The 144,179-nt window shown below is 40.6% G+C and overlaps 3 protein-coding genes, 1 non-coding gene and 4 pseudogenes across 9 annotated transcripts; 4 read left to right on the top strand and 4 right to left on the bottom strand.

Annotated features, from left to right (window-relative positions):
- Positions 1-5,439: 5,439 nt before the first annotated feature.
- On the bottom strand, positions 5,440-18,919 carry RGCC (regulator of cell cycle). Its single transcript, XM_003806897.5, has 5 exons — positions 18,522-18,919; positions 17,808-17,993; positions 9,354-9,461; positions 7,449-7,511; positions 5,440-5,833 (listed from the first exon to the last, which is right to left on the bottom strand). The coding sequence occupies exons 1-5, from the start codon at positions 18,568-18,570 to the stop codon at positions 5,826-5,828; spliced, it is 414 nt and encodes a 137-aa protein (XP_003806945.1). The 5' UTR covers positions 18,571-18,919; the 3' UTR covers positions 5,440-5,825.
- Positions 18,920-32,442: 13,523 nt separating this feature from the next.
- On the bottom strand, positions 32,443-36,849 carry LOC100992573 (olfactory receptor 7E24-like; annotated as a pseudogene).
- A 3,799-nt stretch (positions 36,850-40,648) lies between these two features.
- Positions 40,649-42,792, bottom strand: LOC100992922 (olfactory receptor 7E24-like; annotated as a pseudogene).
- A 4,524-nt stretch (positions 42,793-47,316) lies between these two features.
- On the top strand, positions 47,317-50,830 carry LOC100993282 (olfactory receptor 7E24-like; annotated as a pseudogene).
- A 5,858-nt stretch (positions 50,831-56,688) lies between these two features.
- LOC117975692 (olfactory receptor 7E24-like) lies at positions 56,689-58,849 on the top strand. The gene is made up of 2 exons (XM_055097003.2): positions 56,689-56,753; positions 58,006-58,849. The coding sequence occupies exons 1-2, from the start codon at positions 56,689-56,691 to the stop codon at positions 58,442-58,444; spliced, it is 504 nt and encodes a 167-aa protein (XP_054952978.1). The 3' UTR covers positions 58,445-58,849.
- A 5,889-nt stretch (positions 58,850-64,738) lies between these two features.
- Positions 64,739-65,703, top strand: LOC100993978 (tubulin beta chain-like; annotated as a pseudogene).
- A 7,395-nt stretch (positions 65,704-73,098) lies between these two features.
- Positions 73,099-138,016, bottom strand: NAA16 (N-alpha-acetyltransferase 16, NatA auxiliary subunit). 6 transcript variants are annotated; one of them, XM_003806898.5, is made up of 20 exons: positions 136,941-138,016; positions 131,583-131,667; positions 129,598-129,702; positions 127,687-127,844; positions 125,322-125,456; positions 122,678-122,831; positions 119,689-119,808; positions 117,159-117,254; positions 111,773-111,879; positions 94,791-94,863; positions 91,622-91,791; positions 91,129-91,281; positions 87,935-88,063; positions 82,451-82,664; positions 80,818-81,011; positions 77,796-77,904; positions 77,281-77,379; positions 76,339-76,482; positions 75,288-75,385; positions 73,099-74,718 (listed from the first exon to the last, which is right to left on the bottom strand). In XM_003806898.5, the coding sequence occupies exons 1-20, from the start codon at positions 136,992-136,994 to the stop codon at positions 74,521-74,523; spliced, it is 2,595 nt and encodes an 864-aa protein (XP_003806946.1). In that variant the 5' UTR covers positions 136,995-138,016; the 3' UTR covers positions 73,099-74,520. The 6 variants fall into 6 exon arrangements, 5 of the variants coding, with proteins under 5 accessions (XP_003806946.1, XP_034792519.1, XP_063451996.1 ...); XM_063595926.1 differs by lacking the exon at positions 73,099-74,718 and having other exon boundaries at positions 76,239-76,482; positions 136,941-137,617; XM_034936628.3 differs by lacking the exons at positions 94,791-94,863; positions 111,773-111,879 and having other exon boundaries at positions 136,941-137,453.
- On the top strand, positions 95,357-95,459 carry LOC112436970 (U6 spliceosomal RNA). Its single transcript, XR_003025633.1, has one exon. It is a non-coding gene; the product is annotated as a U6 spliceosomal RNA (small nuclear RNA).
- Positions 138,017-144,179: the final 6,163 nt, after the last annotated feature.

The raw sequence follows: 144,179 nt of genomic DNA, 5'->3' as shown, positions 1-144,179 counted from the left end.
GAAGAGAGGAAGTCAAATTGTCTCTGTTTGCAGATGACATGATTGTATATTTAGAAAACCCCATCATCTCAGCCCAAAATCTCCTTAAGCTGATAAGCAACTTCAGCAAAGTCTCAGGATACAAAATCAATGTGCAAAAATCACAAGCCATTCTATCCACCAATAATAGACAAACAGAGAGCCAAATCATGAGTGAACTCCCATTCACAATTGCTACAAAGAGAATAAAATACTTAGGAATACAACTTACAAGGGATGTAAAGGACCTCTTCAAGGAGAACTACAAACCACTGCTCAAGGAAATAAGAGAGGACACAAACAAATGGAAAAACGTTCCATGCTCATGGATAGGAATAATCAATATCATGAAAATGGCCATACTGCCCAAAGTAATTTATAGATTTAATGCTATCCCCATCAAGCTACCACTGACTTTCTTCACAGAATTGGAAAAAAACTACTTTAAACTTCATATGGAACCAAAAAAGAGCCTTCATAGACAAGACAATCCTTGGCAAGAAGAACAAAGCTGGAGGCATCATGCTACCTGGCTTCAAACTATACTACAAGGCTACAGTAACCAAAGCAACATGGTACTGGTACCAAAACAGATATATAGACCAATGGAACAGAACAGAGGCCTCAGAAATAACACCACACATCTACAACCATCTGATCTTTGACAAACTTGACACAAAAAAGCAATTTGGAAAATGTTCCTATTTAATAAATGTTGTTGGGAAAACTGGCTAGCCATATTCTGAAAACTGGAACTGGACTCCTTCCTTACCCCTTATACAAAAATCAAGATGGATCAAAGACTTAAACATAAGACCTAGGACCATAAAAATCCTAGAAGAAAACCTAGACAATACCATTCAGGACACAAGCATGGGCAAAGACTTCATGTCTAAAACACCAAAAGCAATGGCAACAAAAGCCAAAATAGACAAATGGGATCTAATTAAACTAAAGGGCTTCTGCACAGCAAAAGAAACTATCATCAGAGTGAACAGGCAACCTATAGAATGGGAAAAAAGTTTTGCAGTCTATCCATCTGACAAAGGGCTAATATCCAGAATCTACAAAGAACTTAAACAAATTTACAAGAAAAAAACAACCCCATCAAAAATTGGGCAAAGGATATAAACAGACACTTCTCAAAAGAAGACATTTATGTAGCCAACAGACATGAAAAAATGCTCATCATCACTGGTCATCATAGAAATGCAATCAAAACCACAATGAGATACCATCTCTCACCAGTTAGAATGGCAATCATTAAAAAGTCAGTAAACAACAGGTGCTGGAGAGCATGTGGAGAAATAGGAACGCTTTTACACTGTTGGTGGGTGTGTAAATTAGTTCAACCATTGTGGAAGACAGTGTGGCAATTCCTCAAGGATCTAGAACTAGAAATATCATTTGACCCAGCAATCCCATTACTGGGTATATACCCAAAGGATTATAAATCATTCTACTATAAAGACACAAGCACACGTATGTTTATTGCAGCATTATTCACAATAGCAAAGACTTGGAACCAACCCAAATGTCCATCAATAATAGACTGGATAAAGAAAATGTGGCACATATACACCATGGAATACTATGCAGCCATAAAAAAGGATGAGTTCATGTCCTTTGCAGGGACATGGATGAAGCTCGAAACCATAATTCTCAGCAAACTATCACAAGAACAGAAAACCGAGCACCGCGTGTTCTCACTCATAAATGGGAGTTGAACAATGAGAACACATGGACATAGGGAGGGGAACATCACACACCGGGGCCTATTGGGGGTTGGGGGAGGGTAGGGGAAGGATAACATTAGGAGAAATACATAATGTAGGTGACGAGTTGATGGGTGCAGCAAACCACCGTGGCACATGTATACCTATGTAACGAAACTTCATGTTCTGCACATGTACTCCAGAATTTAAAGTATAATAAAAAAAATGTTTTTAAAGGACAAAACTGGAGGAATCACATTACCTGACTTCAAATTATACTACAGAGCTATAATAACCAAAACAGCATGGTCCTGGCATAACAACAGACACATAGACCAATGGAACAGAACAGAGAACCTAGAAACAAATCCACACGCCTACAGTAAACTCATTTTTAACAAAGGTGGCAAGAACATACACTGGGGAAAGGACAGTCTCTTCAATAAATGATGCTGGGAAAACTGGATATCCATATGCAAAGAAAGAAACTAGACCTCCTTCTCTCACTATATACAAAAATCAAATCAAAATGGATTCAACACTTAAATCTAAGACCTCAAACTATGAAACTACAAAAAGAAAACATTGGAGAAACTCTCCAAGACATCAGTCTGGGCAAAGATTTCTTGAGTAATACCCCACAAGCACAGGAAACTAAAGCAAAAGTGGACTAGATGGGGTCACATCAAGTTAAAAAGCTTCTGCACAGCAAATGAAACAATCAATAAAGTGAAGAGACAACCCACAGAATGGGAGAAAATATTTGCAAATTACCCATCTGACAATGGATTAATAGTCAGAATATATAAAGAGCTAAAACAACTCTATAGGAAAAAAAATCTAATAATCTGATTTAAAAATGGGCAAAAGATTGGAATAGACATTTCTCAAAAGAACACAAACAGATGGCAGACATATGAAAAGGTGCTCTACGTTATTGATTAGAGAAATGCAAATCAAAACTACAATGAGATATCATCCCACCCCAGTTAAAATGGCTTTTATCCAAAAGACAGGCAATGACAGATGTTGGCAAGGATGTAGAGAAAAGGGAATCCTTGTACACTGTTGGTGGGAATGTAAATTACTACAGCCACTATGAAGAGCAGTTTGGAGATTCCACAGAAAACTAAAAATAGAGCCTACCATATGATCCAGCAATCCCACTGCTGGGTATATGTCCCCCAAAAAAGGAAATCAGTATATCAAAGAGATATCTGCACTCCCATATTTGTTGCAGCTCTATTCACAATAGCCAAGATTTGGAAGCAACCTAAGTGTCCATCAACAGATGCATGGATGAAGAAAACGTGGTACTTACGCAAACTGGAGTACTATTTAGTCGTAAGAATGAGATTTAGTCATTTGCAACAACATGGATTGAACTGGAGGTCATTATGTTAAGTGAAGTAAGCCTGGCACAGAAAGACAAACATCGCATGTTCTCACTTATTTGTGGGATCCAAAAGTCAACAGTTAAACCCATGGAATTATAGAGTAGAAGGTTGGTTACCAGAGGCTGGGAAGGGTAGGCATGGTTAATGGGCACAAAATATAGTTGGAATGAATGAATAAGGCCTAGTATTTGATAGCATGACAGGGTGACTATAGTCAATAATAATTTAACTGTACATTCAAAAATAACTCAAATGGTATAATTGGATTGTGACACAGGATAAATGCTTGAGGGAGTGGACACCCCATTTTCCATGATGTGATTATTACACATTACATGCCCATATCAAAACAACTTATGTGCCCCATAAATACATACACCTACTATGTACCCACAAAAACTAAAAATAAAAAAAGTTAAAAAGACAACCTAATTTTAAAATGGGCCAAGGATTTGAATAGACATTTCTCCAAAGAAGATATACAAATGGCCAGTAAGCACATGAAAAGACATCATTAGTCACAGAGAAATGCAAAATAGGCCGGGCATGGTGCCTCACGCCTGTAATCTCAGCATTTTGGGAGGCCGAGGAGGGCAGCTCACGAGGCCAGGAGATTGAGACCATCCTGCCTAACATGGTGAAACTCTGTCTCTACTAAAATTACAAAAAATTAGCCAGGCGTGGTGGCGGGCGCCTGTAGTCCAGCTACTCGGGAGGCGGAAGCAGGAGAATGGCGTGAACCCGGGAGGCGGAGCTTGCAGTGAGCCGAGATCGCGCCACTAGCACCCATCCTGGGCGACAGAGCAAGATTCCATCTCAAAAAAAAAAAGAAATGTAAAATAAAACCACAACGCGATACCACTTCCCACCTGCTAGAATGACAAGGCAGACAATAACAAGTTGGCAAGGATTTAGAGAAACTGGAATCCTCATACATTGCTAGTGGGAATGTAAAACGGTTTTTCCAAACTGCTTTGGAAAAGTCTGACAGTTTCTCAAAAAGTTAAACAGAATTAACATACGACCCAGGAATTCCACTCCTAGTTATACACCCAAGAGAAATGAAAACATATGTCCACACAAAAACTAATACATGGGTATTCATAACAATATTATTTGTTAGCTAAAAAGTGGAAACAACCCAAATCTTCACCAACCAATGAACAGATAAACAACTGTGGCATATCCACACAGTGGATTATGATTTGGCCGTGAAAAGAAATGAAGTACTGATTCATGCTACTCATGGATGAACTTTGAAAATACTATGCTAAGTGAAAGAAGCCAGACACAAAAGATTACATACTCGTTATATGAAAGATCCAGAATAGACACGTTCGTGGAGACAGAGAAGTAGATAGATAGTGGTGATGGCTGCAGTACCTGTGGATATACTAAAAACCGCTGAACTGGGTGCTATAGTATGTGAATTAGATCTCAATTTTTAAAAAAGAAATAAAGAAAATATTTGAGTTCAACCCAAAAGTTTTCCTGGAAGCTTGAGGAAAAGAAAAAAGTTAAAGAAAAGCAATTTAGTTTCCCGATTCCCTGAAAAACAGATCAAATATAGTAGTTAGCTTTTGAAGATACAAGTAAAATTATAAGTAGTTATGTTTTGGATTTATGTCCTTTAGGAATATAGGGATTCAAGTTTTAAAATAACTTTATTCTGATTATGAAAGTAATGCCTGGTTATTTTAGAGGAGGTTTTAAAGACAGAAAAGCATAGATAAGAAAATTATGAGCTTTCTTATTTTTATGCCTCTCTCCAGCCCCCACAAAGGCAAGTGGGAGAAGCGGTCAGTGGCTTGTATGTGCAAAGCCCACCCGTCAAACTCTTCACACCAGAGGTTGACTGGACATTCCATGAACACCAGCACCATCAATCTTCCTCCACACAGATCTTAGAAAAGCACCATCATTTTCAAGTCTTCCAGCTATCTCAACTTTCCCTCGTATTTAAGTCCTGGATTGTAAGAACTGGTACTTCCCTTAATTCAAAGAAAGAGTCCATGCCACCTGCAATGGTGCCAAGATATGAGAAGGAGGGCAGAGACAGAATAGAAACCTAACTTCCAATGAAATCACAATCCTGAAATTAAAATTTCCCAGCAGCCGTCTGCCAGCATTTCCTTCCAGAGCACTGAATGAGCTAAAGGAACACGTTAAGTTTACTGTCCTCTTGTCTAGTGCAATCAGACAGCACCCAGGGGCCTTGCTAAGGAAACAAGAGGCATGTTACTCCCACTAGAATATTATTTGAATGGAAATATATTTTAAAAAATAAAGAAAAAGAAAAGGAAGCAGACTTCAGTTCAAATTTTATTTGTATACAAAAATATATTATAATGGGAAAGCTTACTGCTATTTCCAACTATATATAATTAATTACAAATATTTTCATAAAAGCACTTTAAATTACAGGAAAGCTATGTTTTAAGAGAAAATACAATATTAGCATGGATCGTCTGTTCTAATATGCTGCAAGCAGGTAAACAAAGTCAGTTTCACTGTCTAAATTGCCCAGAAATGGGATCAAGGGCTGATTTTAAGGTGAGCCTGAGAGTGGCCTGGTAGAAGGTTGAGTGCACGTCTTTGTCCCCTCTGGCAGCAGATTCTAGTAGCTGATTTTAGCAGGTCCTCGGAACTTTCTGAAGCTTCTCCCTTATGATGAAAGGACCCAGAACTTCTTGTTTCACATACCTGTAAATGAGAGATAGGTAAGGTTATCCACTCAGAGACTCACAATTCCTATGCTTAACCACATCACACTGTCTCAGACGTGCATCAAAGCACCAAACTCAATGCCGGGCTTCCCACACGATGAGTGTCTGATTAACTGGAATGACTGGGCAACCCACTGCAATTTCCATGAAGTAGACAGGCTTGTTACATGGGTCTAATACAAATTATGCTGCAATTATAATAATCCCTGTCAAAACAAGCCCTGGTCTTCTGATGTAAGATGGTGCAGTACATAAGAAAAGAGGCAATAAAATCTTCAATTTTCAAATAGAAATGATACAAGGACTTTCTATCTGATATTTAGGTTTGTCTGCAAGAGTTTTAAGAACATAGTTATTTTTAAATAACCAGCTTTGGATTTAATTTTTCAGAGTTTACCTGGCTCTTTAGCAAAGAATAGCATTAAATACTTCTCACAGAAAATCAACCCTTACCCTGGAAAATTAAGGGCCTGGGACAAAATTTTCCTAGCCCACTCTGTGACTAAACAGGACCCCCCGTAGTAGAGTTGCTGAACCTTCCATCCCAGAAGCTGGAGTTGGTCCTCCTGGCTCTTGCAATCTTATCCTTTGGAAATAGAGTGTGTAGATAGATTGTGAGGGTCCCTTCTTCTGGGCCCCTATACTGCAGTTATAATTTGATGTCTTCAGTTCTCAACATTTTTGGTCACACAAAACAGGTAACCATTAGTGTAATTCCCAAATAAGAGGCTTGCAAGTATGCATACCTAATCCAGGTCATTCAGTCACTGGCATGGGTCTCTGGTGAAAGGCCCCACAAGCCAATTCTCTCTTTTGGCAACCACATCTTAAAGTTAAATTTCACCCAAACCCTGGATCTAACCTGGGAAAATTACCCTGGCCCATGGGATGGAAGACTTTTGGCTTGTTGGAATAATGCACTTGTGGTTAATCAGTTCATTTCTTCTCTGAAAAGCCTGACAGGCCATCATGATGGTAATGCTCCAGTCTTGCTCGCTCTCCATTTCTCAAACAAAATGCCATTGTTTGCTAGTGACCTGTTCTCACTGTTTGGAAACGCACATGGTCTACTTTAACACAAGCTTATCCCAGAATTTCATTCCTAGCCACTAGAGTCCTGTTTCTTCTTCTTCTTCTTCTTCTTCTTCTTATTATTATTATTATTACTATTTTGACGGAGTCTTGCTCTGTCACCAGGCTGGAGTACAGTGGCGCAATCTCGGCTCACTGCAACCTCTGCCTCCCGGGTTCAAGTGATTCTCCTACCTCAGCCTCCCAAGAAGCTGGGACTACAGGTGTGCACCACCATGCCCAGCTAATTTTTGTATTTTTTAGTAGAGATTGGGTTTCACCATGTTGGCCAGGCTGGATTTGAATTCCTGACCTCAGGTAATCCACCCACCTCAGCCTTCCAAAGTGCTGGGATTACAGGCGTGAGCCACTGCCCCGGCCTAGGGTCCTGTTTCTAAACCTATAGAAGCCTTAGGATGAAACTTTCTGCCCCAGGGCAAGCTGGTTAACATTACAACACTTTATCAGAAGTGTCTGTTAGTTTTTTGTTTTTTTGTTTTTAATATCAGACATGTACTTACTTGCTAAAGTTTTGTCAAGATCAGCAATGAAGGCTTCTAGCTCTTTTGTGTCTCCTAATTTAGCTGTGAAACAGGAGAGGGAGAGAGAGAGAGAGAGAGAGAGTTCAGTTTCCATAACAAAGACAGCTGATGACTCCATATTGAGTTTTCCAGGAAGTTGGAACTTCCAGAGTTATAGAATGGATTATTTCTATTTTACATCTACCTCCTTATCTTCAGAGACTTTTATTGAAGAGTGTCCTGGGCCAACCCTAAGTGTGTGCTCCAGTGTTTTGATACAGTAAACTCAGAAACTGATTCTGAAGACTAGCCTAAGTGTTTCTTTATTTTTTAGTTCATCACCACTCTCTCCAAACATCCCACCCAACTTCTCCCTCACCTAGAAGAGGAATCTTCCTTCACTGTCTTAAATGTTTGCAGGAGAGTGAGGAGCAGGAAGGGAAGATAAAAGGAGTCTGGTTTTTGTATTGTGTAGAATATGAGTTATTAGTCAAAAAATTCAGTAAGCATAGCACTGTGCAGAGCAGACACCTAGACTGTGTCATTCCTGCGGCACTAGCCTTCTGATGCATTCTTGCTTGTGCTGTCCCCCCAAGGCAACGCTGCAGCCCTCAGAGTTCCTCCAATATGAAATGAATGAAGAGTTCACTGTTTCTTATCAAAATGGTACAGGGAAGGTGCCATGAGTCTTCTGGGTCCAGGACAGCCTCATCCCCTCCAGGTGCCCACACAAGGTAACGAGTCCTCATTCTGATTTGGTTCTCTCTAGAGCCTGAGATGTAGAGATTTTTTTCATATAGCTGACTTTATTTCTGTAGAGTTCATCACATCATTCATGCCTTCCCTGAAATGCAGTACTGGACAGTTTTATTAATTAACACCTGCTGGCTACAAATGGCTAATTGTTCTTAGCTTTTTAAGTCAATTTGCCACTAGGGGCTTTTTTTCCCTCTTTAATTCCTACCTCTTGAGGATCAGGTAACAAATCTGAGCACGTTTTAAGCCACTTTTTAGACTGCTCTGTCTCTGAATTCAACCGATTCATTACAGACTGAGGGCTGGATAGTGGCAGAATTCCCAGTGGGTGCTAACGTTGCTATGTTGAGAAGGGAACTTTCAAATGCCTCTTCTGAAAAAAGAGTGAAGTCCTGTCTTATTGCCAAAGTGAAAAGAGTGATGGAATTGTCATTTCTTTTTAACTATGTTCCATTTTTATTGCATTCTGCAACTATTTTCAGCAAGTATAACTTTTCTTAAGAAAAAAAACTCCTTTTGTTTTCAAAAAGGCACTTGTCCAATGTAACAGAACATTCAACTCTCTAGCTGGAGACATTTTACCAGTTCCAAAAAATAAGAAACTGCTCATGCATCTTTAAAGACATTTTAGGTCTATTAATACCACAGTAGAGACAGGCTGGAGCTGCTATTTTAAATCATGTTAGATCATAGCTTATCTAATAATGACAACCCCATTTAATTGCTAAATTGGTCATCTGAAAGCATTGGTTAAATAATTAATGCAATAAAAAGAATCCCACTGTCTGCAAAGGCAAACTGCTGAGTTTTAAATTCTAGAACCAACAAGCCTGGGAGGAGACTCCTAAGAAACACTGTCATTTGCACAGTCTTGATTACATCACATGAGAGAGAACAGTCTAGTCTCCAAATTTTCTTTCTCCCTGTGACTTCAGGTTTTCTGCCCCCAATTATCTGATTTCATGTTCACACTGATTAAAATCCTGAGAAATAAAAAATTCCACTGTATACAGTATTAAGACATTAGTCTTACCTATTTGTTTTGTACATTTGAGAAAGATTGTTTAGGGATAAAAGGGACAGAGAAGGGATTGAGAAGGGGAGAGGAATAAAAAAGCAAAAAACTCAAATTCCAACTAATGACCTTACCTTTCTGAGGAGTGACAGTGGCAGAGAGAAGAGCTGGGGTAGAGTCTGTTGGAGAATTCAGTTTTTCATCACTGAAGCTGAAGCTGTTCCTATAAAGTGAATCTGCACCTTTCAGGAAGGAAAATATACTCATTAGAAATAGTACTCATGAGATTATAGACTTAGTACTTTATAGTCTATTGATAACCAACAATTTGTCTTCAAAATAAGCCAAAACTGCAAATCTATAGTAAAGAAAACAGCCAGGCATGGGGTGGCTCACGGCTGTAATCTCAGCACTTTGGGAAGCTGAAGCAGGTGGATCACCAAAGATCAGGAGTTCAAGACCAGCCTGGCCAACATGGTGAAACCCCATCTCTACTAAAAATACAAAAATTAGCCAGGCATAGTGGTGTGTGTCTGTAGCCCCAGCTGCTCGGGAGGCTGAGGCAGGAGACTCGCTTGAATCTGGGAGGCGGAGTTTGCAGTGAGCCAAGATCACACCACTGCACTCCAGCCTGGGTGACAGAGTGAGACTCTGTCTCAAAAAAAAAGATTAGAAAACAGGTTGATTTCCAGGTTTTATGTTTATGCCCCCAAAATGATTCGAGACAGGGGAGAGAGGGAGTGTGTGTGTGTGAGAGAGAAAGTGTGTGTGTGAGAGTTTGCGTGAAAGTGTGTGTGTGTGCATGAGTGTGTGTGTGGGTGTGTGTGAGAATATGTGTGTGTGTGAGAAAGTGTGTGAGTGTATGAGTGCGTGTGAGTGTGTGTGAAAGTGTGTGAGAGTGTGTGCATGTGTGAGTGTGGAGTGTGTGAGAAAATGAGAGTGTGTGTGAGAGTATGTGAGTGTGAGAGTGTGAGTGAGAAGTGAGAGTGTGTGTGTGAGTATGTGTGTGTCAAATCAAGTATACCAAAGGCCCTTGCTTCCCCAATACAGGAAGGGGGTGATAGGATCATCATGACCAGTGCTTGGTTGATGGTGGGAGTGTGGGGGTAAGGATTTTAGGCAAAAGGAATCATCTCAAGTGAAATATGTCCCTTCTGCCCTCTGAGCCTCCTAAAATACAAACATCCAGTATCCCATGACTTAAGCCTCTTTCCCTGCTCAAGAGAGATCTTTGCTGTCTTGCTGTCCTATAATTTAATAATCCTCTCTTTTACTTAAGAGAGGTTTTCCTAAGAGTCTGTACTCTTCAGATAAGCCAGAAGGTCAAAGATAAAGACATCTTCTCCTGGAAGTTCATCTATTAGACACTTGGAGTGACATCATGGCTCCCTCTATTCTCATACCTCCAAAGACTTGAACCACAGCAAGATGAGGCCCCAGAAGTTCAAGGCTGAACTGGGAGTCAAGGGGACCATCCAGTCAACTACCAAGTACTAGGGTGCCTTTGAGCTAGACGGTATCTCTGGGCCTAGCTTACTTATCAATAGAATGGGAAGGCGGACTAAATAATCCTTAAAGGCACTTCTAGCTCTAAAGTTCTGAGATTCTCTAAGTCCTGCTAAGGGGAAGGAAACCAACGCACGGTTGGCCCAGCTGTGTGGCTGTGACTCAGAAAGGGGCTGCTGGCTGAGCAGCACTGACTCAAAGGGTGCAAAGGCAAGGCAGGCAGCAGAAGCAGGATGTGGCCCCTGAGGTCACGGGGAACAGCCTTCCTGGTTAAAACAAAACACAAAGCCAGCCACAGTTGGAGCAGAGAAGTGGCTCTTCAGGTGTGAGAGGGCAGCTGAATGATGGGGGCCTTACCAGGTCCCCGCCTCCTCGGGATTCTTCCACTTTAAGCCAATTACCTCCAGCTTAGGAGGAGGCAAAAACATCTCTCTTTGGTCCCATTAACTGAAAAGGAATTTGCCTAAGTGACAAGAGATAGGCCCAGTACAAAAAGTATCAGAGTTTTCGGAAGAAGAGGTTTCTAGTCTCAGGGAAATTCAGCTTTGTCCCTAAGAGGCTGCCACAACTTCTCGGGTGCCTCACCTGGCTCCCTTTCCCCCCACCCTCTCCTGCCCAGGGGCCCACCTGCCCCCTGCCCTTTTTCGCTGACACCGCCATCTTGTCCACTTTTCCAAACATGCCCAGAAGACCCTTGAGAGCAACCCTCACAATCTTTGCTTCCTTCAGAGGTCCAGCCCAGCTCACCTGAAACGACCACCATCACTGGGCTTTGAGGATGAACATGGACTGAGATCCAAAACCCTGGACCTGATACCTACACTTCCCCAAAAATACATTCCTCAGAGTGCTGGTCCTCCGAGGGCTGCGTGATCAGGTACACCTGAGAAACACCAAACAGCCTTGGTCATTCCCGTGGGTATGCCCACTTCCAACATCCTGAAAAGACTTGCGGTTAAACAAAACCAGCCCCATTTCCCCAGTGTACCTGACCACGGAACACTTTTTTGTGGTGCTCCTGCTACTACTTCTCAGGACCCTTGGACTCCGTGGAACCTTACTCGGGAAGCCCTCCTGCTGGCTCCCTCAACCGAGCCCACCTCCAAAGGTGGGCTCTCCAATTCTCCCAAGGGAAGCCCTTTCCCCTACACACAGGAAGCTGGCCACACCCACTGCAGACCTGCAAGGAAGCCTTACTGTTGTCACCATGCAGTCACCAGGAGAATCGCCACAAATACAGCCTGAGAAACTCATGGGGAGAAGATAAGGCAAAATTTAGGGGCAAGAAAACCACAGAGGGTCCTGAGGAGGCAGGCCTCATGCCTAGACTCTGAGCCAGAAAATACCAGGCCCTTGGCACATTATCCGTGGCTATGAAGGATACCTGAGAGCTTCGCCCCCATCCCTGGGCCCAGAGGCTGGCTGGCCCAGATCGCAGGGACCACACCTCCGCTCTCTATCTCCCACAAGCAGCTGGCCTGGGAGAGCAACTTTCCACACCACTGCTCACTCCACCCACCCGGCATGCACCACAGGCCCTACCCTGACTTTGAACTTCAGCTCTCTTCTGCCCCTACTCTCCAGCAAGTTTCCATCCACGTACACTCCTCTGCAGGGGAGAAAGACACCACAATTTGTTCACCTCACAGGCAAGGAGGCCAAACGCTATTGAATGTTGGAAGAAGGAACAATCTAGATATGGAAAGGCCATTACAAAAGAGGATGTTAGCAGGGGAAAAAAAGAATCCAGCAAAGATTCAGGAAAAACTCAGCGTAACTCATGGGGCCTGGAGAGAATCTGTAGAGAATGAGCCGTAGATCCAGAATATTGCCAGGACTGTCCTCTGATCCTTTAGGTTCACAGGCTAAATGCCTTCTTGACGTGAGAATTTTTCCCAAACTGAGAAAATATACAGACAAACTGACAGCCACTCCCATAGTGAGGGAGGAAGAGGAGGAAAAATACTAGTTACAATATCTATTTATATAGAAACACACGCAAACAGAGGCATGGCAGCACAGCTACACTCACTTCCTCCTGCCCGCCCCCGCCCTGCCCACCACACACACACACACACACAGATACACATTAGCTCACGCCCCAGCTCGTTGCCACACCATGACTTCACTCCCTTTCCGTGAGGTGTACAATCTGGGACAGACCCAACTCCAAGTTTTGAACTGTTCAACCTTCGACCATCAAGAAGAAGCCGACCGCCAGCATCCTTGAGCCAAACCTGCTGCAGCTGAGGCGCACCCTGTGATGATATCTACACATCGTGTATGGCACAGATGAAAAGAGAGCCCTCAAGGCCCCAAAGCTACACCACTGGCGAGTGGGCATCTAGCATCTATGCCACTGTCGAGTGGGTGTCTAGAGGCCACGTGAAAACTGCATGACCCTGTAGAGTCACTCTGTTTCTTCCTTGTTAGAAGAAGAACAATAACCTAGGTGCTCTGTGTATAATGCCTGTGGTTTTAATGATTTAACTCTAAAGTTCCTAGCAAAGTGCAGAATAGCACTCCTGAGAGAGAAAAGGTAATCACAGAGAATAAACAGAATCAAGATCCTCCCTCTTCTTGAGAGAGAGCAGCAACATTCTTAAGAGAACTTTCTCTTCAGTGGCATCCTAGAACAAACCTCCCAAGAACAAACTCTCAACATAGAGGTACCCCAAGCTCTAGACCTCTCTTTACCCTTAACCAATAAAATTTCTTTCCACAGAGTTTTATTAAGAACATACAATGGGCAAAATCTCACGCAAGACAGATTTCAAGGTAGGCAAAGCCGGACATCCTGTTCTTTTCCCTCCCCTGGAACTCTATTCCTTGCAAAAGTAATAGCCAGTTAGTCTGATTAAATGACAGCAATGTGTTGCTGGCTGATCACATATTCATGTATTATTGCCCCGCGTGGGTATCAGGTGCTGCTATTAATAGGGGCTCGAAGGACCTAGAACAGTGATAATTTGGGGAACCCTGGCAGGTGGTAAGGCTGGATATTTGAGGGCCTTACAATATCGGCTTCAATCAGCTCTAAAGCACCATCTCACATGTATCTCAAATTCCCATTAGAAACATCCCTGGCAAGTCTAGTTAGTGTACTGAAGTCAGGAACCTCAAATTCTGGGACCGTGTTTTCTAAGGCACCATCAAAAGAAAGAAAAGCATATGAAATATACAACTAACAGAGTCTGAGAAACACTGCTGCAAAATAGAGGCTTGTTTAAAAGGTAGGTGTGTTTTTTTTAGCTTGGGGGGTTGGGAGAAAGGTAATTTAGGGTTAGCGCATGTCAACGTGCTGCTCCAGGGGGAAGTAAAACCACAGACAGTAAACCTTACCCAAGGCTCCTGTAAATATAGAACGATCCCACACGTTTAAAGCAAGCAAACTATAGTAATTAACCGAGAAAAAGAAAGCTTTGGACCTACCTCCCTTTTGCCACAGGGAATGGCTGGGGGTGTGGGTTGACTTCTCCTCCTGAAAATCTAAATTCTGATAGCCTCGCCAAAGGGGGGCAAAATAAGAAAGAGCATCTTTCCTCAACTTCTCCACTGTTGTCCCAGCTCCCTTTCTGGGATCACACTGTCCCTCTATATGCCTTGCCAAGCATCACAAGACCCGTTACCCATGCAGAATTGCTAACACAGTACCAGGGAACCCTGAAGGCTCCTCATTGGCCTTATTCTCTCATGGCTTGAACAAGTTCAGGTTCTACCTCAGTGGCTTCTAAGCCACATAAGCCATCTGTCATGCTGGTTCTCCAGGGCCCACAAGGTCCCCTCTCCCAGGGCCAGGCCAGAATAGCCTAAGCAAAGATATGCAGGTGTTCTAAGTCTTGCTGATGCTAAAGAAGCCAGTTCCTCATTTCCTAAATGGTCCTACAATATCATAATAACCCTAGCATACACAGTAGACTTCAGACCTTTTCTATTGAGCAGCAAAACACTCCCCCCTCAAAGGAAAAATTATGTGAAACCCCAATACCTTAAAGGTATAAGTGCATACCACCTTTTAAAGTTTAAGTTAATATTATAAACTTCTTATAAAGTCAACACACTGGTTAAAACTTGAAACATAATGAGTTAAAATTTCATTTAACACATTTGAGAAAACATGGTGTACCTTTTACAGTTTTAAAAATACTGAAAAGAAGATATATTTCTAAAAATAAATTCAAACCAAAGGTAGTCAATTTCTAAAGCACCTCTGAGGATGAAGTTTGAGAAACACTACCCTAACTCTTAATTGCATTGCCCTTTCACTACTGAAGTTAAAATCACTCCCACTAAAGTGCCTGATTTTTTTACATGTTGGAATCAAGTCTAAAGGAAAGTAACAACACTATTTTGATCAACTACATTTGAACTCCACACCCCCCACCCCACCATGTGAAGTTATACTGCAATTGTTATTTTGGTCCTCTTCATGTCTTAAGAGGCCTCCCTGAAAGTGGGAACAGGAAGGAATATTTCCTTATTAAATATCTGTTCTTCTTTCCTATCTGAGTAACTTGTTTCTTTCAGTACGAGGAATGGCTATTTTTTGCCTTTGGGTGCAAGCAACCTAAATTTTTTTTTAATGATAATGAAGAAGTATTCTTCAAAGAACAGGCTTGCTGTTTGATCTTCCTTGTAAGGTTGGTGCACCTTCAGACAGAGCTGTAAAAACTAGAGCAAAAAACAAAGGTAACATTGGTTTACATATTCATCCAAAATATTTTCATGCGAGACACTGGCTCCAATGTATCTATATGGTAGAGCACAGCATGTACATTGTAATGATATTTTGAAAGTATTCAACAGAGCAAATATTTTCTCCCTAATAGCACTATTAAATAGCATCCTTTCAATTTCACAGCTAGAGAAACTAAATCCCACTCATCACCCAGGGCCTTGACAAGGCTCAATCTAAGCTCTACTGACCCTGCCAGATGACCACCACCTCAAAGAGACACCTTCATAAACAGCCATCATTGACAAACAGGCATGTGATCTGGGCTCAAAAGGACTTCAGTCTATTCGTGAAGACATGGTTCCCATTCCAGCTAATAAATCATCGTCATCATCATAACAAGCGTTTGCTAAAAGTGAGCTGCTGTTATTATCCTTATCCTGGTGTGTCTCCCTCTTGATGAGCTAAATTTCAGTAGTATCTACCTCTCTTAAGCATTCTCTCCCATAGAAAAGCATTAAACAGACAAACGAGGATAACAAATGTCTGTACTCAATTCTTGGCAGCAATTAAGATATACATATTATGCTTCCTTAAGAAATTACTATTTAGATACACACAGCTTCTGCCAACAATATTTCTGACTAGCCTTGTGAGAGAAAAACTACACATTTAAAGCAAAGACAAATGTCATCTGAGCTTTCTTTATGTTCTTCCCATCACTTCTCTAACCACCAAACTAAGGGTTAGTCCGTTAACAACAAAAGCAGAAAACAGACACATATAACCTAAGCAAAACTACAAACTATCCCAACTATCTCCCCTGGAACTGTTAAGAATGTGTTTCTATGTCTTCTCTTTAAGGCATCTGAAAACAGATCCTAGATCTGAAATCCCACCCAGTGGAAGCTGCAATCAGCCATGAATGGGCGCGCTCAGACCTATTCTACTAGAGTGAAGCTGTTGCTTAGAAAGGAGCTGTTCTTTGCCACAGAGCAGCAGCGACACACTGTCCTAGCTTTCTTTTCCATGGGAGAATCTGTATTTGATGAATAACTTGCTCCATGCCCCAGTAGGAGGAGACATATTTAAGTTTGGCCTTAAGAATTGAGACAAATTTCAAAAATGTTAACACTTTGCTGTGAAATTGAAAATGAACCTATTCATTAAGAACAAACTCCAAAAATTCTAAGTGGAAAAGTAACAGTACTTTCTTCCATCCCCTTTCACCTCAAAAGCTGCAGCTTGGTCTAACTCTTTGGCAGTGCTGCCAAGGAAACAAGCTGGAACTCAGCTTTCTGAGTCAAACCCTGACCAGGGTGGTGAGCGCATTTATCCCTTTGCAGAAGGGCAGCTCATGTTCAAGTCTAGCCCCGAATCTTAGCCCAGGAACAAGGAAGAGCTCCAGGTTTCAAAATAAGAGAATCACACGGAAAGGCCATTACTTTCACGTCCTGAGTGAAGGGCAGCAAAAGGAGTGACATTCATGCCTGTAACCCATCTAAGGATTAAAGGCTGAAGAATAACACAGAAGAGTTTAAAATTGACTTTGCCCTTTGAAAAACAATAAGCAATTCTGGATTTGAAACCAACAATCATGTAATATTAAAAAGGCACCTAATTTGCTGTTTGAGGTACCTGTAATCCTCCCAGGACATGTGAGTTCCTGGAAAAAGCTGTCTCTTTTGTTGTTTTTGTTGTTGTTGCTGTTGTTGACAAAGTTGTTCAGGACAAAGAGACCCTGGGGTAGTCTCCATTGTGAGAAAGATCACCAGGAACCACCTTCATGCCCATGTGCTCTCTGGCTCCCCCTCCAGCCTGGTGGAGGACCTGGCTGAAAAATACTTGAACTCAGCAGTGCCAAAGATTTTCATAACTGCATGCAATGGAGCAACAAGTCTGAGAGCTAAGGGCCAGAAGACAATGCAAGCAGTTATTTCATAAATCCCAAGAACAGCAGTTTGGGCTTATGAAACCTTTCCTGGTTTCATGAATATTTCCGTTCTGCGCCCTCCCATGTCCCCACTGTGCCCCCTCATTCCACTGGCACTTATTCCACATCTGCAAAGTTACAGCTGAGAGGGGAGAGGCACGGAAAGGAGAAGAGGAGGGAAACTGCGGAAAGGCCTGGTGCAGGTCCAGGGAGTCCTGTCTGGCTGAGTCGGGACAAGCTGCTTAAACTCGCCTGCCTGGTGACACACCCGTGGGCGGCAGGTGAACCAACCTGCCCTCCAGCGACCTTTCCCGTGATTATCGTCAGGGGCCCCGCCACCACTCGGCCTACTGCGTTGAGCTTCAGGAAACCATTCCTCAGTTTACTGATAAGAAAACTGAGGCCGCAGCCTTCGCGGGGCAGGTCCTGGGAGCTGGGAGATCCCGGCGCCATCCTAGCGGGAGCCGCACTTACTCTCCGAGTCGCTGAAGCCGCTGCTGTCGCTGACGCTGGCGCTGCTGCGCCGCTTCATGCGCTCCAGGTGCTCCTCGTAGTGGAAGTGGCGCTCGTGGAAGGGCGACGCAAAGTCGGCCAGCACCGCGTCAAACTCGCACAGCGCGTCCGACAGGTCCTCCGCGGCCGCCGAGTCCAGGGCCGGGGCTGCGGGCAGGGCCAGGGGCTCAGTGCACGGAAGTCAGGGGGGCGGCGGGACCACCTCCCAGGGCCAGGAGGGGCCGCCACGGTTCCCGAAGATAACTGACACTTGGCGCCTCTGCCAAGTGACAGCCACGCAGTCACTGTTACCTTGTAATCTTCTCCACCACCCCCGAAGTGCGTTCTATTACCAAGTCCGTTTTACAGACAAGAAAACTGAGCCTTCGCCAGGCCCAGGGTCACCCAGCGACTTGGCGCGGCCAGACTCCTCCCCAGGCGCTGCCGGTTACCTGTCCCCGCCGCTCCCCCCAACCCCGGGCGCGCGCGGAGCTGGTGGTGGCGGGAAGGTGGGACATGGGGGCCAGCCCGGGCCGGGAAGGAGGCTGCAGCCGCCCGCGCGGGAAGACCGGGGACAGGTTCCCGCTGGGGAGGATGGAAGGGTGGGGGGTGTGAAGGGACGACACGGGGCCCCTCCTTTCTCACCCGCCATCTGCAGAGCCGAGACTTTAAGGGGACCCCGGACCCCGCACTCACCTGCGGCCGCGGCGGCCGCGGGGCTGCCCTGCGCCGCGGGCGGCTTCATGAGGCGGCTCAGCTGGGCCCGGCGCGCGTGGCCTTGGGTCCTGCGAGGTGGCAGCCGGGGCTATTCGGGGGCTTGCTGTCCCGCACACTTCCGCCCTGCCAGTCCCTTCGGCGCTGCGCTCCAGCCGCGCCGCTCCCAGCACGGTCCACGCCCGCCCTACCACCGGCTCGGGCTCCTAGATCTTATAGCCTTCGGCGGCCGGAGCGGAGGCGGGGCCGGGGCGGGGCTGCGGAGCCGGGGCGGGGCTGCGGAGCCGGGGCGAAGGGTCTGTCCCCGCCGCCCTCCGAGGAGGCCCCTGCCCCCAGGCACCGCCCTCGCCACGCGCCCGCCCTGGAACCGCGGTGACGAGGAGTCGCCGAAGCCCCGGTTACAGCCCCAAATATTTACCCGCCTCTCGCCCCCGCGCCCTGACAACCCGGCCCACGCGGTGTCCTCGGCGTCACCAGAGCTGACTGCTGGGCGCGAGCTCCGCTGCTTCCCGCCGCGTGCCAGGCACCTCCGCGAGCCGCAGCTTCCTCGGCTGTGAAGTGGACGTGGGCATGCAGAGCCTCCCTGGCTGGCGGCGAGGGACGAAGGAGCCCGCGGCCGTGTCCCAGTCGGGTGTCGGGGACGCGGAGGTCCCCTCCGCATTGTCCCAAGGGGACGTCCGAGATGGTGGGCGGGCGGAGTGGAGAGGGTCGGGGGCGAGAGGGGCAGGAGTTGGGGGAGTCCTGAACTGTTCCCACCGCGGAGCGCGGGGGCCTGAACTACGGTCCAGGGCGCTCCCGCCAGCCTGACTTTATCTAGAAGGGGTTTATTATGGGAGGAAACTACTGCGTCGACGCAGCGCGAACAGGGCGCCTTGCAGTGTCCACGGAGTAACGAGCCACCCTGCCCCGCGGCCTGCGGGGGCGAACGCCCTGGACTGTGCGCTGAGCTAGGCGCTAGCCTCTCGCCTCTCACTACAGACGGCTAATTAAATGTAGAGCAATTAACATGCAACGGAGTGAAACATTCAGCCTCCACTCCCAGCTAGTTTTTGTATTTTTAGCAGAGACGGGGTTTGTCCATGTTGGCCAGGCTGGTCTCGAACTCCCGACCTCAGGTGATCTGCCCACCTCAGCCTCCCAAAGTGCTGGGATTACAGGCGTGAGCCACCGCACCCAGCCAGGATTTGTTTTCAGAATATAGAAAGACCCATCTACAAAGTAATCACAAATAGACAACCTGGTAAAAATTAAAAATGAGCAAAACATTGAAACATACACCTCACAAAAGAGTATATGTTAATGACCACTAATCATATGAATAGTCCTCCTCTCTTGTCTACTCTGGGTGACCTAGGGATATGCTTGTCTTGCGGAGGCGCAAGCACTGTGGGCTCAAGAGTGGGGAGCCTCTTTCCCTGGTAAGGGGAGGACACCACTGGGATCTCTGGTGCCATCTCCTGCAATGGATCCTCTGATGTGGGGTTGAACAGAACTTCAGGAGTTGATTTCCCTGGGTGAGTGGAGCGGGATCCTTCCTTAGCTATCTGTCCCTTTGCTACTAGTATTGCTGCTGCGTGCCCTCAGCCACTGTGGGGGTTCTAGCACCAGCTGTCACCAAGTGTCTATGTATGGGAACTGGTCTAGGTATCTTTACCAGTTACCTTGTGCCACGCCTTAGAAACAAGGGACCTGTCCAGGCTTCCTTCTGATGGCCAACCCACTTCTAATGGTGTGCAATCTATTTCCCACAAGGTTCTAAGTTCCCCTGGTGGTCTAGTGCTTAGGATTCGGCGCTCTCACCGCTGCTGCCCGCGTTCAATTCCCGGTCAGGGAACAAAGAAATGGAGCATGGATGAGTGGCGGACATAAACCCCTCAGACAGCGGATTAAAGAAGGAAGAGTTTTCTTTTATTCCGCTGGGAGCTTCGGCAGACTCGCGTCTTAACAGCCGAGCTCCCCGAAGGAAGACAGAGTTCCTGGCCCGTTTAAGGGCTTACAGCTTTAAGGGGTTCCACGTGAAAGGGTCTTGATGGATTGAGAGCACATGTACTTAGAGTCACGGGGGTTGATCGTTTCACCTCAGGCCGGCTCCTCAGTGCCGCCGACTGGTCTTGACACTGACTTCATTCCCGTTGTTTTCCAACTTTTACTTCCTCCTCCTCTTCAGAGACAGGAGACAGTAGCGAAATGGCTTCTCTCCTCAGGGCGACAGGATGATATTACTCCCAATATCACAGGGGGTGTACACACCCCTCTGAAACTCTTCCTACTATCCAGAGGGAGAGAGGATGATATTACTCCCAATAGCGCAGGGGGTGTACACAGCCCTGTAATACTCTTCCTAATATCCACAGGGAGAGAGAATGATATTACTCCCAATATCGCAGGGGGAGTACACAACCCTGTGATATTGTTCCTAATATCCAGAGCGAAAGAGGATGATATGACTCTCAGTATTGCAGGGGGTGTACACCCTCCTGTAATATTTTTCTTAATACCCTGGGAGGGAGAGGATAAGATTACATTGAATATCACAGGGAATGTACACTCTCCCCCTCTGATACCCTTCCTAATATCCAGGGGAAGAGAGGATAATTTTCCTCCCAATATCGCAGAGGCAGTACACCCCTCCCCATGATATTGTTCCTAATATCCAAGGGAGGAGAGGATGATGCTTCTCCCAATAAAGCAGTGGGTGTACATTACCCCTGTGTTATTGTCTGTAATATCCGGGGCGCGGGGGGTGCAGGGGAGAGGATAAGATTCCCTCAAATTTGGCAGGTGGTTTGACGCCCCATGCGGTATTGTTTTTAATATCCAGCGGGGAAGACAATACTAGTACTCTCAATATCACAAGAAATGTACATCCCCCTGTGATATTGCTACTAATATCCAGGGATAGAGAGAATGATGTTACTCCCAATATCGTCAAAGTGTCCACCCTCCCTTTGATATTGTTCTTAATATATGAAAGGCAAGTACGATATGACTCCCAATAAGAAAGGGGGAATACACGCCCCTGTGATATTGTTCCCAGTATGCTGTGGAGGAGAGAATGATATTACCCCCAATATCGCAGGATGTGTACACCCCCCTGTGATCTTGTTCATAAGGTTCAATAGAAAAGATAATCTTACTGGAAATATCGTAAATACACTGTGTGTCCACAGTGGCTGCTAACATGCAGGGAGGGACGGGGGTTGATATTACTCTGAGCATCAGCGGGGGGTGTCCACGCGCCTTCGATGTGGCTCCTAATATCCATGGGGAAGGGGGGGTAGATATTACTCCCCGCATCACTGGGGGTGTCCATCCCCTGCCATGTGGCTTGTAATATCAGGAGGGGCTGATATTTCTCCCCGCGTCGCGAGCGTCGCTCGCCCCCCTGCGATGTGTATCGTAATATCCAGGGAAGGAGAGGGGCGTGCTATTACTCCCCGCATCGTGGCGGAGTCTATCACCGGTCGGGATACTATACACCCCCTGGGATATTGGGAGTACACCCCCTATGATATTGGGAGTAATATCATACTCTTCCCCCCGAGTATTAGGAACAATATCATGGAGGGAGTGTTCACCTCCTGCCATACTGTGAGTTATGTCATTTTCTCTACCCGTGGACATTAGAAACAATATCACACGGGTGGTGACCAACCCCTGCGAAATTGGGTGATATATCTTCCTCTCCACCTTTGGATATTAGGGACAATATCACAGGGGAGGTCTACACCTTCTGGATTATTGGGATTAATACCATCCTCTCCCAGCCTGGATATTAGCAACAAGATCACAGAAGGAATGTACACCCAGTGCGATATTTGGAGTAATGCCATCGTCTACCCCTGACTATTCGGAACAACATCACAGAGGGGTGTACATTTTCTGCGATATTGTGAGGAATGTCGCAATATTACTTATCACAATTAATAACATCAATTATTAATTGATATTAATAACATCAATTATTGATTGATATTAATAACATCAATTATTGATTGATATTAATAACATCAATATTAATAACTGATATTTTAAAATCAATACCGATAATCATAATTACTATTACATAGTTCTACCAATGATAAAAACAAATTATTAATATTAATTATTAATAACACCTGATATTAATAACTGATACTGATCTTATTCATTAGAAAACAGTAATATTCGCTCCTAATAATATTAATATTAATAATCTGAAAACTTTTTATTAGAAATTATTTCTTAATATTAATATTGGTAATTCATATTCATGTTAATAATCAAGGTGTAATAATTCATACTAATATTACTCCTAATACCGCAGTGGGTGTACACCCACCTGTGATACTGTTCCTAATGTCCACGGAAAGGAGAGAGCATGATATTACTTTCAATATCGCAGTAGGTGTACACCCACCCGGTTATATTGATCCGAATATAACATCCAGGGGGTGGAGTATGACGTTACTCCCAATATAGCAGTGGGTGTACATCCACCCAGTGATATTGCTCCTAATATTCAAGGAAGAAGAGAATGCTATTACTCGCAGTATCGCAGGAAATGTACACCCCTTCTGTGATATTGTTCCTAATATCCGGAGGGGGAGAGGGTGATATGAGTCCCAATATCCCAGGCTGTGGACACCCACCCTGTGATATTGTTCCTAATTGCCAGGATGGGGGAGGACGATATGACTCCCCATACAGCAGGAGGTGTACACCCACCCTGGGATATTATTCCCAATATCCATGGAGATGAGAGGCTGATATGACTCCCAATATCTGAGTGGGTGTACATCCATTCTGTGATATTGTTCTTCATAGTCAAAGGCAGAGATGTTGATATTACTCCCAATATCACAGAAAGTGTACAAACCCATGTGATACTGTTCCTACTATCCAGAAGAAGAAAAGATGATATTACCTCCCATATCGCAGGAGTTGTACACCTACTCTGTGACATTTTTCCTAATATGCAGGGTGGGACAGGATAATATTCTTCTTAATAGCACAGGGTGTGTACAGCCACCCTGTGATATTGCTCTTAAGATTGCAAGTCAGAGAGGATGATATTACTCACAAAACCGCAGAAAGTGTACACCACCCCAGTGATATTTTTTCCATGATCCAGGACAGAAGAGGATGACATTACTTTCAATATCACATGGGGTGGACAAGCCCCCAGTGATGTTGTTCCTAATTTCAAAGTGGGAGAGGATGATACCACACCCAATGGCGCTGGGGGTAGAAACACTCCTGTGATATTGTTCTTCATATCCAGGGGGAAGAGGATGTTATTACTACCAATAGTGCAGAAGATGTACACCCTTCTGAGATATGGTTGGTAATTTCCAGAGGTGGAGGAGATATTACTCACAATAAAGTAAAGAGGCTGTGTGACCACCGTAGCTCGTAATATCCAGGGGGGGAGAGGGGGGTGATATTACTCCCCGCATCGCGGGGGGCGCCCGCCCCCCTGCGATGTGGCTCCTAATATCCAGGGGTGGAGAGGGTGGTGATATTACTGCCTGCATGTGCACACCCCCTGTGTCATTAAAAGTAGAATTGCCCTAAGATATTACGAAATATAACACAGGGAGTACACCCCGTGTGACATTATAAGATATTACTCAGTTACTCCTAGGATATTTTCTCTCCTGGCACACTTGGTTATCACCGTGGGACATTATTTTTGATATTCTAGGATCATGCCACTACTAAAGTCACATGGGGGGTGTGCACCCAGCGATATAATTCGTAATATTGTAGGGGAATGTTAATGCTGATGTCACAGGACTCTACACACTGTGATATTATTCACTATAATATAGCGGGACATCAATAATAATGTCACAATATTTGTATACCTTCTTAATCTCCTAAGGGGAGGTTACTTTTGTGGTCACACGGGGTGTATTCCCTTTGATATTATTCGTAACATCCTAGAGGGATGTCACTCCTTATGTCACAGGGTTTGTACGCCTTATCAAATTACTCGTATTATCCTCATAAGATGTCAGTCCTCATATCAAGAGGGTGTATGCTCTGTCATATTATCGTCATATTCTAGGGAAATGTTACTTTTGATGTCACAGAGGGTGTACACCTTGTGAAATTATTCGTTATAGGTTTGTGGGATGTTACTCCTAATGTCACCCGGGGTGTACACACCGTGATATTACGTGTAATATTCTATAGAAACGTTACTCGTGAATCACAGGTCCTGTACACCCTTTAATATTCTTCGTAATATTCTAGGAAAACGTTACTACTAATGTCACCGGTCCTGTAGACTCTGTCATAAAATTCGTAATATCCTAGCGGGAGTTCACTACTCATTTCACAATACGTGTACACCCTTTGATATTATTCGTATTATCCTGAAGAGATGTTACTGCTGATGTCCCAATGCGGGTACATTCTCTGATATTCTTCGTTATATCCTTGGGGGATGTTACTTCTAATGTCACACGGGGTGTGCTCCCTGTGTTCTATTTCGTAGTGTCCTAGGGCAATTTTACTTTTAATGACACGGGGTGTACACATTGTGATATTATTCGCGATATTTTAGAAAGACGTTACTCCTAATGTCACAAGGGTGTACACCCTGTGATAGTATTCATAATTTCCCAGGGGTCTATACTCCTGATGTCACAGAAGATAACACCCAGTGACATTATTCATAATATTCTAGCAAGATGATACTCCTAATGTCACAGGAGGTGTACACCCTGTGATATTATTCTTCCTATTCTAGGGGGATGTGACTCTTAAAGTCACAGGTGTGTTCCTTCTGTGATATTATTGAAAATATGCTAGCAGGATATTACTGCTAATGTCACAATGCGTGTACACCTTGTGATATTATTAGTAATATTCTGGGGGGATGTTACTCCTAACGTTACAGGGGTCTACACCGTGTGATATTGTTCTCAATATTGTAGGGGGATGTTACTCCTAATGTCACAGGAGGTGTACACCCTTCGATATTATTTGTAATCTTATAGAGAGATATTACTTTAAATACCACAGTGGGTGTACACACATGGGGTACACCCACTGGGATATTATTGGTAATATCTTAGAGAGATATAACTCCTAATATCATAGTGGGTGTACCCCATGTGTGTACACCCTGTGATATTATTTGTAATATCCATGGTAAACATTACTTCTAGTATCCCACAGTGGGTACACCCTGTGGTATTTTTCATAATATTATAGGGAGATATTGCTTCTAATAACACAGTGGGTGTACACCATGTGTGTACACTCTGTGATATGATAGCTTATATCCTAGGGAGATATTCCTTCTAATATCACAGTGAGTGTACACCCTGTGATATCATTCGTAATATCCTAGAAAGATGTTGCTGCTAATATCACAGAGGGTGTGCCCCCAGTGACATTATTCGTAATATCCTAGGGAGACGTTACTCCTAATGTTACAGGGGGTGTACACCCTGTTATATTATTCGTAATATTCTAGGGGGGTGTTACTTTTAAAGTCACAGGGGTGTACACTCTGTGATGTTATTTGTAATATCCCAGGAAGAGGTTACTCCTAATATCACACTCCTAATATCACACCTTGTGATAGCATTCGGAATATCCAAAAGGGACATTACTTTTAATGTCACATGGGGTGTACACCCTTTGATATTATTCATAAGATCCTAGGGACATATGACTTCAGATATCACATTGGGTGTACACACACGGTGTACACATTATGTGTGAACACCTACTGTGATATTATTCATAATATCCTAGGAAAATGGGACTCCTAATATCACAGTGAGTGCACACACTGTGATATTATTTGTAATATCCTAGGGCAATATGACTCCTAAACCAAAGGCGTGAGTACCCCTATGATATTATTCGTAATACTCTAGGGAGATGTTACTCCTAATGTAATATCACAGGCGTGTACACCCTGTGATATTATTCACAGTATATGCGAGGGATATTAGCACTGAAGTCACAATGTGTGTACACCTTGTGATATTATTCATAATATCCTACGGGGATGTTACTCCTATTGTCACAAGGGGTGTGTTCACTGTGATAGTATTCGTAGTCTCCTAGACGAAGGTTACACCTAATATCACAGTGTGTGTACATCTTGTTATATTATTCGTGATATCCTAAAAAGACATTACTCCTCATGTCACAGGGTCTGTATACCCTGTGATATTATTCGTAATATCCTAGCGAGATGTTACTTTTAATGTCACAGAGGGTGTACACCTTTTGAAATTATTCGTCACAGTTTCGTGGGATGTTACTCCTAATGTCACACGGGGTGCACACCGAATATTACTTGTAATATTCTATAGAAATGTTACTCATAAATCACAGGTGTTCTATACCATGTCATGTTATTGGTCATATTCTAGGGGAATGTTACAGAAATTAATGTCACCCGGGGTGTACCCCTTCTGGTATTGTTCATAATATCCTATGGAGATGTTACTACTTATGTCACAATACGTGTACACCCTCTGATATTATTCATTATATCCTCACGGGTTATTACTCCTATGTCACACGGGGTGTACTCCCTGTGATATTATTCGGAATATCTTAGGGGGATTTTACTTTTAATGTCACAGGGGGTGTACACATTGTGATATTACTTGTGATGTTCTAGAAAGATGTTACTCCTAATGTCACAGGGGCTGTACACCCTGTGATATTACACAGGCTAACCCCCTGTGACATTATTCGTAATATTTTAGCGGGATGATACTCCTAAAGTCACAGGAGGTGTACACTCTGTGATATTATGTGGAATATTCCAGGGGGATGTTACTCCTAATGTCACAGGTGTGTATACCCTGTGATATTATTCACAATATACTAGTGGGATATTACTACTAATGTCAACATGTGTGTACACCTTCTGATATTATTCGTAATATCCTGGAAGGATGTTACTCCTAATGTCGCAGGGGTGTACACCCTGTGTTATTATTAGTAATATTCTAGAGGGATTTTACTTTTAAAATCACAGAGGGTGTCACCCCTGGGATCTTATTCGTAATATCCTCGGAAGATGTTACTTGTAATGTCACATGGGGTGTACACCCTGGGATATTATTTCGAATATCATAAAGGGGTGTTATCTTAATGTCATAGGGTGTGTACACCCCTTGATATTATTTGTAATATCCTAAGGAGATATTACTTTAAAAATCACAGTAGGTGTGCACACGTGGTGTACACCCTGTGATATTATTCACAATATCTGAGGGAGGTATAACTTTTCATATCACAGTGGGTGTACACACTGTGATATTATTCATCATATCCTAGAAGTATATTATTCCTATTGTCACAGGGGTTTAACATCCTGTGAAATTATTTGTAGTTATCCAGGGGGATGATTATCCTAAAGTCGCTGAATGTGTACACCCTGTGATATTATTCATAATATTCTAGGGAGATGTTACTCCTAATATCGCAAATGTGTACACGCTGTGATATTATTCACAATATACTAGCTGGATATTGTTACTAATGTCACAATGCTTGTACAGCTTGTGATATTATTCATAATATCCTAAGGGGATGTGACTCCTATTGTGACGGGGGTGTGCTTTCTGTGCTATGATTCATAGTATCCCAGGGGGATGTTACTCCCACCATACACATTGTGTACACTTTGTTATATTATTCATAATATCCTAGAGTGATGTTACTCCTCATGTCACGGGGGTGTACATCCTGTGATGTTATTCTTCACATTCTAGGAAGATGTTGACTCCTAATATCGCAGAGGGTGTACAATCTGTGAAGTTATTCATAATAGTTTGGGGGGATGTTACTCCTAATGTCACACGTGGTGTACAAACAGTGATATTATTTGTACAGTTTTTTGGATATGTTACTCCTAATATCACAGGGGCTGTACACCCTGTCATATTATTCGTAATATCCTAAAGAAATGTTACCACTAATGTCACAGGTGGTGTACATCGTGTGGTATTATTCCCAATATTATAGGGTGATGTTACTCCTAATATCACAGAAGGTGTTCACACTCTGAAAATATTCGTAAAAATCAGTAGTAAGGGATGTTACTACTGATGTCACAATGCAGGTACACAGTCTGATAATATTTCTTATAGCCTAGGGTGATGTTACTTCTAATGTCACAGGGGGTGTACATTTTGCGATTTGATTTGTAATATTTTAGAAAGATGTTACTCCTAATGTCACAGAGGGTGTACACCCTGTGAAGTTATTCATAATAGTTTTGGGGGCTGTTACTCCTAATGTCACCCGTGGTGTGCAAACAGTGATATTATTCTTAATATTTTATGGAAATGTTACTCCTATTATCCCAGGGGCTGTACACCTTGTAATATTATTCATAATATCCTAACAAAATGTTACATCTAATGTCACAGGGGGTGTACACCGTATGATATGGTTCCCAATAGTGTAGGGGAATGTTACTCCTAATATCACAGGGGGTGTTCACACTGTGATAATATTCATAATATCCTAAATGGATGCCACTGCTAATGTCACGACACGTGTACATCCTCTGTATTTGTTCGTTATATCCTCGGGGGAGGTTACTCCTACTGTCACACGGGGTGTACTCCCTGTGATATTATTCCTAATATCCTAGGTGGATGTTACTCCTCGTGTCACAGGGGCTGTGCGTTTTGTGATATTATTCACAATATCCTAGAAAGATGTTACTCCTCAGGTCACAGGGGATGTACACCCTGTGATATTATTCATACTATCCTAGGAGACTTTACTCCAAATGTCACAGAAGGTGCACACTCTCTGATATTACTCGTAATGTGTCAGGGAAATGTACTCCTAATGTCACAGGGCTTGTGCACCATGTGTGCACAGCCCCTGTGATGTTATTTGTAATATTCTCGAGGGATGTTAATCCTAATATTCCATATGCTGTTAACCATGTGTGAACACCTTCGTGATATTATTCCTAACATACTAGAAAGATGTAACTCCTAATATCACATGGGGTATCCGCCATGTCTGTACACATTCTGTGATATTATTCATAACATCGTAGGGAGATGCTACTCCTAATTTTACAAGGTGCGTACATTATGTGTGTACACCCCCTCTGAGGTTATTCGTAATATTCTAGGGGAATGTTGCTGCTAATGTCACAGGGAGAGTACACCATGTGTATGCAACCCTGGTAATATTATTTCTAATATCTTGGGGGGATGTTGCTCCTAATGTCACCTGGAGTGTACATCATGTGTGTACACCTTCTGTGATACTATTCATAAATCACAGAAAAAGATTATGCCTAATGTAACAGGATGTGTATACCATGTGCGTCAACTGCCTTTGATATTATTCATAATATACTAGGGGGATGTGACTTTTAATGTCACAAAGTGTGTACAAAATGTCACAAGGTGTGTATGCCTTATGGTATCATTCCTGATATCCAGAAGGGTGTTACTCCTAAGGTTACAGGGGGTGTACACCCTTTGATAATATTTGTAGTCTTATAGGGAGATATTGCTGTAAATCTCACAGTGGGTGTACACACATAGTGTACACCCACTGTGATATTATTTGTAATATCTTAGAGATATTACAGAGTCATAGCTCTCTGTGTAATATTAGAGAGTTATATCTCTCTAAGACAGTACAAATAATACCACAGTGGGCGTACCTCATGTGTGTACACCCTGTGATATTATTTGTAATATCCATGGTAAACATTACATCTAATATCACAGAGAGTGTACTCCGTTTGATATTTCTCATACTATCATAGGGAGATATTGCTTCTAATATCACAGTGGGTGTACACCATGTGTGTATATTCTGTGATATGATACCTTATATCCCATTGAGTTATCTCTCCGAATATCACAGTGTGTGTACACCTTGTGATATTATTCATAATACCCTAGAAAGATGTTACTCCTAATATGACAGGGGGTCGTACACCCTGTGATGTTGTTCATAATATCCTAAGAAGATGTTACTCTTAATGTCACATGGGGTGTACACCCTGTGATATTACTCAGAATATCTTATGGGGATGCTACTCCTAATGTCACAGGCTGTGTACACCCTGTGATATTATTCGGAATATCCACAGAGATGTTACTTTTGATGTCACAGACGGGGTCCACCCTTTGATATTTTTTCTCATATCTTAGGGAGATATTACTTCAAATATCACAGTGGGTGTACCCTCACTGTGATGTTATTCACAATACCCTAGGGAGATATAACTTTTAATATCACAGAAGGTGTACAAACTATTTGTGTACACCTACTGTGATATTACTCCTAATATCCTAAAAATAAATAGGACTCCTAATATCACAGTTGGTGTACACACTGTGATATTATTCATAATATTCCAGCGGGATGTTACTCCTCAGGTCCCAGGGTGTTAATAACCTGGGACAGTATTCCTCATATTCCAGGGCGGTGATACTCCTGAAGTCACAGGGTGTGTACCCCCTGTGATATTATTCGTTATATTCTAGGGGGATGTTACTCCTAGTGTCACAGGGATGTACACCCTGTGATATTATTCATAGTATATGAGAGGGATATTAGTATTAATGTCACAATGCATGTACACTTTGTGATATTATTCATAATATCCTAATGACACAGGGGGTGTGTTCCGTGTGATATCATTCCTAATATCCTGGACGGATTTTGCTCCTAACATCACAGGGTGTGTACACCTTGTCATACCATTCATAATATCCTAAAACTACGTTATTCCTCATGTCGCAGGGGGAGTTCACCCTGTGATATTATTTGTAATAGTTTTGTGGGATGTTACTCCTAATGTCCCATGGGATGTACACAGAGTCACACAGTGATATGAGTTGTAATATTCTATAGACATGTTACTCGTAAATCACAGGGGCTGTACCTCATGTGATATGATTCCTAATATTCTAGGGGAATGTTGCTACTATTGTCACGGGGGTGTACACCCTGTGATGTGACTCGTCATATCCCAGCAGGATGTTACTCCTAATGTCACAATGCGTGTACAACCTGTGATATTATTTGTAATATCCTAAAGAGATGTTACTACTAAGGTCACAATGCATGTACACCCTCTGATATTATTCGTTATATCCTCAGGGGATGTTACTCCTAATGTCACAGAGGGTGTACTCCCTGTCATATTATTCATAATATCCTAGGGGGATGTTACTTTTAATATCACCGGGGGTGTATATCATGCATATTCAACACCTGTGATACTATTCCTAATATCCTAGGGGCATGTTCCTCCTAATGTCACATGGGGTGTACACCATGTGTGTACACCTGCTGTGATATTATTCATAATATCCTAGGGGAATATTACTCCTGATGGCACAGGAGCTGTACACCATGTATGTAAGCCGCCTGTGTCATTATTCGTAATATCCTAAGGGGATGTTTCTTTTAATGTCACAAACGGCGTACAAAATGTCACAGAAGATGTATACCTTGTGACGTTATCTGTAATACCCTAGAAGGACGTTACTCCTAATATGTCACAGGAGTTTACACGCTTTGATGTTATTTATCATCTCATAGAGAGATATTACTTCAAATATCACAGTGGATGTACACACATAGTGTATACCCTGTGATATTATTTGTAATATCCTAGGGAGATACAACTCCTGATATCACAGTGTGTGTACCCTGTGTGTGTACACCCTTGATATTAATCATAATATCCAGGGTAAATATTACTCCTCATATCACACAGTATGCACACCCTGTGATATTTTTCATCATATTTTAGGGAGATATTGCTTCTAATATCACAGTGGGTGTACCCCATGTGTGTATACTCTGTGACAGTATTTTTTATATCCCAGGGAGGTATTACTCCTAATATCACAGTGGGTGTTCACCTGTGATATCATTCTTATTTGACCTTTCTGCCTTTTTTAACCCACACTACAAAAGGAATGGAACAGATAAGAAGATACTGAGATTGGACGGTGCTGCTGTGCGGCCGCCGCAGGACACTTTTAATATCCCTGTTTCTCAGGCTGTAGATGAAGGGGTTCAGCATGGGGGTGACCACCGTGTACATCACTGAGGCCACTGCACCCTTTCTGGGGGAAGATGACACATCATCTGAACTGAGGTAACCTCCAACGCCTGTTCCATAAACTCAGCAAACAACTGACAGGTGAGACCCACAGGTGGAGAAGGCTTTATACTTCCCACCTGATGATGAAACCCTCAGAATGGAGGAAACAATTTTAGAGTAAGAGAAAAGGGTCCCTGAGATGGGAAGAAAACCAAATATGGCAGCAGGGAAATACATGATTATCTTATTGGTGAAGGTGTCACAACATGCAAGATGGGGGAGTTGAGAAGGGTCACAGAAGAAATTAGGAATTTCCACATCCTTGAAGCAGGTCACTTGTAAGGCAATCAAGTTGTGCAGCTGGGAGTCTAAAAGACTGAGGACAGAAAAAAATAAAAAGACAACAAAACTAGGAAGCCACAGAAACACGGGTTCATGATGGCTGAATGATATAGAGGGTGACAGATGGCTACAAACCGGTCATAGGCCATCACACTCAGGAGCATGTCTCTCTTCCATGCCTCCAAAAATGGCAAAGAGAGACATCTGAGTCAGGCAGCCTGCATAGGAGATGACTCTGCTGTGAGACTGGATGTCCACAATCATCTTGGGGACCGTGGTGGAGGTGAAACCGATGTCAGACAAGGACAGGTTGGAGAGGAAGAAGTACGTGGGGGTGTGGAGGTGGGAATCAGGGCGGATGACCAGGGTGATAAGCAGGTTCCCCAGCATGGTGACCAGACACATGGACAGGAACAGCCCAGTGAGGACCGGCTGCCGTTCTGGATCCTCTGAGAGTTCTAGGAAGAGAAATATAGAGACATCTCTTAGATTCTGTGGGTCTGTATCATTTGGACAACTTTTGCCTAGAAAAGAGGGTTGAGAAATCGGAAACAAGTAAACCAACACCCAGCATTGTGTCTGCATTTTGGATATAAGCAATTCACAAGGCATGTTGTCAGATTTCAGAGCAATCCACACTCAGCAATAATTTGCAGTTCTGACAGACTCAATTGCCTTATCATGCTTTCATCATTGATTTCCATGTTATTCACTTCTTACTGTACACACCTGCCTTAGAGACACTAGATTCAAGAATGTTCCAAGAACAAGATCATCATATATAACAAATTCATAATTGCTAGAAAATACAGCCTATCTTTTCCGAAGAAAAATATGTAATGAAACCATTCTCTTCACTTTAAGTAAAAGGTGGTCTGAATTAAAGGAAATTAAGAACTCAACTATTTTATTTTATTCGAATAGATTGATACAAATTCCCTTGATTTTGAACATTTATAAACACTGTATAACAGCTGAGACCATCCCATCTGGAAATGAAATTAAAGTTGATAGTTCATAAGCAGAAAATAGTTCCCATGCCAGTTAGGTCCTAGTGATTTCATCATTATGTTTTCTGACTTTTCTCCTTCAAGAGAGTAATTGCTTACTCAAATCGGTGGGTCTTGTTTTAAAATTCATGTAAGCTATAACTCCTGTCCTTAGCTTAGGTGGACTTAGAGCTTTCATCAGAAAGTTTGGCCAGATGCAGTGGCTCACGCCTGTAATCCCAGCACTTTGGGAGGCCAAGGAGGGCAGATCATGAGGTCAGATCACGAGGTCAGGAGATCAAGACCCTCCTGGCCAACATGGTGAAACCCCGCCTCTACTGAAAATACAAAAACTTCACCTGGTATGGTGGCATGTGCCTGTAGTCCCAGCTACTCGGGAGGCTGAGGCAGGAGAATGGCTTGAACCTGGGAGGCAGAGGCTACAGTGAGCCAAGGTCATACCACAGCACTCCAGCCTGGGCAACAAGAGCAAAACTCCGTCTCAAGAAACCAAAAACCAAAAACACACACTCTGTCACACTGACGTCACACTGATGACAGCCAATTTTTGTGAACCAAGGAAGTGTCAATTCAATAATTCACATAGATGTTTACTTTTGCTATCTCCTATGTGCCAAGCAAGATATAGGCTCTTGGGAATCAGAAACAAAAGAGACTCACTTGTTCCTCTCACAATACTCAGTACTTACTGAGATAAGGACAAAATAAGATATCCTGTCTGGAATGCAGGGACACAAGAACTTCAGGTCAGGGGATATTTCTGTTGAATTGTATGGAGTTTAAGCTTAAAATATTAACGAATGTACCTAAAATTCACTTTGCCTTTACTTTATGCATCCATCACATAGAGATCACGCAGCAGGCGCCCACGATCGGTTTAATCATCGCTCGCTTCCATTGGATCAACTAGAAATCAACTCAGATGAGAGTGCTGAGTCTCAGAGGATGGATATCTCATCCCTTGCCATACAGATAAGTAGAAAGGGTGGTATTCAAAACTAATGGCCAGACTCCAAGTCCCGGGTACTATACTTCGTGGTCTTCCAACTCTCAAAAAGTTGTGGGGTTTTTTTGTTTTGTTTTCAAGATGGAGTGTCGTTCTGTTGCCCAGGCTGGAGTGCAGTGGAGTGATCTCGGCTCACTGCAACCTCCGCATCCCAGGTTCAAGCTATTCTCTTGCCTCAGCCTGCCGAGTAGCTGAGATTACAGGCGCCCGCCACTACGCCCGGCTCATTTTTTTCTCTTTTTAGGAGAGACGGGGTTTCACCATGTTGGCCAGGCTGGTCTCAAACACCTGACCTTGTGATTCGCCTGCCTCAGCCTCCTAAAGTGCTGGGATTACAGGCGTGAGCCACCGCGCCCAGCTTCCAAAAGTTTTAAGCGGAGCTCAGAGCTCTTAACCACAGGCACATCTGAGGAGCATTTTTGAAACAGTTTCCAGCTTCCTCAATAGGAATGGAAGCCAAACTCTGAATGTATGACTCCTTTGAGGAAGTCGAGAGCTGTAAGGAAAGCCAGGAACAGGGGCAAGGGAGAGATGCGTCCCGAATGATCCTGTGCCAATTCTTTCTGGAATCTTTGTGATCTCAGCTGCCCTTTCTATACTTGACACAATGATTGTGGCACCCACTGGTCTAGCTGTGGTCTACAAGGAACCCCCAAAGGGAAGGGCACAGTGAGCAGGGGCATCGGCCTGAGGGACAAGGATTGGAGAGGGCAGGTTGGATGCAGGGAGAGGACTGGCCGAATGCCATGCGTCTGGACTTAGACTGCATGGTTCAAATTGGACTTCACCCTTTCTGACTTCATGATCTGGTACAAGTTATATGAAAATGCATTGCTCCTTTTCTAGTCTGTAAAATAATAATGAAATGTGCACTAACTTTGAGACTATGCAGATGAAATGAAATAAGCAGCATAGACCACAGAGCTCAGAGCCTGGCCTGTAGGAAGACCTCAGTAAGGGTTCATGATGCCCTGGTGTCTATCATCATCCTCTTTATCCTCATCATCACCTTCATAATCTTTTTGCTGTTCATAGGGAATAGTTTAGAGGGACTCATTCCCTGCTATCATGGGTGAGGTGTCTATGAAAAGGACAACCAGTGGGGGAGGAAGGCAAAATTTGGTATAAGATTTCTGAGACCTCCCACCACAACCAAGAACAGAATCTCCACAGTCAACTGAGCTAACAGTTTGCACATTGATCTCCTCCCATCTGCCCACCGCACTCTCCTGTCTGTCCTGAGGATGAGGAAACAAAACAAGGCTCCCAACCATCCCTCAGCACTCACTGAACTGCCCTTCCCCTCTGCTGGGCCATGACCACGAAGAACAAGTCTACTGTCCCCCTTACGTGGTGCACGATGGAGGCTCAGGCTCCGTCCTCAAGACTGGCAGGAAGACAGGGTGAGACATGAGCCTCCTGATACAGGTGAGAGGTGTGGAGCCCACAGGACTGGAATCTCACACTGCAGGGCTGGAGGCACAGACTGAGTATTGACTATTCTATGGCCTGGGGGGCTCAAGGCACAGAGCTCCTCATTAGCCAAAGTCACCCAAGTTCCCCAACCTCTAAGGATTTCCTCATAATAATGCAAGAAGAAGAGAAAAGTGAGTGTCCATATAACTCACTTTTGGGGCTCTTCCTCTAATCAAGAGAAAGCTTGTGTGTATTATTCACTTCTTTCTTTTCTTTTTAAAGATCCAACTGCTTTAATTTTCATCTTTGATTAGGGGAAAATATACCACGTATAAATATTTAAAAATTACAAATATATATTATTTCATATAGAATGGCCAGTATAAACATTTACAATTTCCACTAGTTTACAGTTTAATGACATTAAGTACATTCACATTGTTTAGCAACCATCACCGCCATCATCTCCAGAGCAGTTTTATCTTTCAAAATGGAAATTGCACCCATTAACCAAACTCTCCATTCCTCTCTCTCGCCCACCCCTGGGGGCCACCATTCTATTTTGGAACTCTATGAGTTTAACTGCTCTAGACACTTGATATAAGTGGAATCATTCTGTGTTTAATTTTTAATTTTATTTTTGAATTTTTTTTTTTTTTTGGAGACAGAGTCTTTCTCTGTCACCCAGGCTGGAGTGCAGTGGCGTGATCTCAGCTCACTGCAACCTCCACATCATGGGTTCAAGCGATTCTTGTGTCTCAGTCTCCTGAGTAGCTGGGATTACAGGTGTGCGCCACCATGCCCAGCTCATTTTTGTATTTTTAATAGAGACGAGCTTTCACCATGTTGGCCAGGCTGGTCTCAAACTCCTGACCTTAAGTGATCCGCCTGCCTCAGTCTCCCAACGTGCTGGGGTTACAGGTGCGAGCCACTGAGCCTGGTCATCTTTATCCTTTTGGGATTTATTTCACTGACAATAATGTCTTCCAGTTCATCCATGTTGCAGCCTGTGTCAGAAGTGCCTGTCTGGTTTTTTGTTTTTTTTTTTTTTTGGTTTTGTTTTATTTTGTTTTGTGTTTACATGGAGTCTCACTCTGTCGCACAGGCTGGAGTGCAGTGCCACAAGCTGGGCTCACTGCAACCTCCGCCTCCCGGGTTCAAGCAATTCTTATGCCTCAGCCTCCCGAGTAGCTGGGACTATAGGCGCATGCCACCATGCTCATCTAATTTTTTGCATTTTCAGTAGAGACAGGGTTTCACCAAGATGGCCAGGCTGGTCCTGAATTCCTGACCTCAGGTGATCCACCCACCTCGGTCTTCCAAGATGCTGGGATTACAGGTGTGAGCCACCGCACCGGCCAGAAGTGCCTGCCTTTTGAAGGCTGAATAGTCTTCCATTGTATGAATGAATCGCAGTGTGCTTTTTCATTCATCTGTCCACAAACCCTTAGGTTGCTTCCACATTTTGGCTGTTGTGAATAATGCTGCTATGAATATGGGTGTACAAATATCTCTTCCACTCCTGGCTTCTAATTCTTTTTGGTAGGTACCCACAAATGCAACTGCGGGAACATCTGATAATCCTGTTTCTGATTTTGCCAGTACATGCCATACTATTTTCCCTGTTCCTTCACGGTTTTACATTCCCTCCAATCATATTCGAGCATTCCTACTTCCCTCTAGTTTCACCAATGCTTGTTTGTTTATCATATCCATCCTAACGTGTGGTATCATATTCTTGGTTTGATTTGTGCTTCCCTATGATGAGTGATTTTGAACATCATCTTAGATGCTTATTGGCCATTGCTATATCTTCTTTAGGGACACGTCTACTCGAGTCTTCTGACCATTGTTAATGGGATGCTTTGGGTTTCTTGTTGTTTAGTTCTAGCTGTTCTTGACATATGATGGACATCAGCCTCTTTTCAGATAGATGATTTGCAAATATTTTTCCTAATCCATGGGTTATCTTTTCACTCAGTTCACAGTGTTTTTTGCTTCACAAAAGTGTCTGTCATTTAGATGTAATCCAAGGAATCTAATTTTCTTTTGTTGCCTATGCTTTTGGTGTCATAACCCAGAAAGCGTTGCCCAATCTGATGTCAGGAAAGTGTGGCCAATGTTTTCTTTTAGGCATATTATACTTTTAGCACTTGGGGTTAGGTCTTTGATCCAGTTTGTGTTAATTTTTGCACCTGGTGTGACATAGGGTCCACCTTCATTCTTCTGCATGTGGAAATCAAGTTTCTCCAACACCATTTCTTGAAAAGGCTGCTTTTCCACCAATGAGCTTTCTTAGCGCTCATGTTAAAAATCATTTGAACATATAGGTGAGAAGTTATTTCTGGGCTCAAAAACAAACCAACAACAAGAAACAACAGATAAGGATACAGCATGGGCCGGGTGCAGTTGCTCATGCCTGTAATCCCAGGACTTTGGGAGGCCGAGGCGGGTGGATCACCTGAGGTCAGGAGTTCAAGACCAGCCTGACCGACAAGGAGAAACCCCCGTCTCTACTAAAAATACAACATTAGCTGGGTGTGCTGGCACATGCCTGTAATCCCAGCTACTCTGGAGGTGAGGCAGGAGAATCGCTTGAACCCAGGAGGCAGAGGTTGCGGTGAGCCAAGATAGCAGCATTACACTCCAGCCTGGGCAACAAGAGCAAAACTCCATCTCAAAACAAAAAACCAAAAACAAAAAAACAGCATGATTTCAATAGCAGAAAGAGAATAGCTTAAAAACCAGCATAATGAGAAAGTTAGGAAGCTTCTTACCAAAGCATCTGGAAATATGCAAGAAATTCTTGTGAACTAAAATTTTCATACTGTACTATCAAACACTAGAGCTCACTTATTCCATCTTTCTGTATTTTGGGACCCAATTATCCGCTTCTCTTCATTCCCCATCCCACCCCTTTTCTTCCTAGCGTCTGCTAACCACCTTTATACCTCCACCTTCCTGAGATTCCTTTTGTGTGTAGGTGTGTGATGGAGTCTCTTTCTGTTGCCCAGGTTGGAGTATACAGGCACAATCCGGGTTCACTGCAACCTCCGCCTCCCGAGTTCAAGCGCTTCTTGGGCCTCAGTCTTCCGAGTGGCTGAGACTACAGGCACGCGTCACCATGCCTGGCTAATTTTTTGTGTTTTTAGTAGAGACGGGGTTTCACCATGTTGGCCAGGCAGGTCTCGAACTCCTGGCCTCAAGTGATCCGTGTGACTCTGCCTCCCAAAGTGCTGGGATTACAGGCTTGAGCCACAAAACCTGGCCAAGATTTTCTTTTTTGTTCCTACACATAAGTGAGGACATGTAATATTTGTCATTCTGTGCCTAGCTTATTTCACTTAATATACAGACCTGCAATCTCATCCATTTTTTCTGCAGTGGAGAGGATTTTATTGCTTTTGAGGCTGAATAATATTTCACTGTGTGTGTATACCACAGTTTCTTATTTGAAACAAATTTCTAAACAGCAAATATTTTTAAAATGTCTCAGAATGTGAAACTTTAGGGATACTGTGCCCATTTTATTCTTTTCTATTTCCCAGTTTATGTATATGCAAGTGTATAATAAAGCAGCAATCAATGGATATATAAATCTATAACATCAACAAATGTAAAATGAAAATGCTAAGTGGTGGCTGGGCATGGTCGCTCACGCCTGTAATCCCAGCACTTTGGGAGGCCGAAGCGGGCGGATCACCTGAGGTCGGGAGTTCAAGACCAGCCTGACCAATATGCAGAAATACTGTCTCTACTAAAAATACAAAAAAAAAAAAAATAATAATTGGCCAGGCGTGGCAGCACATGCCTGTAATCCCAGCTACTCAGAAGGCTGAGACAGGAGAATCACTTGAATATGGGAGGCAGAGGTTACAGTGAGCCGAGATTATGCTATTGCACTCCAGCCTGGGCAACATGAGTGAAACCCTGACTCAAAAAAAAAGAAAAGAAAAGACAAGAAAAGAAAAAAGAAAATGCTAAATGGTAAGAGGAAATAGCATAATAAAAATTTGTATGGTGTTGAAGGACAACGCATTTGAAGATAATATTTGAAGAAATCATATTACAACTAACTTCTTTTCTTACTTATCAGAGCTTGATGCCTCTAAAAACTTCATCATTGGAATCACCTCTGTTGCTTAAAAAAAAAAAAAAAAAAAAAAAAAAAATCCACATACCTACACAGGTGCAAGTAAATCGGAATCTCAGGTAATGAGACCCAGGCCTCATCATTTGTAAGCTCCCCGGGTGATTTGATTCAAAGACAAGATTGAGGACCGGTGGCATGGATCTCTACACATAACCTGCCTAAATAGATTCTCCAGAAGCAGTTTATACAGAAATTCCACATGAACTGTGGAAGAGGATATGAATTTGATGTACAGTATGTCCTCACTTAACGTCTTTGAAAGTCTCTTGGAAACTTCACCTTTAAGCAAAATTATGTACAGTGAAACCACTTATTCCTCATCAACATCATAACAACTTTGAACACACCAATGGTGTTGGAGGACCTGCTGTACATTGTTTCCATAAAGTCAATATTCAGGGAATTCCAAAATGAAGTGAGGACTTTGTGTATATAAAAAGATGGTTGTGATTCCACCTGGATGACAGGGTTATTGCTCAGAAACTAAAGGAGGCCGCCTAGGCATAGAGGATTCTGTCATGAGGTTTCTGCTAAACAAAGGATCCCAGAATCCTCACCCATTCCAGTTAAAGGCATAACGAAGAAAGCAATATTCACATAGGAAATGTGGAAAGGAATAAAAGCCATCAAGCAACAACAATAATGTGACTAAGGGGCAGGATTTGCAGACATAGAGATTTAATGTGGTTACCGTTTCTCACCCACACAAGAAAAAGGATGGAACAGATCATGAGATTCGACTGTTGTGCTGCGCAGCCTCCGCAGGGCACTTTGAATGTCCCTGTTTCTCAGGCTGTAGATGAAAGGGTTCAGCATGGGGGTGACCACAGCGTACATCACTGACGCCACCACATCATTCCTGGGGGGTGGTGCCACAGCTGAAGTCAGGTGCACGCCAATGCCTGTTCCATAAAATAAGCAAACAACTGCCAGGTGAGAGCCACAGGTGGCAAAGGCTTTATACTTCCCATCTGACGATGACATCCTTAGAACGGAGGGAACAATGTTAGAGTGAGACAAAAGGATCCATGAAATGGGAAGAAAACCAAACATAGTACTATCTAAATATATGAATATGCTATTGATGACACTGTCAGAACAGGCAAGGCTGAAAAGTTGAGATGGGTCACCGACAAAATTAGAGATTTCCACGTCTTGAAGAAGGTGAATTGTAACACAATCCAACTGTGCAGCTGGGAATCCAACAGGCTAAGGAAAAAGGACACCAAAACTAAGAAGACACAGAGGTGAGGACTCACGATGACTGGGTAGTGCAGGGGGTGACACATGGCCACAAATCGGTCATAGGCCATCACAGTCAGGAGCATGTCTTCTATACATGCAAAAAGGACCAAGAAAGACGTATGTGTCAGGCAGCCCGCATGAGAGATGACTCTGCTTTGCGACTGCATGTCCACAATCATCTTGGGAACTGTGGCCGAGATGAAACCGATGTCAGCTCAGGACAGGTTGGAGAGGAAGAAGCACATGGGGGTGTGGAGGTGGGAGTCAGAGCTGACAGCCAGGATGATGAGCAGATTCCTCAGCACCATAACCAGGTACATGGACAGGGACAGCCCAGTGAGGACCGGCTGCAGTTCTGGATCCTCTGAGAGTCCCAGGAGAAGGAATTCTCAGACACCTGTGAGATTCCATGGCTCCGTGTGACTTGGACAAATTGAGAAGAAAAGAAGATTGAAAAAATAAAAGATAAAAACCAGCCCTTAATGCTGTGTGTTTATTTTGGATGCAAGCAATTCACAAGGAACATTTTCACACTTGAGGACCATACACCGTCAGCAATATTTCTCAGGTGTGACAAACCCAAAAATCTCAGAATTATTACATGATTTACTTTTCTGCTATTCAACTCTTTCTGTACATACTACTTTAGAGAAAATCCACTGAAGAAGGTTAGAAGACCAAAACGTCATATACAGCAAATCTGTGGTCTCAGTGAAATATGGCCTACTCTTTTCAGAAAAAATAAAATGCAATAAAAATATTCTTCTCTCTTGAAGAAATAGATCTCAGTCTAATTGAAAGAAATTAAGAAGTAGTGAAATACACTATTTTATTCTGACACCGTGCTACAAATTCCTTTGAGGTAGAATATTTAAAAGGATGATACAACAGCTAGGACCGCATTATCTAAAAAACAAAATCGAACCTTATAGTTCTTAATTGGAAGACCTTTTAACATGCCAGTTACTTTTCATATTTATTATCATCCTCAGGTTTTCTGACATCATTTCTGCATAAAAGTACATGCACACTCAAATATGGGAGCTGTGTTTCCAAATTAATTGAATATATAACTCTTGGCCGAGCGCGATGGCTCACACCTGTAATCCCAGCACATTGGGAGGCCGAGGCTGATGGATCACCTAAGGTCAGGAGTTCCAGACCAGCCTAGCCAACATGGTGAAACCCGGTCTCTAGTGAAAACAAAAAAAAATTAGCCGGGCGTGGTGGCGGGTAACCGTAGCTACTCGGGAGGCTGAAGCAGGAGAATCCCTTAGAACCTGGAAGGCAGAGATTGTACACCCTGTGATATTAGTTTTGATATCCTAGGGAGATATTGCTCCTGACAGCAGAGTGGGCACTCTGTGATATTATTTGTAATAGCCTAGAAAAATATTGCTCCTAATATCACAGTGGCTGTACACCCTGTGATATTAATTGTAATAACCTACAGAGATATTACTCCTAATAATACAGTGGGTGTACACCCTATGATATTATTAATAATATATTATTGAGGTACGACTCCTGATATCACAGTGAGTGTACACCATGTTTGTACACCCTGTGGTATTATTTGTAACAATTTAGAAAAATATTACAGCTAATATCAAAGTGGGTGTACACCCTGCGATGTTGTTTCTTATCTACTAGGTAGATATTACTCCTAATATCACAGTGAGTGTACACCATGTGTGTACACACTGTGAAATTATTCATAATACCCTAGGAAGATATTACTCCTTATATCACAGTGGGTATACAACCTGTGATATTATTTGTAATAACCTAGGGAAATATGATTCCTAATATTACAGTGGGTGTACACTCTGTGATGTTATTTGTAATATCCTAGGAAGATATTACTACTAATATCAACGTGGATGTACACCATGTGTGTACACTCTGTGATATAATTCATAATATCCCAGAGAGATATTTCTCCTAATATCACAGTGGGTGTACACTCTGTGATATTCTTCGTACTATATTAGTGAGATGGTGTTCCCAGTATCACAGTGGGTGTACACCCTGTGATATTATTCATAATATCCTAGAGATATATTACCTCTAATATCACAGTTTCTGTATACCCTGTGATATTATTCATAATATCCTAGGGAGATATTATTCCTATTATTACAGTGTGTGTACACCATGGGTGAACACCCTGTGATGTTATTCGCAATATCCTAGGGGGATATTACCCTTAATGTCACAGTGGGTGTACACCATGTGTGTACACACTGAGATGTTACTCGTAATATCCTAGGGAGAAATTAGGCCTAATGTTACAGTGAGTGTACACAATGGGTTTCTATTCTGTGATGCTATTCGTAATATCATAGAAAGTTATTATTCCTAGAATAATACAGTGGGTGTATACCATGTGTATAATACATGGTATAATACAGTGGGTGTATACCATGTGTGTATACTCTGTGATGTTATTCGTATTATCCTAGATAGATAGTTCTCATAACATCACTGTGGGTGTACATCATGTATGTACACAGTGGGTGTACAGCCTTGTGATATTATAGGTAATATCCTTGGGACATATTACTCCTGCTATCATAGTGGGTGTACACCCTGTGATAGTATTTGTAATATCCTAGGGAGATATTACTGTGTACCCTGTGATATTATTTGTGACATTTGAGGGAGATATTTCTACTAAAGTCAGAGTGGGTGTACAGCCTGTAATATTCTTTCTAATATCACAGTGGGTGTACACCATGTGTGATTTTTTCTAATATCCAGCAGGGGAGAGGATGATATTGCTTCCAATATCACAGAAGGTGTACACCCCCCTGTGATATTGTTCCTAATATCCAGGAAAGGAGAAGATGACACTATCCCCAATATTACTGGGTTTGTACCACCCCCTGCAGGGATATTGTTCTGAATATCCAGAGGTGGAGAGAATGATATTACTCACAATATCACAGGGGGTGTACACCACCCCTGTTTGATATTCTTGGTAATATTCTGGGGGGCAGAGGATGATATTACTTCCAATATCGCAGGGTGTGCAAACACCCCCTGTGATATTGTTCCTAATGGCATGTGAAAGAGAAAATATTACTCCCATTATCGCAGGGGGTGTTCAGCCCTGATGATATTGTTTTCTAATATCCAGGGAAGGAGAGTATGATATTACCCCCAATATCGCAGGGGTTGTACACCTTTTGTGATACTGTGCCCAATATCCAGGGAAATAGAGGATGATATTACTCCCAATATTGCAGAGGGTGGACACCCCCATGGGATATTGTTCCTAATGTCCCAACGAGTAGACGATGATATTACTCCTAATATCAAACTAAATGTACACCACCTCTGTGATATTGTTCCTAATATCCAGAAAGGAAAAGAATGATATTACTCCCAACAGCGTAGGAAATGTATACCCGTGCTGTGAAATTTTTCCCAATATCCAGGTGGGGAGAGGATCATATTACTTCCAATATCGCAGGGTGTGTACACCCACTCTGTGATCTTGTTGCTAACATCCAGGTTTGGGGAGAACGACATTACTCCCAATATCGCAGGGGGAGTACATCCCCCCGTGACCTTGTTAGTAATTTCCTGGGTGGAGACGATGATATTACTCCCAATATCGCAGGGGGTGTACACACCCCTGTGAAAATCTTCCTAATAACCAGAGGGAGAGAGGATGATATTACTCCCAATAGCGCAGGGGGTGTACACAACCCTGTGATATTGTTCCTAATATCCAGAGCGAAAGAGGATGATATGACTCACAATATCGCAGGGGGTGTACACCCCTCCTGTAATTGTTCTTAATACCCTGGGAGGGAGAGGATAAGATTACATTGAATACCACAGGGAATGTACACCCTCCTCCTCTGATACCCTTCCTAATATCCAGGGGAAGAGAGGATCATTGTACTCCCAATATCTCAGAGGCAGTACACCCCACCTGTGATATTGTTCCTAATATGCAAGGGGGGAGAGGATGATACTACTCCCAATATCACAGGGGTGTTCACATCCTCAGTTACATTTTTCCTAATATCTAGGGGAGAGAAAATTATATGACAGCAAATGTCACAGGGTCTGTACATCCCTTCCTGATATTGTTCCTAATATCCAGGGCAGAAGAGGATGATATCAAATATCAAAGGGGGTGTACACCCCCCTTACGATATTGTTCTTTATATTCATAAGGGGAGACGATGATATTACTCTGAATATCGTAGGGGTTGTTCACACCCCCTCTGATATTGTTTCTAATATCCGGGGGGGAGAAAATAATATTACTTCCAATATTGCAGGTGGTGTATACCCCACCTGAAATATTGCACCGAATATCCAAAGAGGGAGAGGATGGTATTCATATCAATATCGAAGTGTGTGTACACGCCCCTTGTGATATGGTTTTTAATATCCAGGGATAGGAGGATGATATTAGTCCCAACGTCACAGAGGGTGTACACTACCCCTGTGATATTGTCCCTAACTTCCACAGGGGAGAGGATGATATCACTCCCAATATCTCAGAAGATGTATATCCCCCGTGATATTGTTCGTCATATCCAGGGAGGCACACGATGACTTTCCATTGAATTTCGCGACAGGCGTACACGTACAGTGTGATATTGTTCCTGATATCCAAGAAGGGAGAGGATGATATTACTCCCAATAAAGCAGTGGGTGTACATTACCCCTGTGTTATTGTCCCTAATATCCGGGGGCGGGGTGGGGGAGAGGATAACATTCCCTCAAATTTAGCAGGTGGTTTGATGCCCCTTGTGGTGTTGTTTTTAATATCCAGCAGGGAAGACAATAATACTATTTTTGATAGTCCAATTCTTCCACTCCACCTTTCCGGAACTCTGAGGCCGGGAGGCGGCCTGCAGTTTCCGTGTGATCCCCAATACCTTTGCCATCTTCTGTAGCAAGTCAGCCACAAATGCAGGCCCGTTATCTGAGCCGATCCGGAAGGGCAGTCCCAATCTAGGAATCAGATCTCGAAGAAGCACATGGGTTACTTCATGAACTTTCTCAGTTCATGTTGGATAAGCCTCCACCCACCCACAGTAGGTACACCCAAGGACTAGTAAATACTTATTACCTCCACACTTTGGCATCTCTGTGAAGTCTACCTGGAGATCTTCAAAGGGGGCTGCTCCATAAGTTTCTATGCCGGGCAGAACGGCTGGACCTTGCCTCGCATGATACTGTCGGCAGGTAACACACAGCTGGGTCACCATTTTGGCAAAGGCTGACAAATCCAAGATGTAGAAATACCGGCCTAACAACTTTTCCGGTGACTCCTGACCTAGATGGGTGGTTTCATGCACAGCCAGTACAACTGCAGCTCCCAGCAGCTGTGGCACAGCTACTCTCCCAACTGGTAACCGATTCCATCCTTCCTCCATCACTTGTCCTTCCCTCTACCTGGAGAAAGTCCTTTTTTCTAAACTTTAGAAGAAGTAGGTCCAAGATCAGGTGCTTGAGGGAGCAGAGGGGCTGTGACTGATGCCTGGAAGGGGATCGAAAAGATGCTGCTTTTCGAGCCTCTGAGTCAACACGGGAATTCCCCAAACCCACCAAGGTAGAAGCTCGCTGGTGTCCTTTGCAATGCATAAGTGCCACCTTGTGGGGTTTCCATATTGCTTCTAATAATTGCAAGATTTCTTGTTGATATTTTCTGTCTTTTCCCCCAGAGTTCAACAGCTCCCTCAAATGTCACAAATAATACCACAGGGTATACAGTGATATCTCCCTAGGATATTACAAATACTATCACAGGGTGTACACCCACTGTGATAACAGGAGCAATACATCCCAAGGATACTACCAGGAATATCACAAGGCTGTACAGCCACTATGACATAAGAAGTGATATCTCCCTAGGATATTATGAATAACATCACAGAATGTACACCTATGGTGTGCACCCATGGTGATATTAGGTGTACTATCAGCCCAGGACATAACCAATAAGACCACAGGGAGTACATACATGATGTACACACACGGTGATGTGATGAGAACTATCTCCCTAGGATAATACGAATAACATCACAGAGTGGACACACATGGTATACACCCACTGTGGCACTAGGACTAATAACTTTCTCAGATATTATGAATAGCATCACAGAATAGAAAGACATGGTGTACACCCACTGTAACACTAGGTGTAATTTCTCCCTAGGATGTCACGAGTAACATCTCAGTGCATACACACATGGTGTACACCCACGGTGACATTAAGGGTAATATCTCCCTAGGATATTACCAATAACATCACAGGGTGTCCACCCATGGTGTACATGCACTGTGATGTTAGGGATAATATCTCCCTGGAATATGATGAATAATACCACAGGGTGTACAGAAACTGTGATATTAGAGGTAATATCTCTCTAGGATATTATGAATAATATCACAGGGTGTACACCCACTGTGATACTGGGAGCAATATCTCTCTAGGATAGTACAAGTAATATCACAGAGTGTACACCCACTGTGATATCAGGAGAAATATCTCTCTGGGATATCACAAATTATATCACAGAGTGTACACACGTGGTGTACATCCACTTTGATATTAGGAGTAATATCTTCCTAGGACATTACAAATAACCTCACAGAGTGTACACCCACCATAATAGTAGGAATCATATCACCCTAGGGGATCACCAATAATATCACAGGGTGTACACCCACTGTGATATTAGGAGTAATATCTTCCTAGGGTATTACGAATAATTTCACAGTCTGTACACACATGGTGTACACTCACTGTGATATTAGGAATAATATCTACCTAGTAGATAACAAATAACATCACAGGGTGTACACCCACTTTGATATTAGCTGTAATATTTTTCTAAGTTGTTACAAATAAGATCACAGGGTGTGCAAACATGGTGTACACTCACTGTGATATCAGGAGTCGTATCTCTGTAATATATTATGAATAATATCACAGGGTGTATACCCACTGTATTATTAGGAGTAATATCTCTGTAGGATATTACAATTAATATCACAGGACAGGGTGTACAGCCACTGTGATATTAGGAGCAATATCTTTCTAGGATATTACAAATAATATCACAGAGTGTATGCCCACTCTGCTGTCAGGAGCAATATCTCCCTAGGATATCAAAAATCCTATCACAGGGTGTCCAATGTCTGCCTTCCAGGTTCTAAGGGATTCTCCTGCTTCAGCCTCCTGAGTAGCTAGGGTTACCCGCCAGCACACCCAGCTAATTTCTTTTTATTTTCACTGGAGACGCGGTTTCACCACGTTGGCCAAGCTGGTCTGGAACTCCTGACCTCAGGTGATCCATCAGCCTCGGCCGCCCAAAATGCTGGGATTACAGGTGTGCGCCATGGTGCTCGGCCAGGAGTTATATATTCAATTCATTTGGAAACACAGCTCCCATATTTGAGTGTGCATGTACTTTTATGAAGAAATGATGTCAGAAAACCTAAGGATGATAATAAATATGAAAAGTAACTGGCATGTGAAAAGGTCTTCCGATGAGGAACTCTTAAGTTTCGATTTCATTTTTAGATAATGCGGTCCTAGCTCTTGTATCGTCCTTCTACATATTCTACATCAAAGGAATTTGTAGCACGGTGTCAGAATAAAATAGAATGTATTTCACAGCTTCTTAATTTCTTTCAATTAGACTGAGATCTTTTTCTTCAAGAGAGAAGAACATTTTCATTGCCTTCTATTTTTTCTGAAAAGAGTGGGCCGTATTTTACTGAGATCACGGATTTGTTATATATGACGTTTTGGTCTTCTAACCTTCTTCAGTGGATTTTCTCTAAAGTAGTATGCACAGAAAGAGTTGAATAGCAAAAAAGTATATCATGTAATAATTCTGAGATTTTTGGATTTGTCACAACTGAGAAACATTGCTGGCGGTGTATGGTCTGCAAGTGTGAAAATGTTCCTTGTGAATTGCTTGCATTCAGCATGAAGGGTTGGTTTTTGTCTTTTATTTTTCCAATCTTCTTTCCTTCTCAAGGTGTCCAAGTCACACAGAGCCACGGAGTCTCACAGGTGTCTGAGAATTCCTCCTCCTGGGACTCTCAGGGGATCCAGAACTGCAGCCGGTCCTTGCTTTGCTGTCCCTGTCCCTGTCCATGTATCTGGTCATGGTGCTGAGGAACCTGCTCATCATCCTGGCTGTCAACTCTGACTCCCACCTCCACACCCCCATGTACTTCTTCCTCTCCAACCTGTGCTGGGCTGACATTGGTTTCACCTTGGCCACCGTTCCCAAGATGACTGTGGACATGCAGTCGCATAGCAGAGTCATCTCTCATGCGTGCTGCCTGACACATATATCTTTCTTGGTCCTTTTTGCATGTATAGAAGACATGCTCCTGACCATGATGGCCTATGACTGCTTTGTAGCCATCTGTCGCCCTCTGCACTACCCAGTCATTGTGAATCCTCACCCTCTGTGTCTTCTTCATTTGGTGTCCTTTTTCCTTAGCCTGTTGGATTCCCAGCTGCACAGTTGGATTGTGTTACAATTCACCATCTTCAAGAATGTGGAAATCTCTAATTTTGTCTGTGAGCCATCTCAACTTCTCAACCTTGCCTGTTCTGAAAGTGTCATCATAGAATATTCATGTATTTCGATAGTACTATGTTTGGTTTTCTTCCCATTTCAGGGATCCTTTTGTCTTTCTATAAAATTGTCCCCTCCATTCCAAGGATGTCATCGTCAGATGGGAAGTATAAAGCCTTTGCCACCTGTGGCTCTCACCTGGCAGTTGTTTGCTTATTTTATGGAACAGGCATTGGCGTGCACCTGACTTCAGCTGTGGCACCACCCCCCAGGAATGGTGTGGTGGTGTCAGTGATGTACGCTGTGGTCACCCCCATGCTGAACCCTTTCATCTACAGCCTGAGAAACAGGGACATTCAAAGTGCCCTGCGGAGGCTGCACAGCACAACAGTCGAATCTCATGATCTGTTCCATCCTTTTTCTTGTGTGGGTGAGAAACGGTAACCACATTAAATCTCTATGTCTGCAAATCCTGCCCCTTAGTCACATTATTGTTGTTGCTTGATGGCTTTTATTCCTTTCCACATTTCCTATGTGAATATTGCTTTCTTCGTTATGCCTTTAACTGGAATGGGTGAGGATTCTGGGATCCTTTGTTTAGCAGAAACCTCATGACAGAATCCTCTATGCCTAAGTGGCCTCCTTTAGTTTCTGAGCAATAACCCTGTCATCCAGGTGGAATCACAACCATCTTTTTATAAATACGAAGTCCTCACTTCATTTTGGAATTCCCTGAATATTGACTTTATGGAAACAATGTACAGCAGGTCCTCCAACACCATTGGTGTGTTCAAAGTTGTGTAGTTATACTGTGGATTAGGAATAAGTGGTTTCACTGTACATCATTTTGCTTCGAGGTGAAGTTTCCAAGAGACTTTCAAAGATGTTAAGTGAGGACATACTGTACATCAAATTCATATCCTCTTCCACAGTTCATGTGGAATTTCTTTATAAACTGCTTCTAGAGAATCTATTTAGGCAGGTTATGTGTAGAGATCCATGTCACCGTTCCCCAATCTTGGCTTTGAGTCCCATCCCCTGGGGAGCTTACAAATGATGAGGCCTGGGTCTCAATACCTGAGATTCTGATTTCCTTGCACCTGTGTGAGTATGCGGATTTTTTTTTTCTTTTACAGCACCAGAGGTGGTTCCAATGACGAAGTTTTTAGAGGCATCAAGCTCCAATGAGTAAGAAGAGAAATTAATCGTGATATGATTTCTTCAAATATTATCTTCAAATGCATTGTCCATCAACACCATAAAAATGTCTATTAGGCTGTTTTTTCTTACCATTTCACATTTTCTATTTCTTTCTTTTCCTTTTTTTTTTTTTTTTTTTTTTTGAGGCAGAGTTTCACTCTTGTTTCCCAGGCTGGAGTTCAATGGCATGATCTTGGCTCACTGCAACCTCTGCCTCCCGTATTCAAGCGATTCTCCTGTCTCAGCCTTCCAAGTAGTTGGGATTACAGGCATGCGCTACCATGTGCGGCTAATTTTTTTTTTTTTTTTTGTATTTTTATTAGAGACAGTGTTTCTCCATTTTGGTCAGGCTGGTCTTGAACTCCCGACCTCAGGTGATCTGCACGCTTCCGCCTCCCAAAGTGCTGGGATTACAGGCGTGAGCGACTGTGCCCAGCCACCACTTAGCATTTACATTTTACGTTTGTTGAAGTTATAGATTTATGCATACGTTGATTGCTGCTTTGTTATACACTTGCATATACATAAGATGGGAAATAGAAAAGAATAAAATGGGCACAGTATCCCTGAAGTTTCACATTCCGAGACATTTTAAAAATATTTGCTCTTTAAAAATTTGTTTCAATTAAGAAACTGTGGTATACACACACAATGAAGGATTATTCAGCCTAAAAAGGAAGAAAATCCTCTCCGCTGCAGACAAAATGGATGAGATTGCAGGTCTGTATATTAAATGAAATAAGCCAGGCACAGAATGACAAATATTTCATGTCCTCACTTCTATGTAGGAAGAAAAAAGGAAACCTTGGCCAGGTGTGGTGGCTCAGGCCTGTAATCCCAGCACTTTGGGAGGCCGAGTCACACGGATCACTTGAGTCCAGGAGTTGGAGACCCGCCTGGCCAACATGGTTTTTCTTTTGTTTTGTTTTTCAGATGGAGTCTTGCTCTGTTGCCCAGGCTGGAGTGCAGTGGTGCGATCTCGGCTCACTGCAAGCTCTGCCTCCCGGGTTCATGCCATTCTCCTGCCTCAGCCTCCCAAGTAGCTGGGACTACAGGCACCCACCACCACACCTGGCTAATTTTTTGTATTTTTAGTAGAGACGGGGTTTCATCGTGTTAGCCAGGATGGTCTCGATCTGACCTCGTGATCCACCCGCCTCGGCCTCTCAAAGTGCTGAGATTACAGGCGTGAGCCACCGCACCCGGCCCATGCTGTATCCTTATCTATTGTCTCTTGTTGTTGGTTTGTTTTTGAGCCCAGAAATAACTTCTCACCTATATGTTCAAATGATTTTTCACATGAGTGCTAAGAAAGCTCATTGGTGGAAAAGCAGCCTTTTCAAGAAATGGTGTCAGAGGAACTTGATTTCCACATGCAGAAGAATGAAGGTGGACCCTATGTCACACCAGTTGCAAAAATTAACACAAACTGGATCAAAGACCTAACCCCAAGTGCTAAAAGTATCATAGGCCTACAAGAAAACATTGGCCACACTTTCATGACATCGGATTGGGCAATGCTTCTGGGATACGACCCCAAAAGCATAGGCAACGAAAGAAAATTAGATTCCTTGGATTACATCTAAATGACAGACACTTCTGTGCAGCAAAAAACACTGTGACCTGAGTGAAAAGATAACCCATGGATTAGGAAAAATATTTGCAAATCATCTATCTGAAAAGAGGCTGATATCCATCATACGTCAAGAACAGCTAGAACTAAACAACAAGAAACCCAAAGCATCCCATTAACAATGGTCAGGAGACTCGAGTAGACGTGTCCCTAAAGAAGATATAGCAATGGCCAATAAGCATCTAAGATGATGTTCAAAATCACTCATCATAGGGAAGCGCAAATCACCCAAGAATGTGATACCACATGTTAGGATGGATATGATAAACAAACAAGCATTGGTGAGACTAGAGGGAAGTAGGAATGCTCGAATACGATTGGACGGAATGTAAAACCGTGAAGGAACAGGGAAAATACTATGGCGTGTACTGAAAAAATTAGAAACAGAATGATCAGATGTTCCCGCAGTTGCATTTGTGGGTACCTACCAAAAAGAATTAGAAGCCAGGAGTGGAAGAGAGATTTGTGCACCCATATTCATAGCAGCATTATTCACAACAGCCAAAATGTGGAAGCAACCTAAGGGTTTGTGGAGAGATGAACGAAAAAGCACACTGCAGTGCATTCATACAATGGAAGACTATTCAGCCTTCAAAAGGCAGGCACTTCTGGCCGGTGCGGTGGCTCACGCCTGTAATCCCAGCATCTTGGAAGATCGAGGTGGGCGGATCACCTGAGGTCAGGAGTTCAAGACCAGCCTGGACATCTTGGTGAAACCCTGTCTCTACTGAAAATGCAAAAAATTAGCCGAGCGTGGTGGCGTGTGCCTATAGTCCCGGCTACTCGGGAGGCTGAGGCACAAGAATCGCTTGAACCCGGGAGGCGGGGGTTGCAGTGAACCCAGATTGCGCCACTGCACTCCAGCCTGTGCGACAGAGTGAGACTCCATGTAAACAAAAAACAAAACAAAATGAAACAAAAACAAACAAAACAACCAGACAGGCACTTCTGACACAGGCTGCAACATGGATGAACCTTGAAGACATTATCGTCAGTGAAATAAATAAATCCCAAAAGGATAAACACGACCAGGCTCAGTGGCTCGCACCTGTAACCCCAGCATTTTGGGAGGCTGAGGCAGGCAGACCACTTAAGGTCAGGAGTTCAAGAGGAGCCTGGCCAATATGGTGAAAGCTCTTCTCTATTAAAAATACAAAAACTAGCTGGGCGTGGTGGCACACGCCTGTAACCCCAGCTACTCGGGAGACTGAGACACAAGAATCACTTGAACCCATGAGGTGGAGGTCGCAGTGAGCCGAGATCACGCCACTGCACTCCAGCCTGGGCGACAGAGAACAACTCTGTCTCAAAAAAAAAAAAAAAAAAAAATTCACCACGGTTTGATTCCACTTCTATCAAGTGTCTAGAGTAGTTAAACTCATAGAGTTGCAAATTAGAATGGTGGCCCCCGGGGTGGGCGAGAGAAGAATGGAGAGTTTGGTGAATGGGTGCAATTTCCATTTTGAAAGATAAAACTGTTCTGGAGATGATGGCGGTGATGGTTGCTAAACAATGTGAATGTACTTAATGTCATTCAACTGTCAACTGAAAAATAGTGGAAATTGTCAATGTTTATACTGGCCATTCTAGATGAAATCATATATATTTATAACTTTTAGTATTGATACGTGGTCTATTTTCCCATAGTAAAAGATGAAAATGAAAGCAGTTGGATCTTTAAAAAGAAAAGAAAGAGGGGAATAATACACACAAGCTTCCTCCTGATGACAGGAAGATCCCCAAAGCTTCTATGGACACTCGCTTTTCTTTTCTTCTTCCTGCATTCTTATGAGGAAATCTGTAGAGATTGGGGAACTTGGGCGACTTTGGCTAATGAGGAGCTCTGTGCCTTGAGCACCCCAGGCCATAGAATAGTCAATACTCAGTCTGTGCCTCCAGCCCTGCAATGTGAGGTTCCAGTCCTGTGGGCTCCACACCCGTCACCTGTATCAGGAGGCTCATGTCTCACCCTGTCTTCTTGCCAGCCTTGAGGACAGAGTCTGAGCCTCCGTCATGCACCACGCAGGGAGGAGGGAGGACAGTGGACCTGTTCTCCGCGGTCATGGCCCAGCAGAGGGGAAGGGCAGTTCAGTGAGTGCTGAGGGACAGACAGAGGCTTGCTTTGTTTCCTCATCATCAGGACAAACAGGACAGTACAGTGGGGAGATGGGAGGAGACCAAGGTGCAAACTGTCAGCTCAGCAGACTGTGGAGATTCTGTTCTTGCTTGTGGTGGGGGGTCTCAGAAATCTTATTCAAAATTTCGCCTTCCTCTCCCACTGGTTGTCCTTTTCATAGACACCTCACCCATGATAGCAGGGAATGAGTCCCTCTAAACTATTCCCTGAGAACAACAAAAAGATGGTGAAGGTGATGATGAGGATAAAGAGGATGATGACAGACACCAGGGCATCATGAACCCTTACTGAGGGCTTCCTAAAGGCCAGGCTCTGAGCTCTGTGGTCTATGCTGCTTGCTTCATTTCATCTGTGTAGTCGCCCAGTTATTAGTGCACATTTCATGATGATTTTACAGACTAGAAAAGGAGCAACGCATTTTCATATAACTTGTACCAGATCGTGAAGTCAAAAAGGGTGAAGCCCAATTTGAACCAGGCAGTCTAAGTCCGGACACATGGCATTTGGCCAGTCCTCTCCCTGCATCCAACCTGCCCTCTCCAATCCTTGTCCCTCAGGCCGATGCCCCTGCTCACTGTGCCCTTCCCTTTGGGGGTTCCTTGTAGACCACAGCTAGACCAGTGGGTGCCACAATCACTGTGTCAAGTATGGAAACGGCATCTGAGATCACATCAAAGATTCCAGAAAGAATTGGCACAGGATCATTTGGGATGCATCTCTCCCTTGCCCCTGTTCCTGGCTTTCCTTACAGCTCTCGACTTCCTCCAAGGAGTCATCAATTCGGGGTTTGGCTTCCATTCCTATTGAGGAAGCTGGAAACCATTTCAAAAATGCTCCTCAGATGTGCCTGTGGTTAAGACCTCTGAGCTCTGTTGAAAACTTCTGGAAGCTGGGCGCGGTGGCTCACGCCTGTAATCCCAGCACTTTGGGAGGCTGAGGCAGGCAAATCACAAGGTCAGGTGTTTGAGACCAGCCTGGCCAACATGGTAAAACCCCGTCTCTCCTAAAAAGAGAAAATAAAATGAGCCGGGCGTAGTGGCGGGCGCCTGTAATCTCAGCTACTCAGCACGCTGAGGCAAGAGAATAGCTTGAACCTGGGATGTGGAGGTTGCAGTGACCAAGATCACTCCACTGCACTCCAGCCTGGGCAACAGAAAGAGACTCCATCTCAAAACAAAAACAAAAAAGAACCCACAACATTTTGAGGGTTGGGAGACCATCAGGTATAGTGCCCAGGACTTAGAGTCTGGCCATTAATTTTCAATACCACCCTTTCTACTTATCTGTATGGCAAGGGGTGAGACGTCCATCCTCTGACACTCAGCACTCTCATCTGAGTTGATTTCTAGTTGACCCAATGGAAGTGAGCGATGATGAAACCGATCATGGGTGCCCGCTGCGGGATATCTATGTGATGGATGCGTAAAGTCAAGGCAAAGTGAATTTTAGATACATTCGTTAATATTTTAAGCTTAAACTCCATACGGTTCAACGGAAATATCCCCTGACCTGAAGTTCTGGTTTCCTTGCATTCCAGACAGGACATTTTCTTTTGTCCTTATCTCTGTAAGTACTGAGTATTGTGAGAGGAACAAGTGAGTATCTGTTGTTTCTGATTCCCCAGAGCCTATATCTTGCTTGGCACATATGAGATAGCAAAAGTAAACATCTATGTGAATTATTGAATTGACACTTCCTTGGTTCACAAAAATTGGCTGTCATCAGTGTGACGTCAGTGTGACAGAGCGTGTGTTTTTGGTTTTTTGTTTTTTGAGACGGAGTTTTGCTCTTGTTGCCCAGGCTGGAGTGCAGTGGTGTGATCTCGGCTCACTGTAGCCTCTGCCTCCCAGATCCAAGCCATTCTCCTGCCTCAGCCTCCCGAGTAGCTGGGACTACAGGAGCGCGCCGCCATACTGGGCGAAGTTTTTGTATTTTCAGTAGAGGCGGGGTTTCACCATGTTGGCCGGGATGGTCTTGATCTCCTGACCTCATGATACGCCCTCCTCGGCCTCCCAAAGTGCTGGGATCACAGGAGTGAGCCACCGCGTCCGGCCAAACGTTTTGATGAAAAGTCTAAGTCCACCGAAGCTAAGGACGGGAGTCATAGCTTACATGAATTTTAAAACAAGACCCACCGATTTGAGTAAGTAATTGCTCTCTTGAAGGAGAAAAGTCAGAAAACATAATGATGAAATCACTAGGACCCAACTGGCCTGTGGAACTATTTTCTGCTTATGAACTATCAACTTTAATTTCATTTCCAGATAGCATGGTCTCAGCAGTTATACAGTGTTTACAGATGTTCTAAATCAAGGGAATTTGTATCAATCTATTGGAATAAAATAAAATATTTGAGTTCTTAATTTCCTTTAATTAGGATAACCTTTTTCTTAAAGTGAAGAGAATGGTTTTATTACATAGTTTCCTTCGGTAAAGATAGGCTGTATTTTCTAGCAATTATGAATTTGTTATATATGATGATCTGGTTCTTGGAACATTCTTGAATCTAGTGTCTCTGAGACAGGTGTGTACAACAAGAAGTGAATAACACAGAAATCAATGATGAAAGCATTAGAAGACAATTGAGTTTGTCAGAACTGCAAAATATTGCTGAGTGTGGATTGCTCTGAAACCTGAAAACATTACTTGTGAATTGCTTCTATCCAAAATGCAGACACGATGCTGGGTGTTGGTTTACTTGTTTCCGATTTCTCAACCTCTTTTCTAGGCAAAAGGTGTCCAATCTCTACAGACCCACAGAATCTAACAGATGTCTCTATATTCCTCCTCCTAGAACTACAGAGGATCCAGAACGGCAGCCGGTCCTCACTGGGCTGTTCCTATCCATGTGCCTGGTCACGGTGCTGGGGAACCTGCTCATCATCCTGGCCGTCAGCCCTGACTCCCACCTCCACACCCCCATGTACTTCTTCCTCTCCAACCTGTCCTTGCCTGACATCGGTTTCACCTCCACCACGGTCCCCAAGATGATTGTGGACATCCAGTCTCACAGCAGAGTCATCTCCTATGCAGGCTGCCTGACTCAGATGTCTCTCTTTGCCATTTTTGGAGGCATGGAAGAGAGACATGCTCCTGAGTGTGATGGCCTATGACCGGTTTGTAGCCATCTGTCACCCTCTATATCATTCAGCCATCATGAACCCGTGTTTCTGTGGCTTCCTAGTTTTGTTGTCTTTTTATTTTTTTCTGTCCTCAGTCTTTTAGACTCCCAGCTGCACAACTTGATTGCCTTACAAGTGACCTGCTTCAAGGATGTAGAAATTCCTAATTTCTTCTGTGACCCTTCTCAACTCCCCCATCTTGCATGTTGTGACACCTTCACCAATAAGATAATCATGTATTTCCCTGCTGCCATATTTGGTTTTCTTCCCATCTCAGGGACCCTTTTCTCTTACTCTAAAATTGTTTCCTCCATTCTGAGGGTTTCATCATCAGGTGGGAAGTATAAAGCCTTCTCCACCTGTGGGTCTCACCTGTCAGTTGTTTGCTGAGTTTATGGAACAGGCGTTGGAGGTTACCTCAGTTCAGATGTGTCATCTTCCCCCAGAAAGGGTGCAGTGGCCTCAGTGATGTACACGGTGGTCACCTCCATGCTGAACCCCTTCATCTACAGCCTGAGAAACAGGGATATTAAAAGTGTCCTGCGGCGGCCGCACGGCAGCACAGTCTAATCTCAATATCTTATCTGTTCCATTCCTTTGTAGTGTGGGTTAAAAAAGGCAGCAAAGTCAAATAAGAATGATAACACAGGGTGAACACCCACTGTGATATTAGGAGTAATACCTCCCTGGGATATAAAAAATACCATGACGGAGTATACACACATGGGGTACACCCACTGTGATATTAGAAGCAATATCTCCCTAAAGTAGGATGAAAAATATCACAGGGTGTGCACACTGTGTGATATGAGGAGTAATATTTACCCTGGATATTACGACTAATATCAAGGGTGTACACACCCGGGCTACACACACTGTGATATCAGGAGTTGTATCTCCCTAGGATATTATGAATGCTATCACAGGGTATACACTATGTGTGTACATCCACTGTGATATTTGAAGTAATATCTCTCTATGAGATGATAAATAACATCAAAGCGTGTAAACTCCTGTGACATATTAGGAGTAACGTCCTTCTAGGGTATTACAGATAACGTCACAACGTGTACACCTCCTGTGAGGTTTTGTACACTCTTTGTGACATTAAAAGAAACATCCCCCTAGGATATTATGAATAACAACACAGGAGGGGTACACACATGGTGTACACTGCCTGTGTCATCAGGAGTAACATTCCCCTAGGATATTATGAATAATATCACAGCAGGTGTACACACATGGAGTACACCCCATGTGACATTCGGAAGAGCATGCCCCTAGGATATTAGCAATAGTATCACAGGCGTTGAATACGCATTTTTAATGCGTAATGTCACCCCCGGTGACATTAAAAATAACATCCCCCTTGGATATTATGAATAATATGACAGGGAGTACACCCCATGTGACATTAGGAGTAACATCCCCCGAGGATATAACGAATACTTTCAGAGGGTCTACATGCATTGTGGCCTTAGTACTAACATCTCTTTAGGATATTACGAATAATATCACAGGGTGTACAGGCATTGTGACATTAGTAGTAACATCCCGCTGGGATATGATGAGTCATATCACAGGGTGTACACCCCCGTGACAATAGTAGCAACATTCCCCTAGAATATTAGGAATCATATCACAGGAGGTACAGCCCCTGTGATTTATGAGTAACATGTCTATAGAATATTACAACTCATATCACTGTGTGACTCTGTGTACACCCCGTGTGACTTTAGGAGTAACATCCCACAAAACTATGATGAATAATATCACAGGGTGAACACCGCCTGTGACCTGAGGAATAACATAGTTTCAGGATATTGTGAATGATGTGACAAGGTGTACACACCCTGTGACGTTAGGAGCAATATCCGTCGGGGATGTTAGGAAGAATATCACACGGAACACACCCCCTGTGACATTAGGATATGACAAATAATATCACAAGGTGTACACGCATCGTGACATTAGTGCTAATATTCCTCTGGTACACTATGAATAATATCACAGGGTGTACATCCCTGTGACATTAGGAGTAACATCCCCCTAGAATAGTAAGAATAATAACACGGGGTGTACACCCCCTGTGACATGAGGAGTATCATCTCACTATAATATTATGAATAATGTCACAGGGTGTTATCGTCTCTGCCAATAGGAGTGGAGACCCCTGGGAAATTGTGAATACTATCACAGGGTGCACAGCCCTGTGACATTAGGAGTAACATCTTTCTAGAATATCACAAATAATATCACAATGTGTACACCCCCTGTGTCATTAAAAGTAAAATTGCCCTAGGATATTAGGAAATAGAACACAGGGAGTACACCCCGTGTGACATTAGAAGTAACATCCCCCGAGGATATAGCGAATAACATCAGAGAATGTACCTGCGTTGGGACATGAGTAGTAACATCTCTTCAGGACAATACGAATAATATCAAAGGGTGTACACGCATTGTGAAATGAGCAGTAAACTCCTGCTACAATATTAGGAATTTTATGACAGGGTCTACACGCCCTGTGACATTAGCAGTAACGTTTTCCTAGAAGATTACAAAGAATCTTAAAGGGTGTACATGACCTGTGAATTACGAGCAACATTTCCATAGCATGTTGCACGTAACATCACTGTGTGTACACGCCGTGTGACATTAGGGGTAACACCCCACAAAATTATAACGAATAATTTCACAAGGTTTTAAAAGAAATGTCATTGCCCAGCTTCTATCCCAGGCCAAGTAAATCCAAACCTCTGATCATCATCTTTTACAGTATTTCTCTCTACAGTTTAATGTAGGGTGTTGGTAGAATTGCTAGACTTTGTAAACCTGTTTTCTTTAGTTGGCTTATGGAATATAGTTAGACCATTACTACACACTGATAATTAAGAAAAAAAATAATCTCTGTGAAGGGCCCGGTTATGGGTTTCTTAAACTCCCGGAGATGTTCTCACAGCGTTCAGTTTCCTTCCGGGTATTAGAGCACTGGAGGCCTCAGAGGTCCCAGGAGAGGGGCTAGCCACAGAGTTCCTATTGTCTAAAAAAATAATAATAACTCAAGGCACAATGGAAATCCACCTTGATCTGTAGAATCCATTAGGATCCCAAGTCCTTGTAGGATGCCAAAGCCCTGGCAAGGTGAGGTGGAGATACAAAAAGAATAATAACAATGATGATGGCAATTGAAATGCTTTACATACGTTTAGTCCTCACTGCAGTCCTATGAAGAAGGTATACCAGTGCCCTATTTTGTAGATAAGGAAACTGAGGCATAGAGATGTTAGAGGCGTTTGAACCAGAGTGACTCTATCTTGAGCAGGGGCTGGGTAAAATAAAGCTGAGACCTGCTGGGCTGCATTCCCAGCCAGTTTGGCATTCTGAGTGACAGGATGAGATTGGAGGTTGGCACAAGGTACAAGTCATAAAGACCTTGCTGATAAAACAGGTTGCAGTAAAGAAGCCAGCTAAGACCCACCAAAACTAAGATGGTGACGAGACTGACCTCTGGTCATCCTCACTGCTACACTCCCACCAGCACCATGACAATTTACAAATGCCATGGCAACATCAGGAAGTTACCCAATATAGTCTGAAAAGGGGAGGCACGAATAATTCACCCCTTGTTTAGCATATAATCAAGAAATAACTATAAAAATGGGCAACCAGGGGCTCTCAGGGCTGCTCTATCTATGGAGTAGCCATTCCCTATTTCTTTACTTTCTTAATAAACTTGCTTTCACTTTACTCTGTGGACTTTCCTCAAATTCTTTCTTGTGGAAGATCCAAGAACCCTCTCTTGGGGTCTGGATCCGGAACCCTTTCCAGTAACAGAGAGATTCACTAACATGCCAAAGATAACACCTCTGTTAAGTGGCAGAAAAGGAATCCAAAGCCAGGCAGTGTCACTCACCCTGGCTCAAGGAGCTTACAGTCCAGTCACAGTGATAAGACATGAATCCAGATAACGCCCCAGCAAGTTAGTGTGCCAGAAATGAGGTATATAAGTGCTGTAAGGTAGCTCAACACATATGTGAAGTAGATTAACTCCATCAGAGGCAGCAGACCAGCCTTAAAGGTTTAATGCAGTGGTCCTCAATCTCTGCTCCTGGAGGGTCTGGGAAGGTTTTCAGCTAGATACAAACATTTGCCAATGAAATGGAATAATGGCAGCCTTACTCTATTGGTGGGAAATAAGCAACTAAAGATGTTTTTTTCCATTTCAACTTTTTCTGCCGCAAAATGTTCCTGAAGCTTTTATTCCTGCTACAATGTATGTGCTCATAAATGGGAGAAAAAAGTACAAATTAATATTACTGGAAGTCACCAACAGACAATCTTGCTTAGTTCTCTTATTTTGTTTGTTGTCAATGGTTGTCATTTCACATTATGTAGATAAGGTAGTTATCATTTTTTCTTTTTTAAAAAAATTCTTTTTTATTTCCCTGTTTGGAAAATACAGTTATCATTTCTGCTAACGAAATGACTCCTCTTGTAAGTAGAGATAAACAGATCAGAATCTTATGATGCTCTCAAAGTATACTCTGACTCCAGGTGCCTCTCCCCAACTCAGGTGAGACCCTCACCAAAGTGGTACAACATGCTCCTAATTAAACCTCTCCCCCAGCTGTGATGATGGAGGAAGATGAGAGTGGCTAAGAACTCACCGAATGAGTTACTCAGCTATCCTGGCAAACTGGCGGATGATCATCACTTTTGGGAGAGGCTGGGTCAGGTTCACATGACTCTCAGATCCCCCAGCGACTGAAGCTGAGGATGGGCAGTTGTGCTGAGACACATTCCTCAGGACCTGCAGACAGATAGATGCCTTGCAGCAAAGCCAAGAGGTAGACCTGGGGATGCAAGGGGGAACTTAGAACCCCCATGTGCAGGATAACTGTTGGAAGCTAAATTCACATGTACAGGGTTGCCATATTCTTCTATGTGGAACAAGTCACACTGCTGCATTAAAAGGCTTGGTTCACTTTTGTCCCATATTCAAAACTCCCATTGTCTAAACACAGGAGCCCAGGATGAGGGCTGAGTTGACTAAACGGTGCACAGAACCATGATTGGTCATCCTACTCCTTCAATTAGGAGATGGCTGCTCAGGCATAACTCTTGGAGATTGTGATTTTGTGAAATATAAATAGTCGTTCTTTGTTCCATTTCCTGGCACACAGTTCCCAAAACTCTTGAAATCTCTAAAGTGTTGTGTCAATGTCTTCTTTATGCTAATGAGACATCTGGTGGGCGGGGAACGCTGGTTACCAGCCATGTGATTACAGGGCTGGAACTTTCAGCCACCCTCCACCTCCAGGGATCTGGGAGGACTGAAGGTTGAGTTAATCACTAATGCCAAGGATGTGATCAATCATGCCTAGTAAAGAAGCCTCCACAAAAACCTAAAATGACAGGGTTTGAAGAGCTCTCAGGTTGCTGAACACTTGGAAGTGTTGAGCGAGGCACCCAGAGATGACAGGGAAACTCATGCCCCTTCCCACACAATTCACTCTGTGCATCTCTTCATCTGTATCTTTTGTAATATCCTTTATGATAAATGGGAAATATAACTATTTCCCTGAGTTCTGTAAGCCATTCAAGCAAATGATGGAACCCAAAGAAGGAGTCATGGGAAGCCGTGATTTATAGCTGGTCGGTCAGAAGGAGCAGAGGCCTGGACTTGCGATCTGCATCTGAAGAGGGGATGGTCTTGTGGGACTGAGCCCTTCACCTGCGGGGTCGGATGCTGACTTCAGGTAAACAGTGTCAGGATTCAGTTGAATTGTAGGACACTCAGCTGGTGTTGGAGAATTGGTTCATGTGTGGAAAAGAGCTGCACATCTGGTCACAGGACTGTTCTGTCTTGAGGGCTCAGTGAACTGTGGCAGGGTGGGGACTTGTGGGGTAATCAAAATGGGTCTGACACACTCTTTGACTCTCAGAGCCTTCTGGTTTGTGGGCCCAGAATCATGGGATGCTGTTACCTAGATAACCCTCCTCACGCTACAGGCGAGGAATAAGGGGCCAGGGAGGGTGTGACTTGCCTGCGACCAGTCCCCATTCTTTCCGCTCTTGTATCAGGGCCCTCTCCCACACAAAACTGCACTCAGACACATTGGCCAGGTCATGGGCTTTACACATAGCAAAGGCTGTAGCTGGGATTTTTAACCTCTGCAGAAGGCAATGATCAGGATGTATTGGATCAGAAATCTATATATTATACAAGGAGGAAATACAGACACTTCCAACACACAGCAACAATCTCATTTCCCTGAGACAATTAAAACAACAACTCTGGTCAACATACGGTCCTTCTTTTCATTCTCAAGGAATCAGAAAAGTAAAATTTGAGTTGGAAATCTTGCCCTCCAGTGGAGAAATAATGAACTAAGCACGCACTTCAAAGTTTCAGAAAAACAATTACCATATGCTAACCAAGTGTTAACTGGAAAATAAAAAAAGTATAAATAAAAGCCTAGGAAAGAATATGAGTACCTGCTGTGAGCTTAGCCTGGACCCTGCCTTTAGAGAACCTCTTTTTGAGAACATGATGGCTGCCTGTGACCCCCGCCACGGCCGATACCTCACCGTGGCTGCTGTCTTCCATGGTCGGATATCCATGAAGGAGGTCGATGAGCAGATGCTTAACGTGCAGAACAAGAACAGCAGCTACTTTGTGGAATGGATCCCCAAAAACGTCAAGACAGCTGTCTGTGACATCCCACCTCGTGGCCTCAAGATGGCAGTCACCTTCATTGGCAATAGCTCAGCCATCCAGGAGTTCTTCAAGCGCATCTTGGAGCAGTTCACTGCCATGTTCTGCAGGAAGGCCTTCCTCCACTGGTACACAGGCGAGGGCAGGGACTAGATGGAGTTCACCGAGGCTGAGAGCAACGTGAATGACCTCGTCTCTGAGTATCAGCAGTACCAGGATGCCACCGCAGAAGAGGAGGAAGATTTTGTTGAGGAGGCCGAAGACAAGGCCTATGACAGAGCCCCCATCACCTCAGACTCTTCAGTTCCCTTAGCCATCTTACTCAACTGCCCCTTTCCTCTCCCTCAGAATTTGTGTTTGCTGCCTCTATCTTGTTTTTTGTTTTTTCTTCTGGGGGGGTCTAGAACAGTGCCTGGCACATAGTAAGCACTGAATAAATACTTGTTTGTTGAATGTCTCCTCTCTCTTTCCACTCTGGGAAACCTAGGTTTCTGCCATTCTGGGTGACCCTGTATTTCCTTCTGGTGCCCATTCCTTCCATCTGTCCAGTTAATATTTCTCTCTTAAAAATCTCCAAGAAGCTGGGTCTCATCCAGATGCCATTTAGAACCAACCAGGTGCTGAAAACCCATTTAGATAATGGCCACCATCCCAAAGTAGAAAGTGGTAGAAGGCAGTGGGTAGAAGTCACTATATAAGGAAGGGGATGGGATTTTCCATTCCAAAAGTTTTGGAGAGGGAAATCCAGGCTATTAAAGTCACTAATTTCCAAGTATGTCCATTTCCCATCTCAGCTTCAAGAGAGGTGTCAGCAGTATTATCTCCACTTTGAATCTCCCTCCAAGCTCTACTCTTTGGAAGGGTCTGTCCCGCTCTGTCAAGTGGAACCCTTTCCTTTCCAACTCTACCTCCCTCACTCGAGCTCCTTTCCCCTGATCAGAGAAAGGGATCAAGGAGTGGGGGAAAGAGTCCAGCCTTGGTCCCTAAGCCTCCAGAAATGTCCTCTTAATCCCCACTTTTTCTTACCCCCTAAAAAGAATGAATATCCCTGACTGTGCAATGGTGTATACTGCCACATCAGTGTTTGAGTCAATCCCCAGAGGAGAGGGGAACCCTCCTCCATCTTTTTCGCAACATCTCATTTCTTCCTTTTGCTGTTGCTTCCCCCCACACACACATGGTTTTGTTCTATCCTACATTTGAGATTTCTATTTTGTGTTGAACTTGCTGCTTTTTTTCATATTGAAAAGATGACATCGCCCCAAGAGCCAAAAATAAATGGGAATTGAAAAAAAAAAAAAAGAGAACCTCTTGTCGAGGAAACAAGACTTTAAACACACACAAGGCCAGGAAAATGAGTAAGACATGGCATGATTACTGAGCATCTGACAGAGAGGAAGGAACACTCAATTCAAAATTAGAAGGAGTGGGTTTGGATCCTGCTTTGTACTAAGAAACTGTGTGGCCCTGAGAGAAGCTTACATCCTATCAGCTGACTGTCATGGAAAATGGGGATGATAATATGACCTCTTTCACAGGGCAGAGGTGAAGGCAAATCAGAGATCAGAGAAAATACTTAGTGACTGTGAGTGTTCATCAATGACATTTATGAATATTTATTTTGCGCTGAGCTCTGTGATTTATACTCAAGACAGACATGGTTGGAGACCTTACAGAACTTACAATCAAGCTAAATAAGTGGTCATCACAGGGCACCCAAATAGCAGGCAACTGCTAGCCCACATATGTCCTTGCAAGATTTGAAAACAAACTGCAAAACGATGCCCTTTCTGAACATGCTTAAAATGCTCATGGAAAGAAACCAGTAGAGAGGAAGAGACTGAAATGGTACAGGATGTGATCAAGCCAAGTAAGTACCCTAAGACCTGAGGGAAAGAAATTCAGAACACAGGGAAAATTACCCTATTGGGGAAGAAAAATGTGACAAGATGAAAGGAGGAAAAAATTCTGCAATCAAAAATAAGCTTATAGATTTAGTACAGGGAAGATTAAGAATTTGTATCTGATGGCTTCTATTTTTTGTTTAAATGGGAAGTGAGGTTATAATTTCCTTATCAATTACCCAGTCTGTGGTATTCCATTACAGCAACAGAAAACAGACTAAAACAGATGGAGATGAAAAGTATTGATACCAGGGAGATCAAGAAACTGAGAGGCCAGAGGGTTGAGTGGGTGCACCAAATAGATGCTGAAACCACCTGGAATTTCAGCATGATTGGAGAGAAGGGAAAGTCTGTGAGTCAGAGAAGTGTATAAATGACAGCAACAAAGAGATGTCAAGAGTACAGCCCAATAGCATTATCCTCAAAGGAGCATGGATTTGTTTGTACAATGGTGGAAGAGTGATGGGCTAGAAATGGTGGAGAGTGAAATGCTCTGAATGCTCTTTCCAGGGAGATGGTGAGAGAATAAACAGTCTCCACTTGAAAGGGCTGCATAATGGATAGAGATCCGTTACGATTTTCAGTTAAAATTAAAAGATAAGCGGAAATGGTGAAGGCAGAGAAAGAAGATATATGGAACTGTGAAAACGTAGATTTAGTACAAGGAAGATTAAGAATTTGCATCTGCCAAAGCCATGCAGTTGAATATTTTTAGAGAGTAAATTGCAAAGAACACAAGGAAAGAGTATAGAGAGGGGCTGACCTAAGGAAGAGAAAACAACAGATGGGGATGAGAGGATGGGAGAGGAAAGAGAACCAGAGAGTGCTTACGCCTTGAGTGGAACTCAGAGATGGTCCCAGGTCTGCCAGAAGTATGAGTCCCTACAGATCCCTGGTGGATTAGGAGTAGGGGGTGGAGGATAAGGGACAGGGGAGTAGTCCTGAATAAGCTACGGGGTGGGTTGATCATATGGCTGTATGGCTCCCAGAGGCTGGGATTGAGCCGAAGCCAATATATGATCCCGTTCAGGGGCTATGAAGCCACTTTAGCTACTTTAAGGTAAAGAACTTTCACTTATCACAATGGCTATCCTAAAAATGTAAAGTCACAAAGTGCTGCTAAAATATTAACAGACACCTGTGTTCTAGAACTAACATCTACACATTCTGGGAAAGAAGAAAGGGCTAGTCGGCTTTTCCTACCATCAGAGATTAAAGTAATTTTCTTTAACAAGCTGTTAACCAAATCTATTAATGAGACTATCCTCAATAGAAAAACTCAGATCTCATGACTATCCTCTCAGAGAACAGGAGCCAGGAGGCACTGAAATCTGTTGTAATTCTTATACTAAGCTTCTTAGTTACTTAAATTTACTGTCCAAATGTTTTCATTCTACTGCCTATTAAGGAACTTAAAAAGACACACTGCAGGCCGGGCGTGGGGGCTCATGCCTGTAAGCCCAGCACTTTGGGAGGCCCAGGAGGGAGGATCACGAGGTCAGGAGATCAAGACCATCCTGGCTAACACGGTGAAACCCCGTCTCTGCTAAAAAAATACAAAAAAAATAGCCAGGCGTGGTGGTGGGTGCCTGTAGTCCCAGCTACTCGGGAGGCTGAGGCAGGAGAAAGGCGTGAACCTTGGAGGTGGAGCTTGCAGTGAGCTGAGATCGTGCCACTGCACTCCAGCCTGGGCGACAGAGCAAGACTCCGTCACAAAAAAAAAAGACACACTGCAATAGTAGATATGGAAACAACCCAAGTGTGCATCAACAGATAAATGAAGAATATGTGGCATATATATCAATGGAATATCAGCCTTAAAAAAGAGTGAAATCCTGCCATTTATGCCAACATGGATGAATATGGAGGACATTATTCTAAGTGAAATAAGCCAGTCACAGGACAAATTTTACATAATTCCACTTACATGATGTTATCTGTAATAGTCAAGCTCATAGAAGCAGAGAATACAATGGTTGCCAGGGGTTGGGAGTGGGGGAAGTGGGGAGTTGTTCAATGGGTTAAAGTTTCATTTATGCTATAGACGAATAAATTTGAGAGATCTGCTGAACAACATAGTGCCTACAGTGAACAATATTATATTATGCACTTCAAATTTTTTAAGTGTTAAGAACACTTCATGTTGTGTTGTTACCACAACAAAAAGGACACAAGGGAACTTTGGGAGGTGCTGCATGTGTCTATTTCTTTGATTGTGGTGATGGCATCACAGTGTTTGCATATGTCCAAACTTAACAAATTGCATACATTTAATATGTGCAGTTATTTGAATATGAATTATACCTCAATGAAGCTGTAAAAAAAAAAGTGACACATTGCCACCAGGTCACCTATTCTCACAAGACCTTTGCCCCTCCTAGTCCTTCTGGAACACTCTTCCCCTAAATATCTGATCTGCAAAGCTGGCTTCATTTAGATATCTGTTCAAATTTCATTTCATTAGACAGGCCTTCTTGGACCATCCTACTGAAAAACAGTAAATTATTTTAATCACTCTATTTTGTGTAGAGGTTTTAGTATTTTATTATTTTTATTTTTAATTATGATTAAACAGATGGGGTCTTGTTAGATTTGAACTGTTGGGGCTCAAGCGATCCTCCCCCCATCAGCCTCCTGAGTAGCTGGGACTCCAGGTGCGTGTGCCCACATCCAGCTTGTGTAGACTTCGGTATAAATACTAGCTCAAGCTAATTGTACTGTCTTCAGCAACTCTCCTCTCTGCTTTGTTGTTGTCTGCTTTATCTTCCAGTTGAGAGGGAAAGGGGCGTATTAAGATCCTCAACTACATTGTTGGCATTTCTATTTTTGTCTTCAGTTGTCTGTTTTTGCTTGATATACTTAACTTTGTGAAACATGGTCTCATTCTGTCACCCAGGTTGGAGTGCAGTGGCACGATCACAACTCACTGCAGTTTCAACCTTGTGAGCTCAAGCGATCCTCCAATCTCAGCCTCCCAAGTAGCTGGGATTACAGGCATGAGCTACCATGCTCAGCTAATTTTTATTTTTTGTAGAGACAAGACCTTGGTATGTTGCCAAGGCTGGTGCTTGATATACTTTGAGGCTGCAAGTGCATGTAAGTTAATGATGGTTTGTATCTTTTGGTTTTTGTTGTATTTTCTAAAACCAATGTATAATGTGTCATATTTTGCATTAAATTCTATTTGGACTATTACCTCAGCTTTATTCTACTTCATATCAGGCTTGTGTTGCCACCCTTTTATTTCACTTTTTGCTTTCAAGTATGCATCTTGTAAAGAATTTTTAATACAGCTTGAGAATCTGAGTCTTAATTGGCTAATGTCTAATTAACATTTATTGTAACTAGTGCTACATCAGAACTTTTGCCATCTTATTTTCTAATTGTTGTATTTAACATTGCTCCAAAAGTATTTTCGATGAAGATCTTGGTTATGTCAAATCTTCTAAGACTTACATGCATAAGAGTATTTTTAATGTGCTCACAGTCTAAAGCTAATTTAATTGGATTTAAATCTTAAAGTTATTTTTCTTCAATGCTTTTTTAAAACCTTCCATTTTCTTTTTTTCTTTTGAGATATATTTTCACTCTTGTTGCCCAGGCTGAGTGCAATAGTGCAATCTCGGCTCACTGCAACCTCCGCCTTCCGGGTTCAAGCGATTTTCCTGCCTCAGCCTCCCGAGTAGCTGGAATTACAGGCATGTGCCACCATGCCTGGCTAATTTTTTGTATTTTCAGTAGAAATGGGGTTTCTCCATGTTGGTCAGGCTGGTCTCGAACTCCCAACCTCAGGTGATCTGCTGGCCTCAGCCTCCCAAAGTGCTGGGATTACAAGTGTGAGCCACCGCTCCCAGCCTGAAACCTTCCATTTCCTTACTTTCAATGCTTTAGATAAATCTAATGTCACTGATTCTCTTAGAGAGTAATCTTCTGTTACATTTTAGATGGTTGATATTCTTGAATTTCACTATAACCACATTACTATCTATACTCATACTCTGCTTATCTTCACAGAAATGATTACTGCTTGATATTATATATTTGTTTCCCTCTCACCCAACTGGAATATAAACCCCAGGAGAATAAGGGCCTAATTTTGTTCATTACTGTATCTGTCATACCTAGAACAATGTCTGAAATATAAGTACTCAACAAATACAGACTGAGTGAATGATTCTTTCCTTCTTATCACAATTTAATAGAATGTGAGCAATTCCAGTGATTTTGTCGAATTTTTCACTGTTATCCTCGACATATAGGAAACCGCCTGGCACGTAAAAGGCACTCAGCAAAACACCTGTAATCCTTATCATATAGAAACGTACCTGGCACATGAAAGACACTTTGTTAGGATGAACATACTGAATAAAAGGAGAGTTCTATAACCTAGCAAAAGTGTCAAGATGCTTGGATTAAAATATATACATAAAATTCATCCTGGCTTTAGGCAGGAAAAAAATGGAATTCACAGGTTATTTCTAATATTTCACTTTGCACAAACTTTTGTAGCTTTAGGGCCCACAAACTACAGCCTAGCCTGAAAGTCAAATCTGGCCCATACCTTATGTTTCTAAATGAAATTTTATTGGTAAACAGTCATACCCATTAGTTCTGGCCAGGCTGCTTTTACAACAGCAGAGTTGAATTGTGACAGAGACCAGTATGAGACCTTCAAAGCCTACACATTTACTGCCTGGTCCCTTACTGAAAGTCTGCTGGCCCCTGTTCTAGCTAACAACTCAATCCAAGATCTACTATGGTTCTTGACTCTGTAGACTCTTGCCCATTAAATTCATTCAGTTCCTCAAGAAACAAATCACAGGAAACCTGAAGCCAAATTCTTAAATTATCACCCTATGCCTGGAATCTTTGTGCCTTCTCCTATCTGTTCTGGTAAACTTGACTGGATCACCTGGAACAAACTTTTGTTTTTCTCGTGAGACTAAAGACTTCTCTAAGTGTCTGGCTTTCAGATGCTTCTCCTTTGGGGCTGGCCTATTCTCCTTTAACTTTCTGGAGACTAAAAAGGCCTCTCCCAAGGTTAGGGGAATGGTAAAGGTACAGGGTGGAGAGACACGACACACCCTGCCTTCCTTATCCTAACGAAGATTCCTGCCCATGTCCCAGGTCTATGATGTTTATTTTATACTCGAAGTGGAACGCAGACAGGAAGGAGAATGGAACCAGTATATACTGACCAATACACTACTGTTTTCACTAATTTCAGTGTCCCTTTACCTTGCCTCCCATACATGTACCTCAAATTTTACTACTCACATCTCAACTGCATCTGCCCCAGAACTCTCAAACTCTAAATGACTCCAATAAAATACTTTTTAAAAGGCTGTTGCTGAAAGCACAATTTCCACATTATGAGTGGCATATTTTATGCAAATGTCATTTTGCTGAAAGTAACATGAATTATGTATGTGTCCGGATACTTCATGACAAAGATGAACTACAGATATTCCTCAACTTATGCTAGGGTTATGTCTCAATAAACCTGTTGTGAGTTGACAATTTCATAAATCAAAAATGCATTTAATATACCTAACCTGCTGAACATCATAGCTTAGCCTCGCCTACCTTAAATGTGATTAGAACACTTACATTAGCCTACAATTGGGCAAAATCATCTAACACAAAGCCTATTTTACAATAAAATATTGAGTATCTTATGTAAAAGTACTGTACTGTACATCATAGCCCAGGAAAAGACCAAAATTCAAAACTCGAAGTACAGTTTCTACTGAAGCATATCACTTTCACACCATGGTAGAGTTGAAAAATCTTAGCTCAAACCATCCTAAGCCAGTGATCATCTGTAGTTACAAAATTATTAAAATACTAAAAGACAAGCTACTGCAGCACAAAAATATACTTTGTAGGTGGTTACTGAGAATTACATTTTTTATAAAACTTGAAAAGATCAAGGTGATTAAGTTTTTACTTCCTCAAAGAACATTTTGCAGAAAATACTGGTAGTGTAAAACAGTAACAAAACACAAACATAAATAAGCAACTGTGTACAAAATAATTTATTATAGCATTATCTAGGTTGGCATTATTTTACAGTGAGTTTTTCCCGTCTCAATAAGTATGAATCTAAATAGATTAGGGTGAAAAGAAAATGTGTGTCTAAATAAAATCTCCCTTTTTGAATGTATATTTGTCTTAATAAAGGGAAGCATTAATATTACAGACATATTTACAAGGTTCTGAACATGAGTGATTCCATTACTGTTTTCTGTACAAGATAAAACAAAAAGCTATCCACCCGCCCCCCAAAAATACTGTTTAACAACACTATGTTTTAAGAGTTAAACTAATGAGTTTCAAATTTCATTTTGCCAAGATATAAAAATGCATTTAATGGTCAATGCATGGCTATAATAACGTTTCATTTTAATTTGTTTTCTGCCCTATAATGCTCCCTTGAAGCACACCTCAGTATAAGCTACTTGTTAACACTCGAAGTAACTTAGTTAAGAAAGCATTAATTCTTGCCTGTGGGCTTTTAAGACTGGGAGAGAGAAATATGCAACAATTTTACCGGTGAATTTCCATGACTGACAGGCAAACCAGCCTTCACATTCTGAATTCATCTACATAAAACTAGAGTACCCTTATTCAACCAGAAAATACCATTTTCATGAATACAACAAAGGAAATAATAAACCATGAAATATTACAATGAAAAAAGGACGAATTAAATTTTCAAATAAACTTCAATATCTGCCAAGAGGAATTCCTTTTTTTCGAGATGGAGTCTTGCTCTGTTGCCCAGGCTGGAGTGCAGTGGCATGATCTCGGCTCACTGCAACCTCCACCTCCCAGGTTCAAGCGATTCTCCGGCCTCAGCTCCTGGGCAGCTGGGATTACAGGTGCGTGCCATCACGTCTGGCTAATTTTTGTATTTTCAGTAGAGAAGGGGTTTCACCACGTTGGCCAGGCTGATCTCGATCTCCTGACCTCAGGTGATCCGCCAGTCTGGGCCTCCCAAAGTGCTGGGATTACAGGTGTGAGCCACCACGCCCAGCCTCCATATTGTTTTTAACATATAGTTAACACTTTAAAACTGATGTGCTTTAATTAAAAAGCAAGCAAATATACGATAAAACAGACAAGGAATCAAAGCACAGATCCTGAAATCAGAATCTAAAGAAAATAATACAGTGGGGTTGTATACAACTTAGCTTAGTAAGAAATTATCATAAGCGATCGGAGCTACCACAAAACTGTTTAAGAATAAACAGGTAATTTTAACAGATGGTTATGTAAATTGGCAGGTCGGGTAAAGAACAAAATAAGCTTACAGAATATGCCATTTAAAAATCCTAACAAAATATTTCATTTCATACGTATATTAAAATGCACCCTGGAAAAGAAACCCTGATCTCAATTCAGCTTTGAGTCTATAGGAGTCTACTTTCTAGAAGATTTCAAATTTCATTTGCCAAGACATCATAATTAGCTGTATGGTTCAGTGCCACATTAGGATTGTCGACTTCATTCACAGCAGGCAAGAAGGCAGATGTAAAAGGAAGCAGGTTATGACAGGCCATCCTATATTCTTCATATTGGGAACTACAGTTCCCAAAGCTGCCATCAAGCAGTGCTTCAGAAACCTTTATTAATGTCTAGTGAAACAAAAGGAAAACACAAATGATTTAAAAATAATAAGCTCACAGTTAATAACCACTTTAATCAAAAGATGCAATGTGTTAATCAAATTGAGAAAGTTGCCTCGGTCTAAAATAATGCCTTACAATCTACACAGTAAGCAATCACCTCAAAAAAGGCACATTAAAAAATCAACCCCGAAAAAGGCAGTAAAATTCTAATAACTGCAAAAGAGAACATTTTAAAACTGTGATCACTAAAAATCAAAGTGTCCTTTACTAACAAAAATAGCCCACATTTACTGAGTACTTAACAACGTGCCAGGCACTAAGGACTTCACGTTTTATTATTTCAGTTAACTCTCACATGGATTCTGTGACAGCAGTAGTATTTTCACCCTCATCTTAAAAATGAGGAAAAAGAAGCTAAGAGACATAACCTGCCTAAAGTTACGCATCTCATAATTGATAGAGCTGGGATTAACATCCAGGCATAATTCTGAAGGCCTACTTAAGAATTATGCTGTAAAGACACGTTTTGTTAGATCACTGTGTAAGCATAAATCAGCCAAAGAAAAAAAACTTACCTTTACATCTTTATCTTTTATAGTTTCATCTAGTCTAGTGGCTATAGCAATTGCTTTCTCCTGCCTTGACTTGTCCAGAAAATACATCATTTTAGCACCTGAAATACCAAGGCATTTCAAAATGAATAAACACCTATACTTTACATTTTATGTGATATCAACTGGCCAGTGACTTAAAATATGGTTTTAAGTGTTTAATCAGTGGTAAGCTGGAGCTGGCTCCTACCAGCTCAAGAGAGCCAAGTGTGACATTTCTTCCCTACCTCCTATTCAGTAGCATCCCATTGATAGGCCATGATCAGAGTATTTATATCATGAAAATACACTACAAATCAGAGCTTTTTCCTTCACAAAATGATGTTAAACTTTATCAGATGAACAGTGACTCAACAACTTCCTCCCCTTAGAAATAAAATTCAGAATGTAAATATGGACTGCCCTGTGGCATCAATCAGTATTTCAGCCAAAACTATGAAAAAAGATATTCTAAAATAAAACATCTAAGGAATAAATTATTGTCACAGAGGAGGAGGGTAGGGGCGGGGAAAACAGGAAAATGTTTGCATATTCAAAAAGAAAGTAAAATTTAAAAAAGTGAAACACAGTTTATATTTCTCCTATAAATTAGAAGAAAAAACATACTCCAGCCTGGGCGACAGAGTGAGGCTCCATTTCAAAGAAAAAAAAAAAGAAAAATAATTTATAACCACACACCCCAAATCAACATTAAAGCTTTCGTAGACACTTCCTTTCAGCCTTTTTCCCATGCATAGTTGAGATTATATTGTATGTTCAATCCCGCACATTTATTATAAAAGTATTTGCCCGTTATCACAAACCCTTGGAATAAACATCACTTTAAATCTGGTATTACATCCTATGAATCCATCCCTGTTTCCCCTATTATTGAACATAACTTAAATTTGTCCACATTTCTCTCCCCATACTTACACACAGTACTGTTCATTTGCTTTACATTTTGGGGGTGTCAAAGCTTTCTCTTTGCTCGCTTTTTCCATAAGTATTTTAACCCTGGGGGCTACAAACAAACCTGAAAGTAGATGCTGAAGAGAGGTAGCGTTACGTTTCAGAAAATCCTCATTAAAACTTTCCAAATCCTTTTTGACAAATATTTTCTGCATTTCTTGAGATAGAACTTTGCTCACAATGTCTGGAAGATTACTATGATTAGACACTATAAAAACAAAAACATTTGGATTTTTTGTTTTTGATCTGTCCTTTGAAAAAAAAAAACCTATTGAAAACCCTTTATGGCTGGGCGCGGTGGCTCACGCCTGTAATCCCAGCACTTTGGGAGGCTGAGGCAGGCAGATCACTTGAGGTCAGGAGTTTGAGACCAGCCTGGCCAACATGGTGAAACCCCGTCTCTACTAAAAATACAAAAATTAGCCGGGCGTGGTGGTACACAACTGTAGTCCCAGCTACTCAAGAGGCTGAGTCAGGAGAATCACTTGAACCCGGGAGGTGGAGGTTGCAGTGAGCCAAGATCGTGCCATTGCACTCCAGCCTAGACAACAGAGCAAGACTGTCTCCCAAAAAAAAACAACAACAACAAAAAACCTTTATTATTAAACTTGATTTTACATAGTACAATTATTATTCTTCCTTTGGAATATAAATACATCCTAGCCTAAAAATGCACTAATTTCTACCATCTCTTGGCTAACAGGTTTATTTTATAGACACATGTTCATTTAACTATGTAAATTATTATTATTTTGCTTTACGTTATTGCAAATCTCTTTAATGTCCACCAACTTAATGTAAGACAACTTATATTTGCTTCTCTCAGTGGCATCCCACTGACAGCTTGGGCCATGATCAGAGGATTTGTATCATGAAAATACAAATCAGGGCTTTTTATTTCACAAAGAGAGGGTTATTAAATATTTATCAGATCAACAGAGATTTAACAACCTCCTCCCCTTAGAAATAATTCACAAATGTAAATATGGTCCTTTTTTATACTTACCAGATTTAGAAAATCTAATTAAACATTCATGTAACCATGGGTTATTACTGTTAATGGCAAAAGCTCGTTTGACAGACTGCAGCATTAACAGAAACTTTCCTGTGTCAGAAAAAATACAAAAGTAATAGCATTAATACTTACACAGTATTTTCCTCACTTTATTTTAGTCTCACTTAAGTTCAACAACAAAACGCTACCTTTTTTATAACACTCGTAAGCAAAATTAAAGTTGACTCTGGCTATCAAAGTCAACTATGGCTTTCTAAAGAAAAGCTTGAAAAATCATAAAAATTGCTTCAGGTAGACAATTTGTATGGTTGTTCAAACTATTCTTACACTGGATTTGATAGTACTATTCTAATTTATTACCCACCTAAGTTTCGAGTAGCCAAGGAAAAGAGCCTTTGTAGAAGGCTAAAATGAAAATCTAAGAAACAAAAATAGATCTGACAAAGATTACACTGAATATGGTCACAAATATAATTAAAGATTAAAAACTGAACTCAAACTATTACCTTTTCTAAAATATATTTCAAATGCTAACAGATGAGTGTCAATGTTATCAGCAACAAGGTTCTTAAGAGGTATAAGGAACTTAACGGCTTCCTCTAATGGATTTTCTACCTATTTTGAAACAGAAAGGAAAATTATTTAAAAAACATCAGAACAAGTCAAATTTCCCCTAAAATTTTATATTAACATATGTCTAAAGTAATTTAGACAGCTTTCTTTATAAAACCAAATAACAAGAAAACATTTAAAAATCATCTGTAAATAAATTCAAAGTACACAATCAATACTTTTCAAAACAGAAATAGCTTTTTTTCTGGTTACAAAATCAAGATCATTTTATTAAAAACAAAAAAATACATAAAGTTATTCCACAGACTTAAAGAGATGGTACATCATGTAATGACAATCCCCTATCTACTATAAACATTTAAAGTAAGGAGACAAATAAAATGGCATCAAATAGTAAGGAGATGGTAATAAAATTTAAAATGCTTATAATACAGTTGACCCATGAACAACATGAGCATTAGGGGGAGCTGACCCACCCCCAGTGCAGTTGAAAATCTATGTGTAACTTCTGACTCTCCCAACTTCACTACTAATAGCCTACTGTTGACTGGAAGCCTTACCAATAACATGAACAGCTGATTAACACATATTGTGTATGTTACATGTATTGTATACTGTATTCTTACAATAAAGTAAGCTATAGAAAATAAAATATTAAGAAAGTCATAAGGAAAATATATTTGCTACTCATTAAGTGGAAGTGGATCATCATCCTTATCTTCATGTTGGGTAGGCTGAAGAGTGAAGGGCTGGTTTTGCTACCTCAAGGATGGCAGGGGTGAAGGAGGTGGAAAGGGAGGCAGAAGAGGCAGGCACATTCCATCTAACTTTATGTAAGTACAATTTTTTTGCTTTTTCATTTATTTAAAAATGTTTCTGTCCAGTACCAATCTTTCCACTGTTTGGTTTCAATGCCTGTATCATAGAAGGGTCCATGTCAGAAAAGTCAAAAAACAGTCTTGAATAATCAGAACCCTTCTGCCAGAATGTCTAATGTCCATCTGTTTTCTGGCACTACCGCTTCTATGTCTTCTTCCTCATCATCTGGCAATGGTTTGGAAGCACTCATCTCCATCAAGTTGCCTTCTATTAATTCCTCTGGTGTGGCATCTATTAGCTCTTGAATTTCTCCAGGTTCCCTAATCTTGAAGCCCTTTACCGCCATCTCCACTTTTTGTTTGTTTGCCATATCCACAATCTCTTTTATGATTTCCTTGATTGGCTCTGTCATAAATCCTGTGAAGTTGTACACAACATCTGGACACCAGCAGGGATTTATTGTTTCAGGCTTGATGGCTTTCAAGGCTTTTTCTGTTAACAATGATGGCATCCTTGATGATGTAATCCTTCCAGACTTTCATAATGTTCTACTGGGGTTCTCTTCCATAGCGTTGAAAATCCTTTCCATAGAGTACCAGGCGTAATGAGCCTTAAAGGTCCTTATGACCCCTGATCTAATCTACAGGTTGAATTAAAGACATGTTTGGGGTCAGGTAGGCCACTTCTACACTTTTGGAGTTGAACTCATGAGGTTCCGGATGGCCAGGGGTTTCTGTCCAGTATCAAAAGAACTTTAAAAGGCAGTCCCTTACTGGCAAGGTACTTCCTCACTTCAGAGACAAAGCATTGATGGAACCAATCCAGAAAAAGGTTTCTCACTGTCCAAGCCTTCTTGTTGTAAAACCGGAAGACTGGCAGCTGTTATCTTGTCCCTTCAAGGCTCAGGGGTTAGTAGCTTTATAGATAAAGGCAGCCATGGTCATAATCCCAACTGCATTTGCACAAAATGGTACAGTTAGCCTATCCCTTCCTGCCTTAAATCCTGGTGTTCGCTTATTTTCCTTACTAATAGATATCCTTTGTGGCTTTTATTTTTTCCTGTGATAGAGCACTTTTTTTCTACATTAAAAACCTGTTCAGGCAGATACCTCTTCTCCTCAATGATTTTCTCAATGGCATCTGGAACTTCTCTGCCGGCTCTTGGTGAGAAGTTAATTCTTCTGTTATCTGGACATTTTTTAACCCAAATATCTTTCTAAAATTATCAAACCATCCTTTGCTGGACCCTCAAAATTCAAACCTATGTTGTTCAAAGGCCAACTGTACTAGACTTACAGTGAATAAACCAGAAAACTAAATATTTCCTTAAATCTGATCCCAAAACAACTATTAACACTTGAGAAAATCCTGGAGGTGCTATCTCTTTGTAGCTACAGCATTTCTAGTAAGACATATAAGGTAAAATGATTCCATATGTAATGGACAATTGTATTGCTGCTGTAACAAATTACCAAATATTTATTGACTTAAAACAACACACTTATTATGTTATAGTTCTTATAGGTTAAAAGCCCAACACAGTCTCACTGGGCTTACAATCAAGGTGTCAGCAGGACTGCATTTCCTTTGGAGATTCGAAGGGGGAATCCGTTCAATGCCTTTTTCAGCCTCTCTAGACTGCCCACATTCCTTAGCTTGTGGCACCCTCCTTCCATCTTCAAAGCCAGCAACAGCAGGTTGAGTCCTCCTCACATTGCATCGTTCTGACCTCTGCTGCTGGCATCCTCAACTTTTAAGGCCCCTTTTGATGATATTAGGACCACATGGACAATCCAGGCTAATCTATCTTGAGGTCAATTCATTACAACCATAAATTCCATCTCCCACCTTAATTCTCCCTTGCCATGTAAGGTTACATATTCACAGGCTGCGGGGACCAGAACACAGACACCTTTGCAGGGCCATTACTCTGCCTACCACAATTGCAATTCTATGTATAACTTGCATTAGCCAAAATTCGTATACTGTCACTCAAAGATAATTGACGGCTATTATAAAAACCTTGAAATATTTCAAATGGCTTCTTACAGATTTAAATAAATCATGTTAACTGTCAGAACGGAACCAAATAGCATAAATTTTACCAAATAACAAAGATAGTAAAACCCATCTCACCCTTTCTAATTTTTCAGGTATAAGTTCTTCCTTAAGGCCACTGGCTTCTTCTTCTTCTTCATCTCTTTTTTTCTTTTGATTTTTCTGTTGACGTTCTCTTTCTGCATGCTTTCTTTCTTCTTCTAGTTTAGCCTTTTTCTGAGCTCTTCTCTGCTTGCTAAGCATTTTCTTCAATTCTTTGGCTGACAAGTTTTCTATAAATATCCAAATGAACAAAATTCTGAGTCAATGTTTGCATTTTCTTCATATTCTTCTGTAATACATACTGTTAGTATGGTTGTCACTTGGTATCAGTGGGGGACTGGTTCATGACCCCCACCCCCACAAAGTCCACTGATACTCAAGCCTGTGATATAAAATGACACAGTATTTCCATACAACCTATGTACATCCTCCTGTATACTTTTAATTAGATCAGCTTTAAATCTTTCACCTTCCTTTTGCTTTAAGTTGCATATAATGACTTCACTTTTTCATAAATTATATTATGGTCTATAGGTATGCCTAAAATAATGTAAATGCTATGTAAATAGTTGTTACACTGCATTGTTCAGGAAATACTAATAATGACAAGAAAAAAAGTCTGGACATGTTCAGTACAGATGCAATTTTAAAAAACATATTTATGATTTGTTCCACCCATGTGGAACCCACAAAAATGGAGGGCCAGCTGTATACTTTTTTTTTCTGTTTTTTGGCTGGGCAAGGAGGGATGCAGAGGCAACCCATATAAAAGCTTTTAGAAAGTGTATCCCCAGTGACTAGAACAAAATTGGGCACACAAAGGACAGCCAGTAAATGTTGTATTAACTAAAATTGACCAATTGTAGCCCAGTTCTGCCTCCTACACAATATATGACTCCAGGCAAATCACTTTGTCCTTCTCAGTATCAAGTCTTTCAAGAATAAGTGAGATAATACATATAAACACCTGTGATCTCTAAACACTATATACTTATTAGAAATGAACAGCTACCTAGGAATATCTGAGATAGTTACCTAGGCTCATTTCATGCTAACTATTTCTCAAATATTCCTAGATATTAACATTCTAGTGAATAAAAAACTGTACAGATATTCTCACCGATATTCTTATTTTTAATAAAGTAGGAACTAGAAATTTTAAGATTATATATTTTTCCCTAAGGAGCTCAAAGCTATTTTCAGTTACAATTTTTTAAAAAAGAAAGAAAAAAACTAGTCCACAGACATTTCTATGTTTCCTAAACTCGTCTTTTTAAAATTTTTGTAGCGACAGGGGTCATGCTATGTTGCCCAGACTGGTCTTGAACTCCTGGCCTCAAATGATCTGCCTGCCTTGGCCTCCCAAAATGCTGTGATTATAGGCGTGAACCACCATACCCAGTTCTTTAATTGGTCTTTCTGAAGATAAAAATAAAAAAAAAATTCAAAGTTGTTCCATTAAAGTAATTTAGAACCATCAGCTACAGAATATCATCCCACTTTTTTTAACTCTCTCTGCAACATTTTTGTTTTTTGGCATATGAGTTATCTAATGTTTGTCTTCAACTCCAACAGACAATATATTAATATTTTTCTAGGTATTGTTTACGCTAATGGCATTCTGAAATTTAGTGTCCTTTTAATATCTTTTAAGTTCCTATTCAGTTACCTGAGTTTATTTCTTGTTGTTTGCTTTCATTGGTTAAGGGATTATCATACAATTTCAAGTATATTTCAATCGCTGATCTAGCAGCCTTGAAATAAAAGGCATGTCTTCTGAGTATATCTTCTAATCTCAAAAGGTCAACATAGGCACGAAGGGTCATCTTTCTCATGCAGTATGTATGGAAGTCGAATTGGTCATCAGTTATCTCAAAAAAATGCTTAAAAACAAAAATCACAAAATTAACCTTTACATTTATGTCAATAATGTCTACCTTTTGAAAAAAAAAATTGTAAAAAGCCCAAAAAACAATTTAAACAGTCACAATTTTCACTTAGCTGCCCTCTCCAATGTTTTACACTATAAAGGATATGAATTTTTTTTGGCATTCAACTTGAACTTTCTCTTCCTACAAACCATGCCCATTCCCTACAAATCATGTTTTGTGATGATACTCAACTTCTATGTAAGTCAAAAGATCAAGTTATATTTTAAACCTGAAAGTTAGTATATATTAATATATTAGTTTTAATGAAATACTCTTCCTCCATATTCCCTAAAAACCAGCATGGCACAGTTAAACAGAGCTCTGAATGAAGACTAAATATGTGTAGGTTCACACTAAATATTTACAAATCTGACTGCTCTACTCAACTCTACCCTTTTCAAGGGCAATCCTTACCCACTGCCTGCCACAGGGCCTAATACATAGCAGACATTCAATAAGCACAGTATTTGCCCACTCAAGAGATAAGCTTCTTATTAGGGATGCGACACTGAATAAGCCTTTTAATTTCCTAAACAATTATTTAATCTAAGTTAAGAATAAAGAAATCCATACAGCCAATTTCTTAAGGTTGTTAAAGGATCAAATAATGTATTTTAAAGTTCATTTTCAACAGTAAACTGTTATATAAATACAGAACTTTATGGTTTTCTCTTACTCTACCTACATTCCATTTTAGCAGAAGTTCTGAAACTGGAGTCTATGTATAAACAAGCATAAAAACTTCTTCCTAAGGAGAGAGCTCAAAGCTTTCATCCAATTTTCAATGGATCCATGGCCAAAAGAGGTTAAGAACTAATCCCTTCCATGAAAGGTGAACGCTAACCTTCTGCCCCTCCCCCAACAAAACAATCTTATACTTATACTGTTTCCCCTGCATGCATTTCCATCTCCAACTTCTTTTTTCATACGTTAGTTTTTCTAAAATCATATAGAAAAATGAGTGATTCAATACACCAATATAGATCAAGCTTTCCTACTAGTTCATGTTCCCTCTGTCCTGGGGATAGTTAAGTCACTCCGCAGAGGACGTATTAGTAATTGTCCATAATCATCTGATAATTGCTTGGTAATTAGAAACACACTATATACAGAATTATATTATGTACCTGAGACTTTAAGACAAAAATTATAAGAATAAAAGTACATAGTATGGAGGGTAAGAAACAGGAAAAGTGAACATTTCACATTAGTTTATGACTAAAAAGCCATGCTTTAATGATGTTATAATTGAAAACTGCATCTTTCCCACCAATAAAATCAAATCGTAAATATTAACATGAACTTTTTTTTTAAATCAAAGGATTACATATTTCATAAAGTTGTTAGTGGTTTCTCTTAATGTAAATCAAGTTATAACTAGCACAAGAATATTTTAAAAATTCAATACAGTTAACTAAGGAAAAATGGCGGCGCTAAAAGTCCTGGAACACATAATCAGATGAAAACATCTAAGAGATTACAGGACATTCTTTTAGGTTGAGAAACATCTGAAAAAAGGCAGATGACAAACTTCAAGAGATATTCCTAGCAGCATTAATAGACAGAGATTTTAAGTCAAGTCTTGGAGGGGGCCACATGTAACCACAAATATTTAAGCCACCTCTTTATCAGTAACAGCCCATAGGCTGCCTCTCTCCAGTTAATGTCTTCCATAAATTGGGTGACCAACTTATCCTAGTTTGCCAGAGGCTCTCTCAGTTTTTCCACTGAAAGCACTGTGTCTTGCGAACCCACTCAGCCTCAAGCAAACCTGGCTTGTTAATCACTCCATAATAAACTAATGGTGATAGACAGAATATGGCTAAATTAAAAACAAGTGGGATACTGCAGCTACAGCTGATTGTAATATTTGCTTTTGGAAAAAACAGTGTATTGCAGAATACTATATAGAAACAACTAAATAATCTCGGGTTGAATTTTTTTTTTAACTTTTTGTTTTGGGTTATAGATACAAAGGAAGTAGCAAAGGTCCTGTATACCCTTCCCTCAGTTTCCCCCAAAGGTTACAGCCTACATAACTACAATACAGTATCAAAACCAAGAAACTGACATTGGTACAATGTGTATATAGTTCTATGTGATTTATCATTTGTAGATTCATGTAACCACTACCCTAAGAAACACAGAACTACTCCATCACCAAGAAGCTCCCCCTTGGGTTGATTTTTTAGTCTCTAAATTTGTAAAACACAAAAATATGCTACACAACACCAACAGATAAAGTTAGTTTCCCTGTACCTTTTGGCCAAACATGAAGAGCATGACAAAAATCACTTAGCTCACTGCAGAAAGCTACGTATTCAAATCTTAACATACAGCTCATGCCCTTAACTCTCTCCCCCTAAGCAAGAATTAAGAAAAGCCGTTCACAGCTTTAGAGTGTAGTGTTTTTATTTTTTTAAGGAACTCCTTATTAGGCCCTCTCTTCTAGACCAGATTCTCCTTCCCACTACCTCTCAGAGTTCCCGGATGTGACTAGTAAGAGCTTATACAGAGAAAGGCAACAAAAACCTCTGGATTTAAAAAATAATAACTAGGTCAACTAGGAAAATTAGCAACTCAATTTACTTAATAGAGAATCTGTTGTTATAAAGCATGTTATCAATTTGATAAAGATTAAGACATAATAGAAGATAAAGTTATGATCTTCCTATAGTTTATATCTATCAGAAGTCCTAGGTCTTATCAAAGAGTTAGAAATATATATATCGTTGCCCTGTTTCATATCTAAGTCAGTATTCTAAAATAATGATAATCCAATCACCAGCAGTCTAATAGTAAAAGAAAAAAATGGAAAGAAAGAAAACTCAATTCTTGAAAGATAAAATAGATTAAAATGTTATTCTGAACACAAGTTTAAATCTAATATTTTGAAGAAGGTTGTTCTGTTTTAATAAAAGTCAAGTTTCAAACATCAGATTGGGTTGGACTACAAAACCTTAAAATATAAACCCTAAAATCTTATGGGGGGGATGAAAACAGAAAAGATACTACACTAGCTTATTCTAGAATTCTAACTTTTCAAATCCAATTACTAAGAGCTCAAAGCAGTATGTATCCTGACTGAAACTGCCTTCAACAAAAGAACTCTTGAATGACTTCTTCAAAGCAGAATAAAGACCTAACCCTTATTTGAACTTATTTCGCAATTCACTAACCTTCTATTTAGAAGGTAAACTGCAAAGTTTTATTTCTGAGAGGTGTCCGTGTCCTTATTAAAATATTTAAGACACAGGCATAAGGTAACTCATGTAGATACCTATTATAATAAATCTGAAGCTTGTAATTACTCCTAAATCCTTCCAATCATTAAGAATTTTAGATTAGAAAATTTAGATATTAAAAATTAAGAAGCAATCATTCCATCAACCTAGTCACCCTATTTATACGAAACACATTTCTACATATAACCACACATGCAGAATATACATAATAACTATAAAAGAGTTGTCTTATTTGCTTTTAGTATAGATATATTCATTGAAGACTAGCTTACAATTGGCATAAGAGTAGGTTCTTTTCTTGTTTATGTTTCTACTTCTTTCTAATCTCAAACGTTAACAGTAAACCCTAAAGTTTCTAGCGATAATAATTATGTAACATGACCAGAAGGTGATGATTTCTGCCATTTTAATCTGTGACAACCAATGATTTTCCTGTAGTTTCTTTCTTCAAAAATGCTTTTTACCAATTAATTTCTTGAACTATGTCAGTAGATTTTCTGACATTACAGAATTTTTTTCCATGCAACTCAGCCAAAATCACTAAAAATTTAAGGGAAAGCATAATCTAAATGAAACTTAGTAATGGAAGATCCACTTATCATATTCTAAAAATTCTCAAAAATTACTTAAAAAAATAAAGCAATATAGTCATCAATGTTAGAAGAAATGGAATTTAAGTTCAAGAAGTTCACAACTATAATGATCCTTAGGATATTCAAATTTCATTTAAACAGAAAATTTGGTAAGTTTCTAGTTATGGTCTTGCTGAAATTACTAATTCGTAAGTGCCTAGCAGCCTCTTCATAAGGGAAACAATTTACCTCTCACTGAGAATGTCCTAGTTAATAAAAATGTATCTTTCCTTAATAACAAGCAGAATGCTCTTAAAATAATGGTCCTCTAGGGAGTGTAACAAGCTAGTGATCTGTGGTTTTATGAAGGAAACAAGAGCCTGATTTAAACTAGAATGCTTGGGTATTTCACCTATCATCCCAAGGGCTTTATATTTTTCAAGGAGAAGATGAGGAGGATTTTCCCCAGAGATACAGCCATCAAGCCCAGGCTTAAAAGGGCATGAAAAACAAACAAAAAACAAAAACAGAGCAAAAATTAGGTTATTTCTAAAAATGCTTGGGTATAATCCTAGTTCCAGTCCCCATCAAAAGCCACCCCCTAAAATTTAGCCTTCCTTGTGGGTAATCTCAGAAGTTTCACATGGGAAAAAGGCCAAAGTGACTGCCACGGTGCAGACATCAGGCTCACCTGACTACGATGCCTGTGGTTCTATACTGCGTCAGGATGGGAACAGTGGTGCCGATTGCCCCCACAACTGAGGGCTGCTGAGGACTGCCTCAGGGGTGCATTTGCGGCTCTTTTCCTCCTGTGGTCCATGTGGAAGGAGAGTGCTTCAGAGATGACAAAGAACAGGAAAACAAAAATTCACACAAAGGAAAAGAAAAGTCCCCTCACTAAGGCACATCACACACATAATCCTAAAAGCAAGCAATAAAATAAGCCTGCAAACTGGCCATAGATTGTTATACAGAATACTGAATGTGAGAGCAAATATCCTGGGAAGACAAACTGGAGAGAGGCTGACTGCGGACCAGATCCTGATGTTTTAAAGGGGAAAGAGGTTGCCATCAGCTGTGTGTCCTCTTAGGGTGGTGATGAATATCAAAATAATGGCCTAATTAGGGAACATAAATTTTGAATTTATGTTAATAGCAATAATCGTTTACTAACAATCTTTTTCCTTCAGACAAAAATATATAGACATGTCAAAAGCATAATCACTTGAGGATCAGTAAAGCAATCCATTGTTTACAACTTCTGAATGTAAAGGTTAAAGATCAAGAATTTTTTTCACAATGAAGCTCCCAGAGAAGTTAGAAGAGGCAGATGATCCTGTGTAGAAATCTACCTGCTTTTTATCACCTTACAGAGAAAACTGAAGTCGAAATTCTAACAACTTACCCTTTCTACTTCATGACATTTTTTCAAGGCATCCCCGTATCTCCCCAGACGCTGATAAGCTGAAATGCATTCTGTCTGAAACCACATACACTGCATTTCATTTAGATTTTCCATGGCAGATGTTCCTTCCTGAAATGGAAGCATTCAAAACTATAGAGAGCAAACAATGAAAGAGATCCTAAAAATCATTTCCTCTTTACAACTAGGGCTACAGTACTATTATGACAATAGCAGCAATTAGCAAATATATCAGTATGTTTCCAAACATGGTTTTATATTACAATAGTCTCTCCTTATCCAAGGTTTCACCTTCCATGGTTTCAGTTACCCACAGTCGACCATGGTCTAAAAATATTAAAGGGAAAATTGCAGAAATAAACAATTCATACGTTTTCAACTGCATGCCATTCTGAATATTGTGATAAAATCTTGCACCATCCCACTCTATCCCACCCGGAACGTGAATCATCCCTTTGTCTAGTACATCCACACTGTCTGCTACCTAACTGTCACTTAGGAGCCATCTCAGTTATCAGATGGAAAACCCACATACACATAACGTCTTATTTACCCAGCTCTGCTGGGGTATTCAACACTCTTCATAAAAAAGACTCCAAATTACTAAATCTTAGTTTTTAAACACCAAAGTTTTTATTTCAACTATTTAAGAAAGCAGTCATATGAAGCACTGCCTATCTTCTGCCTTTCAAGCAAAAAGCTATTTCAGCCTTCCTTGCTGACTCGGGGTCACTGTTACGTATATTCAGCATTTGTCAAATCTGTTAGTAACAGCTGCAGGCCTGTTTTTTGGTTTCCCAGTGTCCCTCCTCCATTGTCACTTTCTTTGTGCCCATGTGTCTGCTTCTATCAGCATCACCTGTTTCATGACAACTCTTCTACTTTAATATTTCTCCTTTGCAGTCGGCTGACAAAACCAAATAACTGAATTTGTTAATTCAGGCTCAATAAAAATTCTGAGGGGAGTGTGAGACATAAATTAACGAATTTTAAGTGCAAGGATACTCAAGTTTTGTCACAGTTTAGAAGAGACATTTAAAATATATTTTATATGACCCCAGGAAAGGGTGGCAAAGATACACTTATATAAATGATTTCAGTCTACAGTTTTTCCTCACATTTTGTGTATCAGTTCAATTTTCAGAACACATTAAAAGTCTAAAAACTAGTTATCTCTGGGTGAACAGAATTATTGATGTATTTTCTGTCTTCATTATGGTTGTGTTATATTTTCCATTTTGTTAATGGTCACATATTTTTATAAGAGGAAATCTGTATTACTTTTCACTTCAAAAAGTTTATCAACTAGAACTATCCAACATGCATCAGCAACTTTGTACAAAAGTTCTAAACTGAAAAATCTGCGAGAAGGAAATATGCGCCCTTCACTCACTTATTAGTAAGCAGATATATCCTGATTATTCAGGGTCATTTGCAGTTTTCTTCCCCTGCCTCATTATGTTGTTCACCACATATTATGGATTTGCCTGGCCAACAAACTAGTGTGGATAAAGTGAACAAGCTTGCCATACAGCATGGCAACTTGTCAAAAGTGGATGATCGGAGGCAGTTATGATGAGCAAGACGAGCCACAGATTTTGGTGACTACTCTCCTTAAATAACCAACTCCTCTCACCTTCTTTCTCATTCTCCTGTGCCTTTAAAGACGCATCCCAGTGTCACTGGGCTTTTTGTTTCTTAAAAATCACTGAACTTATTTAAGTTTTGCATAGATTTAGTATCGCTTATCAGAAATGTCTGGAACCAGAAATGTTGCAAACCTTCTCGATTTTGGAATATTTGCATTATACTTACTGGTTGAGCGATCCCAAACCCAAAAATCCAAAATCCAAAATGCTCCAATGAGCATTTCCTTTGACCATCATACCAGTGCTCAAAAAGTTTCAAGTTTTGGAGCATTTTAGAATTTGAATTTTAGATTTGGGATGCTCAACCTGTATACTTCATATTTAATTGCATTTTACTTCCTATCGCTACCTTGGCCTTCCATGTGGTACTTTTCTCTGAAAACATAATGGTTTTATGTTTATTCCTTGTACTCTCTTCTTAATTTCAAACCTGTGATACAATGGAAAGGGCATTGAAGACTTTGAACCTAGTGCTATTTACTATGTGGTAGCTGGGACTATAGGCACATGCCACCATGCCCACCTCAGTTTTTCTTTTATACTTTATGCTTTTGGTATCAAGAAATGCTTCCTACCTCAAGCACAAAGAATGCTTCTTTATCCTAAAGATAAACTCCTATATATTTTCTTCTATAAGTGTAAGGTTTGCTTTCCATATTTGATCTTTAATCCACTTGGAACTGATTCGTGTACAGTGAAATTTTCTATTATATTAGATTATATTATAATTAGTTTATCCTAAACTCCTTTATATTTTCTTGTGTAAGTGTGAAAGGTTTGCTTTCCATATCTGATCTTTAATCCACCTGGAACTGATTCATGTACAGTGACAGAGAGGGATATTGGAAGCTTTTTCCCCAACAGAGTAACTAATTGTCCCAGCAATATATCTTCATCTCTGATTTTTACAGTATCTCTGGGTATATCCCATTTTCCAAATATGTGTGAAATCTGTTTCTGAGCTTTCTACCGTTCCATTAGTCTACTTATATTTTTAACCATAAACATGTATTATAACAGAAAGTCTATGTGGAAAAGGATATAAAGGGATGGTGAAGGAGGGAAAAGGGATGGATGTGTAGCCCATCTCAGGAAACTTAAATTGCTGAATGTCACAGAGACTAGTTCAGAGCAATTAGTTCTACAAAGAAAGAACTCTATGAGCAAGTTAAAAGTAAGACAGAATTAAAAAGCAGTCACAAATTACTAGGGGGACAAAGAATTTGAGATATAAATCAAATTTTACACATAAGTGCTAAAGTATAGCATACTCTTTATATATGTACCAAGATATTTTGCTCTTGCTATTGTTTTTTAACCATCCCCTGCCAGAAACATATACACAGATACACAACCACAGTAAGAAACCATTCTTAGGATATGGGTTAAATGGGATTTTAAAAACAATAATAAAAATGAATTTTTATGAACTTCCACTGAAGTTCTTCACAAACTGTCTTAATTTAGACAAACTTCACAAACTGTCTTAATTTAGACAATTACATGCTCATGCATGCTATTTCCTACCCTTGTGAACTTGGAGCACATTTCCTCTGCTTCTTTTATCATATTTGCTCGAAGCATGTATTTTGCACATTTGGAATTGATGAATCTATCAGCTGTGTCCAAAGACTGTGCTTCATCCATCCACTTTGCAGCTTCTTTGAGATTACCTATATGCTATAAAAGATAATTAAAGGAACCAATATTTATAATCAAGAGAACATGAGTACAATAAAATGGAAAATAATTTACACAGACAAAAAAGAAATCTGTCACCATTTCTGTCAAATTTATTTAGAAATCAAAATTACAGTTCACATTTACTAACAGCTCAATCAAATGATTACACATCTAATTACACATTGATTATACAATTAATATAACATGAAACTACACAGAATTATTAGAAAAAGATTATCAGGGTGCCCTAGAACTTGTTTCCACAAAGAAAAAACTCCAAGGATTCTTAAAGTAGCTGAATTCTTCAACTACTCAAAAAACAGGATTCAGATTTTACCTTGTAAATTTTTGCTTTCATATAGAATAATTCTATTAGAGTTGGAGTACTAGCAATTGCAGCATTAATATAATCCAAAGCCAAAGAATACTGTCCAAGTTTATCAAAGTGCTGTGCCAGGAAATACTGAACCCAGAGTAGTGTTGTTGGGGGTTCCTTCTCCCCATTCTCTGCAATCAAACAAATATTAAATTATTATAGGAAGAATGTAAAGCAAATCGCATATTTTCTCTCTCCTAATTCATAATGAAATGATGAAATGACTATTGCAATAATAATAAGCAAGAAAGACTCAGCAAAAACTACTAATTTCAAAAGAAAGAGGTATGACTTCATAAAGTTCAAAAAGTGGCAGCCATGTAGAGAAATAAGATTGTACTTTGACAGGCTTCTAACCCCAATCTCACTCCAAAGAAACAATGCTGGGGAAAGGACATACGTCAAACTAATTCTGTGAACTCTCAGCCTGAAAGCAAAAGGGCAGCAAGATCAGGAAAAGTCAAGGAAAAAAATTTGGCAAAGAGATTTCCTAACTACCACTGCAAGATTTCGGCAGAGGCAAGAACTGCCAAACTGCCATGGCTTACCATTTTCCAGGCCTCAATACTAAATCAGGGATACCCAAAGTTGAAGACTATGACCTATAGGAAGAAGATACACCTGACAAAGTAGAAACAACCCTACCATCTGACAAAAACCTAAGTAGAAAAAACACAGCCCAGTCCTCTTAAAAAAGCAGTCACATATATACACTTACCTGAGTTCTATCCTGTTCCCCATCCTGTACCCTCTAACTACAGAGGAGTAGAAAAGAAATATCAAGCTCTCAAAATGGATTTCAGACGGTAAGACATACTTGTGTAAAAATGAGGAGGAAAGAGTGAATATACCCACACTACATCAAAACAAACAGGTTTCCTAGCGTAGCTGACCAAATGACATGCAAACATACTATAGCACACATTAAAACACAAATAATAAAATAAAGGCAATGAGTTAAGCTTCTATTCTGTTCCTCTTATATAAACTATATTTCAAGGGAACCAAGTATTTGATGAAGGAAAGTTCTTTATAAGAAAAATTCCAGCTAACGAATGCAGAAGAAATTATTAGAATCAACAAGGGATCTAGGCAATGATCTTCAATTGCTGAGAGGCCAATGAGGAATTTTTGTCTTGTTCTATCACCAACACTGGAGTGCAGTGGCATGATCATAACTAACTGTAGCCTGGAACTCCTAGGCTCCAGTGATCCTCATGCCTCAGCTTCACAAGTAGCTGGGACTACAGGTGAGAACCACCGAACCTGGCTAATATTTTAATTTTTTGTAGAGACAGGGTCTCACTTTGTTGCCCAGGCTGGCCTCCAAATCCTGGCTTCAAGAGATCTTTCTGCCTCAGCATCCCCTACAGTGTTGGGATCACAGGTGTGGAGCCACCGTGCCCCCACGCCGTCATGGACCTTTTTAATGAGTATAACAGGCTGACAACATCTGAATCTTTATCAATCTTAACATCAAAAAAGAGAGATAACCAGAATGTCTCAAGCTTCCTGACATGATACAACAGGAAGCACAAAGCACCACCCGTATTTAAACAGAACCTGAATCTAATCCAGCAGGTAAACCTAACTATAACTTACAAGTATGAATGACAGTGAAATAGCAAATGATACCATGAGAAAGGCAATCAACCAAATCTAGAATATGGGATATGTAAGACAAATGACCTTTCAACAAATGACTGTTTTTTTGAAAGGGAGGGGAGAGTTATTGTTCTAGATTAAAATAACGAGACATAACCATCAACTTAAGGAGATATAACAACCAAATATTTGGTGTGAACCTTAACTGGATCTATACTCAAATAAACCAAACACAAAGACTTCTTTTGGATAATGGGGGAAATCTGAATGCAAACTGGGTATCAGATATTATGTTATGAGGTTTTGTGTGACATGGCACTGTGATGACTTCTTCTGTTTACGTGTTTTAAATAGAGATGCACACTAAGATATTTACAGATGAAACAGTAAGTCTGGAATGTGCCTTAAAAAAACTCATAGAGGGTGTGGCAGCTCACACCTGTAATCCCAGCACTTTGGAAGGCTGAGACAGGCAGATCGCTAGAGCTCAGGAGTTCAAGATCAGCCTGGACAACATGGCAAAATCCCACCTCTAGAAACCTCTCCCAAACCCCGCGCACGCGCGCGCACACACACACACACACACACACACAAAATCAGCTAGGCATGGTGGCACACGCCTGTAGTCCTTGCCACTCAGCAGGCTGAGGTGGGAGGATCACTTGAGCCCAGAAGTTCAGCTTGGGAAACACAGTGAGATCCCATCTCTTAAAAAACATCAGAAAAATACTCAGAGTAATGACATGTAAGAGACACATAAGGAACCCGGAAGTTACTTTGTGCATGACTGAAAACATTCTAGTGTTTTCTAAAGTAACTTGCCTTGATTTATATATGCTCCTACAAATATAGAAACAAAGGACCAAACTAAAGAGGATTAAAAGTAATAAGAGGGTAGAAAAAGCAGAGAATTTAGGGATTCAGGAAAAATAGGTTCCAATACAAACTAACTACACAGTCTTAGGCAAGCCATTCAACCTCTCAAGTATGTTTCCTCATGTTAAAACAAGGTTAAGCCCAGGTGTGGTGGCTCACGCCTGTAATCCCAGCACTTTGGGAGGCTGAGGCCGGTGGATCACGAGGTCAGGCATTCGAGACCAGCCTGGCCAACATGGTAAAACCCCATCTCTACTAAAAATACAACACTTAGGCAGGAGTGGTGGCAGGCGCCTGTAACCCCAGCTACTCAGGAGGCTGAGGCAGGAGAATCAGTTGAACCCAGGAGGCGGAGGTTGCAGTGAGCCAAGACTGTGCCATTGTACTCCAGTCTGGGTGACAGGATGAGACTCCGTCTCAAAAAACAAACAAACAAACAAAAAACCGCACAAGGTTAACTCCCATCTCACAGGATTATGGAAAATTTAAATTAAGTAAGATTGAAAGTGCTCTCATTTCATTCACCAATTTGAAAGCCATTTATTAAGTAGCCATTAGGTAGCACACACATAATATACATAAAAGAGCATTACTGTGATTAAAAATGAAATGAGTAATCAAATTCCAATTCAATCTAATTTAAACTTACCATATGGGCTAAAAAAGTCACACGTTTTAAGAGAGGCTTCATAATTAGTAACAAGTTCCTGGATTATAGAAACCTGTTAAAGAAACATATTTTTAAAATTTAAAAATATCTTCTTGAAGGTATTTTTACCTATTATGGTTTAAATTACATTTGGAAAATATACAGCTTATTTCAGAACTATAAATTAATTAAAAGACTAGGGTATCTGCTTTGTCCCCATTCCTAACATGAGTATTTCCCCCCTTTGGAGAAGGGGTGGAAAAAAACACAAAATAATGGACATTGCTATATATATACGGACCACTCACAAGACAAAAAAAAAAAAAAAAAAATGGACCACTCCTATAAGGGACACATTATCCATTATATAAATATTCAGATTTTCTAAAATGTCATGCATTGCAAAAAAGTGAAATGATTCAAGGTTTGAAAATAAGTGAAATTAAAAATGACTCTTTTGCTTATTATTGTTAGCAATCCTACAATATAATAATTCTATCGTACTTACTATAATTACGGGGTTTCTTAACCAATTTACTTATCTACCTACTACAAAATAAGGTCTGGCGCTCACTTCAGCAGCACATATACCAAAATTGGAACAATAAGAGATTGGCATGGCGCCTGTGAAAGGATGACACACACATTCATGAAGCGTTCTATATTTTAAAAGGAATATTTCTTCATTGTTTTGTGAAAACTGGGGCTTTGACATCTTTATTTTCAGAAAAACAATTATATTTCTCTTATTTCCCTACGCCTCTTTACAAACTAACCAAAATTCACTATGGTTCCCCTCACACTGAAGTGGTCATGTGTCACAAACTCAACAGATTTTTGCATATATGGCTACAAAAGAAACCTCTTCACGCATACCATTTAATATCAGAAGGTATAATTTAATTAGCTTTATTTTGAATCCGGATTACTCCTCATGCCACAAAGACACAGGACAGTGTCCATGAAACCACTGATCATCCTAGACACTAGTCAAAACACAAGGCCAAACTGTAACACTTTTCAGGCCTACATGATAGCTTTCTCACATGATGCTGCAGTACACGGCAGGATCTCTAGTAAAGTTCAATGGACAATGTGGAAATAAGGTAGGACTATACATTAACAGTAAGGAACATGTGTAAATAAGAGAAAAAGCAGAATGTGAAAAAAATTTACACATACTATGACTTCACTAAAACATGTATGTACAGACACCACATACTCAATGAAAATATGACCAAAGACATTAGGGTAGTGGAAAATGGGTATATTCTTTGTGTTTTTTTTTAAAAAAACAAAGATTGTTTCATTTAAAAACAATGGTTCTGAAAGTGTTATCTTCAGATCATTAATAATACTGTCAAACATTAGTGTCACCATCACGTGGCAATTTGTTAGAAATATTCTGTACAATCTGTTTTGGGGTGTGTGTGTGTGTGTGTGTGTGTGTGTGTGTGTGTAAGAGACAGGGTCACCCTCTGTCACCTAGGCTGGAGTGCAGTGGTGTGATAGTCGCTCACTGTAGCCTTGAACTCCTGTGCTCAAGCAATTGTCCCACCTCAGCCTCCCAAGCAACTAAGACTACAGGCATGTATTACCATGCCCTGATAATTTTTTTTTTTTTTTTAAGAGACAAAGTCTCACTACATTGCCTAGGCTTGTCTGGAACTCCTGGGCTCAAGCAATCCTCCCGCCTCCACCTACCAAAGTGCTGGGATTACAGGTGTGAGCCACCATGCCTGGCCTGTACAGTCTGTTTTTAACAAGCCGTCTGTAAATTCTGATACACAATTAAGAGTTTGAGACCACTGATAAAAAAAAAAAAAAATTGCAAAAAGACTTTTATTATGAAGCAAAATTAAAGTTAACAGACATTTTTAACCCACCATAACCTCTCCACCAATCTCACCTAGAATATCTGTAACTTAAAAACCTTTTTTACAAACTTAGAAATTTAGTACTCAAGTTGTTAAACTTATAAAGGCAAATAATTTTTTTCAGGAACTTGCGCCATCTACTGGTAGTTGCTAAAACTGCAACCAGAGGTGGCTTTTAAAAGGGCGGACGTTTATGCATCTCTAGGGTGAAACCTATGTTTTGTTTTGTTTTGTTTTGTTTTGTTTTGTTTTGAGATGGAGTCTCGCTCTGTCACCAGGCTGGAATGCAGTGGCGCGATCTCTGCTCACTGCAACCTCCGCCTCTCAGGTTCAAGCAATTCTCTGCCTCAGCCTCCTGAGCAGCTGGGATTATGGGCACCCGCCACCACACCCGGCTAATTTTTCTATTTTTAGTAGAGATGAAGGGGTAAAACCTATTTTTAAAGAAGTCACTTTTAACAATACAGGGTACCACAAAACATACACTGAAGTTACATATAATCCTTCATAAAAGAACATAAATACTTCTGAATAAAACATATCCAGATTCAGAACTTCAAAACAAGATCTGATTATGGGGGAAAAAAGGTAATGGAAAATTCATAGGAAATCTCCTACATTTAAAAAAACAACAAAGGGGACTGACCGTTGTGGTTCATTAGGCATACTTCTTGAATATATTTTATATATACATAAATTTTTGTTTTTTTGAGACCAAGTCTCACTCTGTTGCCTAGGCTGGAGTGCACTGGTGTGATCTCAGCTCACTGCAACCTCTGCCTTCCAGGTTCAAGCAATTCTCCTGCCTCAGCCTCCTGAGTAGCTGGAATTAAAGGTGTGCACCACCATGCCCGGCTAATTTTTGTATTTTTAGTTGGGAGGGGGTTTCACCATGTTGGCCAGGCTGGTCTCCAACTCCTGACCTCAGGTGACCCGCCCACCTCGGCCTCCCAAAGTGCTGGGATTACAGGCGTGAGCCACTGTGCCAAGCCAAAATTTATAGTTACTTTATTTTTATTTTTTGAGACGGGGTCTCACTCTCTCACCCAAGCTGGAGTGCAGTGGTGTGAACTCGGCTCCCTGCAACCTCCACCTCCCAGGCTCAAGCCATCCTCCTGCCTCAGCCTCCTGAGTAGCTGGGACTACAGGCATGCACCACCACACCTGGCTAATTTTTGTATTTTTTGTAGAGACGGGGTTTTGCCCTGTTGCCCGGGCTGGTCTCAAACTCCTGAGTGCAAGCGATCTGCCCACCTTGGCCTCCCAAAGTGCTAGGATTACAGGCATGAGCCACCACCCCCGGCCTTATGGTTACTTCTCATTCAGTAATTAAGTGAACAATTTTCTAAATTTTCTATGAAAGTTAATCTAAGAAGTTTTACTCAAGTATAAGACTTATTTCGCTCAAGTTTACTTACCATTTATATTTAATTAGGTAGTGTGTAATATGACAAATTAATATGTAATAGCTATTCTTCTTTAAAATGGTGTTTTGCCTCCATTATTTTAAAATCAAGAAAGCCAATCCACTTAAGTATCTGAGATCGCAACAAAAACATAAATGGCCACCTTAAATTTTATGGCCCACATTTTTCTTACAATGTGAAAAATTTTCCAAGTTCAGCCACCTTCTCCTGGTTTACTTTCTTCTAACAGCTACATTAGATCAAGATGGAAGAAGCTTTTTATCTTTGTTAATAAAATCTAACCTAAGATAATACTATAACTGTTATAATTTCCTAAAGTATGTCCTTGGTGACCAGCTTTTCTTATGTAAGAGTTAAAAGAACTCTTTATTAACCTTAAAGACAAAGTCCCACAACATCACATCCGATACACATTTTTTTCGCAATGAAGAGACAAATCACAGGTTTAAAATGTCACTGCAATATGAAAGTTACCAAATTAAGTACACTAGTTTACCAGCAAGGACCAAAATTGCTGAATTAGGTTCTGATATACGCACAATTACTAGTGATAATTTTGGTGCTGAAGGGGCTAGTTACAGAGGTAAATTGTCCAAGAACAATGACAATAAAATAAAAGTAACTACAGAGATGAGGAGTGAGAAGGGTGGGACTTACCATTTACTAATTTAGAGAGTAAGGGAAAATTACCATTTCTTGAACATATTCAAACCAAGTACTTTACAAACTTTATCATTTAATTAAAACACACACCAATGCTTTACGTATTATTTTCCCCAACTTTATGAAAATACAAATATTCATATTCAAAGCACACGAGCACTGATGTCCAACTTCAATGGAATCAAAGTGTACCAACCTAGGCAAACCTGGATGTTGACTCATTGAACATCTTCACTTAAGAGCCTGACACTCACAAACGAATGGCTAAAAAACAAGTACTTTCTAACAGTGAATATGGAAGTCCCAAATCAATGTACACCTCTTCTTAGAGCCTTTAAACATTTTGGGGCTGGGTGCAGTGGCTCATGCCTATAATAATCCCACAGCACTTTCAGGGGCTGAGGCAGGCAGATAACTTAAGCCCAGGAGCCCAAGACCAGCCTGGGCAACATGGTAAAACCCCATCTCTACAAAAAAATACAACAAAAGTTAGCTGGGTGTAGTGGCCCGTGCCTGGAGTCCCAGCTACTCGGGAGGCTAAGGCAGGAGAATCGCTTGAGCCCAAGAGGTGGAAGTTGCAGTGAACCAAGATCGCGCCATTGCACTCCAGCCTGGGCAACGGGAGTGAAACTCTTATTTAAAAAAAAAAACTGGCCGGGCATGGTGGCTCAAGCCTGTAATCCCAGCACTTTGGGAGGCCAAGGCGGGTGGATCACGAGGTCTGGAGATCGAGACCATCCTGGCTAACACAGTGAAACCCCATCTCTACTAAAAAATACAAAAAAACTTAGCCGGGTGTGGTGGCGGGCGCCTGTAGTCCCAGCTACTCGGGAGGCTGAAGCAGGAGAATGGCATGAACCCGGGAGGCGGAGCTTGCAGTGAGCCCAGATCACGCCACTGCACTCCAGCCTGAGGGACAGAGCGAGACTCCGTCTCAAAAAAAAAACAAAACTGATTTCCTTTTTTGGCCAGGGAAGTGGGGAGACAGGGTCTCGCTGTGTTACCCAGGCTGGAGTGCAGTGATGCACTCTAAGTTCACTGCAGCCTTCAACCTTCCAGGCTCAAGTGGTTCTCCCACCTCAGCCTTCCAAGTATCTAGAATGCGCCACTGTACTTGGCTGATTTTTGTATTTTTTTGTAGAGACACTGCCTCACTACATTGCCCAGGCTGAGCTCCTGAGCTCAAGCAATCCTCCTGCCTTGGCCTCCCAAAGTGCTGGAATAAAAGACATGAGCCACCACGGTGGCCTGGCACATTTTGGTTTCATGTTTGACTTTTTTTTTTTTTTTTTTTGAGACGAAGTCTCGCTCTGTCACTCAGGCTGGAATGCAATGGTGCGATCTCAGCTCACTGCAACTGCCCCCTCCCGGGTTCAAGCGATTCTCCTGCCTCAGCCTCTCAAGTAGCTGGGATTATTCCACCACACCCAGCTAATTTTTTTTGTATTTTTAGTAGATTTAGGGTTTCACCATGTTGGTCAGGCTGGTCATGAACTCCTGACCTCAGGTAATCCACCCACCTCGGCCTCCCCAAGGGTTGGGATTACAGGCGTGAGCCACCACACCCGGCCATGTATGACATTTTAAAAAGTATACAGACTGTTACCTTTAGTTGAACAAAAATTAAACCAAATTAAACTAATTTTACTAATTATCTTTTTGAATAAATACAGATTTTTATCCTTCAAGAAAACCTGTTTTTCCTCACTAAATCAGCAAAATAAAAGACAAACATATGTAACACATAGCACACATAAGAAAAAAAAAAGAAAGGACCAGGCACAGTGGCTCGTGCCCACAATCCCAGCACTTTGGGATGCCTAAGTGAGAGGATCACTTGGGCCATGAGTTTGAGACCAGCCTGGGCAACATAGCAAGATCCATCTCTACAAAATAAACAACTTAGCCAGGCATGGTGGTACATGCCTGTAGTCCCAGCTACTTGGGAGGCTGAGGTAGTAGGATCACTTGAGCCCAAGGGTTTGATGCTACAATGAGTTACAATCTCACCAATACACTCCAGCCTGGGTGATAGAGCAAGACCCAGTCTCTAAACAAAGATTTAAAAAAGAAAAAGAAAAAAAAATTAGAAAAAAAGACCAAATTAAACCTAAAACAAGCAAAAGGACACAATAAAGTGAAAATTAATGAAATAGAGGAGGAAAGTCAACAAACCCAAAACCTGGCTCTTTAGATCAAGAAAACTGGCAAACCTTTAGCTAGACTGACAAAGTAAAAAACAGAGAACACTCAAAATATTAAAACCAAAAATGGTAAGACGGGATATTACCACTGACTTTATAGAAATAACAGACTATGACACACATATGCCAATGCTGTATAACATAGACGAAGTAGACAAATATCTAAAACCATGAATTTCCAAAAGCCAGTCAAGAAGAAATAGAAAATCTGAAAAAAACAGTAATGAAGAGTTTGAATACATAATAAAAAACTACCCACAAAGAAAAGTCCAGGCCCATATGACTTCACTGGTAAATGGTAAGTTCTACCACACATTTAAAGAAATAATAATACCAATTCTTCACAAACTCTTCCCCCACCGCCAAAAAAAAAAGAGGAGAGAACATTTCCCAATTCATTATGAGGCCAGTATCACCCTGATAGCAAAATCTGATAAAGACATGAAAAGAAAACTAGACCTTTATCTCTTAGGAATATAAATGCAATATCCTCAACAAAACACTAGCAAATCGAACCCATCAATATGGAAAAAGAATTACCCACCATGACCAAGTAGGCTTTCACCCAGCAATGCAAGACTGGTTTAACATCAGCCAGGAGTGGTGGCTCACGCCTGTAACCCCAGCACTTTGAAAGGTGGGTGCATCACCTGAGATCAGGAGTTCAAGACCAGCCTGTCCAACATAGTGAAATCCCGTTTCTACTAAAAAATAGAAGAACTGCTCAGGTATGGTGGTGCACGCCGGTAGTCCCAGCTACTTGGGAGACCGAGGCAGGAGAATAGCTTGAACCCACGAGGTGGAGGTTGCAGTGAGCCGAGATCGTGCCACTGCACTCCAGCCCGGGTGACAGAGTGAGATTCCATCTTGAAAAATAAAAATAAAAATTGGTTTAACATCTGAAATCAATTAATGTAAATATACCATATATCAATAGATTTTTTTTTAAAAACCTACATAATCATCTTAACACAGAAAAAGCATGTGACAGAACTCAGTAACAGACTTTCGTGATAAAAATGCACAATAAACTAGGAGTTGAAGGGAACTTCCTTGACATTACAAAGGACATATATGAAAAACCCACAGCTAACACAATACTTAATGGTGAAAAATCTAGATGCTCTTCCTCTAAGAGCAGGAACAAGACAAAGAACTCTCACCACTTCCAGTCAATATTGTACTGAAGGTACCCAGGGCGATTAGTCAAGAAAATGAAATAAAAAGGGTATGGATTGGAAAGAAAGAACTAAAACTATCTATTTGCAGATGACATGATCTTGCACATAGAAAATCCTAAGGAATCTGTTAAAACATCTATAGCAACGAATAAACAAGTTCAGCAAGGTTTCAGAAGACAAAATCAACATACAAAAATCAACTGTATTTCCATATACTAGCAAATAATCCAAAAATGAAATTATAAAAACAATTTCATCTAGACTACCATCAAAAAGAATGGCATGCTTAGGAACAAATTTAACATAAGATGCACAAGACTTGTACAATAAAAATTACAAAACACTGGTTGAAAGAAATCAAAGACCTAAATACAAAGAAAGACATCCCATGTTCAAAGATTGACTTAATATTGTTAAGTTGAGGATGCTTCCAAAATGATCTGCAGATTCAACAAAATCCCTATCAAAATCCCAGATGGCTGCTTTGCAGAAATAGAAAAGCCAATCCTAAAATTCAAATGGAAATAAAAGGAACCCTGAATAACCAAAATAGTCTTGAAAAACAAACATAATTAAAAAATAGTCTTGAAGAACAAAGTAGGAGGAGTCACACTTCCTGATTTCTTTTGTTGTTGTTGTTGTTGTTGTTGTTGTTGTTGTTGTTGTTTGAGACGGAGTCTCGCTCTGTCACCACGCTGGAGTGTAGTGGCTCAATCTCGGCTCACTGCAAACTCCGCCTCCTGGGTTCAAGTGATTCTCCTGTCTCAGCCTCCCGAGCAGCTGGGACTGTAGATGCCTGCCACCAAGCCAGCTGATTTTTGTATTTTTAGTAGAGATGGGGTTTCACCATGTTGGCCAGGATGGTCTTGATCTCTTGACCTCGTGATCCACCCACCTCAGCCTCCCAAAGTGCTGGGATTACAGGCGTGAGCCACCGCGCCCGGCTCACACTTCCTAATTTCAAAACTTACCACACTGCTACAGTAAGCAAGACAGTATGGCACTGGCACAGATGGACTTTTAGCTTTTCTTGTATACTGATGTTTAACATGTTAAAGAACCTTTCTAGCTATTTGAGAAATTGTCCCTCCAAGGTCTAGCCAATTCTTAAAGATAACAAAGGGCCCAGCTGGGAGTATGTCTTTAATATGCAAGCTATTCAAAATCCAGAGCCATATCTCCTCTATCTGGCCCTTATACCCCAAGAGGCACTACTCCTCTACCTAATCATCCCAGAGCCAGGTGCCAGGCAACGAGACCACCCCGCCAGTCTAAAGTATGCCAAAATTATTCAAACTAAACTGTTCGCCCTGCCCTACCCTAAGGAAACCTCGATGAAGGCAGTAGCCTAATCCTTCCCCTCCCTCCTAACCACCCTAGTGTCTTCCCCAAGTGGCCCAGCATGGCATGGCACAGCATGCCTCGTCTCTAGGACCTGTATGATAAACTTTGTTTTTTCCTGAGCCTCTCCAGTGTCTCCTATTGTGGCTGCACCTGAATAACAATCTCATAAAAGAATAATAGAAAACAATAAAGACAGTCATACACATCAGTGGAACAGACTTGAGAGTCCAGAGGTGAACCCTCGCATTTATGGTTAATCTTTTTTAGACAAGGCTGCCAAGATCGTTCAACAGGGAAAGAACAGTCTCTTCAACGAATGGTGCTGGAAAACTGGATAGTCACACACAAAAGAATGAATCTGGACTCCTACCACACCATATACAAAATGAACTCAGAGTGAATGCCTCAATGCAAACTCTTAGAAGTAAACATGTTTATAAATCTTCATGACGTTGGACTTGGAAATGGTTTTTAGATAAGACCAGAAAGCATGAGCAACAAAAGGAAAAAAAAGATATGCTAGACTTCATCCAAATTAAAAATTTTTGTGCATCGAATGACACCATTAAGAAAATGAAAAGACAACCCGTAGCAGAACAGAACATATTTTCACGTAATGTATCTGATGAGAGACTTGTATCTAGAATATATTTTTAAAACTTCTGGCCCGGCGTGCTGGCTCACGCCTGTAATCCCAACACTTTGGAAGGGTGAGGCGAACAGATTGCTTGAGTCCAGGAATTTAAGACCAGCCTGGGCAAATGGTGAAACCCTGTCTCTATAAAAAATGAGCCAGGCACGGTAGCACATGCCTGTAGTCCCAGATACTCAGGAAGTGGAGGTGGGAGGATCACCTGAGCCAAGGAGGTCAAGGTTGCAGTGAGGTGAGATCGCACCACTGTACTCCAGCCTGGGTGACAGAGTGAGACCCTGCCTCAAAAAAACAAACAACGAAAAAAACCTAAAAACCCCACAAAAACAAAACTTCCTTAAACTGAACAATAAAAAGAGAAATAACCCAATCTAAAAATGGGCAAAGAAAATGAATGACATTTCCCCAAAGAACATATACAAAGGCCAATAAGCACATAAAAGATAATACCAACAGTAATCAGGAAATGCAAAGCAAAACCTCAAGAAATTACCATTTCACACCCACTATGATGGCTATCATCAATAACAACAAGTGTTAATGAGGATGTGCAGAAATCAGAACCCTCGTATACTGCTTGTGAGAATGTAAAATGGTGGAGGAACTTTGGAAAAAGAGTCTGACAGTTCCTTAAAAGTTTAAACATAGAGTTACCATTTGACTCAGCAATTCCATTCCCAGATACACACCTAAGAGAAATGGAAGCATGTCTACACAAAAACTTGTACACCAAAGTTCACAGCAGCATTATTCAAAATAACCAAAAGGTAGAAACAATCAATGTGGTATATCCATAAAATGGAATGTTACTTGGTCATAAAAGGGAATGAAGTACTGATTCATGCTACAATTGCGGATAAAAATATTAAGTAAAAGAAGCCAGACCCAAAAAGACTATATATTAGATAAGTCCATTTATATAAAAGGTCCAGACTGGGAAATCCATAGACAGAAAGTAGGCTAATGGTTGCCTATAGCTGAGAGGGACGTGAAGGCTGTGAGAGAATTACAGCTAAAGGATATGGAGTCTCTTTGGGGGATGACAAAATATTACATTGCAGTGATGATTGCACAACTCTGTGAATATACATTGAACTGTATACTTTTAATAGGTAAATTTTATGATATATTAATTATATCTCAATAAAGCTGTTACCAAAACAAAAATACTGGTGGGGAAGCTACTGACATCTTGATGGTAGAGGCCAGGGAGTTTGCTAAACATCCTACAATGCATAGGACAGCCCTACATTACAAAGAATTATCTAGCCCAACACGTCAACAGTAGAATTCTTTGTTAGGAAGGCTGTCCTGTACCTTGTGGAATGTTTAGCAGCATCCCTGGCCTCCACACACTGGATGCCAGTAGCACACCTCACCTCACTGCAGTGACAATCAAAAACCTCTCTAGACATTGTAAAATGTCCCAAGGGGAAAAAATCCACTCCCCAACACCCTCATTAAGAAGTACTGCTCTAAAGAGGACTTTCCAAGATGGTTTTAAAACAACAGATGAACTTCCACAACAGAAATAAAAATCACCAAATCCGGTTCCACTAAATTTTTAACATTTCCATGTGAAAACAAAAACAGAAAAACAAACACAAGACAGGAAATATTTCAGGCACACTGCTAGTGGGAATACAAATTGATGTTTACAACCTTGTGAAAAATGAATTTATCTGTGTTTATCAAGAACCACAAAAATGTTCATGTCCTTTATCCACTCAATGACTCTGAGAGAAGAAAATATGAGAAGAAAATAATCCTAAGCAAAGCTAGTATAAAGATATTTAATAATAATAATAACTTGAAAAACCAAACAATGGAGGGATGGTTCTAAAAGGTTATGTAATAACTAAAAAGGATAATGAAGATTATATAACAACACAGTAAAAGCTTATGAAACTGCTGGGGCAGGGAGGTGGGTGTAGGTTCACACCTACAATCTCAGCACTTTGGGAGGCCAAGGCAGGCAAATCTCTCGAGTCCAAGATTTTGAGACCAGCCTGGGCAACAGTGAGACCCACCTCTATAAAAAAATTTCTAGGCCGGGTGCAGTGGCTCACGCCTGTAATCCTAGCACTTTGGGAGGCCAAGGCGGGCAGACTGCCTGAGCTCAGGAGTTCGAGACCAGCCTGGGCAACATGGTAAAACCCCGTCTCTACTAAAATACAAAAAAATTAAATAAAATTAGCCGGGCGTGGCGGTGTGCGCCTGTAGTCCCAGCTACTCGGGAGGCTGAGGCAGGAGAATCACTTGAACCCAGAGGCGGAGGTTGCAGTGAGCCGAGATGGTGCCACTGCACTCCAGCCTGGTGACAGAGCGAGACTCCAAACAAAAAAACCAAAAACAAAAACAAATTTTAAAAAAGAAACTGCTAGGGGGGAAATGAAGAACAAAATTTATGGTCAAAATGACTACAGCTGCATAGATACACCACAATTAAATACACAGTAAAAAAAAACTGTGAAAGGAATTACATTTAAAATGCTCTTAGAGCTAGGCGTGGTGGCTCACACCTGTAATCGCAGTGCATTGGGATTCTAAGGCAGGAGAATCACTTGAGTCCAGAAGTTTGAGATCAGCGTGAACAATACAGCAAGACCCAATCTCTACAAATTAAAAAATTAACTAGGCATTGTGGCACGCGTCTACTCAAGAGGCTGAGACGGAAGGATCATTTGAATCCAGGAAGTCAAGGCTACAGTGAGCTACGATTGGGCCATTCATTGCTCTCCAGCCTGAGAGACAGATCAAGATGCTATTTCACTTATTTATAAAACAAATAAATAAATGTGTAAATGCTCTTAAATTGTATAGTCATGTGGCAGTTTACAATTGGATTTTGTTTGGGCTTCCCTCCCATTTTTTAAGATCTTTCCTCTGTTTTCCAAATTTTCTATATTGTAATTATAGCACTTTTTTGATGAAAAATTACTTCTAAACTTTTGTGCCAAGTTACTCAGCACTTTTACTATTTGAGAACATGGAAACTGATGGAAGAGTGCTACAAACTTACACAAATGCCAACAGAAAAGTGAGGAGATAAGATTCCTTATAAATATCATCAATGTGAAATGGTAATACACAACACACATTAGTTGTGTACCATATGAAATGGCTGGTCAAACACCTCACTCACTGTCCCACTGGACAACTTATCTATGGGTGTTACAGAAATAATTTGTTGGCATTATGACTAGACCACCAGCAGACTATGGTACATATAAAATCTTCTCATTAAGCTGCTACAGATGTTGTGAATACTATGTTAGTTGTTTGTTTCTAGTTTTGATTTTTTATTATTGCTGTTATGCCAACTCGGGAACAGAAGGATTGAGACCCAATCAAAAAGATTACTAGGCAAGGTTCTTTATTCACACTTAGAAGAAATGGACACTATTCTATAGAGCCAGTAAGCAATTATTCATAATAAAAGTTTGGTCTGGGCCAGGCGCGATGGTTCACGTCTGTAACCCTGGAACTTTGGGAGGCCAAGGATGGCGGATTGCTTGCGCTCAGGAGTTCGAGACCAGCCTGGGCAACACGAGGAAAACCTGTCTCTACTAAACTACAAAAAATTAGCCAGGCATGGCAGTGTGCTCCTGTAGTCCCAGCTACTCGGGAGGCTGAGGCAGGAGGCTCGCTTGAACCTGGGAGGCTGAAGTTGCAGTGAGCCGAGAGCGCGCCACTGCACTCCGGCCTGGGCAGCAGAGCAAGACTCTGTCTCAAAAAAAAAAAAAAGAGAGAGAGGCCGGGTGCGGTGGCTCACGCCTGTAATCCCTGCACTTTGGGAGGCCGAGGCGGGCGGATCATGAGGTCAGAAGATCGAGACCATCCTGGCGAACGCAGTGAAACCCCGTCTCTACTAAAAGTACAAAAAAATTAGCCGGGCATGGTAGCGGGCGCCTGTAGTCCCAGCTACTCGGGAGGCTGAGGCAGGAGAATGGCACGAACCCAGGAGGTGGAGCTTACAGTGAGCAGAGATTGCGCCACTGCACTCCAGCCTGGGCGACAGAGTGAGACTCCGTCTCAAAAAAAGAAAAAAAAAGAAAAAAAAAAAAGGTTTGGTCTGATACAATATGTGAGAGACTACAATACAAAGTGACAGATGAAAACATCTGTGCACTTCAAGTACTTAACAGTTATTCTCTAAAAGTAGGAGGTGTTCTTATTTTTTTCTTAGATAGGGTCTCAAGTCTGTGGCACAGGCTGGAGTGCAGTGGCCTGATCACAGGTCACTGCAACCTTGACCTCCAAGGCTCAAGAGATCCTCCCACCTCAGCCTTCCAAGTAGCTACTATGACCAACTAATTGTCTTCATTTTTTGTAGAGACGGAGTCTTGTTATGTCGCCAGGCTTGTCTTGAACTCCTGATCTCAAGCAATCCTCCCACCTCAGCCTCCCAAAGTGCTGGATTACAGGCATGAGCCACCACGGCTGGCAAGTTGTCCCCTTTTTCTTGTAATCACTTGTAAGAAGAAAACAGTACATATTACCAGAACATTTAAAGTTGGTTATTACCTATAAATACACAACTGATATTTTCAATGAGATGATATCCACAAAAAATTAAGTTAGAAATATTCTTACCATTATCTTCAGTAAAAATGATACTATTTCAGTAAAGCATGAAACATACTGGAATCCCTATGCTATATATAGCAACCTAAATATCCAGGACTTGAACTCATTGCTGTACCAAGCAGACCTAATAGACATCTACAGAACTCTCCACCCCAAATCAACAGAATATACACTCTTCTCAGCACCACATCGCACTTATTCTAAAATTGACCGCATAACTGGAAGTAAAGCACTCTTCAGCATTTCGTAAAAGAAAACATATCACAACAAACTGTCTCTCAGACCACAGTGCAATCAACTTAGAACTCAGGATTAAGAAACTCAAGCTGGGCGCGGTGGCTCACGCCTGTAATCCCAGCACTTTGGGAGGCCGAGGCGGGTGTATCACGAGGTCAGGAGATGGAGACCACGGTGAAACCCCGTCTCTACTAAAAAATACAAAAAAAATTAGCCAGGCACGGTGGCAGGCGCCTGCAGTCCCAGCTGATCTGGAGACTGAGGCAGGAGAATGGCGTGAACCCGGGAGGCAGAGCTTGCAGTGAGCCGAGATCGCACCACTGCACTCCAGCCTGGGCGCGATGAGAGAGACTCCGTCTCGGTGGGGGGGGGAACCTCACTCAAAACCGCACAACTACATGGAAACTGAACAACCTGCTCCTGAATGACTACTGGGTAAATAACAAAAGGAAAGCAGACGGCTGCAACTGTACTACATTCTAAACTAACTTCAAAAGACAAGTTCATTTTCATGATACCAACAGGAATTACTCTTTAATATTTGGAAACTTACAAACAATAGCTGTTTATCATACTTCACCTCCTTGAAATCCTTCCTCGAAAGTTAAAAATCCAGCTAACTACTAAAAACAGGTCTTACTGCTGGTTAGAAATGTGCAGTTTTAAAAATGGTTTCCTGGGGTGCAGTGCACACTGCTCAGGTGATGGGTGTACCAAAAATCTCAGAAATCACCACTATAGAACTTATCCGTGTAACCAAATACCACCTACTCCCCAAAATCTATTGAAATAATTTTTTTGAAACTACAAAAAAAGTCAAACACAAAACTTACAAAATTTAATTGAAAAATAAATATTAAAAAATAAAATAAATAAAATGGTCTCATGAGTAAATCACAGATACATGTGGCCAAAATTATTTGAGAAACAGTTCTTAGACTTGCAAATTTTTTCTCACTATACTAAATTCAGATAACTGGAGCTCAATTTTCTGCAGTTTAATTCATTTTGCAAACACACTTGGTCTTCTGGCATTTCTAATAAAATAGCATTCCTGTTGCTTGCTTTAAAATTAACACTAAAGAGATGGTTCCTATATGAATTAGTGTATTCTCAGTGCCTTATTCAAAAATATAATTTTCATGCTTTATATAAAATACCAAAAAAAAGTTTAGCATTTTTGTAATGGCAACTTTGGATCAATATTAGAAGAATTTTTAAAAAGTAAAAAGCCTATGCCCTGTGAACAACACCCTGTGAAAGCCCCGTGATAGCTTAAGAGAAACAAATCCTTTAATGTCCACTGTAATCAGTAGCTGCTGCAAGACTGTTATAAAAGAAGTACTCTAATTCACATACATAAGATTTCTTTTTATTTCTGGCATTTCATCTAACCCTTCTTCTCTGTCACCCTCACCAAAAAAGAACAAAAGAATTTTACCCAATGTTAAATAATCTAGAGAAATTATTGGCAGGCACCGGGTACATGTTTACACAGAAATCAATCACTATCTCTCAAAAAACTGACAGCAGAAACACTGCAGTCAAATAGACCATATAACAGACATTAAGGAATTGTAAGGGTTTTTTGTTTTTTTTGTTTTTTTTTAACATAAATGATGTTTTTTTCTAACTGGGTACTAGATATCATCAGTTGTTTCTTTTGTTTATGAAACCTGCTGCCACAGGTAGGAAAATGCCAATCAGCTATATCTATAACTGATGTTTCCAACATTGTATTATTCACAATTACTGCAAATTTACAAATTATTATGAATCAAAGCTAAATAAATATGACAGAAGCTTAACTAAAATTTTTTTGGCATTTCTAATAAAATCTTTTCCTTATCCAGTAGTAACTTTAAAAAACTGACTATAGAAAAGACAACAAGATTTTAGACTTTAATAAGAAGCAACACTTGGAAATAAAAGTATAACTTGCTTTCTATTAACTTTTAATTATCTTTCTAATTTAAGACCAAGATTTAGGTGCCTATTTTCGAAATTTTTTTTTTTTTTGAGACGGAGTCTCGCTCTGTCACTCAGGCTGGAGTGCAGTGGCGCGATCTCGGCTCACTTCAAGCTCTGCCTCCCAGGTTCACACCATTCTCCTGCCTCAAGCTTCCGGGTAGCTGGGACTACAGGCGCCCGCCACCACGCCCAGCTAATTTTTTGTATTCTTAGTAGAGATGGGGTTTCACCGTGTTCGCCAGGGTAGTCTCAATTTGCTGACCTCGTGATCTGCCTACCTCAGCCTCCCAAAGTGCTAGGATTACAGGCGTGAGCCACCATACCTGGCTTATTTTCTAATTTTAAAAAGCAGAAAGACAATTCTTTATTCCAGAACTAGCTAAACCTGTATTTATTAAAATGTAGCCTACTGATTAAACCTAGTAATTTGTACCAGTAATTTGACCAAATTGCATTTTACTGTTGCACTAACTCAATTATCCAAGCTCTAACTTTAAAAGCATGCATAACTAATTTAAAAATCCATAACTGTACCATAAAATAATAATCACAAAATAAATATATACCTTCGGTAACAATGTCAAATTTAAAATCCTACTAAAAAAAAGTATACCCATTAAAAATAAACAACCTTTATAATCTTAGTGCTTTCATAAACCCTTTACTTTGATATTACTTATACTACAGGCATGTAATTTCAGTACATCAGACTGAAAGTAAGGTAACATTACTGAAACAAAGAAAATGATTAAGTAATAGCACATTATTTACATGGACATCTTTCTACAATTTAGTAAAAAAGACTATAGCAAATCTGAATAAATACCAAATTTTACCTTTTCTGTATTGTAATATAAAGATTTCAAAGTAGTAAACAAGGGTGGGCAGCCTTTACTGAAGTTAACCCTCAGGAACTTATCCATTAGTTCTCTAAATCTTTCACCTAGAAACAAAAGCGTACTTTGTTATTCTTTGGTTCACGCAAACAATTCTTAAAATGATTTTCTAAATAAAAATAAAGCTCCTTCAGAAGCAATTATGCTCCTATCCAATTTATAAACCCAAAAAGTCATAGTTTTAAGTAAAAGTTATCAACTATCCATTCTGAATTTAGCACAATATCAAATATCTTTCCTAATCTCTCACTGACTAGCACACTCAGTCTACAGCTCAAAACCCTGCAGATATGCATAAAGCACTCTGCAGCAGACTACTGTAACCAGCACTATATTCAAGTGATAGCCAAAAGATCTTTTTAAACACTAAGCTGGTGTTTACAAATGTTTTCCCAAATCAACTTGTCATTTACTTCAACACTCATTCATTCATTCCACAATAATGTGTCAAGCACTTACTACATGCCAGGTACTGTTCTAGGTATTGGGGATATAGCAGTGATTAAAATTAAAAAAAAAATTTTTTTTTTAATAGAACTTAACATCTCAGTGAGTGAGACCAACAATAAAAGTAAAATAAATTTATGTTAGACATTAGACTGAGCCATGGGCATTCTAACATTACAACTAAAATAAATACCCTATTTGCAATATCAAGTAAATAATTCTTTCATTGCTAAATCCCAGAAATGATTTTTGTCATCACCTTTTGAAAGCAGAGAATATTCAAAGAATTTTAACTTTAAATACAAAGATACAAGAATTTTTTGACAGTATGGACTAATACATAAGGACATGGATTTACCTAATCATTTGGGGAAGAAAAAAAAAAAACACATGTATGTCACGAATGATTTAGCCTCAAGTAAGATGACTGAAATGACCTCCTATGGTTTCTTAATGAATCACAACACTGCACAACAAAATCTAACAACCCATAATGGTTATTTTTATTTGTTGTGACTATGTTGAACAAAACATGCATGCATACTCAATATAATTAGATGTCATAAAAAATTTAACTCCATTAACTATAAAGATTGTATTCAGATAATCTCTAATCTCTTATTAGATCATACACAAAATACTGGTCTTTTGAAAAATCACAGATTATGAAGACAACATAAAACTTCATCCTGGGTTAAATTATACACCACTGCTTCTTTAAAAATCAAAAATAGTTTCAGAGACCGAACCTTTCCAGTAATTCCTCTGGTATACAACGAAATTAACAATATTGTGGTAGACAACAAGAGACGCTGTTTCTTGGAGGAATGCAGACTTCTCCACTTATTTGTGTGCAACCTTGGGCAAATAACTTGTCCATTAAAAACCTTAGTTTTATCACTGTAAAATGAAGGCAATACCATCACTGACCTCAAGAGTACATTTGTATGGCTCAAACGAGATAAGAATATAACAGTAAACAATGTCTTCCACGTAGTAATCACTCAATAAATGTCTCTTATCTTCTCTGATATCTGACAGTTTTTATATTTTAGAGTTAATATTTTGTTTTCTATTCTTGCGATCACCCGCTGAGAAAACAAGCCTTTTATCTTCGTGGCAGAAGCCACTCTGAACTCCTCCTTGGTCAACTTTCTCAGTCTATTCAGATCATATTGACAAATTTGATTAGATTGTGCAGGTATGAAAAAGAATGGGGAAGCTCTTTAAGTGCTGATCCAGGACTAATCTCCAAATACGAGGTTAAGTGAAAAGAAAACCCAGGTGCGCAGCAATCCATCAATCCATGTTACTGCACTTTTGCAAAAAGCACAGTGGGGGGGTGACCTTAAACAAATCTCCCACACATATTTTGGCTCACACATGCACAATGTATTTGTAGAAGAATACACCATCAGCTGATCACAATGGATGTCTTCAGGAAAGTAAACTTAGTTGCCAGGGGACAGACAAGAAAAAGACTTCACTTATAAACTCTTTTTACCTAATTTGCAACTGTGTGAATGCATCACCTAAACGAGAAGCCTACACAGCTACCCAACTGCTCAGTCACATACCATATCCCCAGATTACTTATTATTTATCCATCTCATTTTTTCCGTCAATTATTATGTGCCTGTTTAGTATTACTGCTCACAAAACAGGTTACCTGAATAATTCTCATCTAGATACATTAGCATGATGTCCCCAAAACATGATGTCCGTATTTACATGAATTTCTAAAATAATCAGTGTAAACAGCAAGAATAGACTGTTTCTTATTCACTGGAAATCCGTTCTAAATAATGGAGCAAAATTTAATTAGTATTCTATGTTTAATACTCTGGATTATTTCCTTCCCTCTCTCTACCCTTCAGCCAGTGCATAATGGAACATGATGAACTGATTGTTTTGAAAAGTAGCTTTATCCCTTCATTATTTTTAGAGTGCTTAATATTTTCAGGTGTTAGAAAATTTCCTTATTGTTCTGTAGGTATGAAGCCCTTTTATCTAAAAAATGGAAAGGCTTTTTCAAAACTTCCACCTTGCATTCTCAAGATGCATCATGTTTCTTGAGGAAGATCTTACTGCTTTTGATAATGCCAAGATGGCTTTCTAATTGCACATAAAAGCACTTCTAGACAGGCAAAAAAATCATGAAATATTCAGCTTTGCACAGAGAAAATTAAGTATTTGCATAATTTTATATATATTCACTGGAGCTTTGTAAATACACATTTGTCAGAACCTCAAAGCGATGATGACCTTGAAAGCCTATGCCATCAGACCCCTCCACTGAGACCTGTTTTGTAAAAAGATTTCTATGGCATTTCAAAGACAGCATGTCCTAGAGAGTCTAGGATGGTTCCACTTTAACCTAAATCACACTTTACAATAAAAAAAAAACTCTAAGTTCTTCCAGTAAAAATATATTTCCTACCCTATACTGCCACATATTGAGGGCTTTTAGTAAACTTATATTGTCTATGGAAATAAATGTAGGCAGTATAAACCTGAAGCCCCATGTTCCAAATGAGGAAAAGAGAACAAAGAAGTCTTGTTCGTAATCTTAAAGCTAAGCGACGTTTCTTTCTTTCCTAAGAAGCATATGAATGTATTTTAAAGCTCCTAAGGAAATATCCCACACACACACAATATATTGTGAAACACAAAATATACCTTGAGACCAATAAAAGGAGGAGAAGTCAGAAACTAAAGACCACATATGGTATGATTCCATTTATTTGAAATGTCCAAAAACAGACAAATCCATAGGTACAGAAAGTAGATTTGTGGTTGCCAGGTGCTGTGGTTGAGGGGTGACAGGGAGTGAAATAGGTATGGGGTTTCTTTTTGGGGTCATGAAAAATTTCTGAAAGCAGACAGAGATGATGGTTGCACAACATGATTAATATACTAAAACACTGAATTGCGCACACTTTTTAAAAGTGAGTTTTACGGTATATGAATTATATTTCAAAAAGCTATTATTTTTTAAAACAAAGAGGAGAAGGAAGAAATACAGAAATGTAAGCCTAAGCATCTTCCACAAGACACTTTTATTAGGGAAAATACTCCTCACTACACATATACTCCCATCTTTGAAATTCACAAAGTGTATATTAAAAGCTCTGAGAAGTCCTATAGAAACCTGATAGCTGTGTCTAACCCAGTTTCCCAAACTTACTTGGCTGAAGAACAGCAAAAGCACACTAACACCCTCCCCACCAAGCCTATTAATATCCACTTGGACTTAATGTTCCCTGGAAAACATTAGAGAAATCTGCTCTCTGTATTCTACAAAAACAAAACCAAAAAAATGGAGGATCAGAAGAACACTACTCTTCATATGTGGAATTGAAATGCAATAGTATAAAATGAATTTTTAAAATCAATTTCTATCTACTGTCTAATCAAATACATTTCTAAAAGGTATTTCACAAGTCAGTCAACTAAAAATTTTTAATTTTCATCAATATTTTGGTAAAAATAAACTTATAACCCAAGTATTTAAACAAATATTTGCCACTATGAGAATAGAAAATAAACTCCTCGCCTCTCCAGAATACTTTTAAGTTGTATTAGCTTTCTAGACTCTGACTTGTGTCAAAAGAAATACCAGAAGTCCCAATATACAATTCATAATCTATAGCACTTACAACTAAAAATAAAGACTTCAACAAAAACACATAATTTTTTAAAAACTCAACAAAGATATTAGCTACCTGAAGAGCTAATATACTGTCTACGTCCTATGCAGCTCAAAAGTAAATGAGTTCAGCTACATACAATAACTCGACTCAAGGTCATGAATATACTATTTTGTACAATAAAAGCAAATCACAGAATATATACTGGAGTACTCCTATTTATATAAAGTACAAAAGCTGTTTTTGTTTTCAGGAATACAAAAATACATGGAGCTCTAAAAATAAAAGTAATGGCATGAGAAAAAGCAAAACTCGGGAAAGTGGTTAACTCTGAGGGAATGATGATGTTCTGTTCTTAAAACACCATGGTGGGTGCAAACGCTCACAACTATTTCTTTGAATTTATGCTCAAAAAAGAAGACAAAAACTTCAAAACTATAGCTTAAGCCCAGGGGTTTGAGGCTACAGTGATTGTGCAACTGCACTCCAGCTCCAGCCTGGTAACAGAGCAAGATCTTGTCTCGGAAACAAAAACAAAAACACAAAAACTTCAAAACTTTTACCACTCAAATCATGATACCACATATAATTTGTCACTAATTATAGGGAATTTACCTTCTAAATACGGTGCTTTTTAAAAAGTCACATTAAGAAGAGCAGTTTTTCTACCAATACATATTATTTATATATATTTAGGCAGTACATGATATTTTGTTACATACAGAAAACATGTAACGATCAAGTCAGGGTATTTAGGGTACCTATCGCCTCGATTACTTATCATTTCTATGTGTTGCGAACATTTCAAGTCCTCTCTTTCGCTATCCTGAAATATACAGTATATTGTTGTTAACTACAGTCCCCTTACTCTGCAAACACTGAAACTTATTCCTTCTATCTAACTGTATGTTTGTACCCATTAACCAACCTCTCTTCATCTCTCCCCCACACTCCCCTTGCCAGCTCTGATATCTATCATTCTTTCTACCTCTATGAGATCAACTTAAGAAAAGCAGTTTTATATTTATATAGATAACTTCAAATATTAAAATCAACATTTAACTACACATTGAAGTATCACTCTTAACATACAAACTCATAACTGTTCACTCCCAACTCCAAGACTGCTGTAAACATAAACTCTATACCAGAAACACGTTTCTGAAATATAAATAACATTGAGTAATTCTGACAAATAATTAATATTATAAAAGACATCTTAATATTACCTGGGACAAGAGTCAAAGGTAATCTTCTGGGTGTAATTGCTTTGGGGTGCTGCTTACTAATTTCTTCATAAATTTGAAGCCTCTCTTCTAAAGTGCCTATTATCAGTAAATATGGGTGAGATTCATAGCATCAAAACTTTTATCTATGGTAAAATGCTAACAAACTTCTAAAATTTTGTTATAAATAAAACTGCATTAACAATATTAAAGCTGCTTTCAATTTTGGTAAAAATGACATTTAAAACTCTGTGGTGGCAAAATACTATAATCAGTTAAGTCACTGTTTTAAACTCATCTCCAGAAAAATCCAAAACTTCTCTCATTGCAAGATTCTAAATACAACCCAAATCACATATACAAGCCATCACAGACTCAAGATATGCTGCACTTCTCTATATTCCTTTAGCATACAACTCATGGAAAAGAAAATCTTTTTAAACGTAGGTCTAATAACATATCCTACGTAAACACGCTGAATCAAAGAAACCTACATATATCCCCATAAAAGCCTATAATATCTGTTGATTAGGCTCAAAGGAGCAACAGTTTTAGGATTACGATTGCAAATGTTTAAAATATAAAAAGATAAACTAAACTTCCATGTTAACTTTAACACTTAAAATCTTCAATGAAACTCCATTATCCTTCCAAAAGATATAAATTACACTTCTAACAGAAAGTTGTATCTTCCCACCCAAGAGACACCTAATTTTATAGTACCACATAAAGGATGTATCTATACATAAACTACATGTTACTCTGAAACAACAATAAGCAAGCAAATAGGATCTGGGTATAGTTTATCTTTCTAAAATAATATCCTGCATAATTCACAAAGAGAGATTTATAAGCAATAAGATAATTTATAGTGGAATTTTAAGAAAAAGCAAACAAACCTGTTTTTGAACTATAAAGTTTTAAGTAGATTTTAATCCAAATTCTGTGGTCTAAACCACAGAAAAATAACTATCCTAAGAATAACCCTGGGTGCTAGCAGACAAGGTATCTCTGTAGTAAATGTAGTTTATAAGTATTGATATTCAAGATTAATATCAAGCATCAAGATTGTAAACACCACATTTGAAGAGGTGTGATCTCGTTTAGACGCATTCCTTCCCCCAGTAATATGTTTTGGAGCTCCAATGTGGTTGGATTTTAAGACCAAGGATATGTTGGGGGGGGCGGGGGGACCTCGCTCTCTGTTAATGATTTGGAGACTTCACAAAATATTAAAGACCCTTATACTAACACATAAATGAACTGCATATAAGTATTTTAAAAATACTCTCATGTTCATGCCTAATCTTAGAGAACGACAAGCGCCAAGTATGGAAAAAAAAAAATTCTCCACTACCCTAGATATAACAAGCCGTATAAATCCTACTTAAAGTCACAAGTTGGAGCTCCAGAACTTACCACGGGAAAGGAAAGGTCATAAGTTACCTAAAACAATAAAGTAGTGTAATTAGTTTTGTAATCAATACATTTTATAGTAACCAAGAATCCTGACATATGGAACATATTATTCATTTTAGTAAAACATGAAAATATTTTTATAAATCGTAATGTTACTAGTTTAAAGAAAAATCATAGTTAACTCATGTTTTCAGCCTTCACACATATGAGCTTTGCTGTTTTCTTCAGATTATTACTTAAATCAATATTATGATTTTAATCATTTTCTTAAACTAAATTTTTAACAATTTGTAGTGTTAAATTTTAAACATAAAAAGAACACCAGAATTAATTAATACCAGTGAGGATACAACAATTAAACTTTTCTTGTAGCTTATACTACTATAAATGAATGTGGGTAGCTACCTATTTACCAAACTTTTTAAATTTAAAAATTCTAAAAAAACAAAATTCTGCTGTTTCAACATCTTTGAGCCAACTTCATAATTATTTCAGGAATATATTTATTCATGAGTAAATATGATTTTAGGAATATTAACAGTTCCTGCCAACACTTAATTATGAAAATATTACAAAAATCTTGGACTGACACTAGAGTTCTGAAAAGGGTCAAAGTTACCAAATTTCAAAGGAAGATATGTAACATTTTGCTCTACACAAATTAGCCTAGTTTGAAATCAAAGCAAATATCCTCAACAATAATTATTTGGCCCAATTCTTATATTTAGAGGTTGAGGGTAATGAATCTCTAATGATTTTAAAATATTAAATAGTTACAACACTTCCCAGAAAGGGAATGCTCATTTTCTTTCCCATGTCCCTACTCTAAATTGGTATGGTTTTTTTTTGTTTTGGTTTGGCTTTGTTTTATTTTTGCCTCACCTTCCAATACCATCACAGGTAAGGGTCAAAGAACCTAACATATCTGCAATCACTTACACTTAAGTGTAACTATTTGAATTCATTTTTACTCCCATGTTTAACCTATAATTTTACTAAATGGAAAAATGAGTACTAATGCTAAAATTATTTGTTCCCAAGTATTATTACAACTTTACATTTTATTATACTTCAATCAGTAGTTATGAGAAAGAGGAGAAAAATCATTACATACTAATTTGTAGAGCTTTTTCCAAGCCTTCATAATAACACCAATTTTCTGCATTCCGATCAATCAAGTTTTTGAACACTTCACTGGCTTCTTTTAATCTTCCCAATTTCAACAGTATTTCCCCTGAAATTAAGTTTAAAGACATATTCATTTTAAACATTAAATATCTATCTGACCCCAGGGACTTCACTAAACATTATCAGTGAACAGATGGTTAAAAAGACAGAACTCTGTATGCTTCCCCTTCAGGCATGTTGCAGTTTATGTAACTAAGCATAGCTTGCCTTCAGAAGTGAACCTTCATTTGTACCTTTATTTTTGGCTCCCTCTTACACTCCAAACAAATACATAGGACATTAATTTGTTAGTAAAAAAACTTTTGCATTACACACATCTAATACTCTTTGAAATAAGTAAAGACATACACAAACACATCAAAATTAGATTGGCAAATAATGCTAATGAAACATTCCTATCTTCCTACTACAAGATTTAAATATATCTTTCCTATCAGTTCATATATTAATTCTCCACTCAATTCTCATTGTTTCAAGGTCACTAAAACTGGAGGTTTAACTCAGTGAAATTATAACACTAAACACCACTTTATAACAGGAAACCACACAAGCCATGTTCATGTACAGGTCAGCTCAGCGGGTTGGTAAAAGGTCAAATCCTTTTACTAAGCCACACAAATTAAGAGGTGGTGTGGAGAATGAGGTCCCAGACCTCTCAAATACGATGGAAACACACCTAATCCAAGATAAAGGGGAGATTCTCAAAAAAGAACATACCTCAGCTTCCTGCCCTCAAGATTACCCATTCCCCCAAACAATCTATTTCAAACAACCCTTTAAAATGTCTTCAAGTCATACTATTTCTCCTTTCATCATGTTGGAGGAGGCAGTATATTATAGCAGGTCTTATGTACTATTTTTTTTTTACCATTTTTATATCATATATCACTCAAACTCTAGAATAAGACTGAACTAGGAATAATTACCAACTCCACCACTAACTAGTTGTGTGACGTGGAGAAAGTGGGTAGTCAGCACACTGCCTGTCACAAAATGAATACATATAAATGTCTGCTACTTAGAACTTTAAACATGCCCCATTCCTCCACGATTATCTTCTGGCCAATTTTTACCCTGCTTATCCCAGATATAATAGACAATAGCGTATTTTTCATTTCAAAAAACATCTGTTATTTGCTACTACCATGAAGCAAAGGTTATTACTAGAGGAATGCATTCACGGTGTATACTAACTTGAATTAATTTCACTGTACCATATTTACTTTTCAAAAACTGCATTCCCTATTTGTTTTTATTTTGAAGATTAAATAATCTAACCTAACTGCATTCCCTATTTGTTTTTTTTTAAGATTAAATAATCTCACATATGGATTATATTGAATGCATTTCCTATTGATGCTACAGGACAAATACCAAAAAAGAGAAACAGCAACCTGAGTTAAGATTTAATCAGGAAATGACAATAATATTTCAGAAAGGAAAATAATTGCCTTTTTTCCTCTTTGCTACCATCAATAAGTAACAGAACAAGATAGAAACCAGAATATTTAATTATTTACCCATATTTTATCAATAACTTTTAAAAGTGTCATTAATATGAATTACAATAAAAACTAAATCACTCATGTACTATACATTAACCAGAAAGAGTATAGCAGCTAAAAGAAAGACGCTCATGAAAAGGTATGGGAAAAAGAACATACACTACTAAGTGAAAGAAGCCAATCTTTCTCAGGTAAGAGATGATTTGGCAAAAATAAAGCCAATCTGAAAAGGCTACATACCGTATGATTCCAACTATATGATATTTTGGAAATGGCAAAACTATGTAGAGGGTAAAAAGATCAGTGGTTGCCAGGGGTTTACAGGAGTGAGGGATGGAAAGGTGAAACAAAGGATGTTTAGGGCAGTGAAACTACTTTGTATAATACTACAGTGGTGAATACATGTCATTATACATTTGTCAAAACCCATAGAGCATGACAGTGGGAAAGGCTGTGGGTATACAGGAATATACGGGAACTCTCTGCACCTTTTTCTAGATTTTACTGTGAACCTAAAACTGTCCTGAAAATGTCTATTTTTTTAGAAAAAAGTAAGGGCTCTGAAGTCAGGGGATGTGTTGATGTGCTTGGAAACTATAACTCTACCACTTAAAAAGCTGGATGACTTTGGGCAAGTCCTTAACCTCTCTAAGCCTCAGTCTCTTCCACTATAAAATGGGGTTAATAAATAGCATCCATCTTAAAAGTGCTAAAAAATTAAATGAAATAAAGCAATTTAAGCAATTACCATACTCAAATAGAAGAAGAGTTTTAAAATCTATATTAGCTATTATTTTTATTAAGAGCTTCAGACTTCAGAGGTCCTACAACTGTATGGAACTTTAGTTCTAAACTATTATTTTAGCTGGACATTCAATTTAATACAATATTGCTCAGGGAAAGGGAATTAATGAGCAAAGCTCTGTGAAAATTTTTGTTTGACCCCTTGTTGATGAATGCTGTTAAAACTATAGGGATCCTGTCTTCATAATTAGCCCATAATGAAAATAAATGACCTTTGTGTTCATGATGATCCCAGTATCATCAGTTATGGTTCTCACTGTATTTAATTAACTATATATGGATATACAGAGATACATATTCAATATGAAGGCAGTGTAATATACTGCTTAAGGGAATGAAATCTGGATTCAAATCCAGCACTCTCCAGTTTACTAAACCGTATGATTTGGGGCTACTCAATCTCTCAGTTCCCCCATCTCCAAAATAGATATAATAACTACAACATAGGGTTGTTATGAGGATTAAACTAGCTAATAATGGCTTAATAATAGTGTTTGGAACCTTGCCAGATACATAACAACTGTTACGTAAGACTTAGGAGAGAATAAAATATATAGTTTTTTTGTTTTCTGTTTGAGGCTATTAAAAAAAGGCAAGCCAACTTACCTTTAATTTCTTCCACCAAAAGTTTATCACATATTTGTTTCTCATATGTTTCTATATGTTCCAAAGATTCCTGAAACAGATCTGCCTCTCTCATCACTTGATTCTGGTATAATATCAGTTCACTATATTCATAATCTATTTTGTTCGGAGGAACCTGAAAAAAAATGACCAAATTACTTTATTTGTATAATTATATAAGGCAGTTACAGACCTTTAATTAAACTGCCTTCTCAGGAGAGTCATTCACATAAACAAGAAAGCAACCCACAAGCAGATACAAACAGAAGAGTGATTAATAACACAAAAAATGAATGCATTATTTAAAACAAATAATAGGGTGGGACTTCTGTCTATTCCCAAGTGACACAGGTCAAGAAATCCTACCTACAAATATAAAAATGGTTGAAATACTATAGAATCTACAAAAAAAAAAAAACCTACTAGAGTTAATAAAAGTGTTTACCAAGGTCACAGAATAAAATATCAATGAAGACAAATCAATTACAGGTATACCTTGGAGATATTGTGGGTTTGGCTCCAGACCATCACAATAAAGTGAGTGACACAATTTTATGGTTTCCCAGTGCATGTAAGTTCCGTTGGCCAGGCACGGTGGCGCACATCTGTAACCCCAGGTCTTTGGGAGGCTGAGGTGGGTGGATTACCTGAGGTCAGGAATTCAAAACAACCTGTCCAACATGGTGAAACCCCGTCTTTACTAAAACACAAAATTAGCCTGGCGTGGTGGCACATGCCTGTAATCCCAGCTACTCAGGAAGCTGAGGCAGAAGAATCGCTTAAGCCCGGAAGTGGAGGTTGCAGTGAGCTAAGATTGTGCCGCTGCACTCCAGCCTGGGCAACAAGAGTGAAACTCAGTCTCAAAAAAAAAAAAAAAAAAAACTAAACTAAAAAAGTTAATATAGTCTATTAACCATGCAGCAGCATTATGTCTTAAAAAAAAAAAAAAACAACATTGTCAGGCACAGTGGTATACCTGTAGTCCCAGCTAGCCTCCTGCCTCAGTCTCTGGAGCAGTCCTAGCCAGGAGTTCAAGTCCTAGTCGTAGCCTAAGAGTTCAAGACTGTAGTGCATAGCCACAGCACTTCTGCCTGGGCAACACAGTCAGATCCTGTCTCTAGAAAAAAAGTAAAGGAAAAAAAAAAAGAAATTGGCCGCGCACGGTGACTCACACCTGTAATCCCAGCACTTTGGGAGGCAGAGGCAGGTGGATCACAAGGTCAGGAGGTTGAGACCAGCCTGGCCAACATGATGAAACCCCGTCTCTACTAAAAATACAAAACTTAGCCAGACCCAGTGGTGGGGGCCTGTAATCCCAGCTACTCGGGAGGCTGAGGCAGGGTAATTGCTTGAACCTGGTAGGCGGAGGTTGCAGTGAGCCGAGATTGCACCACTGAACTCTAGCCTGGGCGATAGATCAAGACTCTGTCTCCAAAAAAAAAAAAAAGAAAGAAAGAAAGAAAGAAATTGCAAACACCTAAATCTAACCATCAAAATGTCATAATTTTGTGTTTAAAGGAAAGTTTTTTATCAAGTCCACCAAATGTGATACAGTACTATCTTTTGGTCAGAACTTGATTCTTGGATAAAAACAAAGAACCAGTCTAATCAATTCTCTGGTGTGAGGTAAAAAGCTAAAAACCTAAGTAAAGACGGTGGCCTTACTACAAAGTTTATTTCCTCCCTTAAGAGAGTAAAAATAGCAGATTAAAAAATATAAAAACCCATAAATAGAAGATACTATTTAAGATTTCAACAAATTTCTAGAAAACAGAATGCAAAGGAGGAGTAAGTGAAATAGGATGGAAGAAGCTCAAGTCTAGAGTATCCATAAAGAGGAAATTACTACAGAGAATGCCTCTCTGTCCTGGAAAACTCCAGACAGGGTCAAGATTATGAAATGACAGATAAACAGAGGAGTGGAAAAGAGACTCAAGGTTGGGGGATTAACTGTAAGTGAAGTGACTCAATCCACAACATCTCCATCAACTTGCAGCTGAATCCACATGTAGAATATTCTCCATTGAAACGTGGAGGCAGGCGTGGTGGCTCATGCCTGTAATCCCAGCACTTCAGGAAAACGAGGCAGGATGATCATTTGAGCCCAGGAGTTCGAGACCAGCCTGGACAACATCGCAAGACCCCATCTCTTTAAAAAAAAAAAAAATGGCCGGGCGCGGTGGCTCACGCCTGTAATCCCAGCACTTTGGGAGGCCGAGGTGGGCGGATCACGAGGTCGGAAGATCGAGACCATCCTGGCTAACACGGTGAAACCCTGTCTCTACTAAAAAAATAGAAAAAATTAGCCGGGCGTGGTGGCGAGCACCTGTAGTCCCAGCTACTCTGGAGGCTGAGGCAGGAGAATGGCTTGAACCCGGGAGGCGGAGCTTGCAGTGAGCCGAGATCGCGCCACTGCACTCCAGCCTGGGGGACAGAGTGAGACTCCGTCTCCAAAAAAAAAAAAAGAGAGAAAAATAATCCTACATTTTAACTGTTTCCAATTACGTCAAAAAGTTTTCCCGTTTTCCATAGGTTTCAAATACTTTAATTCACATTTGAGAGCAGAGACAACTTAGAAGTCAACTACTCCGTTTGTGAAGGTAGAAGGAAACATTAAAATTCTTACTTGCTGAGTTTGTCTAAATTCTTCCAACAGTTTTAGGGCCATATCATAATCTTTCAGCAAATGGTATGCAATAGCATATCCAATCCAGGAGGCACGCTGTGTGGGGCGCAACTGAAGAAGCTGGTATCTTGTCTCCTAAAAAAAAAGTTTTAACTTGCTAAATATTCTCTAAAACATTACTTCATCAGTTTTAAGAAAACAATCTAATGACACATTTCTAATGAACTATATCAACAAAGATGAGTTTCAGAATAAAATAGAAGTACTTTTTATGTTTCCTACCTAAAATACTAAAGTTCTAGAATACCCTGTAATACTCACTGTGAGGCTGTCATTGAAACATCTTTGGGGCCCATGCCTTTGGACTGCCTTATTAAATTACGTTTAAATAATGAGAATTTTTTTTTTTTGGTAACTAAATATTCTGTAAGAAGACTAAGATGGTTTTTTATTAAACTACATTTTGCTACTTATAAAACTATCATATGAATTACATGTATTTACAGTGTAAATACATTGTAATAATTGGCCAGACACAGGAGAGACACAGCCAGGCGAAACACCCAAACATCTGATTATCTCTTATTTTTACTGTTGCTTCTCTGTCATTCCCAAATCCTTTATTAAAGTCTAGGTCAGTATTATTTTCTCTGCCAACTCTTGGCGTTACCCTGGGCAAATGCAACACTAATGTGTATCACCCATCCCACAACCTATCCTCTAAGTCCCAAGATTTTCTAATCTTTAATGATTTTCTCCTCCACCCCATTCAGAGGCCCACTCCCACAGCCACACCCTAGAAGTTACTGCCACCCAGAAATCATAAATTTAGGTATCTCACTGTCTACCCACAGCTCCCATGCTGCCAACACTATCATTTGATGACATTCCTACCCTTGTTCTTTGACACCACCAGTGTCTGTACTTCCTGGGTCCTTCACACTTTCACCACCAGCTCTCCTTTTTTTCTTTTAGAGACAGAGTCTCCCTATGTTGCCCAGGCTGGACTAAACTCCTGGGCTCAAGCGATTCTCCTACATCAGCCTCTCAAGTAGCCAGGACTAAGACACATAATACCAAGCCTAGCTCTCTTTTAACTTAATTTACTTCACAATCCACTTTAGCAACCATTGTTTTGCCAATATTCTTAATTTCTATGCCTCACTCCTAAAGATAACTGATTTTAACTCCAACCACATCTAAGCTGCTAAACACAGCTGAAGAAAAAAATACACGCTTTGAAGAGTGGTGCCATTATTATTATAGTAAGTTCAGCAGAGCCCTTAAAGTGGCTGCAAAAATCTAGGCATGGGGTATGAGGGCTTATATGGCAGTGGAGGGCAAAAGTAAGAAGTATATAAATAATGTATTTAAAGAAAACTGTTAGAACCTAGTGGCCTCCTTCTCATAAGTAAGTAAGAGAATTCCATGTTGGACATACTGATTCTAGGATACAAAGTGGACTAGGCACATGGAGATGTCCAGGAGAGAGTTGAAGATGCAAATCTGAAGAGGTCTCAACTACAGAAAGACTGATTTATGGCAACCCTTCTCACATTTTTAAAGTATTTACTAACCAATAATTTTTAAAAGCTACTTTTATGCTTAGGTTTCCATTATAAAAGCCTTATTAGTTTATCAAATTTGTAAATATCAAACCCACAAATAATCTAGTACAGCAGCTGCACACAGATATTCCAGTTAAACAGTTATGGCCAGGCGTAGTGGCTCATGCCTGTAATCCCAGAACTTTGGGAGGGTGAGGTGGGAAGATCACTGGAGCCTAGGAGTTCAAGACTAGCCTCGGTAACATAGCAAGACCTTGTCTCTAATTTTTAAATAATTAATGAATTAAGAATGTTTTAAAAAACAGTTTTTTTTGTTTTGTTTTTTGAGAAAAAGTCTTGCTCTCTTGCCCAGGCTGGAGTGCAGTAGCATAATCATGGCTCACTGCAGCCTCAACTCTTAGGTTCAAGGGATCCTCCTGCCTCAACATCCTGGATAGCTGGGACTGCAGGTGTAAACTACCATACCGGACTAATTTTCTTATTTGTAGAGACGGAGTCTGGCCTATGTTGCCCAGGCTGGTTTCTAACTCCCAGCCTCAAGCGATCCTCCCATCTCAACCTCCCAAACTGCTGGGATTACAGGCGTGGGCCACCGCACTCCACCAGTTATTCTTTTTGAATACTCAAGTACAAAGTGCCACAACTATGACTGAGGAGGAAGGTCCCAAGCGACATACACCTTCTAATGAACAATCAAATCTACTTGATTTTGGCTTATGCTCACCTCATTCTGAAATGACACGCTCTTAAATTTTATCTACTGTAAAATCATGTACATTTAAGAATGAAGTACTTACTCGGTAACCTTCAAGGTCTCTCATTTGGATCTGCAACAGTGAGAGATCCCTCAAAATTTGCAGGTTATCTTTATCTAATTTGAGGGCATTTCGGTAACATTTTATAGCTTCATCATATTTTTTATCAGAACGCTGCAAGAGTCCATATACATGCCAACCTATTAAGTTAAGGAAACAAAGACATACACAGACACTAGAATATTCTATGCTACATATCTAATATAAAAGTTACGTTAAGGAAATGGTATTTTGCCTGGGATTTGTTCAGAATGATCTGGAGTCTGGGGGAGGGGAATGGTGAGGGGAGGTTAAAGACGAAACCGGAGCAGGCTGGGTTGATAATTGTCAAATTGCTGAACCCGGGTAATGGCCACATGGGAAGGGGGTCATTATTCTGTTCTATTTGTGTACATGTTTGAAATTTTCTGTAGTATTTTAAGTAACCTTAAAGAATTCTTGGCAAAAATTCTTCACATTTTCTACCCTCTATCCCATCACTTTCCTACCCCAGCAACCTCAACATTCACCTATTCTTCATCATGATGTCTTGAAACAGAATATATACAAAAACTGCAACTACTTTTTGAAACAAATTTAGTCAACCAATTCTAAAGTAATGTGTAACTATCACCTACTTCCCTAGTTATATTAAAGGCCACAAAAAATAAGTTGTATTTCTTATAAATTAAAGTATTAGCATATCTTGGAGCCAAAACCCCACAAAACTATCATACTTACATGCCCTTCTCTTCACTCTGGGGTAAGCACTGGGATAAAGAAATAAGTATTTAGTAATTTGAGAAAACTCTAAGCTAAATATGTGAAAACACTACTAAGATTATTCGTGTTCAATACCAGTACGTGGCTAAGTGAATTAAATGTTAACAAATTAAAATGCAAGGGCAATATGTGAAAAAAATGCAGATAAACATACAGATAAGCAAAAAAAAATGAAAATCAATTTCAATGCTCCACCCTTTAAAAAAAAATTTTTTTTTGGCCAGGCATGGTGGCTCACACCTGTAATCCCAGCACTTTGGGAGGCCGAGGAGGGTGGATCACCTGAGGTCAGGAGTTCGAGATCAACCTGACCAACATGGCGAAACCCCATCTCTACTAAAAGTACAAAAAGTAGCCCGGCATGGTGGCGCACACCTGTAGTCCCAGCTACCTGGGAGGCTGAGGTGGGAGAATCGCTTAAACCCAAGAGGTGGAGGTTGCAGTGAGCCTAGATCATGCCACTGCACTCTAGCCTGGGTGACAGAGTGAGACTCCCTCCCCGCAAAAAACAAAAAAACAAAAAAAATTTTTTTTTACACACTGGGATATTACCCAAAGAAAAACACAATTATAAAGATCAAATTAAGTAACAGCTATGTCTCTGTGTTAACAGAAACCAAGCTCAAGAACCAATATCATATTTATATATTAAGTAAAATCTGTTTTAAAATAAGTTTAAGTTTTTCTTCTCAAATGTCTAAAAGAAAGTTTAAGACACACAAATTTTAACATATGATTAACTAAAAGTCAGTATTTGGAATAACAGGAAAGTATTACCCAGTTAATTATGTTTAAGAAAAAAATGGGTTTCAAGTCACAATTATCAAAGTAACTTTTCTCCAACACTAAGCACAACAGAAGTAAGCACATTTTATAGAGATTTCCTTTAAAATACTCCAATAAATAAACACGGGGTAGGGAACAAATGAAACTAATATAGGAGGAGGGGCACGAGCAAAAAAGAAACTAGTATTACAAAATGTTGATAATGATTATAGTTGAGTAATGGATACACAGAGTTCATTAAATTCTCTCTTCTACGTAGGTTTGGAATTTTCACAGTACAAATTTAATTTGAATTAGGAAAAAACTAGCTAAAACATAAACTATTTAACTACTGCAAAAGGATACAGACATGACTCTTGACATCATTACGAAGTCCTTTACGAACAAATTCATAAGCTTCTTCTTTTTTTCCTAAACAGTTCAGTGTTAATCCTTTCATAGCCAAAGTCTCTGAAAAATAATTTTAAACTCTATTTACAAATGACAGAAAATTATTCTCTTATTCTCTTAATAGTACTTTAATAGTTGAGATCCAAAGGATTACTATGGCTCCAATTCATCTTTTTAATCTCACAGTTTGAACTTCTCTCCAAGTAGAAAAAGTAAAACTACATTTAAATATTTACTTAAAGCTTAGCAGCCCAAGTCCTTTTCTGAAATTCCTTAGTTTCAGAGTTGCTAAAATGGTTTCTGCCCTTCACAAGACTCTGTAAAAGTGGTTGATATTATTGTGCTGAAAAAATTAACAAAGCAGGCCAGGTGCAATGGCTCACGCCTGTAATCCCAGCACTCAGGCAGGCTGAGGTGGGTGGATCACCTGAGGTCAAGAGTTCGAGACCAGCCTGGCCAACACAGCAAAACCCTGTCTCTACTAAACAAAAATTAGCTAGGCATGGTGGCATGTGCCTGTAATCCCAGCTACTTGGGAGGCTGAGGCAGGAGCACTGCTTGAACCCAGGAGGCAGAGGTTGCAGTGAGCCAAGATTGTGCCACTGCACTCCAGCCTGGGCAACAAGAGCGAGACTCTGTCTTAAAAAAAAAAAAAAAAAAAAAAAAATGTACAAAGCAGACATGAGTCTTATGGAATTAAATCTACCATAGCAGTTCCACAGCTCTTACCTAAGGTCAATTCTAATCAATCATCAATCTGATTTACAACCACACAAAAACACTCAATCTACCTTAATAAAGACAAATAAATAATTTAAAAATCACTGTAATCACTTTATTCAATATTGGAACAGACTTCATTTTTGATAGCAAGTTTATTCCAACAAATTATACTTAGGCTAATTAACATCAGTTCACATTTCAACAGCACAACACTGGATGATGGTAGTGGCAACAAAAAACATGTAAGGAAGTTAATAAAAGATGGTTTAGGATGAAATAATTCTCTGAATTATCCACAAGAAGGGAATTACACAAGAAGAATGATTTTCAAACTCTATGGTATTCAGAACATGGTGATCCTGTGGCCCAAACCCCACTCCAACACCTTTTATCTGTTTTACATATTGAACTTTCCCACAGGCACCATTTGGATAAAGGTTCCACAGCTAAAAAGCTTGAAAACAAGCTTTAAAATTAATTCTATGAAATGAAGATTTCTTTCCATTTCCTTCAAAGAATCTTTTAAATGTTGTTGAAAAAGTGAGCAAGGTCAGCCTATTTTCCCAATAAGATGATCTCAACCATTATCCAAGTCTGATACTGAGTAATCTCAACCAGCTTTGCTATGCTACAGGATCATAATTTTCATGTCTATCCTGATCCACCCTTCTAACACTGGCTGTTACTGAAAAAGGACACAACGAGAAAATACAAACTTTATTAATGCCAGTGTTAGAAAACAACTCAAAATATACAATCTAATGGTAAATTAGTAATATCATATGTAAACGTCAGCACATACTAAAAAAAAAACAAAAAACACACATCTACCAAAGAATAAAGTGCAGGTGACCATATCTTCATACTTTTATATTGCAAATTTTGTCCTAATTTTCCACACAGGAAACCAAGGTATAAACTTTAAATTCTATTCAAAGTAATAAAGGAAATCAGGTCCATAAAAATACTGATACATACTTTCTCTAATTTTTTCCCCAATAAACAAACCATCCTAATCTTATCCTTAAGTATACATACTTAAGGATAATACAGGTAATCTAGAAGACTCATATAAAGCATTAAAAAAATGCTGAACATTTATGCACTCTAATAGAGAACTGCAAGGCCTTGGAATCGGGGAAATACTCTTCTTTCACTGTTAATGCCTGGTTTTAGAATTTGATTTCCCTAAAGCAATCTCTCACATGAGACAATACCTCCATGTTCAGCAAATTTTGGGTTCGACAGAATCATCTTGCAAAACTTGAGGCCATTTTTGTACTGCTTCTGTTCATAACATTTCTGTAAAGAAATATGAACAAAAGTTATTTTATCAAATGAATACACAATGGAGCAACTTTTCACAGCATCATATATTCTAAACTCAAGATCCAAAATTAGGTCTAAAATGTGATAGAAAGGATATCACTTACAAACACGCAGTGTACTTTTGTTACCTATTCTTGTCAAATTGTTCTAAAATCTACATATTTTCATTTTTATAAAAGACCATGAAAAAAGACATTTAAAAAACAGGAAATGTGGCTGAGCAAGGTGGCTCACGCTTGTAATTCCAGCACTTTGGGAGGCCAAGGTGGGCGGATCGCTTGAGCTCAGGAGTTCGAGACCAACCTGGCCAACATGGTGAAACTGTCTCTACTAAAAATACAAAAATTAGCTGGGTGTGGTGGTGCGTGCCTGTAATCCCAGCTACTCAGGAGGCTTAGGCAGGAGAATCGCTTGAACGCAGGAGGCGGAGGTTGCAGTGAGCAGAGATCACACCACTGCACTCCAGCCTGGGCAACAGAGCGAGACTCTGTCTCAAAAAAAAAAAAAAAAAATTACAAAAATTAGCCAGATGTGGTGGCGCATGCCTGTAATCCCAGCTACTTGGGTGGCTGAGGCAGGAGAATCACCTGAACCCAGGAGCTGGAAGCTGCAGTGAGCCGAGATCATGCCACTGCACTCCAGCCTGGGCGACTGAATGAGACCCTGTCTCAAAACAAACAAACAGAAAAAAATGACAATTCACCAATCAATACTGCCACAGAATTTTTTATTTTGTTTCCCTTTCCTAGTACACAGAATTTTTTAATTCAAAATAATTCCAATGCTTTGGGAGGCCAAGGCGAGAGGACTGCTTGAGCCCAGAAGTTCAAGACCAGCCTGGGGAATAAAGCAAGATCTCATCTCTACGAAAAAATTAAAAATTCCTCAGGCATGGTGGTGCACATCTGTGGTCCTAACTACTTGAGAGGCTGAGGTGGGAGGATCACTTGAGCCCATGAGGCTGAGGCTGCAGTAAGGCATGACTGTGCCACTGCACTCAGCCTGGGCAGTAGAGCAAGACACCATCTCGAAAAAAAAAATTTAAGCAAAAACATATGTGGCAACAGAAAAATACCAGAAACTGCACTAAAAGCCTTTGCTACCGCAAGAATGAAACCAAAGTGCATGGGTGTGTGCACGCACACACACACACACAAATACTACCACTTATTGAGCAGCTATGATATGTCTGTATAAAATTTGTAATCTCTTAATACCAATTCTTTAATGTAGGTGTCATTACTTCCACTTCACAGATGTGGAAACTGAAACTCCAGAGGTTCAAAAACTTGTTTATAAGCTGCTCAGCTTAGCTGCAAACTCTGGTCTTACTCCAAAGACCATCATTAGTCCAATGCAAGGATAAGCAACATCTTTATTTCCGAATGCCACCAGCCAGGGTACGCAATTAACATCTCTCCCTGGCAGCCACTGATGCGGAGAACACCCCATTGCTTTCCACTCTTCCCTGGCTTACATTGTTCAGTCACACTGGGTGTTAAATTACTCAACATGCCAAGCTTATCTCCACCTCAGGCCTCCTACACTTGTGTTCCTTCTGCCTGAATTGCTTTCCTAGATCTTCCCATGGATGGTTCCTCATTATCCAAGTCTCACATGTCCCCTACTTGCCCACTTTATCAAATACTCCCATCCTCCTTCCTTCCCCAACATATTCTCTACCATGTTACTCTATTTTCCACACAGTGCTATCATTTCCTGAAATCTTATTTATGCTATTATTTAGTGTCTGTCTTCCCCACCATCATATAATGGATCCTTAGAACAATGATCTCACCTATCTTTCTTATTTATTTTTTAGAGACAGTCTCACTCTGTTGCCCAGGCTGGTGTGCAGTGACACAATCACCATAACCTCAAACTGCTGAGCTCAAGTGATCTTCCCACCTTAGCCTCCTGAGTGGACAGGAAGGACTACAGGTGTGTGCCATCATGCCTGGCTAAATTTTTTTTTTTTTTTTTTTTTTGGTAGAGATGAAGTCTCACTATGTTGCTATGTTGGTCTTTTGCTCTTGGGCTCAAGTGATCCTAGCTCCCACCTCAGCCTCCCAAAAGTGCTGGGATTACAGGCATGAGCCACTGCGCCGGCCTTAGCCTATTTTAAATACTGCTGCATTGCCATGGCTAAACAAATAAGAAACTGCTCCATAAATACAGCCTACTAAGTTCAAAGCAAAATACCACTAGCAATGGATGAGACCATCTTTAAGCCTTGCAGCAGGGGCTGGATGTGGAAGGAATCAGAAAAGTCTTCATGGAAAAAAAGTTTATATTGAGGCCTCTTGACAGCCTCTGGGGAAGGGAACTAGGTGGTTCTGCAATAAGGATAGGAGAGAAACCTAAATTTTGAACCATGTGAATATACTGCCTATTCCAAAAATATTTTAAAATAAAAAATGACAATCTGAGTTTGACTACAAGAGTCTGTCTCACAAATGACAAGAAAAAAACAAGTGAAAGGAACTACTGAGAAAGACAAATAGAAATACTAGTTTTTCTGACTTACCAAGTTATCTGAAAATAATAATAACCATACTGCCAATAACAGTAATAATAGTTAACACCTATTGGAAGCATTTACTATACGTCCAGACACTGTTATTTTTTTCCTTCATCCCATGACAGCTTATTTACTCTTTATTTAAATCACAGGAAAGCCTATGAGATGCATGATATCCCCATTTAGACAGAGAAACTGAGGCATAGTTATAGAGTTTATATAACTAGTAAGTGCCAGAGCCACAACTCTTAACCAGGTAGTCTGTCCCCAGAGTCCAAGTACTCGGGTAAAGACAAGTCAACCTGTAATCTCAGCTACTGAGGAGGCTGAGGCACGAGAATCGCTTGAATCTGGGAGGCAGAGGTTGCAGTGAGATCTTGCCACTGCACTCCAGCCTGGGCGACAAAGCGATACACTCTCGCAAAAAAAAAAAAAAAAAAAAAAGACAAATCCACATTCACTCAGGAACCATTATATACTAAGCAGAAACGATAGATTCTAGTCTCAACTTTGCTACTAACCAGACAGAGAACCTTAGCCACTTGGTCATTTACCATCCTTAGGTTTGTCTCTTTCTAAAAGAGGGCATGGAATACCTCCAAAATTCAACAAACTGTAATGCTAATTAATATCCAGTCTGGGGAATAAGACATGCAGATACAAGCCACGCGGAACATGTAAAAAACCAGCTGGTCAGTTTGTGTGGATGTGTTTGAGTTTTTTCAATAGAAAAAATTTTACTGTTGGTGGCAAAGCACTTTAATCCACTAAACTTTGAAGATAATTTTATTACAGAGACTTCTGTTTGCTATGGAATTTGTTGTAGCCAAATTTTACCCACATTTATTGCAATTGTGAAATGATAAAATCATTCGTTCATGCAGAATCCTCCTAAATTCACGCAACCTTGTCAGAAACATTACATACCTAGATTTAAAAATGTTTAGCTTGGCTGAGCACAGTAGCTCACATCTGTAATCCCAGCAATTTGGGAGGCTGAGGTGGGAAGATCGCTTCAAGCCAGGAATTCGACAGTAGCCTGGCCAACAAACCGAAACTTCCATCTCAAAATAATTGATTGTTTTTTTAGTGGTTACCATTTCCCAATTTATTTGGGGATAAACCCTACCTTTTTTGTAATTTGAGAATAATAATGTAACTTTTTCCTTATGACACTGATCCATGATTTGAACTACAAAAAACTCGTATAGAGAGAAAAGAAGTGCTGTCATCTTTAAAGTATGATGCCAAATGTCCTGAAATCCAACTAGCGATTTATAAATGATATTATCATTAATGTTTCAAATTCCCAGCGCAAAAAAAATTAAAAATAAAAATAAATTACTTCTCCAATTCCATGCTGTGTAAAATAAAAGGGCATGAGAAGTAAAATAAAAAAACACAAACCCCAATGAAGCAACCTGCCACGTGCTTTAATTATTCGTATTTTTAATGTTCTCACATTTGTATCTTATTATTGGTTCAAAACTAAGCACCACATAATATTTAAAATTTTTATCCCATCTACTATGTATCCTAATCTGAAGACTTAAGTGTGAAGTTTCTATCGGCTTGGAACAGAACAGCTACTATAAATTATCTGCCGCTGTTCATACTTAAAATTACTCTAAAATTAGTATTTTATTTATAGTAAAGTTAAGCACCAACTAACAGCCATATAGCCAACCCAGCTTTCAATAAATTCACCTTTAAACCTAAATGTATGTTTAGCAAATAAAAGCTTTTTTTCAGGTGAAAAGATAAACTAGAAAAGACAGTTACCTACTAACAATATTAGTTTAAAACCTAGGGTAGCCAGAGGATACTGAGGAAAGCAAAGGAATGCTGCCTCTTCTCCTTGGAAGAACAGAACCTGGAAAGCCACCAGGGACGCTGGCACACAGCCCACAGAAAACTGCCCACCCGGCTCCGCAGCGGTCATCACTACGGGGCCATTATTCAGGCTTCTGCTTCGCAATAAAGTAAAAATGCTCCCCTCAAATGCAAAACCAGCCAGTCCACGCGGCTTTAATTACTCAAGCAAGGCCTGTGCGACTAGAAAGCAAAGAGCTGTTTTGAAGTTGGTGACAACTCAGAAACGCACTTCAAGTCAAATATTCACTTCCAAAGAGGATAAATAAGGTACATTACAAACAGGCAAACTTTTTCCCAAAGGGAGGTGGTGCCAGGCTTGGCTTCCTAGAGTTGCCGGTTTTATTTCCCCGTAACCAGGAAAAATTCCACCATCGCATCGATCCCGCTTTAATAGGTATGCGGGTGTGCTGTGCAATCTAATTAAACGCAAAGCAGAGAATGCAGAACGCAAAACACCTCGCCGAGGGGAGACTGGCAAAATAAACCACCCGGGGAGGATCCCTGAGGGGCTGCTGCGAGCCCGGCGCGGCAGAGAGCACGGCAGCCACTACCGGCCGAGGCGGCTGTGCCCGGGCACTGCGGAGGGCGGCGTGAAGTTTCTGGAAAGAGCGCGGCGGGAGTGAGGCGAGCCGCAGCAGCCCGCGGAAAGGAAGCGCACGGAGGAGCGGCTCGGCAGCCCCCGTGGGCCGGCCGGAGCGGGAAAGTGGGGTCCCGCGAGCTCCGAGGTAAACAAAGAGCGGTGGGCAGCGGAGGCCAACCCTGGCCCGCGCCGGCCGCCGCCAGACCGCTTGCCCTTAAGGCCCGAGGACCCGGGGAGTGGGGGGCGGCAGCGCGGCCTACGGCCACTCACCAAGATGCGTTTGAAGAGGTTGCTCTCCTTGGGCGGCAGCAGCACGTTCGGCATCGTGGCCGGCAGGGAGGCTAGGTGCCCGGGCGCTCCGCTTCGCGGGGGTGGGCACCGGGACGAACCGCTGCTGAGAGTCGGGCTGCGGGCGATGGATTAGTTCATTGGTCTACAGTTGCAGTTGGGCAGCCTGGCTGTTCGGCACGGGTGGCAATGGAGGAGGAAGGCGGTCTGAGCAGGACACGCTTCCCCTGGCCTCCGCTTTTTGGCCAGCGGCGGCGGCGGTTCCCGCGCACTGCAAGATGGCAGCCAGGGTCCGCCTCCGGAGCCGGATCCTGTGCGCATGCGCGGAGCGCTCTTTGGCGAGGGGCTGCGGGTGACTACGGGGGCGTGGCGGGGACCAACTGCGTGGATTTGCCTTGGGCTGCGGCTCTCCTCGCCGCAATCTCGGCACCCCGTGGGGCTCAGGCGAGCTGTCACCAAAACCTTGGAGTCCCATGGGGTGGTGAGTCACCACCCTCATTCACCATTGCTCCTATGCATCAGAACGCCTCATAAGACTCCTACTTATTGTCTGCTTCTCCTTGCAATAAAGTAATAAATAAAAACGAGAATTTTCTTTTAAGTAGAAAAGAGAAGACACTGACTTGTATTGCACTCTTGATAAGCTTGTGGCCCAAGATAATGTTAGTTATGACTCTGAAGAGTCAGAGTTTTTTGCATTTCTCCCCATTTAGGAATTTAAGTGTCCGACGCAAAGTAGACTTTGATGAAAGATGAACTTTTCTTTCCTTTTCCTCCTTGATTCAGACTCTAAGGAGAAGCCTTCTCTTTCCAGTGCAAACCAAACAAATATTTACAATCTTTGTTTTTGTTTGGTTGGTTGGTTGGTTTTGAGATGGAGTATCGCTCTTGTCGCCCAGGCTGCAGTGCAGTGGCGCTATCTGGGCTCACTGCAACCTCCGCCTCCTGAGTTCAAAGGATTCTCCTGCCTCAGCCTCCCGAGTGGCTGGGATTACAGGCATGCGCCACCACGCCCGGCTAATTTTGTATTTTTAGTAGAGACAGGCTTTCACCATGTTGGCCAGGATGGTCTTGATCTCTTGACCTCGTGATCCGCCCCCGCGTCAACCTCCGAAAGTGCTGGGATTATAGGCGTGAGCCACCACACCTGGCCGGAATTACGGTTTTATAAGGCCACTGGTCTTCTGAGTCTACCTACCCTTTCTCTTCAGATGGTTCCCCTTCCTAAAAGCCATATAATAATGGGAGAAACAGGCTTCAAATTCAGGATCTTCCAACTCTGGGATACTCTCTACAACAAATAAAAGGCAGCATATTGATGGTAATGTGTGAGTCTAGAAAGATACAACAGTGGCAAGAATAAACCATACATTCAGTGTAGGGTTAGTAGTAAGGTGTGTGTAAACATTAGGTACATAAGTTTATTTATACGTGTGCTGAATCTTAATGGGTGCATATTTCTGAGACTATAAAGTAATTGATGAGTAACTGCATTTAGTCGGCTGTAATCAGAACTGGGCTGCCCTTTTTTATTTTCCTTTTTTTGAGACGATGTTTTGTTCTTGTTGCCAAGGCTGGAATGCAATGGCGCTATCTCAGCTCCCTGTAACCTCCGCCTCCCAGGTTCAAGCGATTCTCCTGCCTCAGCCTCCCAAGTAGCAGGGATGACAGGCATGCACCACCACACCTGGCTAATTTAGTATTTTTAGTAGAGATGGGGTTTCTCCATGTTGGTCAGGCTGGTCTCAAACTCCCGACCTCAGGTGATCTGCCCACCTCGGCCTTCCAAAGTGCTGGGATTACAGGTGTGAGCCACAGTGCCTGCCTATTTGATTTTCCTTCTTTCTAGCCTAAGTTGGTTGGACATGAAAGAATCATAGGAGTCTTTTTTTTTTCTTTCAATCTCCTACATTTCACACATGATTTTAAAGGATCATAGGAGTCCTTTAAAATAGGGAAAGTACTGTCATTAAAATTGGGGGTCCACAGCAATCCCCTTGCTGGGTATATACCCAAAAGAATATAAATTGTTCTACCATAAAGACACATGCACGGCCAGGTGCAGTGACTCACGCCTGTAATCCCAGCACTTTGGGAGGCTGAGGCAGGCGGATCACCCTGAGCTCAGGAGTTGGAGACCAGCCGGGGCAACATGGCAAACACACACACACACACACACACACATACACACACACACACTAGCTGGGCATAGTGGCAACATGGCGCACACACACACACACACACACACACACACTAGCTGGGCATAGTGGCGAGTGCCTGTAGTCCCAGCTACTTGGGATGCTGAGGTGGGAGGATCAATTGAGCCTGGGAGACAGGTTGCAGTGAGCCAAGATCATGCCACTGCACTCCAGCCTGGGCAACAAAGTGAGACCCCTGCCTCAAAAAAAAAAAAGGACACATGCACGTGTATGTTCATCGCAGCACTATTCACAATAAAAAGACATGGAAGTAACCTAGATGCCCATCGGTGGACTGGATAAAGAAAATGTGGTACACCATGGAATACTACACAGCCACAAAAAAGAATGAGACCATGTCCTTTGCAGCAACACAGATAGAGCTGGAGGCCATTATCCAAAATGAATTAATGCAGGAACAGAAAATCAAATACCACATGTTTTCACTTACAGGTGGAATTATAAACAATGAGTACCCATGGACACAAATAAGGGAACAGTAGACACTGAGGCCTACTTGAGGGTGGAGAGTAGGAGGAGGGTGAAGATTAAAAAACTATCTATAGGGTATTATGCTGATTACCTGGGTGACAAGACTATCTGTACACCAAACCCCCACAACATGCAATTTACCTGTGTAATAAACCTGCACATTTACCCCTTGAGTCTAAAATAAAAAATGGAAAGAAAAAAATAAAAGTGGGGGTTCAAGGGCCTATGTGTACTCTGCAGACCTCCCAAGCTGCCCAAGCTGTTAGGAAGTAGGCAAGTATAGCTGCTTTGGGAGCTTGCCTGAGTTGCACCTGTACTAGTGGCAGTCCCCCACCCAGAGAACTGAGCAGGCACACAGAAGTGCCTCCTCTCAGCACCCTCATACTCAACCACTGCCATAATTGCTAGCCACAGTTTGCTTACCACGGCATTACTAATTCCTGAAAACCTTTGGCTCCCAATTTATCTACATTGTCATTTATCTACATCATCAGAAGTGAAGGGTTACTCACGAAAAGAGCCAAACCTTCAGTGCTTCAGTCAAGCCCTCACTTGACCCTCATAGGACATGGACTTTTCTAGACCTATTTCAAAATGACAAATTAGATTTTTAAAAGAAATATACAAGAGAAGGGAAGAAAAGCATAGTACCAACTGTAAATATTTTGAAGACAAGGAACGATTATCTTTTATGAAAGTTTCCTGTGGGCCTCTTCCAGCCTTATTTACTACAAATCATTAACTATCTTCACTCTCTGTGGTAGCAGCTAAATCATCACCCTCATTCACCATTGCTCTCCCCAACCCCTAAATCAGCAGCCCAGGAAGGTTCTTCACGTGCACTCTGCAGCCTCCTACCCACTGCCAACTTCCACTTCCCAGGACACACAGTTCCGTGCCAGCATCTCCCAGGGAAGCACAGTCACGCAAAGAAAATCTGCAATCCCAAATACTAGAAAGCAGCACTAGTTTGCTACTAGTTATAAACTATAGTTATATATAGTTATAAATACTCATATTTAATATCTTCTTCATCTGTCTTTCACACACCATACACACATACCTTTTGTATTAGTCTGTTCTCACATTGCTATAAAAAATTACCTGAGACTGGGTAATTTATAAAGAAAAGAAGTTTAATTGGCTCACAGTTCCACAGGCTATACAGGAAGCACGGCTGGGGAGGCCTCAGGAAACTTACAATCATGGTGGAAGGCAAACGGGAAGCAGGCACATCCTACATGGCTGGAGCAGGAGGAATAGAGTGAAAGAGGAGGTGCTACACACTTTTTTTTTTTTTTGAGATGGAGCCTTATCTGCCGCCCAGGCTGGAGTGCACTGGCATGATCTCAGTCACTGCAACCTCCTGGGTTCAAGCAATCCTCCTGCCTCAGCCTCCTGAGTAGCTGGGACCACAGGCATGCACCGCCATGCGCAGCTAATTTTTGTATTTTTAGTAGAGACGGGGTTTCACCATGTTGTCCAGGCTGGTTTCGAACTCTTGACCTTGTGATCCACCTGCCTCAGCCTCCCAAAGTGCTGGGATTACAGGCATGAGCCACAATGCCCAGTGGTGCTACACACTTTCAAACAACTAGATCATGAGAACTCACTCACTATCATGAGAACAGCGAGGGGAAAATCTGTCCCCATGATCCAGTCACCTCCTACCAGGCCCCTCCTCCAACACTGGGGGTTACAATTCAAGATGAGATTGGGGTGGGGGGGCACGAATCCAAACCATATCACCTTGGTTGTCTACACTAGTGTGGGGGTGAGGGGAGAGGGAGGGAATAGAAAAGAACACCAATCACGGTGCTGGTAGTTGTCATCCTGAACCTTATGTGTATAAAAGATGTAATGTATGCACAATCAGAAAGCCTAGATTAACCAGTAACTATAATCTTATTACTGACTTCCTGTTTAGTCTGGAACAGATCTTATTTCTACTTTTCAACAGAAAATGGGGTTATAATAACATTATAATGTGTTTCACAGCAGGGTTATGTGAATTTAATGCTTAGTCATTTCAAAGCCTGTGATAAAAAACAAATACGGTGTAAATCTGAACTCACTGTTTCTCAGGAAAAATGCTGAAGTCCTTTTGGGGCCATCATGGACATCCACCCAGATGCTCCTTCCTGGCACTTCAGACGGTGCATACCTCCTTTAGAATCATGCATAAAGTAAAATAACAGTAACCACATCTGTAAAGACCTTTGCAATTCCCAAAGCCCTTTTTACATGTGTAATATGGGCCACTGATTCTTCTCGTTCAGCCTAGTAAAGACAAGGAGAGAAGAATCTGGAAAAGGATTTTCTCCACCCCATATACGTGCATGTCTTCCAGAGCCAGCTGGCAACCTAAAATCAAATAGTTTGCTGCTATTCCCACAGCCAATTTAACTATGTAATTAAAAGCTGATGGGAAAATAACTTATCAGGTTACACAACGTGTTCCACCCCAGACTCCCCGATGTTTCTGCTCTCTTCCATGTTCTTGGCTCTTCTTTCTTTTTTGTTTTTGTTTTTTTGTTTTTTTTCGAGACGGAGTCTCACTCTGTGTCCCAGGCTGGATGGAGTGCAGTGGCGCGATCTCGGCTCACTGCAAGCTCCGCCTCCCGGGTTCACGCCGTTCTCCTGTCTCAGCCTCCGGAGTAGCTGGGACTACAGGCGCCCGCCACCACGCCCGGCTAATTTTTGTTGTATTTTTAGTAGAGACGGGGTTTCACCGTGTTAGCCAGGATGGTCTCGATCTCCTGACCTCGTAATCTGCCCACCTCGGCCTCCCAAAGTGCTGGGATTACAGGCGTGAGCCATCGCGCCCAGCCGGCTCTTTTATCTGAGAAAGAAAGGTACTTTTATTCCTCCCTTTGAGTTCTTCATCTCATCCCTTTTTGCTTTTCCTCAAATTTTATTCATCAGTTACTCTCCTCCCAGTTTGCATGTTCTCTCTCTTTACATAGTTTATATCCTAGTGGGAGGAGACAGATTATAAACACATAAATAAATAGATAAGGTAATTCCAAACTGTATGAAGTCCTATGAGGGACTTAAAGCAAGTCCTATGAGGGACACAAAGCAAGGTCATTTGAGAGCAATGGGGGCTGAGGGAAGGACTACTTTAAACCAAGTACACAGGAATGAGAACCCTTTGGGGAGGTGATAATGACAATTGAACAGAAACCTGAGGATGAGAAGGAAGTTTGGCTGGGAGATCCTGGTGGGGGACCACATGTCATGGGATGGCATATTCTAAACAAAGGGCAAATGCCCTAATGCAGGAAGAAGATTGGTATGACGAAGGAATAGAAGGGAAAGGTGAGAACTTGTCTCTCCTCTCTGGTTAAAGGACGTGGCTGGAGTGTAGCGCAGGAGAAGTAAAGTGGTATGCAGTACAGTTGAAAATATAGACCAGGCTGTGCAGAGTTCACGGTCTCAGGCAGTCTGGGTTTTTTTGTTTGTTTGTTTGTTTGTTTAATCTTAAATTCAATGGGAATCCACTGAAACATTTTCAGAAGGCAAGTTACATGATCTGATGATTTAATTTTTTAAAAGTCATTCTGGCCAGGCACAATGGCTAACACCCATAATCCCAACTCTTTGGGAGGCCAAGGCAGGAGGATCACTTGAGCTCAGGAGTTCAAAACCAACCTGGACAACATAGTGAGACCCCGTCTCTACAAAAAAAATTAAAAATTAGCCAGACATAGTGGCATATGCCTGTAGTCCCAGCTACCTAAGAGGCTGAGGTGGGATAATAGCTTGAGCCTGGAAGGTCGACGCTGCAGTGAGCCATTATCACACAACTGCATTAAATCATTCTGACTACATGGGGAAAACAGATGAGAAATAGTTGGATATTTTTTAGGAAAGTGGCAACTCTATTGAATACTTAAGATTTGGCTTCTGTGCCCAACAGTTTTCTGAAAGTGTTTTCTGAAATATCACCAGTTCATTTGTTCTACGTTGTGAAACCTGAAAAAGCCAGTCCTTCAAGATAAATCCTTAGTGTCTAACTGGGCCTGAATTGAAAATAGAGCCAATAGGCCATTTGCTGATTAGAGATCACACATGTACTCTGAGTTCCTTACAGGCTTTTCCTTAACTTTGCAACTTTCATAGCTGCCTGTTCCTGTTTAGGCACCTGAACCAACCAATAAGCTGTAACCTATGTCAACCAATCAAAACTCAGCAAACATCAACCAATCAGATCTAAGCAAGTTTGCATCCTTCATCTACATAAATGGAGGAGCATGGGAACCTGGGTAGGTACTTTCTATATAAAAACAATCCCTCCCTTTGTTCTCTGGCATGTACCTTCCTTTTGTACCAAAGGCTGTGTCTCCCCTATTTGCAAACTGTTCATTGGAATAGGCTCTTTCTTCTAAATTCCTTTTCAGAGAATTTTTGTTCACAGTATTTATTGTTGAGTACCTACGATGTTACAGGCAGTCTTCTAACAGTCAAAAATATCTGCTCTCAGCGGAAGCCCAGGCACACGTCTGTAGTTCCAGCTACTTGTGAGGCT

The sequence above is a fragment of the Pan paniscus genome, chromosome 14 (assembly GCF_029289425.2).
Source record: "Pan paniscus chromosome 14, NHGRI_mPanPan1-v2.0_pri, whole genome shotgun sequence".
NCBI classification, from domain to species: Eukaryota; Metazoa; Chordata; class Mammalia; order Primates; family Hominidae; genus Pan; species Pan paniscus.
The sequence above is the reverse complement of the archived record's forward strand: the minus strand, read 5'-3'. Positions and strand labels throughout refer to the sequence as shown.

What these genes read in the sequence shown, in the direction of transcription:
- LOC117975692 (XM_055097003.2), top strand. Translation starts at nt 56,689, where the DNA reads ATGGAAGTGAGCGATGATGAAACCGATCATGGGTGCCCGCTGCGGGAT. An exon ending in GATATCTATGTGATGGATGC is followed by an intron (nt 56,754 to 58,005) that starts GTAAAGTCAAGG and finishes TCCAAAATGCAG; the next exon opens with ACACGATGCTGGGTGTTGGT.
- NAA16 (XM_003806898.5), bottom strand. Translation starts at nt 136,994, where the DNA reads ATGCCGAACGTGCTGCTGCCGCCCAAGGAGAGCAACCTCTTCAAACGC. An exon ending in GAGACCTTGAAGGTTACCGA is followed by an intron (nt 125,457 to 127,686) that starts GTAAGTACTTCA and finishes CTTTTTTTTTAG; the next exon opens with GAGACAAGATACCAGCTTCT. An exon ending in TGAAATATATTTTAGAAAAG is followed by an intron (nt 77,380 to 77,795) that starts GTAATAGTTTGA and finishes TTTCTGACACAG; the next exon opens with GAAAGTTTCTGTTAATGCTG.
- RGCC (XM_003806897.5), bottom strand. Translation starts at nt 18,570, where the DNA reads ATGAAGCCGCCCGCGGCGCAGGGCAGCCCCGCGGCCGCCGCGGCCGCA. An exon ending in CGGCTTCAGCGACTCGGAGA is followed by an intron (nt 9,462 to 17,807) that starts GTAAGTGCGGCT and finishes CCTTCCTGAAAG; the next exon opens with GTGCAGATTCACTTTATAGG. An exon ending in CACTGTCACTCCTCAGAAAG is followed by an intron (nt 7,512 to 9,353) that starts GTAAGGTCATTA and finishes CCTGTTTCACAG; the next exon opens with CTAAATTAGGAGACACAAAA.